General features: G+C 29.7%; 6 protein-coding genes and 2 pseudogenes across 6 annotated transcripts; 6 read left to right on the top strand and 2 right to left on the bottom strand.

Annotated features, from left to right (window-relative positions):
* Positions 1 to 32208: 32208 nt before the first annotated feature.
* LOC119606440 (bromodomain-containing protein DDB_G0270170-like) lies at positions 32209 to 77138 on the bottom strand. Its single transcript, XM_037959954.1, has 3 exons — positions 77080 to 77138; positions 53136 to 54659; positions 32209 to 32244 (listed from the first exon to the last, which is right to left on the bottom strand). Exons 2-3 carry the CDS (start codon positions 54567 to 54569, stop codon positions 32224 to 32226), a joined length of 1455 nt encoding a protein of 484 aa, XP_037815882.1. The 5' UTR covers positions 54570 to 54659; positions 77080 to 77138; the 3' UTR covers positions 32209 to 32223.
* LOC119606443 (protein snakeskin-like) lies at positions 43936 to 49451 on the top strand. The gene is made up of 3 exons (XM_037959956.1): positions 43936 to 44186; positions 48602 to 48798; positions 48858 to 49451. The coding sequence occupies exons 1-3, from the start codon at positions 44136 to 44138 to the stop codon at positions 49096 to 49098; spliced, it is 489 nt and encodes a 162-aa protein (XP_037815884.1). The 5' UTR covers positions 43936 to 44135; the 3' UTR covers positions 49099 to 49451.
* Positions 77139 to 85472: 8334 nt separating the features above from the next.
* On the top strand, positions 85473 to 94458 carry LOC119606438 (peritrophin-44-like). The gene is made up of 3 exons (XM_037959952.1): positions 85473 to 85624; positions 85688 to 86561; positions 93297 to 94458. The coding sequence occupies exons 1-3, from the start codon at positions 85553 to 85555 to the stop codon at positions 94373 to 94375; spliced, it is 2025 nt and encodes a 674-aa protein (XP_037815880.1). The 5' UTR covers positions 85473 to 85552; the 3' UTR covers positions 94376 to 94458.
* A 2923-nt stretch (positions 94459 to 97381) lies between these two features.
* On the top strand, positions 97382 to 98673 carry LOC119606442 (peritrophin-44-like). Its single transcript, XM_037959955.1, is given in 3 exon segments — positions 97382 to 97530; positions 97591 to 97995; positions 97998 to 98673. Coding segments are annotated over 3 exon segments (1029 nt in total). The 5' UTR covers positions 97382 to 97523; the 3' UTR covers positions 98615 to 98673.
* A 2889-nt stretch (positions 98674 to 101562) lies between these two features.
* On the bottom strand, positions 101563 to 104842 carry LOC119606441 (annotated as a pseudogene).
* Positions 104843 to 109462: 4620 nt separating this feature from the next.
* LOC119606437 (peritrophin-44-like) lies at positions 109463 to 109982 on the top strand. Its single transcript, XM_037959950.1, has 2 exons — positions 109463 to 109536; positions 109603 to 109982. Exons 1-2 carry the CDS (start codon positions 109527 to 109529, stop codon positions 109980 to 109982), a joined length of 390 nt encoding a protein of 129 aa, XP_037815878.1. The 5' UTR covers positions 109463 to 109526.
* Positions 109983 to 112669: 2687 nt separating this feature from the next.
* LOC119606436 lies at positions 112670 to 119131 on the top strand (annotated as a pseudogene).
* Positions 119132 to 122485: 3354 nt separating this feature from the next.
* On the top strand, positions 122486 to 123288 carry LOC119606435 (peritrophin-48-like; the record flags this gene model as incomplete). The annotated part of the gene is made up of 3 exons (XM_037959949.1): positions 122486 to 122489; positions 122552 to 123120; positions 123192 to 123288. Coding segments are annotated over exons 1-3 (670 nt in total), but the record flags the coding sequence as incomplete, so codon positions are not given.
* Positions 123289 to 123306: the final 18 nt, after the last annotated feature.

The following is a 123306-nucleotide window of genomic DNA, read 5'->3' as shown; positions in this document are numbered from 1 at the left end:
ACTAGACTATAGACCAGACTATATACTAGACTATAGACCCGACTATAAACCAGACTATAGAGCAGATGGGAAAAATAGTGATCACAGATTTTCGTTCTTTTGACCCTAGCTCTTCTAGTTTAGCCAGAAAATGCAATTTTATGTTTTCACTCAAAAATTGGATTTTTGTTAGGAAATAGAGTGATCACAGATTTTCATTGTTTTGGCCCTAGCTCTTCTAGTTTAGCCAGAAAATGCAATTTTATGTTTTCCCTCAAAAATTGGATTTCTGATGGAAAATAGAGTGATCACAGATTTTCAGTGTTTTGGCCCTAGCTCTTCTAGTTTAGCCAGAAAATGCAATTTTATGTTTCCACTCAAAAATTGGATTTTTGGTAGGAAATAGAGTGATCACAGATTTTCGCTGTTTTTGCCCTAGCTCTTCTAGTTTAGCCAGAAAATGCAATTTTATGTTTTCACTCAAAAATTGGATTTTTGTTAGGAAATAGAGTGATCACAGATTTTCATTGTTTTGGCCCTAGCTCTTCTAGTTTAGCCAGAAAATGCAATTTTATGTTCTTATTCAAAAATTGAATTTTTGGTAGGAAATAGAGTGATCACAGATTTTCGTTGTTTTGGCCCTAGCTCTTCTAGTTTAGCCAGAAAATGCAATTTTATGTTTCCACTCAAAAATTGGATTTTTGGTAGGAAATAGAGTGATCACAGATTTTCGTTCTTTTGACCCTAGCTCTTCTAGTTTAGCCAGAAAATGCAATTTTATGTTTTCACTCAAAAATTGGATTTTTGTTAGGAAATAGAGTGATCACAGATTTTCATTGTTTTGGCCCTAGCTCTTCTAGTTTAGCCAGAAAATGCAATTTTATGTTTTCACTCAAAAATTGGATTTCTGATGGAAAATAGAGTGATCACAGATTTTCAGTGTTTTGGCCCTAGCTCTTCTAGTTTAGCCAGAAAATGCAATTTTATGTTTCCACTCAAAAATTGGATTTTTGGTAGGAAATAGAGTGATCACAGATTTTCGCTGTTTTGGCCCTAGCTCTTCTAGTTTAGCCAGAAAATGCAATTTTATGTTTTCACTCAAAAATTGGATTTTTGTTAGGAAATAGAGTGATCACAGATTTTCATTGTTTTGGCCCTAGCTCTTCTAGTTTAGCCAGAAAATGCAATTTTATGTTCTTATTCAAAAATTGAATTTTTGGTAGGAAATAGAGTGATCACAGATTTTCGTTGTTTTGGCCCTAGCTCTTCTAGTTTAGCCAGAAAATGCAATTTTATGTTTCCACTCAAAAATTGGATTTTTGGTAGGAAATAGAGTGATCACAGATTTTCGCTGTTTTGGCCCTAGCTCTTCTAGTTTAGCCAGAAAATACAATTTTATGTTTTCACTCAAAAATTGGATTTTTGTTAGGAAATAGAGTGATCACAGATTTTCAGTCTTTTGGCCCTAGCTCTTCTAGTTTAGCCAGAAAATGCAATTTTATGTTTTCACTCAAAAGTTGGATTTTTGGTTGGAAATAGAGTGATCACAGATTTTCGTTGTTTTGGCCCTAGCTCTTCTAGTTTAGCCAGAAAATGCAATTTGATGTTTTCACTCAAAAATTGGATTTTTGGTAGGAAATGGAGTGATCACAGATTTTCGTTGTTTTGGACCTAGCTCTTCTAGTTTGGGCAGAAAATGCAATTTTATGTTTTCACTCAAAAATTGGATTTTTGGTAGGAAATAGATTTTCATTCTTTTGGCCCTAGCTCTTCTAGTTTAGCCAGAAAATGCAATTATATGTTTTCACTCAAAAATTGGATTTTTGGTAGGAAATAGAGTGATCACAGATTTTCAGTCTTTTGGCCCTTGCTTTTCTAGTTTAGCCAGAAAATGCAATTTTATGTTTTCACTCAAAAATTGGATTTTTGATGAGAAATAGAGTGATCACAGATTTTCATTCTTTTGGCCCTAGCTCTTCTAGTTTAGCCAGAAAATGCAATTTTATGTTTCCACTCAAAAATTGTATTTTTGATGGGAAATAGAGTGATCACAGATTTTTATTGTTTTGGCCCTAGCTCTTCTAGTTTAGCCAGAAAATGCAATTATATGTTTTCACTCAAAAATTGGATTTTTTGGTAGGAAATAGAGTGATCACAGATTTTCAGTCTTTTGGCCCTAGCTCTTCTAGTTTAGCCAGAAAATGCAATTTTATGTTTTCACTCAAAAATTAGATTTTTGGTAGGAAATAGAGTGATCACAGATTTTCGTTGTTTTGGCCCTAGCTCTTCTAGTTTAGCCAGAAAATGCAATTTTATGTTTTCACTCAAAAATTGGATTTTTGGTAGGAAATAGAGTGATCACAGATTTTCATTGTTTTGGCCCTAGCTCTTCTAGTTTAGCCAGAAAATGCAATTTTATGTTTTCACTCAAAAATTAGATTTTTGGTAGGAAATAGAGTGATCACAGATTTTCATTGTTTTGGCCCTAGCTCTTCTAGTTTAGCCAGAAAATGCAATTTTATGTTTTCACTCAAAAATTGGATTTTTTGGTAGGAAATAGAGTGATCACAGATTTTCGTTGTTTTGGCCCTAGCTCTTCTGGTTTAGCCAGAAAATGCAATTTTATGTTTTCACTCAAAAATTGGATTTTTGGTAGGAAATAGAGTGATCACAGATTTTCAGTCTTTTGGCCCTAGCTCTTCTAGTTTAGCCTGAAAATGCAATTTTATGTCTTTACTCAAAAATTGGATTTTTGGTAGGAAATAGAGTGATCACAGATTTCCAGTCTTTTGGCCCTAGCTCTTCTAGTTTAGCCAGAAAATGCAATTATATGTTTTCACTCAAAAATTAGATTTTTGGTAGGAAATAGAGTGATCACAGATTTTCAGTCTTCGTTGTTTGGCCCTACCTCTTCTAGTTTAGCCAGAAACCGCAATTTTATGTTTCCACTAAAAAATTGGATTTTTGGTAGGAAATAGAGTGATCACAGATTTTCAGTCTTTTGGCCCTAGCTCTTCTAGTTTAGCCAGAAAATGCAATTATATGTTTTCACTCAAAAATTAGATTTTTGGTAGGAAATAGAGTGATCACAGATTTTCATTCTTTTGACCCTAGCTCTTCTAGTTTAGCCAGAAAACGCAATTTTATGTTTTCACTAAAAAATTGGATTTTTGGTAGGAAATAGAGTGATCACAGATTTTCAGTCTTTTGGCCCTAGCTCTTCTAGTTTAGCCAGAAAATGCAATTTTATGTTTCCACTCAAAAATTGGATTTTTGGTAGGAAATAGAGTGATCACAGATTTTCATTGTTTTGGCCCTAGCTCTTCTAGTTTAGCCAGAAAATGAAATTTTATGTTTTCACTCAAAAATTGGATTTTTGGTAGGAAATAGAGTGATCACAGATTTTCGCTGTTTTCGCCCTAGCTCTTCTAGTTTAGCCAGAAAATGCAATTTTATGTTTTCACTCAAAAATTGGATTTTTGTTGGGAAATAGAGTGATCACAGATTTTCGTTGTTTTGGCCCTAGCTCTTCTAGTTTAGCCAGCAAATGCAATTTTATGTTTTCACTCAAAAATTGGATTTTTAGTAGGAAATAGAGTGATCACAGATTTTCATCGTTTTGGCCCTAGCTCTTCTAGTTTAGCCAGAAAACGCAATTTTATGTTTTCACTCAAAAATTGGATTTTTGGTAGGAAATAGAGTGATCACAGATTTTCGCTGTTTTCGCCCTAGCTCTTCTAGTTTAGCCAGAAAATGCAATTTTATGTTTTCACTCAAAAATTGAATAATTATTGGGAAATAGAGTGATCACAGATTTTCGTTGTTTTGGCCTTAGCTCTTCTAGTTTAGCCAGAAAATGCAATTTTATGTTTTCAATAAAAAAATGGATTTTTAATGGGAAATAGAGTGATCACAGATTTTCATTCTTTTGGCCCTAGCTCTTCTAGTTTAGCCAGAAAATGCAATTTTATGTTTTCACTCAAAAATTGGATTTTTAGTAGGAAATAGAGTGATCACAGATTTTCATCGTTTTGGCCCTAGCTCTTCTAGTTTAGCCAGAAAATGCAATTTTATGTTTTCAATAAAAAAATGGATTTTTGATGGGAAATAGAGTGATCACAGATTTTCGCTGTTTTCGCCCTAGCTCTTCTAGTTTAGCCAGAAAATGCAATTTTATGTTTTCACTCAAAAATTGGATTTTTGTTGGGAAATAGAGTGATCACAGATTTTCGTTGTTTTGGCCCTAGCTCTTCTAGTTTAGCCAGCAAATGCAATTTTATGTTTTCACTCAAAAATTGGATTTTTAGTAGGAAATAGAGTGATCACAGATTTTCATCGTTTTGGCCCTAGCTCTTCTAGTTTAGCCAGAAAACGCAATTTTATGTTTTCACTCAAAAATTGGATTTTTGGTAGGAAATAGAGTGATCACAGATTTTCGCTGTTTTCGCCCTAGCTCTTCTAGTTTAGCCAGAAAATGCAATTTTATGTTTTCACTCAAAAATTGAATAATTATTGGGAAATAGAGTGATCACAGATTTTCGTTGTTTTGGCCTTAGCTCTTCTAGTTTAGCCAGAAAATGCAATTTTATGTTTTCAATAAAAAAATGGATTTTTAATGGGAAATAGAGTGATCACAGATTTTCATTCTTTTGGCCCTAGCTCTTCTAGTTTAGCCAGAAAATGCAATTTTATGTTTCCACTCAAAAATTGGATTTTTGGTAGGAAATAGAGTGATCACGGATTTTCGCTGTTTTCGCCCTAGCTCTTCTAGTTTAGCCAGAAAATGCAATTTTATGTTTTCACTCAAAAATTGGATTTTTGTTGGGAAATAGAGTGATCACAGATTTTCATCGTTTTGGCCCTAGCTCTTCTAGTTTAGCCAGAAAACGCAATTTTATGTTTTCACTCAAAAATTGGATTTTTGGTAGGAAATAGAGTGATCACAGATTTTCATTGTTTTGGCCCTAGCACTTCTAGTTTAGCCAGAAAATGCAATTTTATGTTTTCACTCAAAAATTGAATAATTATTGGGAAATAGAGTGATCACAGATTTTCATCGTTTTGGCCCTAGCTCTTCTAGTTTAGCCAGAAAATGCAATTTTATGTTTCCACTCAAAAATTGGATTTTTGGTAGGAAATAGAGTGATCACAGATTTTCGCTGTTTTCGCCCTAGCTCTTCTAGTTTAGCCAGAAAATGCAATTTTATGTTTTCACTCAAAAATTGGATTTTTGTTGGGAAATAGAGTGATCACAGATTTTCATCGTTTTGGCCCTAGCTCTTCTAGTTTAGCCAGAAAACGCAATTTTATGTTTTCACTCAAAAATTGGATTTTTGGTTGGAAATAGAGTGATCACAGATTTTCATTCTTTTGGCCCTAGCTCTTCTAGTTTAGCCAGAAAATGCAATTTTATTTGGATTGGATTTTCGGTAGGAAATAGAGTGATCACAGATTTTCGTTGTTTTGGCCCTAGCTCTTCTAGTTTAGCCAGAAAATGCAATTTTATGTTTTCACTCAAAAATTAGATTTTTGGTAGGAAATAGAGTGATCACAGATTTTCAGTCTTTTGGCCCTAGCTCTTCTAGTTTAGCCAGAAAATGCAATTTTATGTTTCCACTCAAAAATTGGATTTTTGGTAGGAAATAGAGTGATCACAGATTTTCATTCTTTTGGCCCTAGCTCTTCTAGTTTAGCCAGAAAACGCAATTTTATGTTTTCACTAAAAAATTGGATTTTTGGTAGGAAATAGAGTGATCACAGATTTTCAGTCTTTTGGCCCTAGCTCTTCTAGTTTAGCCAGAAAATGCAATTTTATGTTTCCACTCAAAAATTGGATTTTTGGTAGAAAATAGAGTGATCACAGATTTTCATTGTTTTGGCCCTAGCTCTTCTAGTTTAGCCAGAAAATGAAATTTTATGTTTTCACTCAAAAATTGGATTTTTGGTAGGAAATAGAGTGATCACAGATTTTCGCTGTTTTCGCCCTAGCTCTTCTAGTTTAGCCAGAAAATGCAATTTTATGTTTTCAATAAAAAAAATGGATTTTTGATGGGAAATAGAGTGATCACAGGCCCTAGCTCTTCTAGTTTAGCCAGCAAATGCAATTTTATGTTTTCACTCAAAAATTGGATTTTTGTTGGGAAATAGAGTGATCACAGATTTTCATCGTTTTGGCCCTAGCTCTTCTAGTTTAGCCAGAAAACGCAATTTTATGTTTTCACTCAAAAATTGGATTTTTGGTAGGAAATAGAGTGATCACAGATTTTCGCTGTTTTCGCCCTAGCTCTTCTAGTTTAGCCAGAAAATGCAATTTTATGTTTTCACTCAAAAATTGAATAATTATTGGGAAATAGAGTGATCACAGATTTTCGTTGTTTTGGCCTTAGCTCTTCTAGTTTAGCCAGCAAATGCAATTTTATATTTTCACTCAAAAATTGGATTTTTAGTAGGAAATAGAGTGATCACAGATTTTCATCGTTTTGGCCCTAGCTCTTCTAGTTTAGCCAGAAAATGCAATTTTATGTTTTCAATAAAAAAAATGGATTTTTGATGGGAAATAGAGTGATCACAGATTTTCATTCTTTTGGCCCTAGCTCTTCTAGTTTAGCCAGAAAATGCAATTTTATGTTTCCACTCAAAAATTGGATTTTTGGTAGGAAATAGAGTGATCACAGATTTTCGCTGTTTTCGCCCTAGCTCTTCTAGTTTAGCCAGAAAATGCAATTTTATGTTTTCACTCAAAAATTGGATTTTTGTTGGGAAATAGAGTGATCACAGATTTTCATCGTTTTGGCCCTAGCTCTTCTAGTTTAGCCAGAAAACGCAATTTTATGTTTTCACTCAAAAATTGGATTTTTGGTAGGAAATAGAGTGATCACAGATTTTCGCTGTTTTGGCCCTAGCACTTCTAGTTTAGCCAGAAAATGCAATTTTATGTTTTCACTCAAAAATTGAATAATTATTGGGAAATAGAGTGATCACAGATTTTCGTTGTTTTGGCCCTAGCTCTTCTAGTTTAGCCAGCAAATGCAATTTTATGTTTTCACTCAAAAATTGGATTTTTAGTAGGAAATAGAGTGATCACAGATTTTCATCGTTTTGGCCCTAGCTCTTCTAGTTTAGCCAGAAAATGCAATTTTATGTTTTCACTCAATAATTGTATTTTAGGAAAGGAAATAGACTGATCACAGATTTTCGTTGTTTTGGCCATAGCTCTTATAGTTTAGCCAGAAAATGCAATTTTATGTTCTCACTCAAAAATTGGATTTTTGGATGGGAAAAAGAGTGATCACAGATGTTCATTCTTTTGGCCCTAGCTCTTCTAGTTTAGCCAGAAAATGCAATTTTATGTCTTCACACAAAAATTGGATTATTGGTAGGAAATAGAGTGATCACAGATTTTCGCTGTTTTGACTCTAGCTCTTCTAGTTTAGCCAGAAAATGCAATTTTATGTTTTCACTCAAAAATTGGTTTTTTGATGGGAAAAAGAGTGATCACAGATTTTTATTGTTTTGGTCCTAGCTCTTCTAATTTAGCCAGAAAAAGCAATTTTATGTTTTCACAGTTTTTCATTAAAAGCACACAGTAGGACGTCAGGATAGCACTGAATTTAAAATCAAATTAGTGGTTGTCTAAAAATAAATTTAATTAAAAATACTTGCCTTTGGTTAGCAATAATTTATGTTACAAATTTTTTGTGGTTTATGGGAATTTTTGTTAAAAAAAAATTTCTTGAATTTTTAATTAAAAAAACATTTTATGGCATTTGCAACATTTTAGTAATAAAAACGAAAATAAAGGACAATAGAATAGAAAATGTTTTCAAATATTATTATTTTACGAGTATTAAAAACAATAAATCATAATAAAATGACAATAAACACAAAAACGAACGACAAAATGTTCAAGGAATGCTAACGAAGATATTGGAATAATTGAATTTGTTGTTGTTTAAAATGTAAAAAAAGACAATTGCAGTGAGTAGAAGGGGCAGGGAGCTAAATAAACAATAAAGTTATTTATTAGAAATATGTGATAGAGAGAAAAAGAGAGTTAATGGCCTTGGCAAGGACATTAAGGACACATACTAAAGAAAAGCAATAAGGATGTGAAATAGAACAAAAAATATATTTGTGGCCACAAATTGTTTAAAGGGCGGAAAAGTCAATTGGTTAAATGATGGCAAGTTGTTTCACAAATTCAAATTTCACTGCCGGCTTTCAGGCGCAAAAAAAAGGGATAAACTTTTCATATAAAGAAATTTGTTTCTTTATTATTGTTTTTATTACAAATATTGTCTTAAAAATTAAAACACACATTCAAAGAAAAACAATCATAAAGAAATAAAAACACAATATATGGATTTTTAACAGCCAAAATGTATGCTACAGAATAAACAAACATATTTTGATTTACGATACAATTGTAAGGACATTTAATACCCAAAGACACCCCCGCCAAAACAATAATAAATACTTCAACACTCTCCACTTAAGAAGAAAGTTATCCTTAGCCAGGATATCGAAATAAAAAGAGAAACAGACAACAACAACAACACACACACACAATTTAAAGCTCTATTTGGCTGTATTAGTATAATGGTTATTATTATGAATTTATTTGTTTATACGTCTAAAGGAGAAGAAGAAGGACCATTTAAATAAAGACCATTTTTTTCTCAAAAAAGTCTCCTTTTTTCATATTTTGTAAAATATTGTTATTAGTATTTTTTTAGTGCTTTTCTCCCCATTTTCTTCTAGAGTATATTAAAAATCTAAAATTCCATATAATGTTGTTTATTTTCAGACATATGCACGAAAATACTCATACGGAGGGATTTTAATATTGTTATTATATTTGTATTTTGCTTTTAATATTCTTTCTACTTGTTTGCTTTAAGTAACACTTACATACATATGTATGTTATAGTCTTCTTTGTGAAGACATTATCATGCATAAATTTTTTAATGTTTTCTATTTATTTTATCATTTATGGTTTCTTTTTTATTGAGAGTAAATAAGGCGGATAAGAAAGATATATATTTTGGTTAAAAATGATTGAAGGATTAATTACTGAAAACCATTATATTAAGTGATCTATAGTCTGCCTCTAGTCTGCTCTATAGTCTTACTTATTAAATCTATAGTTAGTCTATAGTTGGTCTATAGTTAGTCTATAGTCTAGTCTATGTATAGTCTATAGTCTAGTCATAGTCAGTCTATTAGTCTAGTCTATAGTTAGTCTATGAGTCTAGTCTATAGTCTAGTCTATAGTCTAGTCTATAGTTGCCTAGTCTATCGTCTAGTCTATAGTCTAGTCTATAGTCTAGTCTCTAGTCTAGTCTATAGTCTAGTCTATAGTCTAGTCTTATAGGTCTAGTCTCTAGTCTAGTTCTATAGTCTAGTCTATAGTTTCTAGTCTATAGTCTAGTCATTAGTCTCGTCTATCGTCTAGTCTATAGTCTAGTCTATAGTCTAGTCTATAGTCTAGTCTATAGGTCTAGTCTATTTAGTTTTTTTTCTCGTCTATAGTCTAGTCCTAAGTTCTAGTCTATAGTCTAGTCTATAGTCTAGTCTTAGTTAGTCTAGTCTAGTATAGTCTAGTCTATAGTTCTAGTCTAATAGTCTTAGTCTATAGTCTAGTCTATAGTCTAGTCTAGTCTAGTCTAGTCTCTAGTCTGTCTATAGTCTAGTCTATAGTCTAGTCTATAGTCTAGTCGTCTAGCTATAGTCTAGTCTATAGTCTAGTCTATAGTCTAGTCTATAGTCTAGTCTCTAGTCCTAGTCTATAGTCTAGTCTATAGTCTAGTCTATAGTCTAGTCTATAGTCTAGTCTATAGTCTAGTCTATAGTCTAGTCTATAGTCTAGTCTATAGTCTAGTCTATAGTCTAGTCTATAGTGTCTAGTCTATAGTCTAGTCTATAGTCTAGTCTATAGTCTAGTCTATAGTCTAGTCTATAGTCTAGTCTATAGTGTCTAGTCTATAGTCTAGTCTATAGTCTAGTCTACAGTCTAGTCTATAGTCTAGCCTATAGTCTAGTCTATAGTCTAGTCTATAGTCTAGTCTATAGTCTAGTCTATAGTCCCATCTATAGTCCAATCTATAGTCCAATCTATAGTCCAATCTATAGTCTAGTGTATAGTCTAGTCTATAGTCCAATCTATAGTCCAATCTATAGTCTAGTCTATAGTCTAGTCTATAGTCTAGTCTATAGTCTAGTCTATAGTCTAGTCTATAGTCTAGTCTATAGTCTAGTCTATAGTCTAGTCTATAGTCTAGTCTATAGTCTAGTCTATAGTCTAGTCTATAGTCTAGTCTATAGTCTAGTCTATAGTCTAGTCTATAGTCTAGTCTATAGTCTAGTCTATAGTCTAGTCTATAGTCTAGTCTATAGTCTAGTCTATAGTCTAGTCTATAGTCTAGTCTATAGTCTAGTCTATAGTCTAGTCTATAGTCTAGTCTATAGTCTAGTCTATAGTCTAGTCTATAGTCTAGTCTATAGTCTAGTCTATAGTCTAGTCTATAGTCTTCTATAGTCTAGTCTATAGTCTAGTCTATAGTCTAGTCTATAGTCTAGTCTATAGTCTAGTCTATAGTCTAGTCTATAGTCTAGTCTATAGTCTAGTCTATAGTCTAGTCTATAGTCTAGTCTATAGTCTAGTCTATAGTCTAGTGTATGTCTAGTCTATAGTCTAGTCTATAGTCTAGTCTATAGTCTAGTCTATAGTCTAGTCATAGTCTAGTCTATAGTCTAGTCTATAGTCTAGTCTATAGTCTAGTCTATAGTCTAGTCTATAGTCTAGTCTATAGTCTAGTCTATAGTCTAGTCTTTAGTCTAGTCTATAGTCTAGTCTATTCTAGTCTATAGTCTAGTCTATAGTCTAGTCTATAGTCTAGTCTATAGTCTAGTCTATAGTCTAGTCTATAGTCTAGTCTATAGTCTAGCCTACATTTTGGTCTATAATCCGGTGTATAGTTTATATTCTGGTCTATAGTCGAGTCTATATTCTATTTCATGGTCTAGAATATATAATCTGTAGTATGGCCTACAGTCTGGTCCATAGTCAGGTCTATGTTCTATACTCTGGAATACAGTATAGTCTTGTCTATAGTCTGATCTAACGTCTGGTCTTTAGAACGGTATATAATCTAGTCAATCTGGGCTGTGGTCTGGTATACACAGCCTGGTCAAATGTCTGGTCTAAAGCCTGGTCTATAGTATGGTCATTAGTTTGGTCTATATTCTGGTCTATGATTTGGTCCTTAGTCTGCTCTATAGGCTGATCTATAATCTGATCTATAGACTAGTCTATAGTCTGGTCTATAGAATAGTATATAGTCTGATCTAATGTCTTGTCAATGGCCTAGTTTGCAGTCTTGTCAATTGTATACTTTAGAGTCTAGTCTACAGTTTGGCCTATAGTCTGGTCTATAGTCTGGTTTATATTCTGATCTACAGTTTAGTATATATTATATTGCCTGATAATTAGTATTGTCTATAGTCATGTCTATAATTCGGTCTATGGTCTATTCTATACTCTGTCCTATGGTATTGTCTATATTCTGGTATAAAGTATAGTCTATAGTCTGTTATATAGTCTGGTCTATAGGTTGGTCCATCGTCTGGCCTATAGTCTAGTCTCTGCAATAAAGTCTGGTCTTTAGTATGGTTTGTAGCCTTCTCCATAGTATGGTCTATAGTATGATCTATTGTCTGGTATATAGTTTAGTTTTTAGTCTGGTCTACACTCTATTTTATGGCCTGATCTTTGATCTGATCTAAAATATGGCCTATAGTCTGATTTATAGTCTAGTTTGCAGTCCGGTCTACAGTCTGGTCTGTAATCTGATCTATAGTCAGGTTTACAGTCTGGTCTATTTATAGTAAGTATAGTCAGAAGTTTTCTCTATAGTTTGGTGTATGGTAAGCTCAATGTCCTATATATTGTGTTTTACGATGCGATATCCTAGCTTCCCCGCCATATCTTTTATAATCTTCCCAATATACATACTTTGAATTAAATGTCCTTTAATAACTCCCCCAGTCCTGCTTAAAATGCTGCTTTTTTAATTTCTTCTTACATTTGTTGTCATAAAATTTGTTATTTTTTATTATTAAAAAAAGAAAAAGAAATTTTATAAGACTTCCAAAAAATGTCTTTTATATTTGCTGTTTTTGAACAAACAAAAAAAGAATTTAAAGAAAACGTGAAGGTATTTTATGTCCTTTAGTGATGCTAATAATATTGTATTCTTATTATTATTTATTACACGTATTTTGAAACGGCAACAAACAACAACAAGACAACATTTAAATTACATTTTACAAGGTTTAAAGGACCCAGGGATTTTAGCAAATAAGAGGCTAGTGAGTAGCATTTAATAAAAGTAGATGAAATATTATAAATTTGTGATTTATTTATGTTTAAATGGTTTTTGAGGTCATTTTTGAGGTTTTCCAGGGGAATATTGAGTTTTAAGATTTCCCTAAAGCGTACAAAGCCTACAACATATGCTAAGGAAAATAATTTAATAAATATAGTATTATATAAATGTAATAAAAGTGAAAGAGAGTGAGAGTAAGCGAGAGAGTTTGAGCACTTAGGTAAATGAGTAATGTGTGAACAAGTTAAGCCTCACGTTTAGTTGGAAATATTTTTGTGTAGGTGTAAATTTTTTCTGTGAGCGTGTGTGTTTTTTGCAGTAATAGAATAATAGAAGTAAAATTTATGAATTTTTCATTAGACTCAAGAGGCTTTTTATGGCATTTTTTCTCTTTTCTTGTTTTTTTTTTTTATTATTATTAAATGTCATTCAAATTACAGCCCTTAAATGCTTGTTATGAAATGACACTTCATGTTTTAAAACGACGTCACAGTCTGTTATCTTTGCTAAAGACTTTAATTAGAAATTTTCTTGGTTTTTTAAATTGTTTTGAATAGAAGAGACTAATTTTACGTTTATTTTCTTTTGAAAGATTTATGTATTAAAAACGCCCAAAATTTATAGCATTAAAATTAATTATAATAAATTATAGTCTTTTGGCAGTATGTTAAACAGCAGTAAAATGCTTATGATTTATGCTAATAATAGAAAAACAAACAAGATACGAACAAATCCAACTTATGCAAAAATGCCTAGATTTATGCTTCAGATTTTCCTTCCATTTGTTTAAAGTTTTTGTTATTTATTTACAAAATTATTCAAGCTTATGACTTGTATTTTTTTCATCGAATTTTCTCATTTCCAGGTAATCATCGCATGAGAGCTTTTTTTGGCAAAAAGGTCAACTTTTTTAAATCAAATTTAACCGAAAACTAATTTCTAAGGAAAAATGTTAAAAAGAAGCAAAACCATTAATCACTGTTGGAATTTAAAAAGAGAATTGATATAAAAACTCAACTAAAAGTAGTATAGAACTAAAACAGAACTAGAACAGAGCTAGAACAGAGCTATAACAGAACTAGAACAGAACTAGAACAGAACTAGAACAGAACTAGAACAGAACAGAACAGATCTAGAACAGAACAGAACTAGAACAGAACTAGAACAGAACTAGAACAGAACTAGAACAGAACTAGAACAGAACTAGAACAGAACCAGAACAGAACTAGAATAGAACTAGAACAGAACTAGAACAGAACTAGAACAGAACTAGAACATAACTAAAACATAACTAGAACAGAACTAGAACAGAACTAGAACAGAACTAGAACAGAACTATAATAGAACTAGAATAGAACTAGAACAGAACTAGAACAGAACTAGAACAGAACTAGAACAGAACTAGAACAGAACTAGAACAGAACTAGAACAGAACTAGAACAGAACTAAACAGAACAGAACAGAACTAGAACAGAACTAGAACAGAACTAGAACAGAACTAGAACAGAACTAGAACAGAACTAGAACAGAACTAGAACAGAACTAGAACAGAACTAGAACAGAACTAGACAGAACTAACTAGAACAGAACTAGAACAGAACTAGAACAGAACTAGAACAGAACTAGAACAGAACTAGAACAGAACTAGAACAGAACTAGAACAGAACTAGAACATAACTAGACAGAACTAGAACAGAACTAGAACAGAACTAGAACAGAACTAGAACAGAACTAGAACAGAACTAGAACAGAACTAGAAACAGAACTAGAACAGAACTAGAACAGAACTAGAACAGAACTAGAACAGAACTAGAACAGAACTAGAACAGAACTAGAACAGAACTAGAACAGAACTAGAAAAACTAGAACAGACTAGAACAGAACTAGAACAGAACTAGAACAGAACTAGAACAGAACTAGAACAACTAGAACAGAACTAGAACAGAACTAGAACAGAACTAGAAACAGAACTAGAACAGAACTAGAACAGAACTAGAACAGAACTAGAACAGAACTAGAACAGAACTAGAACAGAACTAGAACAAACAGAACTAGAACAGAACTAGAACAGAACTAGAACAGAACTAGAACAGAACTAGAACAGAACTAGAACAGAACTAGAACAGAAACTAGAAACAGAACTAGAACAGAACTAGAACAGAACTAGAACAGAACTAGAACAGAACTAGAACAGAACTAGAACAGAACTAGAACAGAACTAGAACAGAACTAGAACAGAACTAGAACAGAACTAGAACAGACACTAGAACAGAACTAGAACAGAACTAGAACAGAACTAGAACAGAACTAGAACATAACTAGAACAGAACTAGAAACAGAACTAGAACGAACTCGAACAGACTAGAACGAACTAGAACAGAACTAGAACAGAACTAGAACAGAACTAGAACAGAAACTTAGAACAGAACTAGAACAGAACTGAACAGAACTAGAACAGAACTAGAAACAGAACTAGAACAGAACTAGAACAGAACTAGAACAGACTTAGAACGACTAGAAACTAGAAAGAACTAGAACAGAACTAGAACAGAACTAGAACAGAACTAGAACAGAACTAGAACAGAACTAGAACAGAACTAGAACAGAACTAGAACAGAACTAGAACAGAACTAGAACAGAACTAGAACAGAACTAGAACAGAAACTAGAACAGAACTAGAACAGAACTAGAACAGAACTAAACAGAACCAGAACAGAACCAGAACTGAGCTAGAACAGAACTTAAACCTAACTAGAACTGGACTTATTCCTAGTTAATTATTATATAATCTAATCCTAAATAAAAAAGGTAAACAATTTCTAAATCAAAGTTTACATCAAGCTGATTTCTTTGAAAAAATATCTTTATAAAAAGAAACAAAACCATTAATCATTTTTTAGATTAAAAAATAACCTTCATTTGGTAGCAAAAGAAAATCCAAGCGGAAATTTAGTCCTACACCAACAATTTTATTCCGTTTCAAATGTTTTGCCTGTTAAACAATTATATCTAAACAAAACTATAAATTGTATTGTATTTTTATGATTTTACAGAAAAACTTTGTTGTACAAATTTGTTCTATAAAAGTCTTAAAATAAGCTTTGTTTTTTTTTTTTTTTTGGTGGATAAAAAGAATAGAGGGTTTGGCTTATAACCCTTTTTTTTTTTTTTTTTGTTTTCACATTTTATGGCTTTTTATTGACTTAAATGTCATTGTTGCCACCATTGTAGCAGCTGGCCAACGAAATGGAATAACAATCCAACAAAAAAACCAACACACTCTTTGGTAATCTATATACACACAAAAAAGATTTATGGCTTAATGGCCATGGTTTAAAGGACAATCCAAAAAAAGTTTCAATTTTATTTATTTAAGCTGCAATACTCAAAGAGATAATCTATGAAATGCTTTTTACTGAACAAATGAAACATACATATTGTTAAAACTTTCCCTTTACTGTTTATAAAAGTTCCCAAACTTTAAAAATATTTACTTGTTTCCTATATACTCTTAAACTCTTTAATTAATTTAACCACAATTCAAATTAAAATCCCTACTAAAACACCTACAATTATGACATAATTAGTTTGCAAACTACCGTTTAAAATTAATTTACCCCTAAAACTATACTTTATTATTTACCCACTCTCTCTCCTCTTGCGCATATCATGATGGCCATATTGCCTTTTAGTTTATTATCTGCCTCTTCTTCACATAATTATCTCAAAATCATATAATTTACATGTTTTTGTTTAAATAGATAAATTACCTATAATTTACGCTAAAAACAACAATAAACATGATGAGTGTAATAGATCCACAACCACTCAATCACAGATATACATACACACAATCATACATATATATATATATGTATGTATATACAGAAGGCTGACAAACAAACAATAAAAACATAAATCTACAAACATGTATACAAATTTTCAAACTAGAACAGAACTAGAACCGTACTAGCACAGAACTAGAACAGAACTAGAACAGAACTAGAACAGAACTAGAACAGAACTAGAACAGAACTAGAACAGAACTAGAACAGAACAGAACTAGAACAGAACAGAACTAGAACAGAACAGAACTAGAACAGAACTAGAACAGAACTAGAACAGAACTAAAACAGAACTAAAACAGAACTAGAACAGAACTAGAACACAACTAGAACAGAACTAGAACAGAACTAGAACAGAACTAGAACAGAACTAGAACAGAACTAGAACAGACTAGAACAGAACCAGAACAGAACTAGAACAGAACTAGAACAGAACTAGAACAGAACTAGAACAGAACTAGAACAGAACTAGAACAGAACTAGAACAGAACTAGAACAGAACTAGAACAGAACTAGAACAGAACTAGAACAGAACTAGAACAGAACTAGAACAGAACTAGAACAGAACTAGAACAGAACTAGAACAGAACTAGAACAGAACTAGAACAGAACTAGCACTGAACTAGAACAGAACTAGAACAGAACTAGAACAGAACTAGAACAGAACTAGAACTGAAATAGAACAGAACTAGAACAGAACTAGAACAGAACTAGAACAGAACTAGAACAGATCTAGAACAGAACTAGAACAGAACTAGAACAGAACAGAACAGAACAGAACTAGAACAGAACTTAGAACAGAACTAGAACAGAACTAACAGAACTAGAACAGAACTAGAACAGAACTAGAACAGAACCTCAGAACAGAACTAGAACTAGAACAGAACTAGAACAGAACTAAACAGAACTAGAACAGAAAGAACTAGAACAGAACTAGAACAGAACTAGAACAGAACTAGAACAGAACTAGAACAGAACTAGAAACAGAACTAGAACAGAACTAGAACAGAACTAGAACAGAACTAGAACACTGAAACTAGTACAGAACTAGTACAGAACTAGAACAGAACTAGAACAGAACTAGAACAGAACTAGAACAGAACTAGAACAGAACTAGAACAGAACTAGAACAGAAACTAGAAACAGAACAGAACTAGAACAGAACTAGAAACAGAACTAGAACGAACAGAACTAGAACAGAAACTAGAACAGAACTAGAACAGAACTAAACAGAACTAGAACAGAACTAGAACAGAACTAGAACAGAACTAGAACAGAACTAGAACGAACTAGAAAGAACTAGAAAACAGAACTAGAACAGAACTAGAACATAACTAGAACAGAACTAGAACAGAACTAGAACAGAACTAGAACAGAACTAGAACAGAACTAGAACAGAACTAGAACAGAACTAGAACAGAACTAGAACAGAACTAGAACAGAAACTAGAGCAGAAACAGAACTAGAACAGACTAGAACAGAACTAGAACAGACTAGAACAGAACTATGAAAGAACCTAGAACAGAATAGAACAGAACTAGAACAGAACTAGAACGAACTAGAACAGAACTAGAACAGAACTAGAACAGAACTAGGACAGAACAGAACAGAACTAGAACAGAACTAGAACAGAACTAGAACAGAACTAGAACAGAACTAGAACAGAACTAGAACAGACCTAGAACAGAACTAGAACAGAACTAGAACGGAACTAGAACAGAACTAGAACAGAACTGGAACTGACCTAGAGCAGAACTAGAACTGAACTAGTTTATTTATATTAATAACTGTTTCATACAATACTAGAAAATTTATATTTGTTTAAATCTGCTTTTATTGTTGATGGTAATTAATTTATTTACGTATGCACATTTAAATTATAGTTTAGTTAACAAATACAAAACTATTGTTAACAAAAACAAGCAAAGTGTTATTACCCAAATGCTTAATAACAATAAAAATATGTTGATTTTATTGTATAAATAGAATAAATAATCTTTCCTCAGGGAATAATCAAATATTTAAATTTTTCATTTAAGACAAAAGCAAGAGATATAAGAAATAGTAATAAAACAAAAGAAATTGTGACTACTAAAGCAAGATTTTCAAATAAAGGAAAGAAGAATAGATAGTTTTATTAAATGTAAACAGAAATTTACTGCATATGCTAACTATAGTAGAATTGAGCTAGATTATAACTTAAAGCTGAAGAGATTTTTTCAACTACTATTGAATATGTCTTTAAATCAATATATATTTTTATTGCAATGAATGAATCACAGTTGGGCAGAATGGAAATTTTTTGGAAATAAATCTGGCATTTCTAAACGGCTGATCCGATCGGGATAAAATTTGGCGTGAGCGTAGCCAAGGAGTATTCGAGTTTAAGTTTTGAAGATGAACCCTGCAGATGCCCCAGGGACGGCGCTGTGGCGGCTCAAAGTAGGGTACCTACAACATGTAAAATTTTTAAACTCGTGCCATTTTTTTGTTTTTCACCCAAATACAAAGATTTTTATATTTTGTGAAAGCGCTCGACGAGATCTTGAAAAAACATGCTTGGACATACTACTTATCTCTTATAATATCCGAGTTATAGGCATTTAAAAATTTAGTGATACAAAATTTACCATACCTTGGTCCGCCTTTTTTTGAATACCGGGCGTAATTTTGAACCAAATGGACTCAATTTTTTCTTGTTAGTTAGACAACAAAATTTCCAATAATATACAAAAAATTTCAGATCAATATCGTTTACAGATCCAAAAATATACGTTTTTTAATTTAAAAATTCAAAAAATTTTAGATTTTTGGCGTTTTTTTGCCAAAAATGTGTCTTAACTCTTTTATTAATAAACTAAAATTTTTATTAAGAACATATAACAATTTTATAGTTTTCTAAAAGATATCTTTACGCAGAACGCTTTGGCGTAAAAAACTTGTCCTATTTTTTGAAAATGTTGCCACTGCGTCCTTCCGAATATGACCTATTTTTTATCAAAACTTCAACTTTGGGCGACATGTTCTAAAATCCCAAAGCTGGGATCAGAAAACTGAAAGCAGTTTTGGAAACCTCAATATGTTTTCTATTTACTCCAAAAGTATTTTCCCAGCCCTGAAAGAAATGTGGACCCTATGGGCAAAAAAGTAAAAAATCCCATTTTTGGGATTTTCATTCCTATATTTGGGAATTGCGGGATGCCCTTTGACCTTTTCAATTTTTTTTTTTGCATATTCTTATTTGAAATGACAAATTTAACAAGCGTTGAAAATTTCATTGAGTTTTGTTCATAAATAAAGATTTTGTCATATATTACATATTTGTTTAATTTCTAAAACTATGATTTATATCAAAATTTTAATAGGATCGCAGATAGCTACAACAATTTAGTCCATATTTATCCCTTAATATCATTTTTTTGTTAGATATGGAAATTCTCGACCCTTTACAAAAAATTTCAAGCCAATATCTCAATTACATTCAAAAATATGTTCATTTAAACCTGTGTCCTTTAATTTCATCTTTTTCATATTTTAGTATTAAGTATGACAGCACATATTTAAATCTTATATTTACCTATTTTCTATTTGTTTGCTTATCCTTATAATTGAAAGGTCCTATTATGCTTAAATTTTCAAAAATTTATAACTATTTGTTACCTAAATTTTTTCGACAGATCATTTCGTTCTGTTTCGTTTATGATCATGTAGGTAAAAATATACAGGTAGTGATAATTTCGATTCATTCACTAATAAGAAATATCAATGACTGAATTACAGGTTATAGTAATATAGTCCTAAATGTTAATAGGTAGACAATTCGTAATTTTTACTTTGGAATACCTGTATCGGAAATGACAAGAATTGGTATATAAGTAAACTTCTCAGATTTTAAGTACCATATTTAATAAATCTACAATGAAGATTACATTAAAGTACGAAGAGTTGTGTTCCGTAAAGTACGAAGAGTTGTGTTCCGTAAAGTACGAAGAGTTGTGTTCCGCCAGAAAGAATTGAAGACATTTCAAATTATATAAAAACTACATATAGTAGAAAAGTAGACAAAACAGGCATATAAAAAATTGAAAACTTTTTAAAACTTTTTGATGTAAAAAGTAAGTCTGTGGATGGAAATCAAAAGAAATTTCGATTAAAATTTTGTAGTTGGATGGAAACTACTACGGAAATCTCAACTTACAACACATCAACAGGAGCGCCTTGCAAGTCATACGAAGACTTATGTTCAAGGTAAAAAAAAAGAGGGTCACACAAAAACTTTTTTCAATCTCAAATGAGGAAATTGCTGATACATTTAACGAAATGCTGAAAAAGGAAAACCAACATATGGATGTCGTACATATTGCAACTATTCTTCCTAATGCATCACCAAAACGACTTAAGCGAATTGTGGAAAGTATACCAACTCCAACATCATAATCAAATTTTACTGAAGAGGAAGCAATAGCGCTTATGTTGGAACTGGGTCTCAGTCGAAATAAGTACCAAATATTAAGGAATGCTCTGCATGAAAAAGGACACAATATATTACCATCATACAAGGCGATCCAGGAAAAAAAACAAACTATCCTACTAAATCAACAAAAAATAATGAAGAATTGAAAGAACTGAGAGCTGCGGAAAAAAGCAGAATCCAAGAAGAATTTAAAGTTCAGATGGGATTAAACATCGACAAACCACTTTCAAGTTGCGGTAGTACAAATGACGGTAATACGTAGAGAAGGTTTTTTCGTGATTTTGAAATTACTTCAAAAATAACTGGAATCGACAAGGAGTTGCTTCGAAGAGTTAAAACTATTTTAATGGCACTGAATAGTAAACATAAAATTAATGAAAATCGATTTGGGGAATACACATCTGAAATTTCTAAATTACTTGTATCTCTGTATCCATGGAGGGAACTAACACCAACAGTACACAAAGTATTGTGTCATGGTCAAATAATAATTGAATCGAATATTCTTCTACTTGGAGAGTTAACAGAAGAAGCCCAGGAAGCGAGGAATCGAGATTTTAAGCATGTTCAACTATTCAGCTCAAGAAAATGCTCCAGGCAATCACAGAATGAAGATATTTTTAATAGTTTACTTCTATCTTCTGATCCTGTTCTTTCAACTATACGAAAAAGATGGATTTGTTATGAAACTCTATCATCTCAAAACAAGGAAGATTTAAAGGACTTATATTACCTTCTGGATATGTATACCGATATGACAGATTATTTTATAGAAAATAAGTAGTGTTAGGAATTAACTATATAAGTAGGTTGTAAGAATTAATTGTATTATGTTTAAGATAAACAGTTCAAATAAAAAAAGCTATTATACTAACTGATGATATTGTATTAAATTGTGTTTTATATTTCGGTGGGCGGGAAAGGTAATTTGTGTGGGGTGATTTAGGTGTTGTTGTGCGTGGCTCATAATAAAATTATAATTTTTTTTATTTTATATACAATATTATAATAAAATAATTAACTACATAATTTTTAAAAATTGTCCAAATATTTTATTCAACACCAAATGTATGTTCTGTCATACTTAATACTAAAATATGAAAAAGATGAAATTAAAGGACACAGGTTTAAATGAACATATTTTTGAATGTAATTGAGATATTGGCTTGAAATTTTTTGTAAAGGGTCGAGAATTTCCATATCTAACTAAAAAATGATATTAAGGGATAAATATGGACTAAATTGTTGTAGCTATCTGCGATCCTATTAAAATTTTGATATAAATCATAGTTTTAGAAATTAAACAAATATGTAATATATGACAAAATCTTTATTTATGAACAAAACTCAATGAAATTTTCAACGCTTGTTAAATTTGTCATTTCAAATAAGAATATGCAAAAAAAAATTGAAAAGGTCAAAGGGCATCCCGCAATTCCCAAAAATAGGAATGAAAATCCCAAAAATGGGATTTTTTACTTTTTTGCCCATAGGGTCCACATTTCTTTCAGGGCTGGGAAAATACTTTTGGAGTAAATAGAAAACATATTGAGGTTTCCAAAACTGCTTTCAGTTTTCTGATCCCAGCTTTGGGATTTTAGAACATGTCGCCCAAAGTTGAAGTTTTGATAAAAAATAGGTCATATTCGGAAGGACGCAGTGGCAACATTTTCAAAAATAGGACAAGTTTTTTACGCCAAAGCGTTCTGCGTAAAGATACCTTTTAGAAAACTATAAAATTGTTATATGTTCTTAATAAAAATTTTATTTTATTAATAAAAGAGTTAAGACACATTTTTGGCAAAAAAAACGCCAAAAATCTAAAATTTTTTGAATTTTTAAATTAAAAAACGTATATTTTTGGATCTGTAAACGATATTGATCTGAAATTTTTTGTATATTATTGGAAATTTTGTTGTCTAACTAACAAGAAAAAATTTGGACCATTTGGTCCAAAATTACGCCCGGTATTCAAAAAAAGGCGGACCAAGGTATGGTAAATTTTGTATCACTAAATTTTTAAATGCCTATAACTCGGATATTATAAGAGATAAGTAGTATGTCCAAAAATATAAAAATCTTTGTATTTGGGTGAAAAACAAAAAAATGGCACGAGTTAAAAAATTTTACATGTCGTAGGTACCCTACTTTGAGCCGCCACAGCACCGTCCCTGGGGCATCTGCAGGGTTCATCTTCAAAACTTAAACTCGAATACTCCTTGGCTACGCTCACGCCAAATTTTATCCCGATCGGATCAGCCGTTTAGAAATGCCAGATTTATTTCCAAAAAATTTCCATTCTGCCCCACTGTGTGATGTTAATTGAATTATCTGCATTAGCTCTTCAAAACAAATTTGTGTAGTCTACTTTAAGGCTGACTCAATATTTTGCAACATCTACATAGTGGTATGTGGCGTATGATTAATATTTATTTTTTAATGTTAATGTTTTTTCACCCTCCTTGTTAAAAAATTTAAATAACACTTGTATAACAAGCATTCTCCAACCAACTTATAAGAGCTACTTTAAAGCACACAAACTTCATTAAGTGTGAAACAACGTGGGGATCCTTATTTTATGAGAATTCTTTCCCCTAAAATATACACCACAACGATGCAGTTAAAGGAACTTTATGATTAAGCATTAAATTGTAAGAAAATATTACAAAATAAAATCAAATCAAATACTTGGAATAGACTGCATAGACGACGATGACACCAACCAAATAGCAAGAAGTCAGTCAGTGAGAATTGACTTTTGCTGGCAAAAAAAAAAATAAATAAAGAAAATAAATTCAGCAACAACATGAATAGCTGATACTATATTTTTTGTTATGGTGATGAAATGAAAAATGTGTTTAGCATGTGATTGTACTGGGGTTTAGACAACTGAAGTGTCATGAAGAGATTTAATGACAGGTCAAAGACTTAATGAGAATCAGACAAAAGTGCTAAGAAATATAAAATATGGAAATCTTACAATAAAATAAAAAGTTGTAACTTTTATGAAAAGTTATAGAGGGTTTAATGTTAGAGCAGTTTAACTTTTTCAAGAGAGAGAAATCTTTATAAAATCAACACAAAATTCTTAATTTTCTTCGCAAATTCAAGAATTTCAAATAAACTTTGAATTGTTATATTTCTTTTTCATTAAACATTTCTTCATGATAATTTAACAAGCGTATCATAAATATTTTATAAAAATTTACTAAAATAAATATGCATCATAAGTCTAACTTGATACAATAGTTTACTCTGCGTATACTTAATATTTAACTCTAATAAAAGAAAAATATTACTCATTCATCCTGTAGTTCTACAAAAAAGACTGTTTTCATTTTGTCTGGTAACTGTCAAACTTTTATTTTTTTCTCTTTATACCTTTAATTTCTTTTCCACCCTTGCAATTAAGTTGAGATTGCATTTTTCAAAATTTTGTCAGCAATTTTATTATTTCTAATCTAACAGGCTTAAAATAATTTAAAAACATAACTGTGCTTTGACTTGTCAGCTGCAAAGCATGAAATTAAAATAATTTTCATGTGTGACATGTGTGTAAAAAAAAAATCTAAATAATTATTTTGATTCACCGTTTGTACACAAAAAAAGACTGAAACTAAAAAAAGTAAATATATTTTAAGATAAAAGCGTAAATTTTATAATAAAATATATTAAATCAGTTCTACTTGAAATCTAGTTTAGTTTTAGTTCTAGTACAGTTCTAGTTTAGTACTAGTTTAGTTCTAGTTTAGTTCCAGTTTAGTTCTAGTTTAGTTATAGTTTAGTTCTAGTTTAGTTCTAGTTTAGTTCTAGTTTAGTTCTAGTTTAGTTCTAGTTTAGTTCTAGTTTAGTTCTAGTTCTGTTCTAGTTCTGTTCTAGTTCTGTTCTAGTTCTGTTCTAGTTATGTTCTAGTTCTGTTCTAGTTCTGTTCTAGTTCTATTCTAGTTCTGTTCTAGTTCTGTTCTAGTTCTGTTCTAGTTCTGTTCTAGTTCTAGTTCTGTTCTAGTTCTGTTCTAGTTCTGTTCTAGTTCTGTTCTAGTTCTGTTCTAGTTCTGTGCTGTTCTAGTTCTGTTCTAGTTCTGTTCTAGTTCTGTTCTAGTTCTGTTCTAGTTCTAGTTCTGTTCTAGTTCTGTTCTAGTTCTGTTCTAGTTCTGTTCTAGTTCTGTTCTAGTTCTGTTCTAGTTCTGTTCTAGTTCTGTTCTAGTTCTGTTCTAGTTCTGTTCTAGTTCTGTTCTAGTTCTGTTCTAGTTCTGTTCTAGTTCTGTTCTTACTTCTGTTCTAGTTCTGTTCTAGTTCTGTTCTAGTTCTGTTTAGTTCTGTTTTAGTTCTGTTCTAGTTCTGTTCTAGTTCTGTTCTAGCTCTGTTCTAGTTCTGTTCTAGTTCTGTTCTGTTCTAGTTCTGTTCTACTTCTGTTCTAGTTCTGTTCTAGTTCTGTTTAGTTCTGTTCTAGTTCTGTTCTAGTTCTGTTCTAGTTCTGTTCTAGTTCTGTTCTAGTTCTGTTCTAGTTCTGTTCTAGTTCTGTTCTAGTTCTGTTCTAGTTCTGTTCTAGTTCTGTTCTAGTTCTGTTCTAGTTCTGTTCTAGTTCTGTTCTAGTTCTGTTCTAGTTCTGTTCTAGTTCTGTTCTAGTTCTGTTCTAGTTCTGTTCTAGTTCTGTTCTAGTTCTGTTCTAGTTCTGTTCTAGTTCTGTTCTAGTTCTGTTCTAGTTCTGTTCTAATTCTGTTCTAGTTCTGTTCTAGTTCTGTTCTAATTCTGTTCTAGTTCTGTTCTAGTTCTGTAATACTTCTGTTCTAGTTCTGTTCTAGTTCTGTTCTAGTTCTGTTCTAGTTCTGTTCTAGTTCTGTTCTAGTTCTGTGTTCTAGTTCTGTTCTAGTTCTGTTCTAGTTCTGTTCTAGTTTCTGTTCTAGTTCTGTTCTAGTTCTGTTCTAGTTCTGTTCTAGTTCTGTTCTAGTTCTGTTCTAGTTCTGTTCTAGTTCTGTTCTAGTTCTTTTCTAGTTCTAGTTCTAGTTCTGTTCTAGTTCTGTTCTAGTTCTGTTCTAGTTCTGTTCTAGTTTGTTCTAGTTCTGTTCTAGTTCTGTTCTAGTTCTGTTCTAGTTCTGTTCTAGTTCTGTTCTAGTTCTGTTCTAGTTCTGTTCTAGTTCTGTTCTAGTTCTGTTCTAGTTCTGTTCTAGTTCTGTTCTAGTTCTGTTCTAGTTCTGTTCTAAGTGTTCTAGTTCTGTTCTAGTTCGTTCTTTCTAGTTCTGTTCTAGTTCTGTTCTAGTTCTGTTCTAGTTCTGTTCTAGTTCTGTTCTAGTTCTGTTCTAGTTCTGTTCAGTTTGTTCTAGTTCTGTTCTAGTTCTGTTCTAGTTCTGTTCTAGTTCTGTTCTAGTTCTGTTCTAGTTCTGTTCTAGTTCTGTTCTAGTTCTGTTCTATTTCTGTTCTAGTCAGTTTTCTAGTTCCTTTCTAGTTCACTTCTAAATCGCTTGTAGTTCAGTGTTTGTCAACTTTAAGAATTTTTTAGGGTTTAATTATTTGTTAGTAAGTTTAAATTTCAGTTATTGCACATCGAAGCGTTTGATTTATTATTTATTTAATAAAGTTTCAAGAAATTATGTCTAGAGCAATTTGTAGCGATTAATCTGTGTGTTTTTTTTTATAAAAATGATAAAAACACTATTTTCAAATATCAGCGAAGATGTCTAAACAAAAATTGTTTTTTTTTAAAAGTATTTTTAAAAAAATTAACAAAATTTTGGAATTTCGTCAATTTATTTTAAATTATTTAATTTTCTCCTCAAAACTTTAAGTTCAAAATCAGTTGTAATATTTTCAAATAGTTGTTGTTTTAAAAATTATTGGAAACTTAAAAAACATTCACATTTTAAAGACATATTTAGATAATTTACCAACAGGAGGTATGATTGATATTTATTTAGTAAAGTTTTTAAAATTTATCTGTGGGGAATCTATTTGATGCAAAACTATTTTTTTTATGACTTTGAAACAGTAATTATTGTTGAAAGTCTAGTTCTGATTAATTTAAATAAATGTAAATATTTTCTTTAACATTTTCCTTTTAATTAGATATTTCTAGAATATTTTAATTTAATGAATATTTGTTTTACTTTCTTTAAAATGTCATATATTTTGTTTTTGTCCCAAAAATCTGGCCTTAATTAAAATTTCATATCAAAATATATAATCCTTGTTATTTGTAGTCATATTTTCGCTGTTGTTGCCAAAAGTCCTTTGCTGTTATTTGTTTGTTTGTTGTGCAAGTATTTTCCAGCTCGAACTTTTTAGTTTTTTATCAGTATTTTATTGTGTAAAAAATAGAAAACATAAAAATAGCTATAGATATAGAAATAATCTTACTTTATTGTTGGTGGTTTGGTTGGACTGACTGTATCTAGCTGTGTGCCGGCCTGTATTGGTATCTAAGTCCTGCCAGCTGTGTTAATACACACACAGCTGTTAATCCTTTTTTGTGCCAACAAATGTAACAACAAAAACTTAATAATATCAAAAAATTTTTTTTGTTTAAACTGATTTTTTTTCTTTTCACAAATGATCATGATTTTTTCGTACACAATTTTTTTTCTAATTCTGTGATTTTTTTTTTCTTTAATTTTTTTTTATTTTTATTTTTTTATTTTTTGATTACAAATTTTATATATTTTCTAATTTTTAAATTACTTAAATTTAACACTTAAATAAAATATTTACACTATTTTTTTGTATATTTTATTTTTTGGTTTTCAAAAAATCTTCGTTATTTTTTAATAATTTTTTTTTTCTTTAAACATATTTTTTTGCTTAATATTATTCTTATTAATGTAAATGACTGTGTTTTTCTTGTTTTTTTTTTTAATTAAAAATGTTCGTAAAATTATTGCTCTAACCACCGTTTGGTATTACGGTTCGTAACGAACTAAATGCGAATTTGCCAAATGCTCATCTTTTTAAAAATACAAACACACAACGAAACAAACAACAACACCGCCAATGTTAAAAGGACAAACTAAGGCAAATAAAACAGTTAAATTCCTAAAAGGATAACAAACACTACAGAAGTACGAGTTAAAGAGAAAATGCGTTAAAGCTTTTACTCTTAAGGAGGAAAAAGCTTTCGCTTTCAATTAATAAAATTCAAACTAAATTCACAACAAGAATTTAGTACAACAGACAGAATAGAACTAGAACAGAACTAGAACAGAACTAGAACAAACTAGAACAACACTAGAACAGAACTAGAACAGAACTAGAACAGAACTAGAACAGCACTAGAACAGAACTAGAACAGAACAGAACTAGAACAGAACTAGAACAGAACTAGAACAGAACTAGAACAGAACTAGAACAGAACTAGAAAGAACTAGAACAGAACTAGAACAAACTAGAACAGAACTAGAACAGAACTAGAACAGAACTAGAACAGAACTAGAACAGAACTAGAACAGAACTAGAACAGAACTAGAACAGAACTAACAGAACAGAACTAGAACAGAACTAGAACAGAACTAGAACAGACTAGAAACAGAACTAGAACAGAACTAGAACAGAACTAGAACAGAACTAGAACAGAACTAGAACAGAACTAGAACAGAACTAGAACAGAACTAGAACAGAACTAGAACAGAACTAGAACAGAACTAGAACAGAACTAGAACAGAACTAGAACAGACTAGAACAGAACTAGAACAGAACTAGAACAGAACTAGAACAGAAACTAGAACAAACTAGAACAGAACTAGAACAGAACAGAACTAGAAAAAACAGAACAGAAACTAGAAAGAACAGAACTAGAACAGAACTAGAACAGAACTAGACAGAACTAGAACAGAACTAGAACAGAACTAGAACAGAACTAGAACAGAACTAGAACAGAACTAGAACAGAACTAGAACAGAACTAGAACACAGAACTAGAACAGAACTAGAACAGAACTAGAACTAAGAACAGAACGCATAGAACAGAACTAGAAACAGAACTAGAACAGAACTAGAACAGAACTAGAACAGAAACTAGAACAGAACTAGAACAGAACTAGAACAGAACTAGACAGAACTAGAACTAGAACAGACTAGAACAATGAACTAGAACTGAAAACTAGAACTGAAACTAGAACTGAACTAGAAACTGAACTAGAACTGAACTAGAACTGAACTAGAACTGAAACTAGAACTGAACTAGAACAGAACTAGAACAGAATAGAACAGAACTAGACAGAACTAGAACTGAACTAGAACTGAACTAGAACTGAACTAGAACTGAACTAGAACTGAACTAGAACTGAACTAGAACTGAACTGAACTGAACTAGAACTGAACTAGAAACTGAACTAGAAACAGAGCTAGAAACAGAAACTAGAATATTACTAAAATGTCCAAAATATTACCAAAAAACAATATTAATCATACACTCAGGTATAAAAATAACATAACAATTTTTAGAAGAATTTAATAAAATTATTTTTTTTAGGTTTTTTTAATTTAATACACCTCTGTAAAAACAATCAATCTAACTTTCTCTATAAACATTGTCCTCTTTATTACTCACGTCTCAAAATTTTACGACCAACAGACTCACAAATATAAAGTAATCAAATTAAATAAAATTTTAAGTGGAAACTATAAAGTTTATGAATTATAAAAATGATGTTTCCTTAAAAAAATATATAAATCTTTAAACTATTAAATACCCAGAAAAGAATTCAAAAATTGCCTGTTTAGAACAAAACATATAAAAACTTTTAAAATAGAATATAAGGTGTTAATAGCTTCCTTCATAAAACAAATAATAAAATTTATTTCTTATTTAAATTTTGCACATAAAATATTTGAATTAATTCGTTACGGCTATAAATTTAAATAAAACACATCAAAATCAAGCTTTATTACAATTTCAAACATTTAAATTTATTAAGAGTATTCTTGTATAAAGTTAACTCTTAAAAGTTAAGGCCCAACTATAATGTGCATAAGCTTGCTTAAGGTAATGTAACAATCGACGAAAAGTCTCTCAAATGTTGAAGAAAATCCGAGGAAACTTTTAGGTGGCTATAATGTACTTACGTGTATTCAAAACAATTTAGCTCCATTTACACATTTATGTGACACACGTAATAAATAAAATACATATTTCAAATATTTTATTGAAATAAATTAATTTTCTTTTAGCTTTCCATTTTTTCTTTATTTTCTTTGTGTATAATAAACAAACAATTGATTCCGTACGTAATGTGCTGTCAGTATCGCTCTTTGCTTAAGCAAATAAAATTTGACGAAACTTGACGAAACTCTCTTAAGTACATTATAGTTTGTCACATACATTTTATATGTGTTCGCACAGTTGCTTAAGCTGACTTCAGTTTGTTTAAGCATATTATAGTTAGGCCTTTACGCTTTTGTAAGTTTAACCACAAAAATCTCACACACACAATCAAAAACATCCACGTCTTTTTTTGTTTTCATTTCTTATTCTTACTATTTTTCTTTGGTTTGTTTGTAAACAAATGAAGCTTTTCATTCATAAAAGCTTTCTCTACGAATTTCATTTTCTCTCTTTCTCTCCCTGTCTTTTATTAAAAACACCGGCATATATAGTAATTCATGCTCAATATTACAGTAACACCGACATGTAACATTTACGGACCATGTTTTCTTTGGCACTTATTTAGCAAATAAAAACAAAAACAAAGCTATGACATGTTACGACATGATGTAATGTATTGGAACAGGCATTATGAATAAAATTGTAATAAAAATTTTAGATTTTTTGGGAAACTATCACCAGACTATATAGTATAGGCTATAGACTAGACTATAGACTAGACTATAGACTAGACTATAGACTAGACTATAGACTAGACTATAGACTAGACTATAGACTAGACTATAGACTAGACTATAGACTAGACTATAGACTAGACTATAGACTAGACTAGAGACTAGACTAGACTAGACTTAGACTATACTATAGACTAGACTATAGACTAGACTATAGACTAGACTATAGACTAGACTATAGACTAGACTATAGACTAGACTATAGACTAGACTATAGACTAGACTATAGACTAGACTATAGACTAGACTATAGACTAGACTATAGACTAGACTATAGACTAGACTATAGACTAGACTATAGACTAGACTATAGACTAGACTATAGACTAGACTATAGACTAGACTATAGACTAGACTATAGACTAGACTATAGACTAGACTATAGACTAGACTATAGACTAGACTATAGACTAGACTATAGACTAGACTATAACTAGACTATAGACTAGACTATAGACTAGACTATAGACTAGACTATAGACTAGACTATAGACTAGACTATAGACTAGACTATAGACTAGACTAGACTAGACTATAGACTAGACTATAGACTAGACTATAGACTAGACTATAGACTAGACTATAGACTAGACTATAGACTAGACTATAGACTAGACTATAGACTAGACTATAGACTAGACTAGAGACTAGACTATAGACTAGACTATAGACTAGACTATAGACTAGACTATAGACTAGACTATAGACTAGACTATAGACTAGACTATAGACTAGACTATAGACTAGACTATAGACTAGACTATAGACTAGACTATAGACTAGACTATACTAGACTATAGACTAGACTATAGACTAGACTACTAGACTATAGACTAGACTATAGACTAGACTATAGACTAGACTATAGACTAGACTATAGACTAGACTATAGACTAGACTATAGACTAGACTATAGACTAGACTAGACTATAGACTAGACTATAGACTAGACTATAGACTAGACTATAGACTAGACTATAGACTAGACTATAGACTAGACTATAGACTAGACTATAGACTAGACTATAGACTAGACTATAGACTAGACTATAGACTAGACTATAGACTAGACTATAGACTAGACTATAGACTAGACTATAGTATAGTCTAGACTAGGACTATAGACTAGACTATAGACTAGACTATAGACTAGACTATAGACTAGACTATAGACCAGCTATAGACTAGACTATAGACTAGACTATAGACTAGACTATAGATAGACTATAGACTAGTCTATAGTCTAGTCTATAGTCTAGACTAGTCTATAGTCTAGTCTATAGTCTAGACTAGGACTATAGACTAGACTATAGACTATCCTATAGACTAGACTATAGACTAGACTATAGACTAGACTATAGACTAGACTATAGACTAGACTATAGACTAGACTATAGACTAGACTATAGACTAGACTATAGACTAGACTATAAACTAGACTATAGACTAGACTATGGACTAGACTATAGGCTAGACTATAGTCTATAGTCTAGTCTATAGTCTTGTCTATAGTCTAGTCTATAGTCTAGTCTATAGTCTAGTCTATAGTCTAGTCTATAGTTAGTCTAGTCTATAGTCTAGTCTATAGTCTTGTCTATAGTCTAGTCTATAGTCTAGCCTATAGTCTAGTCTATAGTCTAGTCTATAGTCTAGTTTATAGTCTAGTCTATAGTCTAGTCTATTATTGTTAACTTACTTGTTGTCCCTTAGTTATTCAAATATCCAATAAATTTACCTGTAAAGAAAAAATAATCATATTTAATAATCGAGTAAAAAGCTTTTTTCCTTAAATTTAAAATATAACGTCTTTGTTCAAATATTCTACCGTTTCACTGTTCTGAGAGCCCTCTATCGTTTTATTAGTAAACTTAAATACGAAACACAAGAAAATCCCTCATAAAAAGAAAACTACGATTGTTTTTGTTCTCTCTTCCACTCTAATGTAAACAAAACACAAACGAGCAAAACAAAACCAGAAAACTTTGTTAGCAGTTCTCTTTAACAAACAAAAAATCCATTTGCCCCCACCAAAAAAAAAAAAATACTCTTAATAAAAATACTTAATAATAATAAAAATAAACTTTAATTAATTTTCTACATATTTGGCGGTTATTTTTAATTTACAATTTGAAAACTTATAGTTTTTTTTGTCTTACGACAAACATAAACCCAAAAGACAAATCAAATTTAACGACGGAAAAAAATTATTGGAAATAAACTCATTTAACCATAAATAACCAAATAATGATGTTGATGGTGTAGTCTATACAAACAGCCAGCCAGTTAGTGAGTCAGTTTGGCTGTCTGTCCACTTTTCAACCAAACAGGCCGGGTATGCGTTGAACTGCAACGTAATAAATGTTCTTAATATATATATATATTTTTTTTTTTTGTTATTTTCAACGTGTGAGTTTAAGTTCCATTTCTGAAACAAAAACCAGCTGGTTATTTGTTCTGACAAACAGTCTTGATTTGTAACATTTGTTTTACTCTTGCTAGAGGTTTTATTTTTGGGATGACTTGGCTTTAAGAAACTTTTATGCGGTTGTGTGTGCGGTCTGATATTGTGAGAATATATTTAGTAACTATGTATTGCAATAATAATGAACTATACAGCAATCAAACCGCAACCAACGTTGGGGGCAAGGTAAGATTTTCAGGTTTGTCATACTAACAGGTACTCTATAGACAGCAATGAAAATATATCGGCAAAGACAAAATTAAAATCTACTCTATAGTCAAATTTATGGTCTCGATGGGAGTATAGTCTTGACAAGAGTTTGGTCTATAGTTTGGTCTATAGTCTAGTCTATAGTCTAGACTATACTCTACTCTGTAGTCTGGACTATAGTCTAGTCTATAGTCTGGACAATAGTCTAGTCTATAGTCTCGAATATAGTCTAGTCTATAGTCTGGACTATGGTCTACTCTATACTCTGGTCTATAGTCTGGACTATAGTCTGGTCTATAGCCTGGACTATAGTCTAGTCTATAGTCTGGACTATATTCTAGTCTACAGTCTGGACTATATTCTAGTCTACATTCTGGACTATATTCTAGTCTACATTCTGGACTATAGTCTAGTCTATATTCTTAACTAAGTCTAGTCTATAGTCTGGACTATGGTCTAGTCTATAGTCTGGCTATGGTCTATCTATAGTCTGGAATTAGTCCTAGTCTATAGTCTGGGAATATAGTCTAGTCTATAGTCCTTGGACTAAGTCTAGTATATAGTCTAGTCTATAGTCTGGACTATAGTCTAGTCTATAGTCTGGACTATATTATAGTCTATAGTCTGGACTATAAGTCCCTAGTCTATAGTCTGGACTATAGTCTAGTATATAGTTCTGGACTATAGTCTAGTCTATAGTCTGGACATAGTAGTCTAGTCTGGACTAGTCTAGTCTATAGTCTGGACTAATAGTCTAGTCTATAGTCTGGACCTATAGTCTAGTCTATAGTCTGGACGATAGTCTAGTCTATAGTCTGGACTATAGTCTAGTCTATAGTCTGGACTATAGTCTAGTCTATAGTCCTGGACTATAGTCCTAGTCTATAGTCTGGACTATAGTCTAGTCTATAGTCTGGACTATAGTCTAGTCTATAGTCTGGACTATAGTCTAGTCTATAGTCTGGACTATAGTCTAATGTATAGTCTGGACTATAGTCTAATGTATAGTCTGGACTATAGTCTGGACTATAGTCTAGTCTATAGTCTAGTCTATAGTCTGGACTATAGTCTAGTCTATAGTCTAGTCTATAGTCTGGACTATAGTCTAGTCTATAGTCTAGTCTATAGTCTAGTCTATAGTCTAGTCTATAGTCTGGTCTATAGTCTAGTCTATAGTCTAGTCTATAGTCTAGTCTATAGTCTGGACTATAGTCTAGTCTATTGTCTGGACTATAGTCTAGTCTATAGTCTAGTCTATAGTCTGGACTATAGTCTAGTCTATAGTCTAGTCTATAGTCTAGTCTATAGTCTAGTCTATAGTCTGGTCTATAGTCTAGTCTATAGTCTAGTCTATAGTCTAGTCTATAGTCTAGTCTATAGTCTATTCTATAGTCTAGTCTATAGTCTGGACTATAGTCTAGTCTATAGTCTGGACTATAGTCTAGTCTATAGTCTGGACTATAGTCTAGTCTATAGTCTAGTCTATAGTCCAGTCTATAGTCTAGTCTACAGTCCAGTCTAAAGTCTGGACTATAGTCTAATCTATAGTATAGTCTATAGTCCAGTCTATAGTCTAGTCTATAGTCTAGTCTATAGTCTGGACTATAGTCTAGTCTATAGTCTAGTTTATAGTCTGGACTATAGCCTAGTCTAGTCTATAGTCTAGTCTATAGTCTGGACTATAGTCTAGTCTATAGTCTAGTCTAAAGTCCAGTCTATAGTCTAGTCTATAGTATAGTCTATAGTCTAGTCTATAGTATAGTCTATAGTATAGTTTATAGTCTAGACTATATTATAGTTTATAGTCTAGACTATATTCTAGTAGCGCACTTTAGGGACATGATATACATATATTTTAAAGCCTACTTTTAGGAGTTCAAAATATATTTCCCTGGTTTTGAATTTCAAACTAATTGCAGCAGTTTTTTTAATTCGTTCTACTTTTAAAGAAATCAAATTCAAAAAAAACTGGTTTTGTTTTTTTTTTTTTTTTTTTTGGTGGATAATAATAATGACGTTGATGTCACTGCTATTGTATTTGTTGTTGTTGTTGTTGTCGTCGATGATGGCGATAATGATGTTGTTGATTATTTCTCACACACAGACTTGATATGAGTCATTTTACTTGTATTTCAAACTTAAATATAAATAAAAAATAAATTTAAATATTTATATACAACAACTAAGAATATTTATACAAAATTTCTATAGACTCCGTGCAGTAAGTACATATTTAGTTTTTTATATATATGGCAGTAGTACCGATGACGGGCAGAGTATATAGCCAACGGCATGCGTCTCAGACACGTTTTAATGCCAAAAATATACCAAAAACTGCTGTATTTAGAGAGTACGAGAGATACGAAAACAAATTTAAATATAAATAAATGAAAATACAACAAAAATATACAAGAATAATAATATTAATAAAAACGACCACAATAACAACAATTTCAGTATTTTATTTTAAATGAGTTAATCGATGCAAATGTGGCATGTATTCGAATTTGTATACAAATTGAATTGAATGAAAAAGAATATTATTATGTGTTCGTTCGTTGGTATTTTGTTTAAACTTTTGATGATAATGATGATGAAGTGTGGGTAACATTTCAGCTCATATTTTTTGTCAGTTTTTTTGAATATTAATATTTTTGTTGAATTTATTATAAATAAAATTTTTTGCTATTTTTTTTTTTTTTTATTTGCCATTAAGTCTTTAGTCTTTATAGTGGAGGGGATTATAATTTTGAATACTTGGACAATATGTTTCATGTTGTGTTTGTATAATTTATTTCTTTATTCTGTTAAATTGTTTTTATTATTATGTTTATATTTTGCGTTTTTATTTATTTAGTTTAATAGTTTTTGCTAAACTGAACTATTGACCTTGTTTTTTTGTTTCTAAAGTTTTGTTTTGTGTATTTTTTGCAGTAGAATTTAAAAAAATGATTGTTAAAAACAAAAACTGGTTATAAGTCATTCAACATGATTGTGTTAAATTAAAAAAAAAATTAAATTTGTTTAACAAAAAGCAAAATTAAAAAATTAACAAAACAAAAATAATTGCATGATTTTTAAATAAAATATCTAAAAGTCATTAAGTAAATGATAAAGTAATTACCGAAATTTTAGAATGCTATAGGAAAATTTTTAAAAGGCTAAGGCCAAACTACAGAGTAGGCTTTAGAATGGACTATATAGTAGACCAAGCTCTACTCCTGACAATAATCTAGTATATAGACTAGACTATAGACTAGACTAGACTACTAGACTAGACTACTAGACTAGACTATAGACTAGACTATAGACTAGACTATAGACTAGACTATAGACTAGACTATAGACTAGACTATAGACTAGACTATAGACTAGACTATAGACTAGACTATAGACCTAGACTATAGACTAGACTATAGACTAGACTATAGACTAGACTATAGACTAGACTATAGACTAGACTATAGACTAGACTATAGACTAGACAAACTAGACTATAGACTAGACTATAGACTAGACTATAGAACTAGACTAATAGACTAGAACTAGACTAACTATAGACTAGACTATAGACTATACTACATGACTAGACTTAGACTAGACTATAGACTATCTAAGACTAGACTATAGACTAACTATAGACTAGACTATAGACTAGACTATAGACTAGACTATAGACTAGACTATAGACTAGACATATAGACTAGACTTAGACTAACTATAGACTAGCTATAGACTAGAACTATAGCTAGACTATAGACTACTATAGACTAGACTATAGATAGACATAAGACTAGACTAGAACTAGACTATATACTAGACTATAGACTAGACTTAGACTAGACTATGACTATCTATAGACTAGACTATAGACTCGACTATAGACTAGACTATAGACTAGACTATAGACTAGACTATAGACTAGACTATAGACTAGACTATAGACTAGACTATAGACTAGACTATAGACTAGACTATAGACTAGACTATAGACTAGACTATAGACTAGACTATAGACTAGACTATAGACTAGACTATAGACTAGACTATAGACTAGACTATAGACTAGACTATAGACTAGACTATAGACTAGGACTATAGACTAGACTATAGACTAGACTATAGACTAGACTATAGACTAGACTATAGACTAGACTATAGACTAGACTATAGACTAGACTATAGACTAGACTATAGAATAGGACTATAGACTAGACTATAGACTAGACTATAGGACTAGACTATAGACTAGACTATAGACTAGACTATAGACTAGACTATAGACTAGACTATAGACTAGACTATAGACTAGACTATAGACTAGACTATAGACTAGACTATAGACTAGACTATAGACTAGACTATAGACTAGACTATAGACTAGACTATAGACTAGACTATAGACTAGGACTATAGACTAGACTATAGACTAGACTATAGACTAGACTATAGACTAGACTATAGACTAGACTATAGACTAGACTATAGACTAGACTATAGACTAGACTATAGACTAGACTATAGACTAGACTATAGACTAGACTATAGACTAGACTATAGACTAGACTATAGACTAGACTATAGACTAGACTATAGACTAGACTATAGACTAGACTATAGACTAGACTATAGACTAGACTATAGACTATAGTCTAGTCTACTATAGACTAGACTATAGACTAGACTATAAACTAGACTATAGATTAGACTATAGACTAGACTATAGACTAGACTATAGATTAGACTATAGACTAGACTATAGACTAGACTATAGACTAGACTATAGATTAGACTATAGACTAGACTATAGACTAGACTATAGACTAGACTATAGACTAGACTATAGACTAGACTATAGACTAGACTATAGACTAGACTATAGACTAGACTATAGACTAGACTATAGACTAGACTATAGACTAGACTATAGACTAGACTATAGACTAGACTATAGACTAGACTATAGTCTAGTCTATAGTCTAGTCTATAGTCTAGTCTATAGACTAGACTATAGCCTAGACTAAAGACTAGACTATAGACTAGACTATAGACTAGACTATAGACTAGACTATAGACTAGACTATAGACTAGACTATAGACTAGACTATAGACTAGACTATAGACTAGACTATAGACTAGACTATAGACTAGACTATAGACTAGACTATAGACTAGACTATAGACTAGACTATAGACTAGACTATAGACTAGACTATAGACTAGACTATAGACTAGACTATAGACTAGACTATAGACTAGACTATAGACTAGACTATAGACTAGACTATAGACTAGACTATAGACTAGACTATAGACTAGACTATAGACTAGACTATAGACTAGACTATAGACTAGACTATAGACTAGACTATAGACTAGACTATAGACTAGACTATAGACTAGACTATAGACTAGACTATAGACTAGACTATAGACTAGACTATAGACTAGACTATAGACTAGACTATAGACTAGACTCTAGTCCATACTATAGACTAGACTATAGTCCATACTATAGACTAGACTATAGTCCAGACTATAGACTAGACTTAAGTCCATATTATTGTCGTGAATTGAATCCGTTATGGTGCAGACTTTAGTTTAAGGCTGTAGTCCAGATTGTAGTCCAAACTTGCTATAACCCAGACTATACTGCAGACTATAGTCCAGACTATAATGAAAACGATAGTCTAGACTATAGTTAAGACTATAGTCTAGACTATAGTGAAGACTATAGTCCAGAATATAGTGGAGACTATTGTCCAGAATATAGTGAAGACTATAGTCCAGTCTATAGGGAAGACTTTTGTCAAGAATATAGTGAAGACTTTAGTCCAGACTATAGTCTATATACTATACAGAATACATTCCAATCCATAGACCAGACTTTAGTCAAGAATATAATCAATATTATAGCCCATAATAGCCCAGACCAAACAATAGTCCAGATTGTAGTTTATAATATAGTGCTTAATATAGTAAAGAATGTGGTCCAGAATATAGATTTTAGTCCAGACAATAGCCCAGACTATAGTTCAGAGTATAATCCAGACTATTGGTTTATTGTCCAGTCTATAGATAGAGTATAGTCCAGAAATTCAACCAGTGCAATATGGCCTAGATCACAGACCAGACTATAGTCCAGATTGTAATACAGACTACATAAAGATCATTTTGTATAAAAATTAAAATTACTTGTTTTCAGATAACTTAATCTTAATTTAACACCTGCCTGTCAGCAGTAGGGGTAGTGACTACTTGTTAAAGTGCAAACAATTTTAATTCACGGATAACTGAGGATAAAAACAGGTTTAACAAGCAAATAGCAAAGCTTAATTAATTTACAAAAAAAAAAAATTAAGACTCTAGGGGAAATTGGCAGAAATAGCAAACTAATTGCTAGCAATGTAAACTAAAAGTTAAACAATTAAAACAAATGGTTTACATTTAACTCCTAGTTAAAAAAAATTAATTAAATGACAAACAACTTTATATAAATATAAAAAATCTAACACTACTGACAACCATCTAAATAAGTTTTATGTATTTATAACCAAATCTATTTTAATTGTTTTTTTTTTTTTATAAATTTTATACTTTAACTATAGTTTTACATCCCGTATTCGTGTGACACATAAAATATTAGTTTTAGCTTTTTGGCATTATTTCTCGCGGGTTTTTTTTTTTTTTTTCTTTAAAAAGCCGCCTTTTTATAAGTTTTACATGTTTAGTTTTTTTATATATTTAGTTTAAAATTTCCTACTATATGTTGTACAAGTATACTATATCGTATGCTGTGTATTATTATTGTTTTATTTACAGTATTGTGGTTATTTTGTTTGCTTTTTTTTTTTTTGCTGTAATTTACTATACAATTTCCTAATAATTAAATGCTAAATTATGTACATATACAATTTGTGTACCAACACTTTACTAGTGTCTCACTTTCAATAACAATTTAAATGAATATTGCTAGATTGTATGTTCATAACTATAGTATGATTCCTATTACGAGACAGTAGTAAAAAAATGAATAAATGAGGCTTGCTATAAAGGGGTTGGAGTGTTAATCAGAAATAAAAATTTATGTAAAAAATTTTAATATTTTTTTTAATTCTTAATTTTTACAACATTTAGTGTGAATAGAGCAAAAATTCTTTGGTAGCAAAACTTGTATGTTGGAAAAGTATAAAAATCTAAATTTTCATGCCATTTGAAGAATTTTGTGAAATTCGGATAAAAACGGATAATAGCGGATAACAGGGTTTTAAGGCTAATCAAGCCAGGAAAAGCAGTTTAAACTAATTTCCTAAACATTCTTTATATATTTTAAATTGTTCTTAAACAAATTTATAACTTTTATAGATTTTTCTTTTAAATTTTTCGAAAAAAAATTAAAAAAAAATTGGTAAAGTTTTTCAAATTTGATTTTTTACTAATTGATTTTAATTTTGTAAAAAAATTCTTTTGAAATATAATTTTTATAATCATAAAGATATCAAATCCTGATTTTTAAGCAATTCCAAGCATTTTTTGATATACGGATAAAAACGGATAATAGCGGATAACCGGGTTTTAAGCTAATTTAAAGCGAAAAAAGTATTTTTATGTATTATTCTGTTCATTCTTAATAATTTTAAAGATTTATTTAACAAAATTTTAAATTTTAAAAGATTTTTTTTTTATAAAAAAATATTAAAACTTATTTTTCCAATTTTTTCGACTTGGATTTTTTGCTAAATGCTTTTAATTTTGTGCTTAATTCTTTCGATATATGATTTTTGTAATCATAAAGATTTGTTATACTAAATTTTACTCAAATTCAAGCATTTTTTGATATAGCGGATAACCGGGTTTTAAGCTAATTAACAGCGAAAAAAGTATTTTTATGTATTCTTCAGTATATTCTTAATAAATTGACAGATTTTTTTAACAAAATTTTATATTTAAAAAGATTTTTTTTATATTTTTTAAAGTTTGAAATTAATTTTTTTTTTTAATTTTTTCGTATTTAATTTTTTATAAATGCCTTTAATTTTGAACCAAATTCTTTTGTAATATGATTTTTGTAACCATAAGGATTTGTTATACTCAATTTTACTCAAATTCAAGCATTTATTGATATACGGACAAAAACGGATAATAGCGGATAACAGGGTTTTAAGCTAATTAACAGCGGAAAAAGTATTTTAAAGTATTCTTCAATATATTCTTAATAAATTGTCAAATTTTTTTAACAAAATTTTAAATTTTAAACGATTTTTTTTTATTATTTCTTACAAAAGTTTGAAATTATTTTTTTTTTAATTTTTTCGAATTTAATTTTTTTATAAATGCTTTTAATTTTGAACCAAATTCTTTTGTAATATGATTTTTGTAACCATAAGGATTTGTTATACTAAATTTTACTCAAATTCAAGCATTTTTTCATATACGGATAAAAACGGATAATAGCGGATAACAGGGTTTTAAGCTAATTAACAGCGGAAAAAGTATTTTATTGTATTATTCTGTTTATTCTTAAACATTTTAAAGATTTATTTAACAAAATTTTCAATTTTGAAAAATTTTTTGGAATTTCGAAAAAATTTTTTAAATAAATTTTCTTTAAAATTTAATTTTTCACTCAATTTCATCGATTTTGTTTAAAATTTCTTCAGAAACAAAATTCTAACGTTGCTAAAGATATAAAATTTAAGTTTTTGTTTAATTTAGAGAATTTTTTTAAATACGGATAAAAACGGATAATGGCGGATAACAGGGTTTTAAGCTAATTTAGGGCGGGAAAAGTATTCTAGTGTACTATAACGGTTGTTCTTAATTATTTTAGTGATTCTTATAAGAAAATTTTTAAAATTTTAATAAAATTTTTCAGAGTTTTTCTAAAAACCTTAAAAATTTTTTCTTTCCAATTTAAATTTTGTCTAGAATAGTTGCAATTTTGTAAAAAAAATTCTTTAAAATAACATTTCTATGTTTATAAATCTTTAAGTTACTAATTTCTGTACAATTCCAAACATTTTTAAGAATTCGGATAAAAACGGATAATAGCGGATAATGCACTTTTAGGCAGATTTTTTTATTTATTTTATTTTTGAAACATTTTTGTTAAAAACTTGTCAGAAAATTACACAAATGTATAAAAATTTGTTTAAACTACTTTTTTGTTGAAAAATTTGCATAAAACTGCTTTATCCGGTCTTATCCGTTTTTATCCGATATATCCCAAAATGAGATTTTAAGCTTAAAAATGGATAATTTGCATAGGTAATGTTATAGAGAATGATACTATTTAAAAAAAAAAATAATTTTAAAAAGTATTTCTTAAAATTTTTTTTAATTTTATAAATTGTACACAAAAATTTTAAATTTTCATATAAAAAAGTTTAATTTTGAAAAATGTTGTAAAAAACTTGTTAGAAAATTAGTAAAATGTATAAGAATTTGATCAAACTACTTTCTTATTGAAAAATCTGCATAAAACTGCTTTATCCGGTCTTATCCGTTTTTATCCGAAATTTCTCAAAATGAGATTTTATGCTTAAAAATGGCTAATTTGCATTAGTTTTGTTATAGGGAATGATATTTTGAAGAAAAATGTTTGTTTTAGAAAGAATTTCTTAACATTTTTTTTAAATTTTAAATATTTTACACAAAAATTTTAAATTTTCAAAATTTTCAATTACAAAAAGTTTAATTTTAAAAAATTTCTTAAAAAACTTGTTAGAAAATTAGAAAAATTTATAAGAATTTGATCAAACTACTTTTTTATTGAAAAATCTGTATAAAACTGCTTTATCCGGCCTTATCCGTTTTTATCCGAAATTTCTCAAGTTGGGATTTCAAGCTTAAAAAAGGCTAATTTGTTTAAATTTCTTTAAAAATCGATTAACTTCCATAAATTTTTATTAAAATTTCATTATTTTAAAGAAAATTTTGTAACTTTTCTCTTTTGGGTTTGACCTAACCCCTTATTTTGGTCTGTAACAGGTTGCTGTTGCTTTTTATATGATAAAATAATCTGTCTGTCTGTTAGCAATTAATACTTAAGCGAGAGACAGAGTTATTAATTAATTATTAAAATATAATTTTTCTAATGATTTTTAAGAGGAAAAGTAATAATTTAAACAAAACTAACTGTGGCAGTTAATAATAGAAAAATATGTTAAATAATGTTGAAAAAACGAAGAATTTTAATTGAAAAATAAGTTTAAAGGTGTTAAAAAGAATTTCAATTACTCATTTTAGTATAAATAATGATGTCATTATTTTATTACAATACATTTTTCAAAAAAGATTTACAAAACAGGAAGTTTTGGAAAAGTTAAATGAAAAGTAAAATAGATTTCTTCATATAAATAATGATGAATAATATTGAGGGAACTTAAACAATGAAATCATTTAAAGTATTATTATTTTATAATTTTTTTTATCAAAGATTTTGATAAGATAAAATTTTTTTGGAAAAATAAAACATTTTTTTCACTCCACTAAAGCACGAGGAAAGGCGGCGGCGGCAGGTGTATTGGGTGTACCAAAAACAAAAAATAACTTGTAACCCACATAACAAGCTCAATAATGTTAAAGTTTACTGATTCCCGTATTGTTATCATAATTTTCTATTTTTTGTTGTAGCAAGACTAAACTCTATTATCTAATCTTATCAGTTATAGAACCCATACACTTGCCATACACAATCAGTACTATAATAAAGAAAATAAAGAGGGATTGCAAAAGCTACAAGTTTCTATAGAATATTTCATAAAATTTTTGTAGTTTGAAAAAGAAAAAATAAGAAAAATATAGGTTTTACGATATCATTTGTAGCCGTACGGTGTCAGTTAACGAACGAAAAACGCAACGACAAGAAGAATAAAGTTAAAAAGACTTTATTTTGGAGAAAATTTTTACAAAAAAATATCTGAAAAAAACTAATTAGCTAAAAATAAACGAAAATGGTGTCTGTAGAAACAATTGGCTCTATATTTATCAAGGCCTTGAAATTGGTAAAAAGAAAATTATTACATAAAAAGTTAATTTCCTGAAAATTATAAACAATTTTTATATAAATTTCGTAAACAAAAATAAAAAAAAAATCTTTAAAAACGTTAAAAAACCAAACAAAGTGCTTAAAATTAAATAATTCTAAACAAAAATAAAAGTTTTATTAACTGATATCCAGCAAAGAAATGACTCACTGCTTAAAGCTAAATGAAGTTAAAAAATCAATTTAAAAAACAATTTAAAAATTACAAATACAAAAATTTTATGAAAGAGTTTCATTAAGAATAACCTAGTTAATACTTAAAACTACTTTTCCCGCCTTGAAACAGCTTAAAACCCCATTATCCGCTATTATCCGTTTTTATCCGTAAATCCAAAGTTAAAGCAAAATGTCTAGTAATAAACAAAACTCATAGTCCAGTGGCTAAAAATCATATTATCAAATTATTTTGAATATTTTGGACAATATTTTAGAAAAAAATTAATATTTTTTAAATTTTTATAAAATATTTTTAAGAAAAATTTTAAAAATTCTAATAAAATTTATAAGATTGTATATAAAAAGCCTCAAAAACATTAAGCAGAATGTTCAAGATACATTTTAACACTTTTCCCTCTTTAAATCAAACTAAAACCCCCTTATCCGCTATTATCCGTTTTTATCCGCAAGTCCAAAACTAAAACAAATAACTCTTAATGAGTTTAGAAATCATATTTTAAAAGAAATTTTAACAAAATTAAAACTATTTTAAGAGAAAATAAAATTTTTTAAAATTTGCAATTTTAGAAATCCTAAAAAAAAAAATTATTCAAAATTTACAATTTTGTATAATAAAAGCTTACAAAATACTGAAATCAACTTAAATAAAATATTTTTAAACTTGTTCCACCTTAAATTGGCTTAAAACCCTGTTATCCGCTATTATCCGTTTTTATCCGAAATTTTTAAAAATGCTCCGATTGTTCTAAAAATTAAGATTTGAAATCTTTGTGAATTTAATAAACATAAAACAAAAACAAATTTACCAAAAAAGCTTCTCTAGCAACAAAAATTTTAATTCAAATAAATTTTCATTTAAAAATTATTTTTTTTTTTTTTTAAATTAATAAAAAATAATAAAAATTCACAAAATTTTAGAGAAAAAATTCTCACACTCATTAAGCACAACCTTAATAATACATTAAACCTCCTTTCCCGCCTTAATTTAAACTAAAAACCTATTATCCGCCATTATCCGTTTTTATCCGCGATACCAAAAATGCTGCGATTTGCATAAAAATTGAGATTATGAATGTTTACAAGCAGATTAAACATAATTTAAAAGAATTTTTATGCTTATCTGAATATTTTTCAAAAAATTTTCTATTTGAAAATATTTTAATTTTAAAATTTTTGAAAAAATTCTTAAAATTTTTTTAAAATTTGTAAATTTTTCTAGAAAATACTTAAAATCATTAAGAGTATTCTAAATAATACATTAAACCTTCTTTAAGGCCTTAATTTAGCTTAAAAAAAATCTGCGATTTGCATAAAAATTGAGATTTTGGTACTTAATAATCTAAAAAATCGAAATTTGAAAGAATTTTTAACAAAAACAAATTTATTTTAATTAAATTTAAAATTTAAAAAAATTATTGAAAATTTTTTGTAAAAAAATTACTTAATTTTTAAAAATTTGTTTAAGAAAAAATTAAAAGCCTTTAAGAATAATCTGAATAACATATTAAAACACTTTTTCAGTGTTAACTGATATTAATATCCTGTTATCCGTTTTTAGCCATGTTTATTCGTTTTCCTTAAAAATGCTTAAATGATTAAAATTACAAAGTTTTTTTTTAATTATTTTCATTAAAAACTTTACTTTTTTTAAAATTTGTCTTTTTTTTTACTCTAATGATTCATTGAAAAAACGCAAAAGTATATTTCTTAATCAACCACTCCCAAAAGCGTGGTCAAATCAAACAAACAAAATTTCATAAATATTATTACTTTTATTATATATATGTACATATGCACATCGGACGTAGTAGTTAATACCATATATGCCATAGTAGTAGTATGAATATTCATTTTTAAAGCAAAAAAAAAAAAAACACCCATACCACAAAACCATTGAAATAATATGAGTAATTGATAACCAAAATGTTTCAAGGTAGTAAGTATTTTGTATTTTTACAACAGAGGAAAAAACACTGATAAAGAATTAATATTATCAAAAAAATAATATAAATAATAAATAAAAAAAATATTACACATTTAACGAAATAATTTCAAGAAAAAAGACAAATTTTAAAAATAGGAACAAAAATTTAAGCTTTAGCTGAAACAGACAGACGGACTTAAAAAACTAATAATAACCGAAACCTGTTCAAATTTTATTTAAAATTTTAATAATTTAATGTTTTAGAATGACAGTAATCTTTTTGAAATAATTAAAACCCTTAAAGAAATGTCTATGCTTCAAAACGGTTAAAAGCGGATAAAAACAAGTATTTGAATGATTTAACACATAAACAACACGTTTTTTTAAAGATTTTTATAAGAATTATAAGTTTTTCTTTAATAAAAAACTTAAGAAATAATGAAAAATGAAAAAAAAAGCAACGAATAATTTGAACCGGATAAAAAACCGGTTACAAAATTATTCAAATTAAAACGAAAATTATAAAATTTAATAGTTTTTAAAGTAAATAAAGCAAAATCAGTTGATTTGAAACATTTTTCTAAGAAATTGTTTAATAAATAATAAGAAACGAATAAAAACCGGTTATAAAATTATTCGATTAATAACGTAAAATATAATTCTTAATAGTTTTTAAACTAAATAAAGCAAACCAAGTTGATTAATACAGTTTTTTTTTTGGAAATCTCTTAGCGAATAATAAAAAACAAATAAAAACCGGTTAAAAATTAAGCGAATAATAACAAAAGTAAAAAATTGTAATAGTTTTTAGTTTAGTTTATTTTAGTTAATGCACATTTTAGGGAAATTTGTTAACGAATAATAAGAAACGAATGAAAACCGGTTACAAAATTATTCGAATAATAACGAGTATTATACGTTTTAATAGTTTATAAACGAAATAAGAAAAACCTGATAAATTTATGCACATTTTATACAAATTTATTAACAAAAAAGAAAAAAAAAACGAATAAAACCCGGTTAAAAAATTATTCGAATAAAAAAGCAAAATAGAATTATTAATAGTTTTTAAACTAAATAAAAGAAACCAAGTTGATTAATGTAAATTTTTAGCAAATCGGTTGACGAATAAAAGCCGATTAAAAAATATTCGATTAATAACAATTTTTATACGAATAATAACTTAAAATATAATTCTTAACAGCTTTTAAATTAAATAAAGAAAAACTGGTCGAATAATCCAATTTTTCGTAAATTGGCAAACGAATAATAGAAACCGAATAAAAAACCGATAACAACATTATTCGAATAATAAAAAAATTATACGTTTTAACTGTTCTTAAACTAAATAAACAAAAATAGCCTGATAAATTTAAAATTTTCGGAAATCGATTAACGGATAATACGAAATGAATAAAACCGGTTACAAAATTATTCGAATAATAATGATTTATACAATTCTTAACAGTTTTTAAACTCAGTAAAGGAAAATCAATTGATTACTGCAAATTTTACGAAAATTGGCTGAAGAAAACTATAAACCGAATAAAAACCGGTTACAAAATTATACGAATAATAAGGAAAAATAATAAGTTTTATTAGTTTTTAAACTAAACAACGAAAACCCATTTAATTAATGTAAATTTTTAGGAAATTGGTTAAATTATACAAAGAACCGAATTAAAACCGGTTACAAAATTATTCGAATAATAACGAAAATTATAAGTTTTAGTAGTTTTAAAAATAAATGAAGAAAAACAGATTGATAAATTGGGAATTAATAAGAAATCTGTTAACGAATAATAAGAAAGGAATAAAAACCGGTTACAAAATTATCCGTATAGAGAAATTTTTAACCATTACTCTATTTAAAAGAAAAATATTAGTTTAGACGTTATTTTTAAGATTTTTTATTGATAATCGGGTTTTATTCGTATAAAATTTGTAATCGATTAAAAAAATTAATCGAATAAAATTGTTTATAATTCATTTATAATTCTATTTAAAAGGAAAATATTTGCTTAAACTTTATTTTTAAGATTTTCTATTGATAATCGGTTGTTATTCGAATAAAATTTTTAATCGATTAAACAAATTAATCGAATAAATTTGTTTATAATGCCAAATGATTAACAATCAACAAGATTTCTTAAGTTTATGTAAGAGTTTTATTCGATTTTAAATATGATTGGAATAAAAATCTATATAAATTGCTATTCGACTAAAAATTTATTCGATTAAATGTATTGTTGTAACTCAATTTCTCTTTTCAGGTCCTTAATTTAATCATTTTAATCTTATATCGTATCGGTGATGGCGGTGAATTCTTGGGTGTGGGCGGTACTTGGAATCTAAATGAGGAGAAAAGTGCCGATTGTGAAATCGTGGCCTCGGGAGTAATGGTGGGCTTTTTCATCTATACCGGTTGCCATACCATAGCCTATCTGTTTGGCACCACCAAACACAAGAGGTAAGTCCTTCCCCTACCCTCTAAATTTTTATAATAGAATTTCATTTCCCCATTTTCAGAGAACTTTCCGATACCATAATGAACGTAGTGGGCACTTTCATGTGGGTGGCTGTGGGCGGTACTGCTCTCCACTACTGGAAGGGTTATATGAAAGACAATGATTTCCTATATGTGGCCTCCGAAAGACAAGTGGGTATTGCTATGGGTGCTTTGTGTGTTATAGAGGGAGCTCTGTATCTATTGGATACCGTTTTGGCCTGCATACACTACTCCAAGGGTGATACCGATTATGTGCAGTAAATGAACAAATTCGAGAGAGAACCATCAACAGCAGTAGTTCAGCAAACGAATATATATATTTTTTCATACCCATATATCTTTTTTTTTAATTTTTAAAACATAAGTTCAAATTAGTTTTAAAACAAATTTTGACAAATTTTTCATTAAACCAACTTAAACCATAAGAAATTTTTAACATATTTTTTCAAAGATTACAAAAAATCAGACAAAAATTTAGAACAAACGAAGAGAAAACTTTACTACTTCAAAATTTGTAAGTCCTTCTTAAATTACTGGACACTTTTTAAAAGGTATTTTTAATTACTTAAGTCAATTTTAAGTTTCTTACCAAATTAAAATCCTACCAAAAATTGTCAAATGCATTTTTATTTTTATTAAAAGTTTAAGATTCAAAAGAGACAACTGTATATTCATAATATCTTCTTAACTAATTAATAAAGACTTTTTTGAAAGAAACTCGACCAAAAACATGTCTCTCAAATAAAGACTCTTCCCCCGCATTCATAATGACGATTTATTATAGAATACCGGGTTTAAGAAATAAATTTTAAACCAATATCTAGGAAAGTTTTATTTAAAATCAATTTCATAATTTAGAGGTGGTCCACTTTTGCTCCCGGCTGCCACCTAGTTCTTGGAATAAATAGGGTTGTATTTTATCTTCCAGAGTTGATTTCAATAGTAGTAATTATTATACAATTAAAGCATAACTTTAGGCTTTCTCGCAAAAAGATAAAAATAGTTTATCAACTAGAACAGAATTAGAACAGAACGAGAACAGAACTAGAACAGAACTAGAACAGAACTAGAACAGAACTAGAACAGAACTAGAACAGAACTAGAACAGAACTAGAACAGAACTAGAACAGAACTAGAACAGAACTAGAACAGAACTAGAACAGAACTAGAACAGAACTAGAACAGACTAGAACAGAACTAGAACAGAACTAGAACAGAACTAGAACAGAACTAGAACAGAACTAGAACAGAACTAGAACAGAACTAGAACAGAACTAGAACAGAACTAGAACAACTAGAACAGAACTAGAACAGAACAGACTAGAACAGAACTAGAACATAGCTAGAACAGAACTAGAACAGAACTAGAACAGAACTAGAACTAGAACAGAACTAGAACAGAACTAGAACAGAACTAGAACAGAACTAGAACAGAACTAGAACAGAACTAGAACAGAACTAGAACAGAACTAGAACAGAACTAGAACAGAACTAGAACAGAACTAGAACAGAACTAGAACAGAACTAGAACAGAACTAGAACAGAACTAGAACAGAACTAGAACAGAACTAGAACAGAACTAGAACAGAACTAGAACAGAACTAGAACAGAACTAGAACAGAACTAGAACAGAACTAGAACAGAACTAGAACAGAACTAGAACAGAACTAGAACAGAACTAGAACAGAACTAGAACAGAACTAGAACAGAACTAGAACAGAACTAGAACAGAACTAGAACAGAACTAGAACAGAACTAGAACAGAACTAGAACAGAACTAGAACAGAACTAGAACAGAACTAGAACAGAACTAGAACAGAACTAGAACAGAACTAGAACAGAACAGACTAGAACAGAACTAGAACAGAATTATAACAGAACGAGAACAGAACTAGAACAGAACTAAACTGAACTAGAACAGAACTAGAAAGAACTAGAACAGAACTAGAACAGAACTAGAACAGAACTAGAATAGAACTAGAATAGAACTAGAACAGAACTAGAACAGAACTAGAACAGAACTAGAACAGAACTAGAACAGAACTAGAACAGAACTAGAACAGAACTAGAACGAACTAGAACAGAACTAGAACAGAACTAGAACAGAACTAGAACAGCACTAGAACAGAACTAGAACAGAACTAGAACAGAACTAGAACAGAACTAGAACAGAACTAGAACAGAACTAGAACAGAACTAGAACAGAACTAGAACAGAACTAGAACAGAACTAGAACAGAACTAGAACAGAACTAGAACAGAACTAGAACAGAACTAGAACAGAACTAGAACAGAACTAGAACAGAACTAGAACAGAACTAGAACAGAACTAGAACAGAACTAGAACAGAACTAGAACAGAACTAGAACAGAACTAGAACAGAACTAGAACAGAACTAGAACAGAACTAGAACAGAACTAGAACAGAACTAGAACAGAACTAGAACAGAACTAGAACAGAACTAGAACAGAACTAGAACAGAACTAGAACAGAACTAGAACAGAACTAGAACAGAACTAGAACAGAACTAGAACAGAACTAGAACAGAACTAGAACAGAACTAGAAAAACTAGAACTGAACTAGAACTGAACTAGAACTGAACTAGAACTGAACTAGAACTGAACTAGAACTGAACTAGAACTAGAACTGAGAACTAGAACTGAACTAGAACTGAACTAGAACTGAACTAGAACTGAACTAGAACTGAACTAGGACTGAACTGGAACTGAACTGGAACTGAACTGGAACTGAACTGGAACTGAACTAGAACTGAACTAGAACTGAACTAGAACTCAACTAGAACTGAACTAGAACTGAACTAGAACTGAACTAGAACTGAACTAGAACTGAACTAGAACTGAACTAGAACTGAACTAGAACTGAACTAGAACTGAACTAGAACTGAGAACTAGAACTGAACTAGAACTGAACTAGAACTGAACTAGAACTGAACTAGAATTAGAACTGAACTAGAACTGAACTAGAACTGAACTAGAACTGAACTAGAACTGAACTAGAACTGAACTAGAACTGAACTAGAACTGAACTAGAACTGAACTAGAACTGAACTAGAACTGAACTAGAACTGAACTAGAACTGAACTGAACTGAACTGAACTAGAACTGAACTAGAACTGAACTAGAACTGAACTAGAACGAACTAGAACTGAACTAGAACTGAACTAGAACTGAACTAGAACTGAACTAGAACTGAACTAGAACTGAACTGAACTGAACTGAACTGAACTGGAACTGAACTAGAACTGAACTAGAACTGAACTAGAACTCAACTAGAACTGAACTAGAACTGAACTAGAACTGAACTAGAACTGAACTAGAACTGAACTAGAACTGAACTAGAACTGAACTAGAACTGAACTAGAACTGAACTAGAACTGAACTAGAACTGAACTAGAACTGAACTAGAACTGAACTAGAACTGAACTAGAACTGAACTAGAACTGAACTAGAACTGAACTAGAACTGAACTAGAACTGAACTGAACTAGAACTGAACTAGAACTGAACTAGAACTGAACTAGAACTGAACTAGAACTGAACTAGAACTGAACTAGAACTGAACTAGAACTGAACTAGAACTGAACTAGAACTGAACTAGAACTGAACTAGAACTGAACTAGAACTGAACTAGAACTGAACTAGAACTGAACTAGAACTGAACTAGAACTGAACTAGAACTGAACTAGAACTGAACTAGAACTGAATTAGAACAGAACAAGAACTAAACTGGAACTAAACTACAACTTAACTAGAACTGAACTGTAACATAAAAAAATTATAAAAGCTATATTAGTTGCTAGGTCACTAAACTATAATTTATTAAATAATATATGTATATATATTTTTTTTTTTTTGCCAAAAAATAATGTTAATAAATTTTAGCAAAAAAAAAACAGACATCTGTTTGTAATAAATTAATCGAAAAACTTATGTATGTATCATTCTAGTTCTCATGTTCGTTTTTAATTAAAGCTGCCTAGTACAGACACCCCAAACCCAGGCAGTAAGTCGTTCGGTTCCCTCATCTCTTAAATGGCGCGTAATACATTTCAATAGCAGACAATTGTCTTAAATTATTAAGCGTATTGTCTTAATTAAACTTGACTCAAAACAAATATTTGAACAAGACATTTAAAATTAATCTATAGTATTTTAAAGCAGTATACCAACAGTTATTTTCTAGAGAAAATCAGGGTCCCAAAGGTAATTTTCAAAGTAACTTGGAAAACTTATTCTTGGTTAAAATCTTTCTTAAATATAGCTTTTTATGGACACTCACCTGAACTTTAACTGCTGCATCGACAACATCCTGACCCGCCTTCGTGCGCTCCGTACTGATCTGACTGGCACAACGTTTATAGTAGGGCCTTTTTCTAGCCGTTAAAGGCGTCGAGGCCAAATCCAATATATCCACTAAATCACTATCTAAGATATACGAATTACGCGAAATGTCATTTAGTAACTCGAGTTTACGCGAATCCAAACTTTCACGATACACATTACGCGGTTTATCCAAATTATGCTCATAATCCGGATCCATATGAAAACTATTACGAGAGGCACTACGACGTTTAGCTAATTCACGCGCCGACCCGTGTAGAGAGGAGGAAGTTTTACGACGTCTTACCACTGTTTGCGGGGTAATAAAGGGAGAGGTGGTGGTGGCATTAGAGGGAGTACAGGGAGAGGGTAGTATATAGGAAGAGTTATCCGATATCAGGGAGTTGTCGGGAATTAGGGAGGAATTTAAAGAAGGATCCATAAGACTAACTTGTGAGAGTTTGCGTTCTAATTGCTTTTCATAGCTATTGAATTTGTCATAGTCGATGAAGGACATATTCTCATAACTGACCATATTGTCTACTGCCTGCAGGGACTGAAGCGAGGCCCGCCATTTGTCATTTAATTTATCCTTTTTCTTTTCCGAACTTAAGCCAAAAGTGGTCTTAAAGGAGGATATTAAGGTGGAGGAACGACGTTTTTTAAAATTGGCCACCGGATCAAAGGCAGCATCTTGTGTTAATACGGGAGTAGAGGTTTTGCGCAGTTGAGCCGGGGAAGTCTCGACAGGCGTGGAAGTGGCCTGATTAGCCATAGACTGAGGCCTTAGTGGGGTATTATTATCGTTATCGTTATTTTCTATGGAATTCTTACGTGGCGAAGCCGGTGAGGTGGGATCTTCTTCCGATAATTGCTCTAGTTGAGGTTCTATCAAACTGCGACGATTTGTACGTCGTGGTAAAATCATGGAACGACTGCGGGTAAACTTAAAAGGTAACTCACTATCGTCTTCGATTTTATTTAAACTCTCCTTACTGCTGGTTATCGAATTGATAAGTTTCGAGAGTTTACCTTTTAAAGAGAAACTACCGGATCTTTCAAATTTGGGTGGGCCGCCAGCTAAAAGTGTTTGGGAATTGCTATTGATAAGTTGTTTTTGTTGTTGCTGTTGTTCATAGTATTCACGCAATTTTTGACTGATATTTGTGTTGTTATTGGTTTCATTAAGATTATTATTGTTGCTATTAATATTATTGTTATTGTGATTAACGGCAGTTGTTGTGGGGTTTTTGGAGTTTTTGGCAGTTTGTAAAGAATTTTTCTGATTCTTATTTAATTGTTCGGTTTTTTGCAGCTGTTGTTTTTTCACCAACTTTTGTTGTTTCTTTTGAGCCTTAACGGCTGCTTTGGTCTCAACTCTTGTGGAATTCATGGTTGTTTTAAAAGCTCAACTCTGTTAGCAAGCAACTAAAAACTATCCACCTCTACAATCCCAAATGGCCTCTAGAAACCTCATGTGGCACTAAAAGGAAAGTAAATAAAATAAATTTTCAATTACTAATTTTTTCTAAATTTTAATTTTATTTCTAAAAAATTTTTCTAAAAGTTCCCCTTTTTTAACAAAAACTTCTTTTTATTTCTCTTATCAATTTCCCAACTTTCATGTTACAGTTGAAAACACCAACAACTTGTTATTGATTAGATTTGTTTAACCGAAAAAAATATATATTTATTAGGGTTTTAATACCAGCCCCTTCTCCTCCCCCTTCTCCGTCCTAGACTTTGGAAATTTCTTGCTTTTTTGCAAACTTAATTATCGTTTGTGTTTTGTTTTCCCCTTTACTTGGAAATATTATTACTATTTTGTACTTTAAACACAATTTTTTTTTACATTCATACTAAATTAAACTGAAAATAGATAAAACTTTTGATAAAGAAATTTACTTAATAATTCATCAATATCATGTAATAAAGTGTGCTTAAGAATTAAACAAACAATCAATCAATAACAACTATGAATTGTAGTAATCATTGGAAGGTCAAAAGCTTTTTGTAAAAGTTTCAATTAAATAAAAATTCATTTTGGAAATTAAAAACAAATAACAAAAGTGCTAAAAACATCAACATAAACATCAAGATTTAAAAGCTTTGTCTAAAACAATAAAAGTTCTGGATGCAAAACCTAGCAAAAAGTATCAAGATCTTCTTAAAACATTTAAAATGGTAATAAAATATTAAAAATGCCCAAAAAATTCGAGTGCTTTACTTAAAACAATTAAAAAATATATAAAGCTTTAAAAGCTTTTGCCAAAAAAAAACCTAACAAAAAGTGTCCAAATCTTGTAAAAACTTTCCAAATGTTTTAAAATCATTAAAAATTTAAACATTTTCAAAAATGCCCAAAAAAGCTTTCAAAGCTCTAACTACAAAACTCAACCTAAAGCGACAAAATCTTCAAATTATCAACATATAAACTTCAAAAATTAAAAAAAATTTAAAATGTTTACCTAAAAACCCCTAAAAAACACTAAAGCTTTAAAAGCTTTAGCTACAAAATCAAGCGAAAAGCAATAAATTATACTAAATATCTTTCATATAAAATAATTTACCCAAAAAATACTTAAAAAACTCAAAAATATCAAAAGCTTTAAAGAAAACACAACAAAAACACTAAAAGCTTTCAAAGCTCTTCTGACAAAACTAGACAAAAAAGCATTAAAAAACTATTAGATATCATTCAAAACCCAAAAAAAAAAAAAATAATAATAAGTAAAAGCTGTAACCAAATCAAAAAGCTCTAAAAGCTCTTAACAATAACCAAGTAAAAAATTACGATAATTACGAAATAAATTGATCTGACATATTAAATATAGTTAATGGATTTTAAATGTTTAAAAATTAAACAAAAAAATAAAAGCTTTAAAAAGCTTTTTAAACAAAATATGAAAAAAAATTAACTCTAAAATAGAAAATTATAAAGAATGACATAAACAATTAAAAATTTTCTCATAAAAGCTAAAAAATTTTAAAATAAACTTAAAAAGCTTTAAAAGCTTCAAACAAAAAATACAATATGTATTATCATTGAAAAACCTTTATATTTTTTTACAAATTATTTAAAACTAAATAAAATGTTTCAAAATGCCTTAAAAACTGTGAAAGCTTTAAAAAGCTCTAAATAGAAAAAATGTAAAAAAAAACTATGAAAATTGTGATAAAAATCATGATAGAAAGCTAAAACTATAAATTACACAAAAATATCCTAAAAATCACTCTAAATAGAAAAAAGCTTTTAAAAGCTCAGTTTTAAAAATTAAGAAAAACTTGTAAACACTTATTATAATAATTAAATTATTATATATTATTAAAATTATGTTATTGAACTAAAAATTCATCAAAATTATATAATATAGCAAAAGCTTTTAAAAGCTCTACTAGAAAAGAGCACAAAATACTATAAAAAATGTTCGGAATACCTAAGAAAATTATTAAAAATGCAATAAAACTGTAAAAAGTTATAAAATTAATAAAAATTTGCAAAAGCTTTTAAAAGCTCTTACTATAAATTCTTTTAAAACTTCGTTAAATTCGGTATAAAAATATTGAAAGAATATAAATCTATTATATTGGGCAAAATAAGCTTTAAACTTCTTAAAATTATGTGAAAAGCTTTTAAAAGCTCTAGTAGAAAAAAATACAAAAGTGTCAAACCTTTTTAAAAATTAAAAAAAAAATAAAACTTTAAAAATTTAATAAATTTAATAAATAATTAAAAAGATGTTTTATATTTTGATTTTATGGTTTTTTAATGTTTTTATAACAAAAGCTTTTAAAAGCTCTGCTTATAAAATGTGGAAAAATTCATACAACTTAATTAATAAGACATTATAAAATATGTTAAAAATTATCTTAATTATGAAAGTTTGGTAAAAGCTTTTAAAAAGCTCTTTTTATAAATTGCTAAAAAATTCAACAAAATGTTACATAATTAGCTTAAGAAGTTAAAAATAATAAAGCTTTATAAATTTAATAAAAACTGTTAAAAGTTATCTAAATTATGAAAGTTTGGTAAAAGCTTATAAAAGCTCTTTTTATAAATTGCTTCAAAATTCAATAAAAAGTTGTATAATTAATTTAAGAAGCTAGAAATTATAATATTTGAATAAAATTAATTAAATTTAAAGCTTTCAAAAGCTTTGGTATAAAAATGTTCCAAAAACTATAAAATTTTATGAGACACAAAAGCTGGGCAATAAATATTTCTTATTCCACAAAAAATTGGGTAAATTGAGCAATAATGGCAAAAGCTTTTAAGAAAATTTTGTTAAAAAAAATTTACAAAACTTTGCAAATATTTCTGTATACATATTTAAAACCTAATTGTTAAACAAAAAATTATCAAAATTTTTTAAAGCTTTCAAAAGCTTTTTTAATAAAACCAAAAAAAAGATTAAAATTGTGAAAATAATCTCAAAAAAACAGCCTAAAGCATGGTAATGAACTCTTTATTAACACAATTATCTGTTTTTGAAACAAAAACAAATTCAAAACAATTTCAAATAAATAAATATTTACCGCTAGACTTTGATTACGTCGCCTGAGAAATGGAAACAATAAGTTTGTGATTAAATAGAAAAAAAAATGCTAAAAATAAACGCTGATATAAATTAAATTTAAACAAAATAATAATAAAATTAATTAAATGGTAACAGGGGTAAAGCAGCAAAAACAAAATTTAATCATAAGAAAATCATTTTAAACAATATTTTAGAAAAAAAAATATATATTTTAATATTAAATGATAAAAAGAAAACAACTACACAAATTGTAAGAAATTAAATATAATTTTGCCAAACCCTGATTTTGCATTCTCGGGCAGCACACCTGCACTAGTTTCCAGCAAATTTTTTAGAAAAGCGCCTAATATTTTTTATATATTATAGTTTGTTGTTATTATTTTTTATACATGCATGTGTGTGTGTTTTTTATTATCAATTTCAATTGTAAAACTGATAAAATTCTTACATATTTTATTATTATTTTATGACAACAACAATAAAAGAAGAAGAAAAAAATAGTAGATAGCATACTTATGGCGACATACAATAGAATAGATTTTGTCAAGAGTCCAAAGGCATGGAAAAACATACGTTTTGTTATAAAGATCATTAACAGCTCAACAAAATTTATCTAAAGCTTTAGGTAAACAATTCTAAATATAAATAGAAAAACACAAAAGCTTGGCGTGTGAATTACTAAAAAAATAACAAAAATTCTTAAAAATTAAGAAACTTTGAACATAATATAAAAATCTAAGAATTTCGCTAGTTTTATGAAGAGCTTTTAAAAGCTTTTAAACATTTTCCATAATTTAAATAGTCAATTACTAATTGTTTCGATTTGTTAACTGTAGTAGAAATTTTAATAGATAGTTTTTATCACTTTAATTACCAAAGCTTTTAAAAGCTTTCAAAAAGCTTTTGAAATTATTGGTAAATTTTAAAAAATTTTACAGATTTATTAGAAATTAAACAACTTAGCAAAGGTTTTATATAATTTTAATAGATTTTTATCAATTTTATTAAAGGAGCTTTTAAAAGCTTTTGTACATTTTTATAAATTTTAAAAGGTTTTTTTAAATTGTTTATAGATTTTATAATTGTAGCAGGAAATTATACAGTTTTTGTTAATTTTAATTCTAAAGCTTTTAAAAGCTTCTGAAATTCTTCATTAATTTGAACAAAATGTTTAAGGTTAATTCAATTTTAATGACTTTTTTAATATTTATGCTAAATTGAAATGGTTTATAGATATATTTACTACAAGAGCTTTTAAAAGCTTTTGCTACTCTTTATTAATTAAACAATATCAAACAATATTTTAAGATTTTTAATGATTTTATAAATTTTTGATATGAAAGCTTTCAGAAAAGTAAAAGAAAATTATTTTTTAAGAGCTTTTTTTGAAAAAGCTTTATAAAAAGCTTTTTGAAAAAATTTAAATAAAACATTTTAACAAAAGCTTTTATGTATTAGATAAAAACTTTTTAGAAAAAAAATGTAGAAAAAACTTTCAAAAAAGCTTTATTAAAAAAAAAAAATAAAAAATAAACTATTAGAAAAAGCTTTTCCATAAATAATAGTTTTTCGATTTTTCTAGAAACCATTTTTAAAAAAGACCTTTTATGGTATAAAAGCTATTAGAGTTTTTTCAAGAAAAGTTTTATATGAAAGAACTTTTTTAGAAAAATACTTTATATGAAAGCACCTTCTTTAGAAAAAAAGCTTTTTATGAAATAGCTTATTCTGGAAAAAAAATTATGAAAGAGCTTTGCTAAAAAAATCTTCTTATGAAAGTGCATTTTTAGACTAAACCTTTTAAGCTTTTTCAGACAGAAAGACTGTTTTTTAAAAAGCTATTTTAGAAGAAGCTTCTTTAGAAACTTGTTGAACAAAAATCCTTTTTGGAACGTTTGTAAGAAAAAGCTTTAGTATATAAAATACATATGTTAAGAGATTTTTCAAAAAAAAAACTTTCGAAAGAACTTTTTTTAGAAAGTTTTTCTATAAAAAAAGCTTTTTATGAAAGAGCTTTATCGGGAAACAGTTTTCCATGAAAGAGCTTTGTCAGAAAAAAAAGCTCTTTATCAAAAAAAAAAAAAACTTTTTTTGAGAGAGTATTATCAGAAAAAAAGCTTTTTATGAGAGAGCTTTTTTTGAGAAAACCTTTTAATGGATGAGCTTTTTCAGAAAAATAAAAAAAATAACAGATCTCTTACAAAAAGATCTGTTATAAAAAAGCTTTTTTAGCCAAAACTTGCGTAAGAGGTGTAAAGACCTTTTTTTGGTGAAAGCTTTTTCTGAAAGAAATGAAGGATCAATGTTAGAAAAACGCTTTATATAAAAGAGCTTTTTAGTATAAAGTTATGTGTGAAAAAATTTTATATAAAAAAGCTTTTTCAGAAAAAAGCTTATTATGAAAGGGCTTTTTCATAAAAAAGCTTTTTATGAAAGAGCTTTATCAAAAAAAAGCTTTTTTATTAATTTTTAGAAAAAAACTTTTAATGAAGAGCTTTCTTAGAAAAATGGTTATTAGCAAAAAGCTTTTTATGAAAGAGTTTGTTTAGAAAATAAAATTTTATAATGAAGAGTTTTTTTTAGAAAAAAGCTTTTTCAGAATGAGCTTAGAAGAAACTCTCTAATGAAAGAGCGATTTGGAAAAACGCTTTATAGTATCAAAGAGCTTTTTAGTAAAAAGGCTTTCTATGAAAGAGCTTTATCAGAAAAAAGCCTTTTATAAACAAGCTTTATCGAAAAAAAAAACTTTTTATGAAAAAGCTTTTTTAGAAGAAAACTTTTAATGAAAAAAAAAAAAAACTTTATATGAGAGCTCTTTTATAAAAAGCTTTTTAGCTAAAACTTACGTAGTAAAATCTTTTCTGGAAAAGAATTGTTATATGAAAAAGCTTTTGTAAAGTGAAAGAGTTTCTTATAAAAAATTGTTTTTAATAGAAATCAATGAGAATAAAATATTTGAAAAATATGTTTTTAAGATTTTCAAAAAGCTTCCTAAACGCTTAATAAAGTTATTTATGGTTTATGGTAGGTATTATGTATGAATTCTTAATGCCTTTATCTTAGTACCTTAGTAACTTCTAAATATTTTCTTGATTAAATTAGAAATGTCGGTAAGTAGTGTTTATTTCAGCAATAAATTTCATTATAAAACAATATTGAGTAATGCATGCTTTTCTTAAAAATTAAAAAGATAAAACAAAATTACACCATAAACAAACATTTTATTAAAGAAAAAGACGACGATAATTAATGATTGAGCAATGAGTGAGTGAACAAAAACACAATTTTTAAGCAAAACTATACATAATTAAAGAATTAAAAAGAGATAAGAAGTTTGGACAGAAAATGTTTTTTAAACAAAAGGAAATCAAAAAGCAGAGTTTATGTCTACTAAAGACAAAGATAAAGTTTTAAGCAAAAATTGAAGATTTTTTGAAACTAAAATGTATTTTGAAACACATTTTTGGGGGGAATTTTGTTGAAAGTCTTTTGTCTCTTCTTAAACTTAAGATGCAGACCACCTTTGCTCAAAAAAAGAAAATGTTTTTATTTATAAATTTTTGTTTTAAGTTTGCTAATAAATTAAACATTTTACTTGTTTTATTACCTTAAAAAAATGCTAATAAAATCATCAACCACTCAAACACATGACGATGACTACGACAACGATCATGATGATGATGATGATGTTGTTGCTGCTGATGATGTTGATATATCATCAAGTTAAATTGTTTGGACATGTGTAGAAAAGACTTGTTAACAAATTTTGTTGTAAATTTGAAAACGTGTACAGAATTTCAATTAAATTATACTTACAAAATACGTAATAAACATTTCACTAGAAATTATAGAAACCGCTCCTCAAAACAACAAAAACAAATTTAAAACCCTTAACAAAAATTGTCATCTTAAGTAACATTTCTTAAATGTTATAGATTTTTATTTTAGATATTTGGAAATTATTTTAAAATGTCTAAACAAATATTTATAAACTAATTTTTGTTGAAATTATTTAAATATTAGCTTAAGCTATTAAGGTTCTTAATTTTTAAGTAGTTTTCTAGTTTTCTTAGTTTAGGGTGCTTAATTTTATCTTTTTGTTTATTCCACTTTTTTGTCTTTCCTCTTAAAAATAAAAAATATTATCTAACAAATCCATCATCAACTGTAACATAAAACACTTTATTTTCGTTTGTTAAATTGTTTTTATTTGTTAAACAAATAAAGTTTTTTTCTTGAGCTTAATTCTATTTTTCTTGGTTCTTTTTGGCCATTGGCTATAAAATCTATTTCAAGTTAAAATCCAAAAAAAGAATAAACGACAAAAGGTTTAGAGCTGTTGAGAATTTTAATTAGTTCTTAGGAATGAGTTTTTGTAAAGGAACAAGATACTTTTAGCAAACAAATACAGGTAGTTGAAAATGAATTATATGATAAAAATAACCAAAAAAAGAAAAAAAAGAACAAAATTATGGAAAAACAAAATAATTTCAAATTTAAATAATAACGATCAAAATCTTATTTAACAGAGATTACTACCGTGAACTTAAGCAATAACATAGGCATTAGTCTAGTCTATAGTCCAGTTCTAAGTGTAGTGTATAGTAGCGTCTAAAGTCTATTCGATAGTCTAGTCCAGTCTATAGTCTAGTCTATAGTCTAGTCTATAGTCTAGTCTATAGTCTAGTCTATAGTCTAGTCTATAGTCTAGTCTATAGTCTAGTCTATAGTCCAGTCTATAGCCCAGTCTATAGTCCAGTCTATAGTCCAGTCTATAGTCCAGTCTATAGTCCAGTCTATAGTCTAGTCTATAGTCTAGTATATAGTCTAGTCCATAGTCTAGTCTATAGTCTAGTCTATAGTCTAGTCTATAATCTAGTCTATAGTCTAGTCTATAGTCCAGTCTATAGTCCAGTCTATAGTCCAGTCTATAGTCCAGTCTATCGTCCAGTCTATAGTCCAGTCTATCGTCCAATCTATCGTCCAGTCTATCGTCCAATCTATCGTCCAGTCTATAGTCCAGTCTATAGTCCAGTCTATAGTCCAGTCTATAGTCCAGTCTATCGTCCAGTCTATAGTCCAGTCTATAGTCTAGTCCAGTCTAGTCTAGTCTAGTCTAGTCTAGTCTATAGTCTAGTCTATAGTCTAGTCTATAGTGTTCTAGTCTAGTCTAGTCTTAGTCTATAGTCTAGTCTATAGTCTAGTCTATAGTCTAGTCTATAGTCTAGTCTAGTCTATAGTCTAGTCTATAGTCTAGTCTATAGTCTAGTCTATAGTCTAGTCTATAGTCTAGTCTATAGTCTAGTCTATAGTCTAGTCTATAGTCTAGTCTATAGTCTAGTCTATAGTCTAGTCTATAGTCTAGTCTATAGTCTAGTCTATAGTCTAGTCTATAGTCTAGTCTATAGTCTAGTCTATAGTCTAGTCTATAGTCTAGTCTATAGTCTAGTCTATAGTCTAGTCTATAGTCTAGTCTATAGTCTAGTCTATAGTCTAGTCTATAGTCTAGTCTATAGTCTAGTCTATAGTCTAGTCTAGTCTAGTCTATAGTCTAGTCTATAGTCTAGTCTATAGTCTAGTCTATAGTCTAGTCTATAGTCTAGTCTATAGTCTAGTCTATAGTCTAGTCTATAGTCTAGTCTATAGTCTAGTCTATAGTCTAGTCTAGTCTATATCTAGTCTATAGTCTAGTCTATAGTCTAGTCTATAGTCTAGTCTATGTCTATAGTCTAGTCTATAGTCTAGTATATAGTCTAGTCTATAGTCCAGTCTAGTCTATAGTCTAGTATATAGTCTAGTCTATAGTCTAGTCTATAGTCTAGTTTATAGTCTAGTCTATAGTCTAGTCTATAGTCTAGCCTATAGTCTAGTCTATAGTCTAGTCTATAGTCTAGTTTATAGTCTAGTCTATAGTCTAGTCTATAGTCTAGTCTAGTCTAGTCTATAGTCTAGCCTATAGTCTAGTCTATAGTCTAGTCTATAGTCTAGTCTATAGTCTAGTCTATAGTCTAGCCTATAGTCTAGTCTATAGTCTAGTCTATAGTCTAGTCTAGTCTATAGTCTAGTCTATAGTCTAGTCTATAGTCTAGCCTATAGTCTAGTCTATAGTCTAGTCTATAGTCTAGTCTATAGTCTAGTCTATAGTCTAGTCTATAGTCTAGTCTATAGTCTAGTCTATAGTCTAGTCTATAGTCTAGTCTATAGTCTATCTATAGCCTAGTCTATAGTCTAGTCTATAGTCTAGTCTATAGTCTAGTCTATAGTCTAGTCTATAGTCTAGTCTATAGTCTAGTCTATAGTCTAGTCTATCTTCTATAGTCTAGTCTATAGTCTAGTCTATAGTCTAGTCTATAGTCCCTAGTCTATAGTCTAGTCTATAGTCTAGTCTATAGTCTAGTCTATAGTCTAGTCTATAGTCTAGTCTATAGTCTATAGTCTAGTCCTAGTCTATAGTCTAGTCTAGTCTATAGTCTAGTCTAGTCATAGTCTAGTCTTAGTCTATAGTCTAGTCTAGTCTAGTCTAGTCTAGTCTAGTCTAGTCTAGTCTAGGTCTATAGTCTAGTCTAGTCTAGTCTATAGTCTAGTCTAGTCTATAGTCTAGTCTAGTCTACGTCTATAGTCTAGTCTATAGTCTAGTCTATAGTCTAGTCTATAGTCTAGTATAGTCTATAGTCTAGTCTATAGTCTAGTCCTATAGTCCTAGTCTATAGTCTAGTCTATAGTCTAGTCTATAGTCTAGTCTATAGTCTAGTCTATAGTCTAGTCTATAGTCCTAGTCTATAGTCTAGTCTATAGTCTAGTCTATAGTCTAGTCTATAGTCTAGTCTATAGTCTAGTCTATAGTCTAGTCTATAGGTCTAGTCTATAGTCTAGTCTATAGTCTAGTCTATAGTCTAGTCTATAGTCTAGTCTATAGTCTAGTCTATAGTCTAGTCTATAGTCTAGTCTATAGTCTAGTCTATAGTCTAGTCTATAGTCTAGTCTATTGTCTAGTCTATAGTCTAGTCTATAGTCTAGTCTATAGTCTAGTCTATAGTCTAGTCTATGTCTAGTCTATAGTCTAGTCTATAGTCTAGTCTATAGTCTAGTCTATAGTCTAGTCTATAGTCTAGTCTATAGTCTAGTCTATGTCTAGTCTAGTCTAGTCTATAGTCTAGTCTATAGTCTAGTCCTATAGTCTAGTCATAGTCTAGTCTATAGTCTAGTCTATAGTCTAGTCTATAGTCCTAGTCTATAGTCTAGTCTATAGTCTAGTCTATAGTCTAGTCTATAGTCCTAGTCTATAGTCTAGTCTATAGTCTAGTCTATAGTCTATGTCTATAGTCTAGTCTATAGTCTAGTCGATAGTCGAGTCTATAGTATCGTCTAGTCTATAGTCTAGTCTATAGTCTAGTCTATAGTCTAGTCTATAGTCTAGTCTATGTCTAGTCTATAGTCTAGTCTATAGTCTAGTCTATAGTCTAGTCTATAGTCTAGTCTATAGTCTAGTCTATAGTCTAGTCTATAGTCTAGTCTATAGTCTAGTCTATAGTCTATTCTATAGTCTAGTCTATAGTCTAGTCTATAGTCTAGTCTATAGTCTAGTCTAGTCTAGTCTATAGTCTAGTCTAGTCTATAGTCTAGTCTAGTCTAGTCTAGTCTAGTCTATAGTCTAGTCTAGTCTAGTCTATAGTCTAGTCTAATCTAGTCTATAGTCTATAGTCGAGTCTACATTCTAGTCTATAGTCTAGTCTATAGTCTAGTCTATATTCTAGTCTATATTCTAGTCTATAGTCTAGTCTATAGTCTAGTCTAGTCTAGTCATATTCAAGTCTATATTCTAGTCTATAGTCTAGTCTATAGTCTGGTCTACAGTCCGTCTATAGTGTAGTCTATAGTCTAGTCTTTAATCTAGCCTATAGTGTTGTGGAAGGTCTAGTAGTCTACGATCTAGTTTGTAGTCCATAGTTATTGCAAAATTGCTCTTAATTAATTTTTTAAAATGTTAACTCTTTAAAAAAAAGAGTTAATTTTTGTTTATTTTTAACATTTCGCTCTCTTCTTAAGTTTGTTAATAAATATTAATAAAGAAACTCTCGAAAAGTGTTAATTAATAAATGGAATAGACTTGAATCACACACTTCTACTTAGTATAGGAGTACATATTATCAATTTTGAAATAATAACAATATTGTACTTTAATTTTGTAGTTTTTTTTTTTAATAATGATAAGAAAAAAATTTTATATATTTTTTTATTAAATTGAAGGTAAATAGCTAGTTAGAAAGACAAGCATGCTGTTGAATGATTGTTGTAATAATAATTTAATTAAAATAATAAAAACAATAACAATAAAGAAGAAAATGATTTAAAATATTAATTAAACAAAGGGAATTTAAAACGGAGAAGTTTTTTAGAAACAAAGAAATAAATAGAAATAGGAAAATTTTTACAAAAGTTTACGTGCTTCGCAAGATTCTAAGGTTTTGGAATTTAAGAAATTTATAAAAAAAAATTCTGTGAATTTTTTTTAAAATTTTGAGAAATTTAATAAACTTTTGAGGAATGTTAAAACAATTTTATTTTTTTTTAATTATTTAAAATAATTTTTAAGCCATTTATCATTTTAAATGAAAGAAAAAAGAATAAAATTATTAAGATTCTGTTGGGTATGCCTGCCCTTGGCCCTTCGCTGGCTGTCCCTCCATCAATAGAAAAATTTGTTTAATTATTTTTTTTTCTTTTTTATTCTATAGTCTAGTCTATAGTCTAGTCTATAGTCTAGCCTATAGTCTAGTCTATAGTCTAGTCCTATAGTCTAGTCTATAGTCTAGTCCTATAGTCTAGTCTATAGTCTAGTCTATAGTCTAGTCTATAGTCTAGTCTATAGTCTAGTCTATAGTCTAGTCTATAGCCTAGTCTATAGTCTAGTCTATAGTCTAGTCTATAGTCTAGTCTATAGTCTAGTCTATAGTCTAGTCTATAGTCTAGTCTATAGTCTAGTCTATAGTCTAGTCTATAGTCTAGTCTATAGTCCAGTCTATAGTCTAGTCTATAGTCTAGTCTATAGTCTAGTCTAGTGTCTATAGTCTATAGTCTAGTCTAGTCTATAGTCTAGTCTAGTCTATAGTCTAGTCTAGTCTATAGTCTAGTCTAGTCTAGTCTAGTCTAGTCTATAGTCTAGTCTAGTCTAGTCTAGTCTAGTCTAGTCTAGTCTATAGTCTAGTCTAGTCTAGTCTATAGTCTAGTCTAGTCTATAGTCTAGTCTAGTCTACTCTATAGTCTAGTCTATAGTCTAGTCTATAGTCTAGTCTATAGTCTAGTCTATAGTCTAGTCTATAGTCTAGTCTATAGTCTAGTCTATAGTCTAGTCTATAGTCTAGTCTATAGTCTAGTCTATAGTCTCTATAGTCTAGTCTATAGTCTAGTCTATAGTCTAGTCTATAGTCTAGTCTAGTCTAGTCTATAGTCTAGTCTATAGTCTAGTCTATAGTCTAGTCTATAGTCTAGTCTATAGTCTAGTCTAGTCTAGTCTATAGTCTAGTCTATAGTCTAGTCTATAGTCTAGTCTATAGTCTAGTCTATAGTCTAGTCTATAGTCTAGTCTATAGTCTAGTCTATAGTCTAGTCTATAGTCTAGTCTATAGTCTAGTCTATAGTCTAGTCTATAGTCTAGTCTATAGTCTAGTCTATAGTCTAGTCTATAGTCTAGTCTATAGTCTAGTCTATTGTCTAGTCTATAGTCTAGTCTAGTCTAGTCTCTATAGTCTAGTCTATAGTCTAGTCTATAGTCTAGTCTATAGTCTAGTCTATAGTCTAGTCTATAGTCTAGTCTAGTCTAGTCTATAGTCTAGTCTATAGTCTAGTCTATAGTCTAGTCTATAGTCTAGTCTATAGTCTAGTCTATAGTCTAGTCTATAGTCTAGTCTATAGTCTAGTCTATAGTCTAGTCTATAGTCTAGTCTATAGTCTAGTCTATAGTCTAGTCTATAGTCTAGTCTATAGTCTAGTCTATAGTCTAGTCTATAGTCTAGTCTATAGTCTAGTCTATAGTCTAGTCTATAGTCTAGTCTATAGTCTAGTCTATAGTCTAGTCTATAGTCTAGTCTATAGTCTAGTCTATAGTCTAGTCTATAGTCTATTCTATAGTCTAGTCTATAGTCTAGTCTATAGTCTAGTCTATAGTCTAGTCTAGTCTAGTCTATAGTCTAGTCTAGTCTATAGTCTAGTCTAGTCTAGTCTAGTCTAGTCTATAGTCTAGTCTAGTCTAGTCTATAGTCTAGTCTAATCTAGTCTAGTCTATAGTCGAGTCTACATTCTAGTCTATAGTCTAGTCTATAGTCTAGTCTATATTCTAGTCTATATTCTAGTCTATAGTCTAGTCTATAGTCTAGTCTATAGTCTAGTCTATATTCAAGTCTATATTCTAGTCTATAGTCTAGTCTATAGTCTGGTCTACAGTCCAGTCTATAGTGTAGTCTATAGTCTAGTCTTTAATCTAGCCTATAGTGTTGTGGAAGGTCTAGTAGTCTACGATCTAGTTTGTAGTCCATAGTTATTGCAAAAATTGCTCTTAATTAATTTTTTAAAATGTTAACTCTTTAAAAAAAAGAGTTAATTTTTGTTTATTTTTTAACATTTCGCTCTCTTCTTAAGTTTGTTAATAAATATTAATAAAGAAACTCTCGAAAAGTGTTAATTAATAAATGGAATAGACTTGAATCACACACTTCTACTTAGTATAGGAGTACATATTATCAATTTGAAATAATAACAATATTGTACTTTAATTTTGTAGTTTTTTTTTTAATAATGATAAGAAAAAAATTTTATATATTTTTTTTATTAAATTGAAGGTAAATAGCTAGTTAGAAAGACAAGCATGCTGTTGAATGATTGTTGTAATAATAATTTAATTAAAATAATAAAAACAATAACAATAAAGAAGAAAATGATTTAAAATATTAATTAAACAAAGGGAATTTAAAACGGAGAAGTTTTTTAGAAACAAAGAAATAAATAGAAATAGGAAAATTTTTACAAAAAGTTTACGTGCTTCGCAAGATTCTAAGGTTTTGGAATTAAGAATTTATAAAAAAAAATTCTGTGAATTTTTTAAAATTTTGAGAAATTTAATAAACTTTTGAGGAATGTTAAAACAATTTTATTTTTTTTTAATTATTTAAAATAATTTTTAAGCCATTTATCATTTTAAATGAAAGAAAAAAAGAATAAAATTATTAAGATTCTGTTGGGTATGCCTGCCCTTGGCCCTTCGCTGGCTGTCCCTCCATCAATAGAAAAATTTGTTTAATTATTTTTTTTTGGGGGGCTTCCATATGTTGTTGTGTGTTTGTTGTTGTTTTTGTTTCATTTATTTATTAATAATATTTTGAGTTGTTTTTGTTTTTTTTTTACATTTGAATTGGCAAATATTTATTTAAAATAGTATATGTTGCTGTTATTGATATTTTTGTTGTTGTTGTTGTTTTATATACTATTCATGTTGTGTTTTTGTTTGTGTTTTTTCTTCTCTTCATACGTTATAATATTGCTAATGAATTGGCAAACAACTTGAGCAATAAATGTGTACAAAAAAAGTGTGAGATATTTAAAAAGGGAAAAGGGGGCAATTAAGACGAACTAAAGGGAACACTATAGTAATCATAACTACTAAAAAACTCATATTAAAAGACTTCAAGGAGCAAGTAAAACTGAACAAAGTCTAGGAAATATTACACCAACCTGTTGCACAATAACTATTTTTATCGAATACTGACAAACTGAGAAAATTGTTTCTAACGTTACATTCTAAATGCTGAATTTAATATACTACTCTGCTTTATACTATTTATGCTTTCCAGACATTATAAAACAAAATTATAAACGCCACTAGAAGCTTTTTTTGCAAGTTTTTTTATTTATTTTTAATGTTTTATTTTACAACTTCGTTGGTATTTCATTTATATTATGCTTAGAATAATATTTTTGTTTGCTATGACTGATTTGTATACCCTACAATAGGTAAATTTGAGCCAAAATACACTTTTTCTAAATTCACAAAATGTTATCCAAAAATCCCAGAAAGTGAAATATCTTTAAATCAATAAAAATAAGTTTTTAAGAACAAAAAAGAATAAAATCTGTACTTCAGTTTTAATCAAGTTTTAGTTCTGTTCTAGTTCTGTTCTAGTTCTGTTCTAGTTCTGTTCTAGTTCTGTTCTAGTTCTGTTCTAGTTCTGTTCTAGTTCTGTTCTAGTTCTGTTTCTAGTTCTGTTCTAGTTCTGTTCTAGTTCTGTTCTAGTTCTCTTCTAGTTCTGTTCTAGTTCTGTTTTAGTTCTGTTCTAGTTCGGTTTTAGTTCTGTTTTTGTTCTGTTTTAGTTCTGTTTTAGTTCTGTTCTAGTTCTGTCCTAGACAAGGAAAAAAGCTTTTACATAGCTTTTTTACTAGAACGAGCTTTTGCGTTAGTTCTGTTCTAGTTCTGTTCTGTTCTAGTTCTGTTCTTTCTAGTTCTGTTCTAGTTCTGTTCTAGTTCTGTTCTAGTTCTGTTCTAGTTCTAGTTCTGTTCTAGTTCTGTTCTAGTTCTGTTCTAGTTCTGTTCTAGTTCTGTTCTAGTTCTGTTCTAGTTCTGTTCTAGTTCTGTTCTAGTTCTGTTCTAGTTCTGTTCTAGTTCTGTTCTAGTTCTGTTCTAGTTCTGTTCTAGTTCTGTTCTAGTTCTGTTCTAGTTCTGTTCTAGTTCTGTTCTAGTTCTGTTCTAGTTCTGTTCTAGTTCTGTTCTAGTTCTGTTCTAGTTCTGTTCTAGTTCTGTTCTAGTTCTGTTCTAGTTCTGTTCTAGTTCTGTTCTAGTTCTGTTATAGTTCTGTTCTAGTTCTGTTCTAGTTCTGTTCTAGTTTCTAGTTCTGTTCTAGTTCTGTTCTAGTTCTGTTCTAGTTCTGTTCTAGTTCTAGTTCTGTTCTAGTTCTGTTCTAGTTCTGTTCTAGTTCTGTTCTAGTTTGTTCTAGTTCTGTTCTAGTTCTGTTCTAGTGCTGTTCTAGTTCTGTTCTAGTTCTGTTTCTAGTTTCTGTTCTAGTTCTGTTCTAGTTCTGCTCTAGTTCTGTCTAGTTCTGTTCTAGTTCTGTTCTAGTTCTGTTCTAGTTCTGTTCAAGTTCTGTTCTAGTTCTGTTCTAGTTCTGTTCTAGTTCGTTCTAGTTCTGTTCTAGTTCTGTTCTATTGTTCTAGTTCTGTTCTAGTTCTGTTCTAGTTCTGTTCTAGTTCTGTTCTAGTTCTGTTCTAGTTCTGTTCTAGTTCTGTTCTAGTTCTGTTCTAGTTCTGTTCTAGTTCTGTTCTAGTTCTGTTCTAGTTCTGTTCTAGTTCTGTTCTAGTTCTGTTCTAGTTCTGTTCTAGTTCTTTCTGTTCTGTTCTAGTTCTGTTCTAGTTCTGTTCTAGTTCTGTTCTAGTTCTGTTCTAGTTCTAGTTCTAGTTCTGTTCTAGTTCTGTTCTAGTTCTGTTCTAGCTTACTGTTCTAGTTTCTGTTCTAGTCTGTTCTAGTCTGTTCTAGTTCTGTTCTAGTTCTGTTCTAGTTCTGTTCTAGTCTGTTCTAGTTCTGTTCTAGTTCTGTTCTAGTTCTGTTATAGTCTGTTCTAGTTCTGTTCTAGTTCTGTTCTAGTTCTGTTCTAGTTCTGTTCTAGTTTCTGTTTCTAGTTCTGTTCTAGTTCTGTTCTAGTTCTGTTCTAGTTCTGTTCTAGTTCTGTTCTAGTTCTGTTCTAGTCTGTTCTAGTTCTGTTCTAGTTCTGTTCTAGTTCCTGTTCTAGTTATGTTCTAGTTCTGTTCTAGTCCTGTTCTAGTTCTGTTCTAGTTTGTTCTAGTTTTGTTCTAGTTCTGTTCCAGTTCTGTTCTAGTTCTGTACTAGTTCTGTTGAAGTTATGTTTTAGTTCGGTTTTAGTTCTGTTTTAGTTCTCTTTTAGTTCTGTTCTAGTTCTGTTCTAGACAAGGAAAAAAGCTTTTACATAAAAAAGCTTTTTTACCAAGAACGAGCTTTTAGCGTTAGAAAGAAGAGTATTTAATTATTCGTTTTTAACTGATTTTAGTTAAAGTTATATTTTTAATTTTTTTTATTATTTTTCTATCAGTTAAATATTCAAATAGCTGACAAATTTATAACTTTTTGCTATAAAGCATTTTGAAAAGCTCAGCTGTAAACGTTCCGTTGTTAAGAATTGTATGGAATACAAAATGCATTTACTAGTTTGTTCGTTCATTCTCTAATACGGGGAGTTTGAAACGTTCTAGTTCTAGTTCTGTTCTAGTTCTGTTCTAGTTCTGTTCTAGCTCTGTTCTAGTTCTGTTCTAGTTCTGTTCTAGTTCTGTTCTAGTTCTGTTCTAGTTCTGTTCTAGTTCTGTTCTAGTTCTGTTCTAGTTCTGTTCTAGTTCTGTTCTAGTTCTGTTCTAGTTCTGTTCTAGTTCTGTTCTAGTTCTGTTCTAGTTCTGTTCTAGTTCTGTTCTAGTTCTGTTCTAGTTCTGTTCTAGTTCTGTTCTAGTTCTGTTCTAGTTCTGTTCTAGTTCTGTTCTAGTTCTGTTCTAGTTCTGTTCTAGTCCTGTTCTAGTTATGTTCTAGTTATGTTCTAGTCCTGTTCTAGTCCTGTTCTAGTTCTGTTCTAGTTTTGTTCTAGTTCTGTTCCAGTTCTGTTCTAGTTCTGTACTAGTTCTGTTGAAGTTATGTTTTAGTTCGGTTTTAGTTCTGTTTTAGTTCTCTTTTAGTTCTGTTCTAGTTCTGTTCTAGACAAGGAAAAAAGCTTTTACATAAAAAAGCTTTTTTACCAAGAACGAGCTTTTAGCGTTAGAAAGAAGAGTATTTAATTATTCGTTTTTAACTGATTTTAGTTAAAGTTATATTTTAATTTTTTTTATTATTTTTCTATCAGTTAAATATTCAAATAGCTGACAAATTTATAACTTTTGCTATAAAGCATTTTGAAAAGCTCAGCTGTAAACGTTCCGTTGTTAAGAATTGTATGGAATACAAAATGCATTTACTAGTTTGTTCGTTCATTCTCTAATACGGGGAGTTTGAAACGTGACAGAATTTTTTGATTTGTCATTTACGAACACATTGGGAAAGATGGACGGGTGGATAGATGGATGGATTGGACAAGTATACAGAAAGTAGACACACACACATACATTAACAATTGTGTAGAGAATTTCAAGTTTATTGTTGAGCTTTAAATAAAAATACATTTTTAATTGTTAAGTAAATAAAATTTTATTATATTAAACAGTTAAACAGCTAAATTAGCAAATAAACATAAGTTTTAGTAAAAAGGTGAAAAAATTTGGATTCCAAAAAAAAAAGTTTCAATAAATGAATTTTAAAACATGTTCTTCTTCTGAAATTTCTTGAGAATGTACAGAATTCTATAAATTTTGTAATAATTTGTTTAAACTAAAGCTTTTTTAGAATTATTTTCTATTAAAAACAGACTTCCTCTAGTCAATTTTTAAGGCAAATTTAGTTCATGTCTAAGTTGTCTAATGAACATCAATCATATTTTATAACCGTTTTTATTAATTTCTAATAATTTTATGGTGATTTTTGTATAAATTTCTTTTTGATCATTTAACCATTTGGGTTTTTAAATAATTGTTTAATAACACATTAAAGACTTTATAACAAAAGTGGGGAAGTATGTGTATTTTATTCAAACGCCCTTTTAAATGTTTAATAATTTCCTGCATTTCAGACAACAACAAACAAACTGCAGTTAAGTGGGTTTTACCTTAAAAGGGGGGACAATAACGACGACCAACGGTGGTTTTCTTTAAAAAACTAATAAATTAAAAATTCTTAAATTATTCCAATAAAAGAACACAATTGAGTCTAAAGAATGTCATTTAAATGTTAAATATTTCTCTATGAACTTAACTCACCACCCTCGTTTACTGTTAAATAAACAATTTATTTTATTCCAAATAGAAATTCTTTAAATTATCAATGCTAATTTAAAACAGTTCAATGCTACAGTTTTTTTATCTTATTTTATATTTTTTTTTTTTTTTTTTTTTTTTTTTTTTTTTGACTTAAAAATATCACAACTTGTTCCACAAGAATTTAAAATATTTAAATTTCTATTGATTTTTTTCTCAAAAAAAAAAACAATATTTTAAAATTCCTTTTGCAAAATAATAAAAAATTAAATATTCTTTAAAAACGTGATCGTTTACATATATTAAAACAAAAAAAATAATTTTTAAAAAATTTAACAACAATTAAAAGCACGCACATTTCTCAAAATATTTATTTATCCCAAAAAAAAAAAAACAGCAGCCCATATATTTTGACAGTTGACAGCTGTCATATGTTTTAGTGTTTTAGTTAAATTAGTGATCTATTAATAACAACAACAATTTCCAGAAGCAAAATAAAAAAAACTAAACAAAAAAGTAAATAAATATTACATGTTAAACAGCTCTTAAAAGGGTTTCCTCTCCCTTTTAAAACAACACTAAAGAGAGTACCAAAACAAAGAGCAAACTCTTTTTTAATTCCAATAGCTAATTAAGCGTTTTTTAAAAGATAAAAACATTTTTCTTAAGATTTAAAAATTTATTTAAAATAAAAACATTCAAAAACTTTTTGGGAATTAAACAAAGTTCGGGTATTTCCCAAGAACAGAACTAGAACTGAACTAGAACTTGGACCAGAACAGAACTAGAGCAGAACTAGAACAGAACTAGAACTGAACTAGAAATTGAACCAGAACAGAACTAGAACTGAACTAGAACTGAACTAGAACTGAACTAGAACTGAACTAGAATTGAACTAGAACTGAACTAGAACTGAACTAGAACTGAACTAGAACTGAACTAGAACTGAACTAGAACAGAACTAGAACAGAACTAGAACAGAACTAGAACAGAACTAGAACAGAACAGAACTAGAACAGAACAGAACTAGAACAGAACAGAACAGAACAGAACAGAACAGAACAGAACAGAACAGAACAGAACAGAACTAGAACAGAACAGAACTAGAACAGAACTAGAACAGAACTAGAACAGAACTAGAACAGAACTAGACAGAACTAGAACAGAACTTGGACAGAACTAGAACAGAACTAGAACAGAACTAGAACAGAACTAGAACAGAACTAGAACAGAACTAGAACAGAACTAGAACAGAACTAGAACAGAACTAGAACAGAACTAGAACAGAACTAGAACAGAACTAGAACAGAACTAGAACAGAACTAGAACAGAACTAGAACAGAACTAGAACAGAACTAGGACAGAACTAGAACAGAACTAGGACAGAACTAGGACAGAACTAGAACAGAACTAGAACAGAACTAGAACAGAACTAGAACAGAACTAGAACAGAACTAGAACAGAACTAGAACAGAACTAAAACAGAACTAGAACAGAACTAGAACAAAACTAGAACAGAACTAGAACAGAACTAGAACAGAACTAGAACAGAACTAGAACAGAACTAGAACAGAACTAGAACAGAACTAGAACAGAACTAGAACAGAACTAGAACAGAACTAGAACTAGAACAGAACTAGAACAGAACTAGAACAGAACTAGAACAGAACTAGAACAGAACTAGAACAGAACTAGAACAGAACTAGAACAGAACTAGAACAGAACTAGAACAGAACTAGAACAGAACTAGAACAGAACTAGAACAGAACTAGAACAGAACTAGAACAGAACTAGAACAGAACTAGAACAGAACTAGAACAGAACTAGAACAGAACTAGAACAGAACTAGAACAGAACTAGAACAGAACTAGAACAGAACTAGAACAGAACTAGAACAGAACTAGAACAGAACTAGAACAGAACTAGAACAGAACTAGAACAGAACTAGAACAGAACTAGAACAGAACTAGAACAGAACTAGAACAAAACTAGAACTGAACTAGAACTGACTAGAACTGAACTAGAACTGAACTAGAACTGAACTGAACTAGAACTGAACTAGAACTGAACTAGAACTGAACTAGAACTACACTAGAACTGAACGAGAACTGAACTAGAACTGAACTAGAATTGATTTAGAACAGAACTGAACGAGAACTGAACTAGAATTGATTTAGAACAGAACTGAACTAGAACTGAACTAGAACTGAACTGAACTAGAACTGATCTAGAACTGAACTAGAACTGAACTAGAACTGAACTAGAACTGAACTAGAACTGAACTAGAACTGAACTAGAACTGAACTAGAACTGAACTAGAACAGAACTAGTACTGAACTCATCTAGAACTGAACTAGAACTGAACTAGAACTGAACTAGAACTGAACTAGAACTGAACTAGAACTGAACTAGAACTGAACTAGAACTGAACTAGAACTGAACTAGAACTGAACTAGAACTGAACTAGAACTGAACTAGAACTGAACTAGAACTGAACTAGAACTGAACTAGAACTGAACTAGAACTGAACTAGAACTGAACTAGAACTGAACTAGAACTGAACTAGAACTGAACTAGAACTGAACTAGAACTGAACTAGAACTGAACTAGAACTGAACTAGAACTGAACTAGAACTGAACTAGAACTGAACTAGAACTGAACTAGAACTGAACTAGAACTGAACTAGAACTGAACTAGAACTGAACTAGAACTGAACTAGAACTGAACTAGAACTGAACTAGAACTGAACTAGAACTGAACTAGAACTGAACTAGAACTGAACTAGAACTGAACTAGAACTGAACTAGAACTGAGCTAGAACCCAACTAGTACTAAACTAGAACTGAACTAGAACTGAACTAGAACTGAAACTAGAACTGAACTAAAACTGAACTAAAACTGAACTAAAACTGAACTAGAACTGAACTAGAACTGAACTAGAACTGAACTAGAACTGAACTAGAACTGAACTAGAACTGAACTAGAACTGAACTAGAACTGAACTAGAACTGAACTAGAACTGAACTAGAACTGAACTGAACTGAACTGAACTGAACGGAACTGAGCTAGAACTAAACTAGAACTGAACTAGAACTGAACTAGAACTGAACTAGAACTGAACTAGAACTGAACTAGAACTGAACTAGAACTGAACTAGAACTGAACTAGAACTGAACTAGAACTGAACTAGAACTAGAACTGAACTAGAACTGAACTAGAACTAGAACTGAGCTGGAACCGAACTAGTACTGAACTAGAACTGAACTAGAACTGAACTAGAACTGAACTAAAACTGAACTAAAACTGAACTAGAACTGAACTAAACTAGAACTGAACTAGAACTGAACTAGAACTGAACTAAACTAGAACTGAACTAGAACTAGAACAGAACTAGAACAGAACTAGAACTGAATTAGAATTGTACGGGAACTATATTTTTATAATTTAACTACATAGTTGTTAACACTGTTTTCTTTACTCACTTGGTGAAGACAATGTTGTTTTTGTTGTATTTGTTTTTTTTTTATTAAGGAAACAAAAGCAACAAGTTTTTTTTTTTTGTTTGTTTACTCTTTTTTCTTTCTTTCGTTAAGGTTCTCTCACACTTTTAATTTTGTTTACAACTTTGCACTCTTTTACTTTGTTTTTTTTTACGATCTCACTTTTTGTTATTGCTTTTTACTGTTGGACTTTTTGCTTTGCTTATTCTTGCTTTTTCTTATAATTTTTTCATATTTTCATATTATTGAAATATTTTGACAACTTTTGTTGTTGTTGTTGTTGTAGCTGTTATATTATTTTGTTTATACACTGCTGTATAATAAATGCTTTATATATTTTTGCTGTTGTTGTTGTTGTTGGTTTTCATACATTTGGCAATAATTGCTTTAATTATTTCTTTCAATATTTATTTTATTAATTAACACACTTGATTTAAATAATATATAACAATAACTATTTGTTAAAAACACCACTTTTTTTTTGAGAAATAATTATTTAACCTCAACTTTAATAGAACACATTTTGTAAGGTTTTGGATGATTTCTTGGGGAGAAAAAAAACACTTGTTTAAGTAAAACTTTTTTTTAATTTTTAGCAAATAATTGAAAATTTTTCTTCCTTTTGTGGTTTATTTACATTTGTAGGGTTTTATTTTTTTTTTTAATATTTATTTAAACTGCGCACGCAAAAACTATTTTTTTATTAAATTTTGTTTTACTTTTTTTCGATCGTTGCAAAACTAAACTCTCCGTTTAAAAAAAAAATCACTTTTACGTACCGTAGTCGGTGTTTAACTGTTTCAGCATTGCGCAAATAACCAGTGTGAGACGATGGCGTTGTTAAAGCAGGCACCACACAACATGTGCTGCTAACAGTTCCCCTCAATTGTCTCCTTCATTAATGAAAATAACAAACAAACACACAAACCCCACAAGAAACAAATAGAAAACACACACACACACACACCAAGTGTATTTGTTTAGGCATGACAAACGCAAAACATTAATAAAAATAACAACAAAACCCATACAAATTTGATCTTAATATTAATTAAGAGTAGAGATTAATCATTTGTGTTTATGAAAAGAGAATATTTCTCCTTTTCATTGCTTTAGAAAGAGAGTTTATTTCTTCATGTGTGAATTTAGTCACCTGTTTTTTTTTCTCCAATATTTAAATTTTGCGTTTTGTTTGCTGTTTTAAATATTACAGACCTCGCATTCATATTGTTGGTTGTCTAGGTCTGATAAGAAGGCATCTAACACTGGGTGGGTTTAATTTGGTTAAACTTTTAGTTATGGATTTAGGATTTTCCCCAAAAAAAGTTTAAAAGACAACTTTAATTTCCTGCTAATCTTAATAAAAATAAGGAATTTTTCCCAAAAAAATTAAAAATTTTTAAAATTTCCCTTTTTTGGGATTTTGTTTAAAAAATTTTTGGAATTTAAAAATGTTTTCCAGAAATTATGTTTATTTTGTTACAAAAACAACATTTTTATAAAAATGTCCCTTAAATAATAAAAAATTTCCCTTTTAGGGATTTTTGTTAAACATTTTGGGAATATAAAAATTGTTTCATAAAATTTCAAGAGATAATGTGTTTTAGTACAAAAACAATATTTTTAGTAAAATTTCCCTTAAATTTTATAAATTTCCCCTAAATTTTACGAATTTCCCTTTTTGGGATTTTTGTTAAAAACTTTGGGAATTTGAGAATTTTCACTAAAATTTCGAAAAAATTATTTAACTTGCATTTACTGATCTACTTTTATGAAAATTTCCCTAAAATTTTTTAAAATTTCCCTTTTTGGAATTATAAAAAATTTATACAAATTCCCTAACTTAAGTATTTTTCTTCCAAAATAACATTTTTATAAAAATTTCCCTTAAATTATAGAAATTTCGCTTTTTGGGATTTTTGTTAAAAATTTAGGAAATTTTAAGAATTTTACACAAATTCCAAAATTTTTCCTGCAAAATATAATTTTTGTTTATATTTTGTTACAAAAACAACACTTTTATAAAAATTTCCCTTAAATTTTCAAAATTTCCTTTAAATTTTCAAAATTTCCCTTTTAGGGATTTTTGTTAAACATTTTTCCACAAATATCAAGAAATCATGTGTTTCAGTAAAAAAATTAAATTTTTAGTAAAATTTCTCCTAAATTTTAGAAATTTCCCCCAAATTTTATAAATTTTCCTTTTTGGGATTTTTTTTTTTAAATTTAGGATTTTTAAAAAAATTCTACACAAATTTCAAGAAACTATGTATTTTGTTACAAAAATAATATTTTTCTAAAAATTTCTCCCAAATTTAAGAAATTTCCCTTTCTGGGATTTTTGTCAAACATTTTGGGAATTCAAGGGATTTGCGCAAAATTTCCTAATTTACATTATTTTGACAAGAAATAACAATTTTATAAAGTTTTATTTAAATTAATACACAATTTTTTCAAAATTTCCCTTTCTGGGATTTTAATTAAACATTTTGGGAATTCTGGGGATTTGCACAAAATTCATATATTTGCTTTACTTTCATTGAGAAATAACATTTTTTTCACTTTTCTTTAAATTTAACACAATTTTTTCGAAATTTCCCTTTCTGGGTTTATATCAGAATATTTTGGGAATTTGGGGGATTTGCACCAAATTTACATAATTTGCTTTATTTTGTAATGAAATAACATATTTATTAAGTTTTCTTTAAATTTAATGCAATCTCTCAAAATTTCCCTTTCTGGGATTTTTAATTAACAATTTGGGAATTCAGTGGATTTGCTCAAAATTCACATATTTGCTTTATTTTCATTGAGAAATAACATTTAAATTCACTTTTCTTTAAATTTAACACAATTTTTCAAATTTTTCCTTTCTGGGATTTTAGTTAAACAATTTGGGAATTCAGGGGATTTGCACAAAACTTACATAATTTACTTTATTTTGCCATGAAATGACATCTTTATTAAGTTTTCTTAAAATTCAACACAATTTTTCCAAATTTCCCTTTCTGGGATTTTTCTAAAACATTTGGGAATTTGGGGCTTTGCACAAAATTTACATAATTTGCTTTATTTCGTCAAAAAAATAACATCTTTTAAGTTTTCTTTCAATTTAACACAATTTTCAAAATATCCCTTTCTGGGATTGTTGTGAAATATTTTGGGAATTCGGTGGATTTCTTTTAATTTAACTCTATTTCTCAAAATGTCCCTTTTTGGGATTTTTATGAAACATTTTGGGAATTTGGGGGATTTGCTTAAAATTTACATAATTTGTTTTTTTTTTTTTTTTTTTGTCAAGAAATAACATTTTCATTACATTTTTTTTAAATTTTACACAATTTTTCGAAATTTCCCTTTCTGGGATTTTCTTTTAACATTTTGGGAATTCAAGGGATTTGCACAAAATTTACTAATTTACTTTATTTAGACAAAAAATAACATTTTTATTAAAGTTTCTTTAAATTTAACACAATTTTTTCAAATTTCCCTTTCCGGGATTTTTCTAAAACATTTGGGAATTTGAGGGATTTAAACAAAATTTAAAGTTTTGCTTAATTTTTATTTAAAAACAACATTATTACTAAATTTTCTATAAATTTAACCCAATTTCTTTAAATTTCCCTTTCTGGGATTTTTATGAAACATTTTGGGAATTTAGGGGATTTACTTAAAATTTATTAATTTACTACTTAAATTACTCAAGAAATAACATTTTCTTTTATTTTTCATAACATGTTACCCATTTTTTCGAAATTTCCCTTTCTGGGATTTTAACAAAAGATTTTGGGAATTCCGGCGATCTATGCAAAATTTATAGATTTTGTTTATTTTGATTAGAAATGTTGTCGTTATTATGTTTAAGTTAAATTTTTCAAAATTTCCCTTTCTGGGATTTTGGTTAAACATTTTGGGAATTCTGGGGATTTAGGGAGAATTTACAGATTGGGTTTGTTTTACATGAAAATAGAATTTTGCATTCATTTTTAGTGAAATTTTACTAATTTTATAGCATTTTTAAAAAATCTCAATTTTTGGAGATTTTTAAAAATTTTTTTAGGTATTCAAGGGATTGTTGTTATTAAGAAATTAAAGAAGTTTTTAAGCGGTTTTCAAGAATTTTAGGGGAAATATGGAGGATTTTGTTGAAGAATTAAATTGTTTTGAAATTAGTTTTAAAAATTATGTAAGTTTTGTGACTTTTTGAAAATATTTTTTAATGATTTATGTTTATTTTTGGAATTATTTAAACAATAATTATTACAAAAACTATTAATCTTTTGCTTAAACATTAAAGAAAAGAAATCGTTAGATAAAAAAAAACGTACATTTGACGTGTATTAAGCAATCAAAATGAAAACAATATCTTTAACAAAAATGACTTAAGTAAATGGCAAGTTACAAGATGCTAAACGATGAAAAAAGTAAATTTAAATAAATAAACAATTTATATTATAAAGCAATGTAAAATGAGTTTAAGTAAATAAATGAAATTAAATCAATATTAAGAAAGTAATAAAAAGACTAGGGTTTCAATTTTAAAGTTTTAATGGATTTTTTTTTTTTACAAAATTTTATTAAGGAATTATTCCTTTCAACTTTAGCCAGTTTTATTAATTTGACTTTGAACTTGTTTTGTTTGTTAAAAAAAAACATTTGTCTTTTAAATTAATTTTAATTTTTACATTGAACTTCAGTTATATCAGTTGCAAATTATTATTTTTTACAACCAACAAAACAGGTAATATATATTTTTAATTAGACACCTAAGCCTCCTTTAACAACTTTAATAAAAAAGCTTTATATGTATAAAGTTTTAGAACAAAATTTACTTTAGTTTCTTTAGGTTAAGGTGTAACTGCTAAACAACAACAACTACCTACAGCTATATAAAGAAAATAAAACAGAAATTTTGCAAAAAAATATTTAAAAATAAGATGTATTTAAAAAAAAAAACCTGCTTGTGGTGACCACACGAGTTTCCCACAGATGATTCATAAAGACGACGACTACGTTTATTAGGAACTTAAAAACAACAACTCTAGAAGTTTGTTTTGTTATTGCTTTTAATTAGCAAAATTTCAAAGTTCAACTGAGCAGCCTAAAGAGTATAAAGAAATAAGCTAAATAAATAAACACAATGAAAGCGTTAAGCGACAAAAATTAGTAAAAAAAAATACAAGAAATGGAAAAAGTCACTTTCTGGGATTTTAAAACAAGATTTGGGGATTTTGCACTAGAAATACCAAATATAAAGGATTTCTCTTAAATTTAATAAAATTTCCCATTCTGGGATTTTTGTTAAATATTTTGGGAATTCCAGGGATTTAAACAAAATTATTAAATTTTGTTTTATTTTGTCAAGAGATAAGAATTTTATTAATTTTTCTTTAAATTTAACACAATTTTTCGAAATTTTTCTCTCTGGGATTTTTGTTAAACATTTTGGGAATTCAAGGGATTTACACAAAATTTACTAATTTCCTTAATTTTGTCAACAAATAACATATTTAGTGCAAAAATTAACACAATTTTTCGAAATTTCCCTTTCTTGAGCAATTCTATAAATTTTTCTTTAAATTTCTCACAATTGTTCAAAATTTCCCTTTATGGGAATTTTATGGAACAATTTGGGAATTCAGGGGATTTAATAAAATTTACTAAATTTGCTTTATTTTGTCAAGAAATATCATATTTAGTAATTTTTTGCTAAAATTAACACAATTTTTCAAAATTTCCCTTTTCTGGGATTTTTGTTAAACATTTTGGGAATTCTAGGGATTTACACAAAACTAACAATATTTGCTTTATTATGTCAAGAAATAAGAATTCCATCATTTTTCTTTAAATTTAAAACAATTTTTCGAAATTTTCCTTTCTGGGATTTTTGTTACACATTTTGGGAATTCAAGGTATTTACACAAAACTGACAAATTTTGCTTTATTTTGTCAATAAATAACAAAAAATTTAAATTTTATTAATTTTTGTTAAACATTTTGGGAATTCAAGGGATTTTACAAAATTGACAGTTTTACTTTATTTTCATTTAGAAACAACATTTTTAATAAGTTTTCTTTAAATTTAACAAGAATTTACGAAATTTCCCTTTTTGAGATTTTTATTAAACATTTTGGGAATTCAAGAGATTTACATAAAATTGACAAATTTTGCGTTATTTTGTAAAGAAATAACCATTATATTCATTTTTCTTTAAATTTAACACAATTTTTCGAAATTTTCCTTTCTGGGATTTTAAAAAAACTTTTAAGGAATTCACGGGATTTGAGTAAAACTCAAAAACTGACTTAATTTTATATAAGAAATACATTGTTAATGAAGTTCTCTTAAAAGTTAGGTATTATAAGTTTTTGGGATTTTGGAAAACTTTTTGGGAATTCGCAGGATTAAGGTAAAACTAACAAAGTTCCTCTATTTTGCTCAAGAATTTTAATTTTGAGTAAAATTTCTTTAAAATAACATGATTTTAACTTCTGGGATTTTTGAAATACTTTTTGGGAACTCACGGTATTTTACAAAAACTCAATTATTTCTCTTATTATGTTATAGAAATATGATTTTTATTGATATATCCTTAAAACTACAGAAAATTACTTTCCTAGGAATTTAAGAAAACTTTTTGGGAATTCGAAATTTAAATAAAACTCCTAAATTTCCTCGAATTTGTTAAAAAAAACTATAATTTTCATTGAAATCTTTTAAAACTTTCATTAATTTTCATTTCTGGGATTTTAAAAAACTTTTTAGGAATTCATGGGATTTGAGTAAAACTCAAAAATTCACTTAATTTTATATAAGAATTACATTGTTAACGAAGTTATCTTAAAATTTAGGTATTTTAAGTTTCTGGGGGTTTTTAGAAAACTTTTTAGGAATCCAAGGGATTTAACTAAAACTCACAGATTTTCTCTATTTTGTTCAAAAATTGTAATTTTGAGAAAAATTCCGTTAAAATTACATGATATTATTTTCTGGGATTTTAGGAAACTTTTTGGGAATTCACGGTATTTGAGTAAAATTCATAAAATTTACTTTTTTTTGTGTAAAAACTTGATTTTTCACTAAAATTTGTTAAAAATTTTATAAATTTGATATTCTAGGATTTTAGAAAATCATTATGGGAATTCGCGGGATTTGAGTAAAACTCGCAAATTTTCTATTTTTTATGTAACAAATATGATTTTTCATTAAAATTTGTTTCAAATTTAAGAAATTTCACTTTCTGGAATTTTAGAAAACATATTGGGAATTCACGGGATTTGTGTAAAACTCAAAAATTCACTTAAATTTATATAAGAATTACATTGTTAATGAAATACTCTTGAAATTTAGGTATTTTAGGTTTCTGGGATTTGTGAAAAACTTTTTGGGAATTCACGGGATTTGAAGAAAATGTATAGATTAAGGCGGGATTAAGATTAAACTCACAAATTTCCTCTATTTTGTTAAAATAATTCACAATTTTTGTTTTTTTATTGTTATTTATTATTAATACTTGACAAATTAATAACAGATTTTATTTTAATTTTATACATAGATTCAGACTAATCTGGTGTCTGTTATCTGCTGCCACAATTTATTGCGTTTTTCACTGACGTCGGGAGTTTCTATATCATGAAAACTTTTTTTACGCCATTCCTCAAAGGCCGGTTGGGTTTGAGACTTCAAGCTTTGCAGGGTATTTAGCAGAGATGATAAAAAGCCAGGAAAACCCTGCGAGGAGGGGATAGCTGCATTATCAGCGGCTTTTGCTGCAGTTAGGCACGAAATTGTTATGATTAAAACCAAGAAAATATGTTTAGTTGAAGACATTTTATAAAATTTTTGACAAAAAAAATAGTTTTAAACAAAATTTGCTGCTAAACACGCTGAAAAGAGGGTATACACTGCTTAGTAGATAATTTAGGCTTTATGACAATTATAAGCAAAAAAATTAAAAAAAAAAAAAAACAAAACAATTATTATTTAAAAGATTAGATTAAATGGATTTTTATGAGTAATTTTTATAATTTACAACAAAAGCCTAAAAGTAGGCTTTAGATTTTAATTAACTTGTATCAAGAATAAAATTTTTTGTTATTTGTTTTAAAAAACGCCTAAAAATAGGATTTTTTTATTTGGTTGTTAACTTAATTATCTTTTTGAAAAGATTTTTTATCTTAAATTCTTTAAATTAAAAAAAAAAATAAAATCTTGTTGTTTTTGTAACACACCCTTTAACATGTTAAAACAAATTTATCATTTATTTAAAAACAAATAATAACAAACCTGTACCAATTATGTCACTTATGTTTTATATTTTAATGAAAAAAATCTATAAATAAGAGCTTTTTTAAGAAAAATTTTGGCAATTTCTGTTTGAATATTAAAGAAATAACTGATAAAGAAAGAAAAAAAAACGCAATTAATTAATTGAAAAAAGAACATAAATATAAAATGAAACTTTTTATATTAACCCTAATAATAGCCCTAAAAGGGTTAAGTCAGGCGCAAGAGGACTTAACTCAAGTAAGTACTCTGATCCACATAATCTAACAAGAAAAAAATGATCTTAATAATCTTTCTCTCCAGCTTTGTTGGGAGCAACCTTTGGGTCATGTCTTGCCCCATCCTTTAGACTGTGGCCGCTATATTGTTTGCAATGAGGAGTTAAAGCCTTCGGTACATAACTGTGAATTGGGTTTTCATTTTGATGCCTTGCGTAAGGTGTGCAATTGGCCTGAATATGCCAATTGTCAAGTGGCCACCCCTACTCAAGTGACTGCTGCGCAGCAAATCGTAACAACTGTCATGCCATGGCATTCTTCTTTAATAGCTTTAGATGTCTTAACCGGTGAAACTGTAGATCCTCTCACTCACTATGATCCTGATAATGTTTTATGTCGTCATTATGGTGCCTATTTCTTGCCACATCCTCAAAAATGTCGTTCCTATTATTTGTGTGCTTATGGTCATATGCATGAACACTCATGCGGTGTGGGTACTCTCTGGAATTATCTTACTCAACAATGTGTTCTTAATCATAAGGCTGAATGTTATCATTTGGCTCACGAAGAAGAACAGGAAATCGAAAATAGTTTAGCCACTAGCACGGACAATCCTTTAATGGTCTGTTATCCGCTAAGCACTACAATAGCACCCACTAGGCCGTCACGTACTACAAACACCACACCTTTCCCGACCCAAACACCACGCACATCTAAGCCCAGTAGGCCCACAGCTGCCACACCAACACGTTATCCCTCCACAAAACGTCCCAACTCTACAAATCCTTATCATATTGTATGCCCTGCCAAACGTCAGAGTTATGCTGCTCATCCCAAAGATTGCGGTAAATACTTTATTTGTATAATGGGTACACCGGTAGAAACCTCTTGTCCGGTTGGTCTTTTCTGGGATTCACAAAAGGAATATTGTGATTTGCCCGAAAATGTTAAGTGTTTCAGTAAATAATATAAACATTTTTAAATAAATAAATAACAAAGAATTTTATATAACAAAGCTAAATTTTATAGATTATAGAAAGAACGAGACTAACGACCATAGTAGGCTCTGTAAGGACTATACACTATACTAATTTATTGTATAAGGCTTGCCTAAATTATAGACTATAGACTAGACAATAGACTAGACTATAGACTAGACTATAGACTAGACTATAGACTATACTATAGACTAGACTATAGACTAGACTATAGACTAGACTATAGACTAGACTATAGACTAGACTATAGACTAGACTATAGACTAGACTATAGACTAGACTATAGACTAGACTATAGACTAGACTATAGACTAGACTATAGACTAGACTATAGACTAGACTATAGACTAGACTATAGACTAGACTATACTATAGACTAGACTATACTATAGACTAGACTATACTATAGACTAGACTATAGACTAGACTATAGACTAGACTATAGACTAGACTATAGACTAGACTATAGACTAGACTATAGACTAGACTATAGACTAGACTATAGACTAGACTATAGACTAGACTATAGACTAGACTATAGACTAGACTATAGACTAGACTATAGACTAGACTATAGGCTAGACTATAGACTAGACTATAGACTAGACTATAGACTAGACTATAGACTAGACTATAGACTAGACTATAGACTAGACTATAGACTAGACTATAGACTAGACTATAGACTAGACTATAGACTAGACTATAGACTAGACTATAGACTAGACTATAGACTAGACTATAGACTAGACTATAGACTATAGACTAGACTATAGACTAGACTATAGACTAGACTATAGACTAGACTATAGACTAGACTATAGACTAGACTACAGACTAGACTATAGACTAGACTATAGACTAGACTATAGACTAGTCTATAGACTTGACTATAGACTAGACTATAAATTAGACTATAGACTAGACTATAAACTAGACTATAGACTAGACTATAGACTAGACTATAGACTAGACTATAGACTAGACTATTTGCTATTATTATAATATTAAATTTTTGAATAACTATTCTATATCAAGCTCTTTAAAAATATTTCTTATTGCTTATTAAAACATAATTAACAATAGTAGATTTTCAAATATTCTCGGTTACAATCTCAAGAACACTTGTTATTCTAATCTCTTACGACTTGTTAAGGCACATGTTCAAATCTTCAGCTGTCAAATTTTTTGATTGACCAGTTCAATGTGTTTGTGAAAAGATATATCGACAAAAATAAATACTCTCTTATATATGTATAATGTTTATAATATTTTCAACTAATTTAAAAAAGTATATCAATCAAAAAATTTTTTTATAAAAATGGCCAAAATTTGCAAGTAAATAGCGAAAAAACAAACATATGAATTGATATTCATGCAAAGCGTGAGTCAACAAAGTTTATTTTTGAAAATAACACTGATAGTCTAGAAACGTCATAAAGTCTAAACACGATGAAGAATTTTGTGAAAATTCAAAATAGTAGTATTTTTAGTACATTTTCTTTAATGTGAAAAAATAATTAAATTTTTTGGCCAAAACGAGATATTTGAAGAAGAACTAACTAACTAACTAACTAACTAACTAACTAACTAACTAACTAACTAACTACTACTAACTAACTAACTAACTAACTAACTAACTAACTAACTAACTAACTAACTACTAACTAACTAACTAACTAACTAACTAACTAACTAACTAACTAACTAACTAACTAACTAACTAACTAACTAACTAACTAACTAACTAACTAACTAACTAACTAACTAACTAACTAACTACTAACTAACTAACTAACTAACTAACTAACTAACTAACTAACTAACTAACTAACTAACTAACTAACTAACTAACTAACTAACTAACTAACTACTAACTAACTAACTAACTAACTAACTAACTAACTAACTAACTAACTAACTAACTAACTAACTAACTAACTAACTAACTAACTACTAACTAACTAACTAACTACTAACTAACTAACTAACTAACTAACTAACTAACTAACTAACTAACTAACTAACTAACTAACTAACTAACTAACTAACTAACTAACTAACTAACTAACTAACTAACTAACTAACTAACTAACTAACTACTACTACTAACTAACTAACTAACTAACTAACTACTAACTACTAACTACTAACTAACTAACTAACTAACTAACTAACTAACTAACTAACTAACTAACTAACTAACTAACCTAACTAACTAACTAACTAACTAACTACTAACTAACTAACTAACGAACTAACTAACTAACTAACTAACTAACTAAACTAACTAACTAACTAACTAACTAACTACTAACTAACTAACTAACTAACTAACTAACTAACTAACTAACTAACTAACTAACTAACTAACTAACTAACAACTAACTACTAACTACTAACTACACTAACTAACTAACTAACTAACTAACTAACTAACTAACTACTAACTACTAACTAACTAAACTAACTAACTAACTACTAACTAACTAACTAACTAACTAACTAACTAACTAACTAACTAACTAACTAACTAACTAACTAACTAACTAACTAACTAACTAACTAACTACACTAACTAACTAACTAAACTAACTAACTAACTAACTAACTAACTAACTAACTAACTAACTAACTACTAACTAACTAACTAACTAACTACTAACTCACTAACTAACTAACTACTAACTACTAACTAACTAACTAACTACTAACTAACTAACTAACTAACTAACTAACTAACTAACTAACTAACTAACTAACTAACTAACTAACTAACTAACTACTAACTAACTAACTAACTAACTAACTACAACTAACTAACTAACTACTAACTACTAACTAACTAACTAACTAACTACTAACTAACTAACTAACTAACTAACTAACTAACTAACTACTAACTAACTAACTAACTACTAACTAACTAACTAACTAACTAACTACTAACTAACTAACTAACTAACTAACTAACTAACTAACTAACTAACTAACTAACTAACTAACTACTAACTAACTAACTAACTAACTACTAACTAACTACTACTAACTAACTAACTAACTAACTAACTAACTAACTAACTAACTAACTAACTAACTACCTAACTAACTAACTAACTAACTAACTAACTACTACTAACTAACTAACTAACTAACTAACTAACTAACTAACTACTAACTAACTAACTAACTAACTAACTAACTAACTAACTAACTAACTACTAACTAACTACTAACTAACTAACTAACTACTACCTAACTACTAACTAACTAACTAACTAACTAACTAACTAACTAACTACTAACTAACTAACTAACTAACTACTAACTAACTAACTACCTAACTAACTAACTAACTAACTAACTAACTACTAACTAACTACTAACTAACTAACTAACTAACTACTAACTAACTAACTAACTACTAACTAACTAACTAACTAACTAACTAACTAACTAACTACAACTAACTAACTAACTACTAACTAACTAACTAACTAACTAACTACTAACTACTAACTAACTACTAACTAACTAACTAACTACTACTAACTAACTAACTACTAACTAACTAACTACTAACTACTAACTACTAACTAACTAACTAACTAACTACTAACAACTAACTAACTAACTAACTACTAACTAACTACTAACTAACTAACTAACTAACTAACTACTACTAACTACTAACTAACTAACTAACTAACTAACTACTAACTACTAACTAACTAACTACTAACTAACTACTAACTAACTACTAACTAACTAACTAACTAACTAACTAACTAACTAACTAACTACTAACTACTAACTAACTAACTAACTAACTAACGAACTAACTAACTAACTAACTAACTAACTAACTAACTACTAACTAACTAACTAACGAACTAACTAACTAACTAACTAACTAACTAACTAACTAACTAACTAACTACTAACTACTAACTAACTAACTACTAACTAACTAACTAACTAACTAACTAACTAACTAACTACTAACTAGCTAACTAACTAACTAACTAACTAACTAACTAACTAACTACTAACTAACTAACTAACTAACTAACTAACAACTAACTAACTAACTAACTAACTACTAACTAACTACTAACTATACTACTACTAACTAACTAACTAACAACTAACTACTAACTAACTAACTAACTAACGTAACTAACTAACTAACAAACCAACTAACTAACTAACTAACTAACTAATCTTTAGAAACTTTCGTTTTGAATGCTAATTATTTTCTTAGATAAAGAAGGAATAAATTGTTTAACGAAAAATATAAAAAATTTAATAAAAAACATTTTCAATTCAACTAGCCTAAGATAACTAATACTACAACAAACTGTACGAAAAAAAGAAGTACCAAAATTTAAAACAAGTTAATAACAAGAATTTTAAACTGCTATCTTTTAATTGTTTAGATTTTTTGCAAAACAAATAGGAAATTAGAAAAAAAAAACTACAAAAAAATGTGTATTTAAGATAATTTCCACAAATTGGGGTGTAAGATACCTTTGTAGTTAGACCAAAAATAAAAATTCAATCAATAAAATTTGTACTTTTTCGTTCATTCAAAATTATCAATGATGGCATTATTGTTTAGCTAATCTTGTCAATTGATTAAAATGTAAAAAAATAAAAATACATGTTTAACAATCGTTTTTTTTTTTGGAACTTATTATTAGTTTTTGGAAAATTTTATCAAAAAAAACCAATTTGGTTTTGATTTCGTAAATACCGTGATTTTTAGTATTTAAACCACTCAAGTGGTAACAAGAAATCAGTCACAATTTGTCCGGTGTCATCAGCTGAATACGAATTAAAATCATAATAAAAAAAATTAAACGGAGTAAAGTTTTGAAATGAAAGGTGTGTGTCAAAAAGAAAAAAAAAGTGCAAAAAAAGGACTAAATTTAAAGAAATAATAATAATTAGGCAAAAATTTGGATATTTAAAAAAAATCATTAAGTTAAAAAAGTAGTATTTTTTCTACTAAGAAAATTGTCAAAATTCTTCTATATTCATCAAATTTTAAACGTATTTTAATTTATAATAATTTTAACACGAAAATTGTGAAAAAAATATTAATATTAAAAAATATTAATTTTAAAAAAGTAGTATTTCTACTACCTTTTAACAACATAACAAAATAATTAAATTTTTAATAAAAAATCAAAATATTAAAATTTTTAATAAGTTCTATATAAACATTTAGTAAAAATAAACCATTTTAAAAAAGTAGTATTTTTACTACCTTTTTATAATATATCATAATAATGGAATTTTTCATCAAAAATCCTTCTAATTTAATTTTAAATGAGTTTTATATGACATTTTTGTTAAAATGAGCAAGTTTAGCACATTTTAAAAAAGTAGTATTTTTACTACCTTTTAATCACATAACAAAATAATCAATTGTTAATAAAAAATACTTCTATTATGATTTCCAAAAAATTTTGAGGAATTTTAACGAAAATAAGTAAATTTGTTAGATTTTAAAAAAGTAGTATTTTTATTACTTTTTTACAACATAAGAAAATAATGAAATTTTTCTTAAAAACACATTTCATTATAATTTCAAATAAGTTTATTGAGTAATTTTATGTAAAATAAGAACTTTTTGACACATTTTAAAAAAGTAGTATTTTTACTACCTTTTAACCACATAACAAAATATTGAAATTGTTCATAAAAAATCATTCCATTATAATTTAAAATAAGTCTTTTGAGACACTTTAATAAAAATAATTAAATTAGACACATTTTAAGAATGTAGTATTTTTACTACCTTTTAATCACATAACAACATAATGAAATTTTTCGCAAAAAATCATTCCATTCTGATTTCAAATAAGTTTTTTTGAGAAAATTTAATAAAAATAATTAAATTAAACACATTTTTAAAAAGTAGTATTTTTACTACCTTTTAATCACATAACAAAGTAATGAAATTTTTCATAAAAACATATTTCATTATAATTTCAAATAAGTTTTTTTGAGAAAATTTAATAAAAATAATTAAATTAGACACATTTTAAAAAAGTAGTATTTTTACTACCTTTTAACAACATAACAAAATAATGGAATTTTTAGTAAAAAATCAAACTTTTCAATTTTAAATAATTTCTATATAAAATTTAAGTAAAAAATAAGCAATGTTAGAAATTTTAAAAAAGTAGTATTTTTACTAACTTTTTTAATAAAACAAAATAGTGGTATTTTTCATAAAAAATCATTCCATTATAATTTCAAATAATTTATGTGAGGAATTTTAAGACATATAAATAAATTTGTTAGATTTTAAAAAAGTAGTATTTTCACTACCTTTTTTAATACAACAAAATAATGGAAATTTTCATGAAAAATTCATTATATTTTTATTTTAAATAAGTTTCATGAGAAAATATAGTAGAAATAATTAAATTAGACACATTTTAAAAAGGTAGTATTTCTACTACCTTTTTGCAGCATAAACAAAATAATGGAATTTTTGATAAAAAAATCAAACTATTTTAATTTTAAATAAGTTCTATATGAAATTTTAGTAAAAATAAGCAATTAAAAAAATGTAGTATTTCTACTACCTTTAATAGAATAACAAAATTATGAGATATGTTTTTTTGTTTATAAAAAATTAAAATGTTTTAATATTTTTTTTTATGTTATTCCTCTTTTTAGGTCTACAAATATCAACAGGATGTCTCCTGCTTATGGCTGCCGTTTTCGGTAAAGCTTCAGCTATCTATAGCATGAGTGAGACTTGTGAATATAGACCCGATGGTTTTATTGCCGATCCAAATTCTTGTGAAAGCTATGGTTATTGTAAAAATAACCAGTTAGTGGGTACTGGTAAATGTCCCGCTGGCTATCTGTATAATCCTAGACTGGGTATTTGCGATAGTCCCGCTAATGTCAAATGCGTTACTGATAGTAAGGATGCTTGCTTGTATGAGCCTGATAACACCTTTGTAGCTGATCCAACCAATTGCAATGGTTATTGCTATTGTAGTAATAAAAATGCCTCTTGTACAACTTGTCCCGGTTCCCAGCTCTTTGATAGTGAAAAGATAAAATGTGTATATGCATCAGCTAAGCCTAAGTGTTCTGCTGATTCGATTTGCCGTTTGGTACCCAATGGGGTATTTGTTGGTAAACCTGACAACTGTGGAGAATACATTGGTTGCCTCGATGGCTTAGGTACTGATGGTAAATGTACAAATAGTTACTTTAATAAACAACTTGGTGGGTGTCAAACAACCAATCCTTGCATAGCTCCTAGTCCAGTTGACATAGGTCCGGGTGTTTTAAAGAATTTAGATGACAACCCCTCGGTATGTAAATTTACTCCTGGTATAGGTGTTGCTTCTGAAGCTAATCCAGTATTTGTTTCTGATGGCCAAACTTGTATGGGTTATTACAAATGTACATCTAGAGATGGACCCGGCACTTGGGGCAAATGTCCAAAGGGTTTACATTTTAATGGTCAAAAATGTGTTACCCCCTATACATTCAAATGTAAATATGACCGTTGTGGTAATTTGAATCAGACATTTGTTGGCACTATTGATGCAGAGTGTAAAAAATACTTAATTTGTAAAAATGAAACCTCACAAGGAAAGACTTATGGTTATGAAGAATTTAAAGGGTTACCATGCACTGATGAGAATAATCCATACTTTAACGAATTTACTGGACAATGTGAGAAAACATCACCTACAACCAGTACTTATCAACTTTGTACGGCGCAATCAACCTAATACCTAAATATTTATTTTATATAGGAAATGTAAATGCAAAAAAAAAAAACAAAAATAAAAATCTATCAATAACTTTACACTGCTAATTTAATTTGAATTTTTTTCTTAATTATCGTTTACCTCCTAAAAGGTAGTAGATGTCTTTTTCTGCTACTAAATGTCAAATAATCGCAATAAAATCGCAATATTTATGTATCTTAAACAAAATTTCATTAAATCCTTGTAATAACAGGAAAAAGAGTAAAAATAATAAATTTAACTTTCAGTTAAAAAAAAGTAGTATTTCTACCTTACCTTTTAACAATGCAACAAAATAATGAAATTTTTCATTAAAAAATATCATTTCATTATAATTTTAAACAAATTTTCTTACATATATTTGTTAAAAAATGCAATTTTGTCATATTTTAAAAAGAGTAGTATTTTTACTACCTTTTAACAACATAACAAAATAAAGAAATTTTTCATAAAAAATTGCTCTATTTTAATTTTAAAAAAGTTTTATAGAAATTTTCGTAAAAAAAGCCATATTTCCAATTTTAAAAAAAGTAATATTTCTACTACCTTTTCTTAATATAACAAAATAAAGAAATTATTCATAAAAAATTTACTACATATTAATTTTAAATAAGTTTTATAAGAAATTTTAGTAAAAATAAGTCATATTTACAAATTTTAAAAAAAAAGTAATATTTCTACTACCTTTTCTTAGTATAACAAAGTAAAGAAATTTTTCATAAAAAATTCGCTTCATATTAATTTGAAGTAAATTTAATAAGAAATTTTGGTACAAATTAGCTATTTTTTACATTTTAAAATAGTAGTATTTCTACTGCCTTTGTTAATATAACAAAATAATAAAATTTTTCCATATTAACTTGAAATAAGTCTTATAAAAAATTTTAGTAAAAGGAAGCAATTTTGTTGCATTTCAAATAAAGTAGTATTTTTACTACCTTTTTTTAATATAACAAAATAATGAAATTTTTCATAAAAAATTCACTCTATATTAATTTGAAATAAGTTTTATGAGAAACTTTAGTAAAAGAAAGTAATTTTGTTGCATTTAAAAAAAGTAGTATTTCTACGTACTTTTCTTAATATAAAAAAATGAAATTTTTCATAAGAAATCACTTTATTTTAATTTTTAGTTTTTTTTAGTAAAAAGAAGCAATTTTGTCACATTTTAAAAAAGTATTATTTCTACTACCTTTTCTTAATATAACAAAATAATGAAATCTTTCGTAATAAATCACTTTATTTTAATTTTTAGTTTTTTTTTTTAGTAAAAAGAAGCAATTTTGTCATATTTTAAAAAAGTAGTATTTTTACTACCTTTTTTTAATATAACAAAATAATGCAATTTGTCATAAAAAATTCACTCTATATTAATTTGAAATAAGTTTTATGAGAAACTTTAGTAAAAGAAAGTAATTTTGTTGCATTAAAAAAACTAGTATTTTTACGTACTTTTCTTAATATAAAAAATAATAAAATTTTTCATAAGAAATTACTTTATTTTAATTTTTAGTTTTTTTTTAGTAAAAAGAAGCAATTTTGTCACATTTTAAAAAAGTAGTATTTCTACTACCTTTTCTTAATATAACAAAATAATGAAATTTTTCATAATAAATCACTTTATTTTAATTTTTAGTTTTTTTTTAGTAAAAAAAGCAATTTTGTCACATTTTAAAAAGTAGTAGGTATTTTTACTACCTTTTCTTAATATAACAAAATAATGAAATTTGTCATAAAAAATTCACTCTATATTAATTTGAAATAGGTTTTATGAGAAATTTTAGTAAAAAGAAGAAATTTTGTTGCATTTCAAAAAAAGTAGTATTTTTACTACCTTTTCTTAATATAACAAAATAATGAAATTTTTCATAAAAAATTTACTACATAATAATTTGAAATAAGTTTTATAAAAAATTTTAGTAAAGAGAAGCATTTTTGTCACATTTTAAAAAAGTAGTATTTCTACTACCATTTCTTAATATAACTAAATAATGAAATATTTCATAAAAAACTCACTCTATTTTAATTTTCAATAAGTTTTATAAGATATTCTAGTTAAAATAAGCCATATTTCCAAATTTGAAAAAAGTAGTATTTCTACTACCTTTTCTTAATATAACAAAATAATTTTAAATAAGTTTTATAAGAAATTCTAGTAAAAATAAGCCATATTTCCAAATTTGAAAATAGTAGTATTTCTACTACATTTTCTTTATATAACATAAGAATGAAATTGTTCATAAAAAATACTAGTTTTAAATAAGTTTTATACGAAATTTAAGTAAAAAGAAGCAATATTGTTACATTTTAAAAAAGTAGTATGTATATCTACTACCTTTTAACACTATAACAAAATAAAGAAATTTTTCATTGAAAATTCACTTTTTAATTTTAAATGAGTTTTATAAGCAATTTTTGTAAAGAGAAGCAATTTTGTCACATTTTAAAAAGGTAGTATTTTGACTACCTTTTTTCGCGGTATAAGAAAATAATGGAATTTTTCGTTAAAAATTTATTATATTTTAATTTTAAATAAATCGATGGGAAATTTTAGCAATTTTGTCATGTTTTAAAAAAGTAGTATTTCTACTACCTTTTAACAAAATTAATAAATAATTTTTTTTATTTATTTAAAGAAATGTTTACATTTTACTTCCAAAATATGTTCTTAACTCTTAGCTCTAGTTTTTGACATAAAAGATTTTTAGCAAAATTTTCTTAAAATTCCTTCTTTTTATTAAATTTAATGATTTTTATAACAAAAAGTTCAATATCAGTAACTAAAACCTTGTACGAGGTCATATCGCAACACCGCAATCAATGGAGAAGAAAAAAAGTTTCCAATGAAATTTTACGGTATTTATCTTTTACAGAAAACATCAACTTTAAACATTATCTTTATAATATATCTAGAGATAAAAAACCAAAAAATTTCAAAAATAAATCAAAATAATTGAAAAATAATAAATTGAATGGAACAGCAAGAATTTTTTGCTTATTTAAAGATAGAAAATCTACAAACAGAAGCATCAGTAGTGGAAATTACCTAGAAAATAACACACTTAAGAGCCAGAAACCCCGTCAGTAGATATTCGCCAAAAAAGGAACATTTACACAAACATCAATCAAAATGATAGGTAATATTTGAAAAAAAAAATCGTAAAGAGTTTTTTATCTAAATTTTTCAATAATTTCAGCGAAATTTGTTTTCATTTTAACCATCTCCTTGTTTGGTTTTATTTCCGGCCAACAACACATCAATGTCGATGAGTTATGTTCTTTGGCTCCCAATGCCTTAATTTTGCAGCCTAATAGCTGCTCGGATTGGCTAAGATGTCCCAGCAGTCCCGGTGCCAGCGATATGGAAGATGGTTCCTGTGTATTTGGTTTGTACTTTAACAAGAATACTGGTAAATGTGAATACAAAGATAAGGTTGTGTGTCCCTTTGAATCGAGATCGAAAAATGTGTGCGCTGGTGAAGCTGATGGTTCCTTTGTGGCCGTTAAGGATGAATGCAATGCTTATATTTACTGTAGTGAGGGTGAAGAAAATAAATCCTATTGCCCTAGCAATCTAGTATTCAATCCCATTACCAAGTCCTGTGTTACCAGAGTCAATACAAGTGTCCCGTATCGAAACCCCCAGTCGAAGGTGATGCCTTGTGCAAGTCCTTGCCCGATGGTTTGTTCTTTGCCGATAAACAGGATTGCACTAAATACAGCCTGTGTAAAAATGGTGAGCTGCAAACCTACTCCTGTAATAGTAGTCATGCTTGGGATTATATCCAGGGTGCTTGCGTCTCTATTGATAATGTGGTCTGTTTACCCTCGGCCAAGAAGCCCGAACCAGAACTTAAAGTTTGTGTCAATACCGTGGGTCCAATCTCCGATGGCATTTCCTGCAGTGGTTATTATTTCTGCAAGAAAATGTCCAACGATACACACGATCGTAAACCAGAACATTTCAATTGTCCTGCTGGTACCTTCTTCGATCAGCAGACAAATTCCTGCCGCGATCGTTTGAATGTGAAATGTACATTGAATCGTTGTGAGGGTATGGGCAATAAGTACGTGAATATGGCCGGTGATTGTAGAAAATATATTTTATGTCAAAATGGTGAACCATTTACCAATGGTACTTGTCCCAATAGCTATTACTTCGATGAACGCACTCAAGGTTGCACACCTCAGGTGGTAAATTATGCGGCTTGTATGGCTTAAGACAATGTAATAATAATAAGATGATATGTCTAATAAAAATATTGTATTGAAAATAAAAATCAGATATTTCACTGCGCGGTTTCTTTGAAAATAACATAAAACTATTTACTAAGCAATAACACAGAACTAGAAAAGAACTAGAACAGAACTAGAACAGAACTAGAACAGAACTAGAAGAACTAGAACAGAACTAGAACAGAACTAGAACTAGAACAGAACTAGAACAGAACTAGAACAGAACTAGAACAGAACTAGAACTAGAACAGAACTAGAACAGAACTAGAACAGAACTAGAACAGAACTAGAACAGAACTAGAACAGAACTAGAACAGAACTAGAACAGAACTAGAACAGAACTAGAACAGAACTAGACAGAACTAGAACAGAACTAGAACAGAACTAGAACAGAAACTAGAACAGAACTAGAACAGAACTAAACAGAACTAGAACAGAACTAGAACAGAACTAGAACAGAACTAGAACAGAACTAGAACAGAACTAGAACAGAACTAGAACAGAACTAGAACAGAACTAGAACAGAACTAGAACAAACTAGAACAGAACTAGAACAGAACTAACAGAACTAGAACCGAACTAGAACAAGAACAGAACAGAACTACAACAGAACTAGAACAGAACTAGAACAGAACTAGAACAGAACTAGAACAGAACTAGAACAGAACTAGAACAGACTAGAACAGAACTAGAACAGAACTAGAACAGAACTAGAACAGAACTAGAACAGAACTAGAACAGAACTAGAACAGACTAGAACAGAACTAGAACAGAACTAGAACAGAACTAGAACAGAACTAGAACAGAACTAGAACAGAACTAGAACAGAACTAGAACAGAACTAGAACAGAACTAGAACAGAACTAGAACAGAACTAGAACAGAACTAGAACAGAACTGACAACAGAACTAACAGAACTAGAACAGAACTAGAACAGAACAGAACTAGAACAGAACTAGAACAGAACTAGAACAGAACTAGAACAGAACTAGAACAGAACTAGAACAGAACTAGACTGAAACAGAACTAGAACAGAACTAACAGAACTAGAACAGAACTAGAACAGAACTAGAACAGAACTAGAACAGAACTAGAACAGAACTAGAACAGAACTAGAACAGAACTAGAACAGAACTAGAACAGAACTAGAACAGAACTAGAACAGAACTAGAACAGAACTAGAACAGAACTAGAACAGAACTAGAACAGAACTAGAACAGAACTAGAACAGAACTAGAACAGAACTAGAACAGAACTAGAACAGAACTAGAACAGAACTAGAACAGAACTAGAACAGAACTAGAACAGAACTAGAACAGAACTAGAACAGAACTAGAACAGAACTAGAACAGAACTAGAACAGAACTAGAACAGAACTAGAACAGAACTAGAACAGAACTAGAACAGAACATAACTACTAACGAACTAGAACAGAACTAGAACAGAAACAGAACAGAACTAGAACAGAACTAGAACAGAACGAACAGAACTAGAACAGAACTAGAACAAACTAGAACAGAACTAGAACAGAACTAGACAGAACTAGAACAGAACTAGAACAGAACTAGAACAGAACTAGAACTAGAACTAGAACAGAACAAACTAGAACAGAACTAGAACAGAACTAGAACAGAACTAGAACAGAACTAGAACAGAACTAGAACAGAACTAGAACAGAACTAGAACAGAACTAGAACAGAACTAGAACAGAACTAGAACAGAACTAGAACAGAACTAGAACAGAACTAGAACAGAACTAGAACAGAACTAGAACAGAACTAGAACAGAACTAGAACAGAACTAGAACAGAACTAGAACTAGAACAGAACTAGAACAGAACTAGAACAGAACTAGAACAGAACTAGAACAGAACTAGAACAGAACTAGAACAGAACTAGAACAGAACTAGAACAGAACTAGAACAGAACTAGAACAACTAGAACAGAACTAGAACAGAACTAGAACAGAACTAGAACAGAACTAGAACAGAACTAGAACAGAACTAGAACAGAACTAGAACAGAACTAGAACAGAACTAGAACAGAACTAGAACTAGAACAGAACTAGAACAGAACTAGAACAGAACTAGAACAGAACTAGAACAGAACCGAACTAGATAGAAAGAACTAGAACAGAACCACTAGAACAGAACTAGAACAGAACTAGAACAGAACTAGAACAGAACTAGAACAGAACTAGAACAGAACTAGAACAGAACTAGAACAGAACTAGAACAGAACTACAGAACTAGAACAGAACTAGAACTAGAACAGAACTAGAACAGAACTAGAACAGAACTAGAACAGAACTAGAACAGAACTAGAACAGAACTAGAACAGAACTAGAACAGAACTAGAACAGACTAGAACAGAACTAGAACAGAACTAGAACAGAACTAGAACAGAACTAGAACAGAACTAGAACAGAACTAGAACAGAACTAGAACAGAACAGAACTAAACAGAACTAGAACAGAACTAGAACAGAACTAGAACAGAACAGAACTAGAACAGAACTACAACGAACTACAACAGAACTACAACAGAACTAGAACAGAACTAGAACAGAACTTCACAGAACTAGAACAGAACTAAAACAGAACTAGAACAGTACTAGAACAGAACTAGAACAGAACTAGAACAGAACTAGAACAGAACTAGAACAGAACTAGAACAGAACTAGAACAGAACTAGAACAGAACTAGAACAGAACTAGAACAGAACTAGAACAGAACTAGAACAGAACTAGAACACAACTAGAACAAACTAGAACACAACTAGAACACAACTAGAACACAACTAGAACAGAACTAGAATAGAACAGAACAGAACTAGAACAAAACAAAGCCTTAGAAATAGATCTAGATTATTAATTTAAGATAAAAATATTAAACAGTTGGATTTGTTTTAATTTTATTATAAAAAGTAAAAATAAATATTCTTATATCGTCGCAAAAGCCCTCCTCTGCAACAGCTCCTCTTCCTCATGCATTGTTAAATACACTAGACTCTGTAGTACTTAAGATTTCCGTGGCCCCCGCCAAAGGTCTAAGAGTTGTGGCTGTTTTCGTACATGCTGGATAGTTTACCACCTCATGTGTACACAATTGCTGCAGTTCATCGAAATACATGCCACTAGGACACTCTGTTCGACCGATAATCTCTCCCTCTTGACACAACCAAAAACCCCTGCAACCATCATCATTAATATTGGCCAATTGTATATTGTGATAGCCCAAAGAAACGCAACGATTGTAAGGACAAGAAATATTTGTGCGCAACACACACTCGCCATCATTACTGGGATCGAAAAATCTTTCGAAAGGACATTCACCATGTATAAGTTCTATATTGCCGTCGGTTGTGGCCCTTACAGTAATAATAACCATTACAGCTAACACCATCTGATATGAAAACTCCCGCCTTGGTACATTTTAGATTTTCGGGTATTTTTGGCGCCAATGTTGTAGTTTCCATACAATCCACATTTGTGGGATAATCGCAATCACCTTTAAAGGCATTAAAATAAAATGTTTCCGGACAGGTGCCATTTATTAACTTCCCATGCCAACACATTTGATAGGCATTGCAGGAATTTGGTACTTTAATGAATACACCATCTGGTACTATATTACAATAGTCTTCGGGTAATATTTTTACTTCGCAGGTATAATTTCGAATACAATTCTTGGTGTCGGGATTGAAATTCATGCCACTGGAACAGGCACCATGTGAGCCCTTGCCATTTTTGCAATAGTAATAACCGCTGCAGGAATAAGGATCGGAAACAAAACCCATCAATCCCGGGTGTAGCCGCACAGGGATTAGTGGAATAACACTTAACAGTATTGGGTGGTACGCAACTACCTGTATTGCGATCGTAGAAGAGATCACCCTCACAGATACCCGGAAAGGGTTTTTGGTTTACACATGTTATGTATTTGTTACACGCCGAGGGATCTTTAATTTTGGTATTGTTGGCTATATAGGTACATAATAGGTCGGGATTAAATTCTACAGCAGCAGCGTAAGCTGTTGCGACCACAAGGAATAGTAAGGTGAAAGAAATTTGACAGATTGTTGAGACAGATTTAACTGTGAGGAAAAAAAGAGGTTCTTGATTAATTTCTTGAAATATTTAGAGAATCCAATAAGATTCAATGACAAGCGGATGAAGTAAATGAGGCGTTATAAAGACTATCAATGACAAGGGCGACTCCATAAATAATTTTCAATGACAAGCGACAAAATAAGATTCAATGACAAGCGGATGAAGTAAATGAGGCGTTATAAAGACTATCAATGACAAGGGCGACTCCATAAATAATTTCATAGTTAATCCAGCGAATTTAATGATTCTTCTTGAATGAGCAGTCTAATTTTAAAAGTACTGAAATAGAACAGAACTAGAACAGAACTAGAACAGAACTAGAACAGAACTAGAACAGAACTAGAACAGAACTAGAACAGAACTAGAACAGAACTAGAACAGAACTAGAACAGAACTAGAACAGAACTAGAACAGAACTAGAACAGAACTAGAACAGAACTAGAACAGAACTAGAACAGAACTAGAAACAGAACTAGAACAACTAGAACAGAACTAGAACAGAACTAGAACAGAACTAGAACAGAACTAGAACAGAACTAGAACAGAACTAGAACAGAACTAGAACAGAACTAGAACAGAACTAGAACAGAACTAGAACATAACTAGAACAGAACTAGAACAGAACTAGAACAGAACTAGAACGAACTAGAACAGAACTAGACAAACTAGAACAGAACTAGAACAAACTAGAACAGAACTAGAACAGAACTAGAACAGAACTAGAACAAAGTAGAACAGAACTAGAACTAGAACAGAACTAGAACAGAACTAGAACAGAACTAGAACAGAACTAGAACAGAGCTAGAACAGATTAGAACAGAACTAGAACAGAACTAGAACAGATCTAGAACAGAACTAGAACAGATCTAGAACAGAACTAGAACAGAACTAGAACAGAACTAGAACAGAACTAGAACAGAACTAGAACAGAACTTGAACAGAACTAGAACAGAACAGAACTAGAACAGAACTAGAACAGAACTAGAACAGAACAGAACAGAACAGAACTAGAACAGAACTAGAACATAGACAGAACTAGAACAGAACTAGAACAGAACTAGAACAGAACTAGAACAGAACTAGAACAGAACTAGAACAGAACTAGAACAGAACTAGAAACAGAACTAGAACAGAACTAGAACAGAACAGAACTAGAACAGAACTAGAACAGAACTAGAACAGAACTAGAACAGAACTAGAACAGAACTAGAACAGAAACTAGAACAGAACTAGAACAGAACTAGAGCAGAACTAGAACAGAACTAGAACAGAACTAGACAGACTAGAACAGAACTAGAACACAGAACTAGAACAGAACTAGAACAGAACTAGAAACAGAACTAGAACAGAACTAGAACAGAACTAGAAACAGAACTAGAACAGAACTGAAACAGAACTAGAACAGAACTAAACAGAACTAGAACAGAACTAGAACAGAACTAGAACAGAAACTAGAACAGAACTAGAACAGAACTAGAACAGACTAGAACAGAACTAGAACAGAACTAGAACAGAACTAGAACAGAACTAGAACAGAACTAGAACAGAACTGGAACAGAACTAGACAGAACTAGAACCGAACTAGAACAGATATAGAACAGATCAAGAACTGATCTAAACGAGTACTGAAATAGATTAATCCAATTGATTGTCTGCTGTCGCCAAAAAATGCCAAAAAATTGCATTATCATTAGAAGACTGTCAAAATTTCAATTATTTTGGGCAATTAAAACAAAACTTGTGAACTTCTGTGATAGTATTCAATGACATTGAAGCTTGTTTAGAACGATAAGATTTTTTAACGATTATTTTTTAAATTATCACTTGAATGAAAAACGTTTGATGTTGAAATGTAACTCCGATTTTTATTCAACACTTACACATTTTTTCTAAGTTTATAATTTTTTGTAAATTTTATTAATGTTTTTTTTTTTTTTTTTGATATTTCGATGTGTAAGTCCTTTTGGTAGCTTTTTAACTATTTTATTTTGAATTGTTCTATATTTTCTTTGAATTTTATTTTAATGTCTTAAATTTAAATTCTTTGGTTACTTTTACATGAGCACTTGTATTGCTTAACTAAACGACTAATGTCTTTATAGCTTTCAGACCGGCCTTATAAATAAAGAAATTATAATTTGTATAAATTTAAACACAAAACTTTCCGTCCCCCATTTAAAATAGTACAATAAAATCTCACTTCTTGATTAAAAAAAGAACTACAAGAACAAAAGTATAATACAATAATTATTATAAATTATATTTTAGGCAATGCTGCAATTAAACTTTAAATAACAAACGATTAATTATGTTTTTAATACATGTTGAACTACCGTTGGTAGTTGACAACTGGATGGCGTGTTTGTGAAAGCAGAGAAATACCGAAATCAAAATTTTTCTTTACATACATATGCAGATTAAACCCCGAACCGAAATCCAGAACTGAACTAGAACTGAACAAGAACTGAACTAGAACTGAACTAGAACTGAACGAGGAACTAGAACTGAACGGAACTAGAACTGAACGGAACTAAATGAACTAGAACTGAACGGAACTAGAACTGAACGGAACTAGAACTGACGGAACTAGAACTGAACTAGAACTGAACTAGAACTGAACTAGAACTGAACTAGAACTGAACTAGAACTGAACTAGACTGAACTAGAACTGAACTAGAACTGAACTAGAACTGAACTAGAACTGAACTAGAACTGAACTAGAACTGAACTAGAACTGAACTAGAACTGAACTAGAACTGAACTAGAACTGAACTAGAACTGAACTAGACTGAACTAGAACTGAACTAGAACTGAACTAGAACTGAACTAGAACTGAACTAGAACTGAACTAGAACTGAACTAGAACTGAACTAGAACTGAACTAGAACTGAACTAGAACTGAACTAGAACTGAACTAGAACTGAACTAGAACTGAACTAGAACTGAACTAGAACTGAACTAGAACTGAACTAGAACTGAACTAGAACTGAACTAGAACTGACTAGAACTAGAACTGAACTAGAACTGAACTAGAACTAGAACTGACTAGAACTGAACTAGAACTGAACTAGAACTGAACTAGAACTGAACTAGAACTGAACTAGAACTGAACTAGAACTGAACTAGAACTGAACTAGAACTGAACTAGAACTGAACTAGAACTGAACTAGAACTGAACTAGAACTGAACAGAACTGAACTAGAACTGAACTAGAACTGAACTAGAACTGAACTAGAACTGAACTAGAACTGAACTAGAACTGAACTAGAACTGAACTAGAACTGAACTAGAACTGAACTAGAACTGAACTAGAACTGAACTAGAACTGAACTAGAACTGAACTAGAACTGAACTAGAACTGAACTAGAACTGAACTAGAACTGAACTAGAACTGAACTAGAACTGAACTAGAACTGAACTAGAACTGAACTAGAACTGAACTAGAACTAGAACTGAACTAGAACTGAACTAGAACTGAACTAGAACTGAACTAGAACTGAACTAGAACTGAACTAGAACTGACTAGAACTGAGAACTGAACTAGAACTGAACTAGAACTGAACTAGAACTGAACTAGAACTGAACTAGAAACTAGAACTGATACTAGAACTGAACTAGAACTGACTAGAACTGAACTAACAACTGAACTAGAAACTGAACTAGAACTGAAACTAGAACTGAACTAGAACTGAACTAGAACTGAACTATAACTGAACTAGAACTGAACTAGAACTAGAACTGGATGCAATTGAGCTGTAAGAGAACCTGCACCTAAAACAGAGCTGATTTAGAAAAGACCTAAAATTTAGCTGAACTAACTTAAAGCTCTTTGTCAGTAATAATTGTATGTATGTATGTATTTCCCAAGTCGTTACAAACTCACATTTTATTCAAGATAATATTTAGTTAAACAATTTTGCAAATATATTTTGTCCATTTAAAATTCTTTAGAGAATGTTTAAAAACACCTTTATCAGTTAAAAAATTAGAAATTTAACACTTATTTGACACTGATAATACCTGCTAACTTGACTATAATTGACTGACGCCTCTACCTCAGCTCCCCTATCTGTGTTATTTATTAGCCTCCTTAAAAACTTTTCTTACGTAGTTATTTCCATACAATTTGATTTTATAATAATCATCTATTTTAATAATTACTGAACCCCTATCGAAGTATTTTCCTGATTTAATAATTTATTTTTAATGATTCTTTAATTGTAGAAATCGTCAAAGTACTTAGAACTTTATGATCTGTTTTTCTCTTGGCGATAAGACGAAAGTTCATAGATTTTATTAATGTGTGTGAATTTTTATTGCGAATATCTAAACCTCAACCCATAACAGATTATAAAATAACAAGAGAAGAGATATAAATGTGATAAATAAAAAAAAGATCGAGGGTTTTATCTAAATGCTAATATGAAACCAGATGTTAATTGTTTATCTCTTTGAGTAATAAAGTTTCTTCCAAACAATGACATAAATTAATTAAATTCAACAGTTTCTTCTGTCACCGAGGTTACTAACACAATGAATTTAGTTAAATTAAATAGATATATGAACAGAATTAGAACTAGAACAGAACTGGAACAGAACTGGGACAGAACTAGAACAGAAAGACTAGAACAGAACTAGAAAAGAACTAGAACAGAACAGACTAGAACAGAACTAGAAAAGAACTAAGAAAGAACTAGAAAAGAACTAGAAACCAGCACTAGAACAGAACTAGAACAGAACTAGAACAGAACTAGAACAGAACTAGAACAGAACTAGACAGAACTAGAACAGAACTAGACAGAAACTAGAACAGACTATAACTATGACTAGACCAGAACTAGAACAGAACTAGACAGAACTAGAACCGAACTAGAACAGAACTAGAACAGAACTAGAACAGAACTAGAACAGACTAGAACAGAACTAGAACAGAAACTAGAACAGAACTAGAACAGAACTAGAACAGAACTAGAACCGAACCTAGAAATAGAACAGAACTAGAAACAGAACTCGAACAGAACTAGAACAGAACTAGAACAGAACTAGAAAGACTAGAACAGAACTAGAACAGAACTAGAACAGAACTAGAAAGAACTAGACCAGACTAGAACAGAACTAGAACAGAACTAGAACAGAACTAGAACAGAATAGAAACAGAACTAGAACAGAACTAGAACAGAACTAGAACAGAACTCGAACAGACTAGAACAGAACTAGAACAGAACTAGAACAGAACTAGAACAGAACTAGAAACAGAACTAGAACAGAACTAGAACAGAAAACTAGAAACAGAACTAGAACAGAACTAGAACAGAACTAGAACAGAACTAGAACAGAACTAGAACAGAACTAGAACAGGAACTAGAACAGAACTAGAACAGAACTAGACAGAACTAGAACAGAACTAGAACAGAACTAGAACAGAACTAGAACCTAACTAGAACAGAACTAGAACAGAACTAGACAGAACTAGAAAACAGAACAGAACTAGAACAGAACTAGAACCAGAACTAGAACGAACTAGAACAGAACTAGAACAGAACTAGAACAGAACTTGAACAGAACTAGAACAGAACTAGAACAGAACGCTAGAACAGAACTAGAACAAACTAGAACAGAAGCTGAAATAAAACTGAACTAAACCGAACTAGAACCGATTTAGGAATTAAGCAGTCTGTTTCATGCATTTTATTGTCCAGATCCCGTAAATTTCCAAATGGGCATTGTTATTTAAAGTTGCAAAAAGTCAAATTTTTACAATTAAAATTTTATAGGAAATATGTATAAAACGATAAATAATGTTATAAAATTTTAAATCATAAATTGTCATGATAACACTGCCCACAAATCTCGTGTTTAGCTCGCATACCCCAAATTTTTTGAACTATAACGTCCATCAAATTATTGTGCTCTTACAATAAGCAGTTATTTTTTAATAATTATACGATATGCTGGCACTTACTGATTTAATAATTTATTTTTAATTATTTATTAAGTGCAAATTATTAAACGAAATTTATAGAATTTTATGATCTAGTTTTCTTTGGAGCAAATTAAAAGGTAAGCATAATTCGATAGCAAGTAGAGAACGGGCTATAACGGCCAATATTTTTCAAAGGGGTTTTTTTTGTATTAGTCAGTCCAGTGATATACATATACAGACATATTTACATAAATACATATATTTTTAAAAATTGATAATGTTCTCAAGTTTAGACGGTAAGAAAAAGATAAGGTTTGGTTAGAAGATAAATAGTCAGAAAATTTTTGTATGAATTAAAAAATAAATATTATCTAAAGTACTAGTATTTGGGCAAATAAGTAAACAAAATAGTATTGATATTTTGGGCATGTGCTAGTTGTCGGGAACATGAGTTCTAAGACTTGGCAAATAACTAACAAATTTATACGTCGAAATACGTAAAAAATAGAAGATTAAATAGAAATTTCTTAGAAAAAATGATTTATTAAAACAAAATTTAATTAAAAGGGTACTTTTTTTTTTTGTTTAAAAACACTTTGGTACTTTTTGGCACTTAAAAGTCTGGCCAGATTTTAAAGGTTACCGGAAAGCTTCAAACAAACGAAAATATTACAAAAAGCATAATAATTGTTTTTATCTATAAAATGTAACTACAACAAAATTTTAATGAAAAATGATAAGTAGAAAAATATGAATAATTTGTCTCAATATTTTTTCTTATTTAAAGATAAAATATCTGCAAAACGTAGCATCAGTATTGAAAGTCTTTAAACAGTAACACGAGTTTCCCACGATTAAATACGAAATGTTTAAAGGTAAGAGAGAACTTTTCTTTTGGAAAATTAAATGTCTAACTATAATTTCCCCTCTCCTCTTTTCAGTCTACTTTCTTTTCCTCATGGCGGGCTCATTGTTTAGCCTTCTGGCAGCCCAGTCTATTAGCATAGATCTGTTGTGTTCCTTGGCACCCAATACCACTATTCTACAACCCCATAGTTGTACAGAATGGTTAAAATGCCCCAGTACTATAGAAGCATCAGACATGGAAACGGGTTCTTGTGTAGTTGGCCTGTACTTTAACAAAAATACGGGCAAATGTGACTATAAGGAGAATGTTCAGTGCCCCTTTGAAATTAGCTTCAAAAATCGTTGTTCTCCGGCAACTGAAGGCTCATTCTTGGTAGATGAGAACAATTGCAGTGGTTACATCTATTGCCAAAATGGTGGTAGAAATGAAAATCAGTTTGCCCCAACAATTTAGTATTTGATCCCGATAACAAGGCCTGTGTTTATCAACATCAATATAAGTGCCCCTAGCCATAACAAAAACATGGCAGCAATCCTCTCGTGCTTGTCTCTGCCCGACAATATGTTCTTTGCCCATCAAGAGATTGCTCTAATACAGTCAATGTCAAAAGGGTGTCCTATCCTCCCATTCCTGTAATAAAAATTTTGCCTGGGATTATGTAGAAGGTAATTGTGTGCCTTCTGGAAGAAGCTGTCTGTTTGCCTACAGCCCAAAAACCCGAACCAGAAACTTAAGGTATGTGTGGATCGTGTGGGTCCTGTACCGATGATCATTCCTGCAGTGGTTATTATTTCTGCCGCCAAATGTCCAATGATACTCACGATCGTAAACCAGAACATTTCACTTGTGCAGCGGGTACCTTCTTCGATTCGAATACACTTTCGTGTCGCAATCGTTTAAATGTGAAATGTTCTCTAGATCGTTGTGAGGGTCATGGGCAATAAATATGTCAATATTGCCGGAGATTGCAGTTCGATCGTCTTGTGTCAAAATGGTGTGGCTGGTTTGCGAAATTCCTGTCCCAAAGATCATTATTTTGATGAGCATACCCAAGGTTGCACACCCCAAGTTGTAAGCTATGCAGCTTGTGCAGCTTAAATTTTATATTATAATATGTTGTTCTTGTTGTATTTTATTTTTGTAATAAATTAATAATATTTTCATAAATTTCAATGAAATTTTGTTTAAGTTTCGTTTCTATTCTAGTTTCTGTCTCCTAGTTTGGTTCTAGTTCTGTTCTAGTTTCTGTCTAGTTCTGTTCTAGTCTAGTTCGTCTAGTGTTCTATTTGTCTAGTTTTGTTCTAGTTCTGTTCTAGTTCTGTTCTAGTTCTGTTCTAGTTCTGTTCTAGTTCTGTTCTAGTTCTGTTCTAGTTCTGTTCTAGTTCTGTTCTAGTTCTGTTCTAGTTCTGTTCTAGTTCTGTTTGTTTGTCTGTTCTAGTTCTGTTCTAGTTCTGTTCTAGTTCTGTTCTGTTCTAGTTCTGTTCTGTTCTAGTTCTGTTCTAGTTCTGTTCTAGTTCTGTTCTAGTTCTGTTCTAGTTCTGTTCTAGTTCTGTTCTAGTTCTGTTCTAGTTCTGTTCTAGTTCTGTTCTAGTTCTGTTCTAGTTCTGTTCTAGTTCTGTTCTAGTTCTGTTCTGTTCTAGTTCTGTTCTAGTTCTGTTCTAGTTCTGTTCTAGTTCTGTTCTAGTTCTGTTCTAGTTCTGTTCTAGTTCTGTTCTAGTTCTGTTCTAGTTCTGTTCTAGTTCTAGTTCTGTTCTAGTTCTGTTCTAGTTCTGTTCTAGTTCTGTTCTAGTTCTGTTCTAGTTCTGTTCTAGTTCTGTTCTAGTTCTGTGTTCTAGTTCTGTTCTAGTTCTGTTCTAGTTCTGTTCTAGTTCTGTTCTAGTTCTGTTCTAGTTCTGTTTTCTAGTTCTGTTCTAGTTCTGTTCTAGTTCTGTTCTAGTTCTGTTCTAGTTCTGTTCTAGTTCTGTTCTAGTTCTGTTCTAGTTCTGTTCTAGTTCTGTTCTAGTTCTGTTTAGTTCTGTTCTAGTTCTGTTCTAGTTCTGTTCTAGTTCTGTTCTAGTTCTGTTCTAGTTCTGTTCTAGTTCTGTTTAGTTCTGTTCTAGTTCTGTTCTAGTTCTGTTCTAGTTCTGTTCTAGTTCTGTTCTAGTTCTGTTCTAGTTCTGTTCTAGTTCTGTTCTAGTTCTGTTCTAGTTCTGTTCTAGTTATGTTCTAGTTATGTTCTAGTTCTGTTCTAGTTCTGTTCTAGTTCTGTTCTAGTTATGTTCTAGTTCTGTTCTAGTTCTGTTCTAGTTCTGTTCTAGTTCTGTTCTAGTTCTGTTCTAGTTCTGTTCTAGTTCTGTTCTAGTTCTGTTCTAGTTCTGTTCTAGTTCTGTTCTGTTCTAGTTCTGTTCTGTTCTAGTTCTGTTCTAGTTCTGTTCTAGTTCTGCTGTTCTAGTTCTGTTCTAGTTCTGTTCTAGTTCTGTTCTAGTTCTGTTCTAGTTCTGTTCTAGTTCTGTTCTAGTTCTGTTCTAGTTCTGTTCTAGTTCTGTTCTAGTTCTGTTCTGTTCTAGTTCTTCTAGTTCTGTTCTGTTCTAGTTCTGTTCTAGTTCTGTTCTAGTTCTGTTCTAGTTCTGTTCTAGTTCTGTTCTAGTTCTGTTCTAGTTCTGTTCTAGTTCTGTTCTAGTTCTGTTCTAGTTCTGTTCTAGTTCTGTTCTAGTTTTGTTCTAGTTCTGTTCTAATTCTGTTCTAGTTCTGTTTTAGTTCTAGTTCCGTTCTAGTTATTAAGAAGTTTTAAGAAGTTTTTTGACATTTATCAATAATATTATTTTTAAACTTTAAAACATAGTCAAAGTAATTACCTAACTTTACCTGGTCCTTATGCGGAGTTACTTTTTACCACCCCATTAGTACCTGAAATTAAACAAAAAGTACCAAGAATGCAATAAGTTAAATTAACGCAAATATTTTATATGTATGTATATATAGAAGTATGTTTCAACAGACCAACTATGTATGAATAATATAGGTGGTCAATGGAAAAACAGATCCATCAAAATCAAAACTGTCAGATAGTAAATATGAAATATCAGATTTACAGATAATTCGATTAGTTGTCAATGCATGGATTTGTTATAAAAACCTAGAAACTTTTTTCAAATAAGTTCAGTAGTAATTTTAACACGGAATCGAAAAAGTTGTTTTTTTAAGATTTAAGCGAACTAACCTAGTGACATTAAACGAAATGTGTGGTAAGTTCTAAAAATAAAAGTTTTAAGTCGGAAATAAAGTAAATAAGTATTAGTGAAAGTTTAAAAATATATTAAAAACTAATTTGAAACTTATTTAATATATATAGTGTTGTGTAGGGTTTTAATGTTAAATATACTACTATTCAGTATTTTATTGAAAATTTATTTGAAATTAATAAAACCTTGAAAATTTTTATAATTAAAACTATTAATAATACATAGATGTTCTTAGTTTAAAGTACTTGTGTCTTTTAAGTAAGTCTCGTATTACTGAAATCTTATCATTTAAATCTTCTAATAACTTTAATTGTTTTCCACACATTTACCGAAATTTTGTTATCGAAGATTTCATTAACGAAATTTCTATATAAATTGGGGATTTTTTTTTTTTTTTTTTGGAAGACAATAATTTTTAGACAAGCCCATACATATATACTTACATATATGTACATATGTACATACATATGTTGTAGTTTTAGATGAAAATATTTAACACTTTACTTTCTTGATAATTTATAACCTTCCAACCCCCCACCTCCCAATTGTTTTTAAATCGACCAATTTACGCATTAAATCACAAATCAAAACAAGGCCGACTATATAATACCCCTTACACCGGTTACAAAAATAAAATGTGATTTTATTTTCATAATAAAGCATTGTAGTTGAATTGTACCTTGCCTCCGATATATTTAAGCCATTTATTGTTGAGTAAAATTGTGAACATTTAAGTCAAATTTTGAAGGGGGCTTTGTATAGGTGCTATGGTCAAAAGAGACTCTATTATTATAAAATTCATGAGAGTCATCAAGGCTAGTATAGCACTTGGTTTTGCAGCTTTTTGTTGAGATACGAGTATATTAAACATAATATGAATTTAAAAGTTCTATTCGTCGGGTTGGAGGCTAGGTGAAATAATGGACCGATATTAACCATTTTCAATAAGCTTTGCCTCCAGTACCATAGAAGATCATGTGTCAAATTTCATTGAATTATCATCAAAATTGCGACCTGTAGTTTGATTACAAGGTTTACAAGCCCTATTCGGGGGTTCAGTTGTATGGGGGCTAGGTGAAATAATGGACCGATATTAACCATTTTCAATAAGCTTTGCTCCAGTACCATAGAAGATCATGTGTCAAATTTCATTGAATTATCATCAAAATTGCGACCTGTAGTTTGATTACAAGGTTTACAAGCCCTATTCGGGGTTCAGTTGTATGGGGGCTAGGTGAAATAATGGACCGATTTAACCACTTTCAATAGCTTATTTCCGGTACCATAGAAGATCATGTGTCAAATTTCATTGAATTATCATCAAAATTGCGACCTGTAGTTTGATTACAAGGTTTACAAGCCCTATTCGGGGGTTCAGTTGTATGGGGGCTAGATGAAATAATGGACCGATATTAACCATTTTCAATAAGCTTTGCCTCCGTACCATAGAAGATCATGTGTCAAATTTCATTGAATTATCATCAAAATTGCGACCTGTAGTTTGATTACAAGGTTTACAAGCCCTATTCGGGGTTCAGTTGTATGGGGGCTAGGTGAAATAATGGACCGATGTTAACCACTTTCAATAGCTTTATTCCGGTACCATAGAAGATCATGTGTCAAATTTCATTGAATTATCATCAAAATTGCGACCTGTAGTTTGATTACAAGGTTTACAAGCCCCATTCGGAGGTTCAGTTGTATGGGGGCTAGGTGAAATAATGGACCGATATTAACCCATTTTCAATAAGCTTTGCTCCAGTACCATAGAAGATCATGTGTCAAATTTCATTGAATTATCATCAAAATTGCGACCTGTAGTTTGATTACAAGGTTTACAAGCCCTATTCGGGGGTTCAGTTGTATGGGGGCTAGGTGAAATAATGGACCGATGTTAACCACTTTCAATAGCTTTATTTCCGGTACCATAGAAGATCATGTGTCAAATTTCATTGAATTATCATCAAAATTGCGACCTGTAGTTTGATTACAAGGTTTACAAGCCCCATTCGGAGGTTCAGTTGTATGGGGGCTAGGTGAAATAATGGACCGATGTTAACCACTTTCAATAGCTTTATTTCCGGTACCATAGAAGATCATGTGTCAAATTCATTGAATTATCATCAAATTGCGACCTGTAGTTTGATTACAAGGTTTACAAGCCCCATTCGGAGGTTCAGTTGTATGGGGGCTAGGTGAAATAATGGACCGATTTTAACCAATAGGCTTCGTCCCTGGGACAATAGAAGATCATGTACCAAATTTCATTGAATTATCTTCAAAATTACGACCTGTAGTTTGATTACAAGGTTTACATGGACGGACGGACGACGGACGGACATAGCTAATCGGACTCAGAAATGATTCTAAGCCGATTGGTATACTATAATATACCCTCCCCACTAAAGTGTGTGTAGGGTATAAATATAAAATATTTACTTTGGTATAATTTTGGATATAAGAAATGGCCTTAGCAGTTAGCTTATCACTAGTGCTACTACGATAATCTTAGTAAAATAATTAAAAAAATTATATTAACAAAAATGACAAAACAAATTTTAATGATAATTTTAAATTTCTAAGAATTATCACAGGAATAGTGTTAGTTACATAGCCATAAACATATAAAAACCATATGTATATTTAAGCAAATAAGAAAGTATAGACGGTCATGATCGACAGGGTCAAATATGGGCCAATTTAAAAAAAATTTAATTGATGTATTTATGTTTACATAAAAGTTATTTACACAAAGTTCTAGTAATGTTCTAGTACTGTTTTAATTATGTTAGTACTGTTCTAGTTTTGATCTAGTTCTGTTCTAGTTCTGTTCTAGTTCTGTTTTAGTTCTGTTCTAGTTTTGATCTAGTTCTGTTCTAGTTCTGTTCTAGTTCTGTTCTAGTTCTGTTCTAGTTCTGTTCTAGTTCTGTTCTAGTTCTGTTCTAGTTCTGTTCTGTTCTAGTTCTGTTCTAGTTCTGTTCTAGTTCTGTTCTAGTTCTGTTCTAGTTCTGTTCTAGTTCTGTTCTAATTCTGTTCTAGTTCTGTTCTAGTTCTGTTCTAGTTCTGTTCTAATTCTGTTCTAGTTCTGTTCTAGTTCTGTTCTAGTTCTGTTCTAGTTCTGTTTTAGTTCTGTTCTAGTTCTGTTCTAGTTCTGTTCTAGTTCTGTTCTAGTTCTGTTCTAGTTCTGTTCTAGTTCTGTTCTAGTTCTGTTCTAGTTCTATTCTAGTTCTGTTCTAGTTCTGTTCTAGTTCTGTTCCAGTTCTGTTCTAGTTCTGTTCTAGTTCTGTTCTAGTTCTGTTCTAGTTCTGTTCTAGTTCTGTTCTAGTTCTGTTCTAGTTCTGTTCTAGTTCTGTTCTAGTTCTGTTCTAGTTCTGTTTTAGTTCTGTTCTAGTTCTGTTCTAGTTCTGTTCCAGTTCTGTTCTAGTTCTGTTCTAGTTCTGTTCTAGTTCTGTTCTAGTTCTGTTCTAGTTCTGTTCTAGTTCTGTTCTAGTTCTGTTCTAGTTCTGTTCTAGTTCTGTTCTAGTTCTGTTCTAGTTCTGTTCTAGCTCTGTTCTAGTTCTGTTCTAGTTCTGTTCTAGTTCTGTTCTAGTTCTGTTCTAGTTCTGTTCTCTGTTCTAGTTCTGTTCTAGTTCTGTTCTAGTTCTGTTCTAGTTCTTTTCTAGTTCTGTTCTAGTTCTGTTCTAGTTCTGTTCTAGTTCTGTTCTAGTTCTGTTCTAGTTCTGTTCTAGTTCTGTTCTAGTTCTGTTCTAGTTCTGTTCTAGTTCTGTTCTAGTTCTGTTCTAGTTCTGTTCTAGTTCTGTTCTAGTTCTGTTCTAGTTCTGTTCTAGTTCTGTTCTAGTTCTGTTCTAGTTCTGTTCTAGTTCTGTTCTAGTTCTGTTCTAGTTCTGTTCTAGTTCTGTTCTAGTTCTGTTCTAGTTCTGTTCTAGTTCTGTTCTAGTTCTGTTCTAGTTCTGTTCTAGTTCTGTTCTAGTTCTGTTCTAGTTCTGTTCTAGTTCTGTTCTAGTTCTGTTCTAGTTCTGTTCTAGTTCTATTCTAGTTCTGTTCGAGTTCTGTTCTAGTTCTATTCTACTTCTCTTCTAGTTCTGTTCTACTTTCTCTTCTAGTTCTGTTCTGCTTCAGTTCACTTCAGTTCTAGTTCTGTTCTACATGTGTTCTAATTAGCTTCTATTTTTAGTTCTATTTTAATCAGCGAATAGCGAACGGATTTAATTCGCTCGCGATTTTAATTCAAGCGATCTAAATATTTCATATTCCCGCTAATAAATCGCGATAAGTGTTGAAAATTTAAGAGCTGTTAAATAGAACTCGCTCTCATAATTTTGAAATTTAAATAAATTAAATTTATAAGACATAATTAAATTATATATACATAAGATATAACTAAATAAATTTCAAATTGAATATATGTACATATGTACATTAGGGTTATAAACAAAAGTAAGGCACTATCACGATGTGGTAGCCAGTAGTGTTCTAACAACGAAAACGTTTTTCTTAAGTAATTTTGTTGCAAAAACTTCGATCGATTGCAAGCGAGTTAAAAATATAAAAACATGTAAATATCACTTATGAAGCGAATACAAAAAAAGTCTCAAATTAAAATTTGGCTCGCGTGTTGTTAAAAAATAAAACTCGTGATTTTGAATTTGTATAGCGATCGCGAGCTTATAATTCTGTTCTAGTATTCTAACCTTGCAGGGTAGATATATATATATATATATATATAATATATATCTATATATATATATTATATATATATATATTATATATGTAGTTCTCTGCTGGCTATCTGGTGTCTAAATTATTAGGCTTTTTTGGAATTATAGTAGACCATTTTTTCATCTTATCTATAATATATAAGTTATTTGTTATTATTAATTAAAATTTTTGTCCAAAAAATATATAGATATATATTTTGCTGTATTTATGTACATTTGTATCAATCAGTTGAAATATTGCCTATAAAAAGACAACAACCTTTAGCAAATAGAGTTAGTGTTAAAAGTAACTTTCAAAATCAAACGGAAACATTAGTTAAGAAAAAATTTAAATAATTCTTAAAAATGATAAGTGAGTGTTAAAAAAAATACAAAATAGCTTTTAAATGGAATTTGTTTTTCTGAAAATGTGTGTGTATTTTGTTATTATTTTTGTTTTTTTTGTAATTACAGCTAAAACTTTATTGGCAAGTGTTGCCATTATGCTAATAGCAACTGTCTATGCTGAATACGATGTGGCCAAATATTGTCAACTTGTTGAAGACCGGTACGAAAATGCCCAGCATGGAATCCTGTCAAGATTATTACATATGTGGCCTTAATAACCAGCCAATACCAGGCAAATGCGACGCTAATACTGTCTTCGATAAAGATACACAAGGCTGTGTACCAGAGGACACAGGGTAACTGCTTTTTAAGTTTGGATAATCCATGCGAAAATAAGGATGACACATTTGCTCCCAGTACTAAAGCTTGCAAATGAATGGCACTATTGTTTAAATGGCAAAATAGCAGGCAAATGGTACCTGTCAACTAGGACAAATATTTTACGCCTCTAACAGTACTTGCATTAATGGCGATTGTCCAGATGGCAATAGCAATAGTGGTTTTTACACCTGTTCTAAACCTATGTGATATTATGCAAAATGATCAATTCTTTGGTGATTTCGAAAACTGCAACGCTTGGCACAGGGTGTAATAATGGAAAGCCGCAAAATGGCAAATGTCTAGACAACTTGGTAAGTATACAGAAATCCAGCTAATAATTATGATTAAAACTTAGACTTCTAAAAAAAACATTTAAACTTTATGGTAAATATTTTTTCTGGCAGGTTTACGATACGAAAAAAGGCATGTGTTTGAAAAATGATGGCACAATGTGTGATAGAACCGGTGGTATAAGTGCAGTCAGTGGTGCACCTAATCCATCATTATGTACACAAAATAAAAAATAATAAAGTGGGCGATCAACTAAAGTGTTCGGTTTATTATGTATGCACAGAAGAAACGACTACCTCGGATCCCCCGACATCACCAACTTATAATTGGATAGAAGATAATTGCGGTTATGGTGAATATTTTGATGTTTTAAGCAACGAAGTGCTTAAGTCGTTCGAAAGCTCGTGCCTACCCGGTTGTAATCGTTGTGAATTTACTACCGGCAGTACTACATATTGGGTAAATGCCGACAGTTCTGATTGTTCAAAATTCAGTACTTGCAGAAAATGGGCAAAAACTAAGTAATGGTGATGGTAATTGTTCTAATGGATATTACTTCGATGAAGCAGTTCAATATTGCATTCAGGGTAATGAAAAAATGGAGCTTGTGAAAAATTATAAATGTGATGAAAATCGTGTTTGCACGCTACAGGCACCAGCTTAATATAATAAGTTTCAATAAACAATACTTTTTCAAAAACCAAAAAAAAAAAACAAAAAATACAATTTCGTCTTCAACCTATAAAATATTTCAATATTAATCAATCTATAAGAGATTGGACAAAATTCTAAAATAAATAAATAAAATGTTATTTTAAAAATTTAATTATTTTTAATCCAAAAGTTTTTAAATCACTTTTCATCACTTCAAACTGAATCACTGAATGCTACATCAGCTAAAGTTCTTACTACTATATATATATAGGCGTGAAGATAAAATTGAAATTAAAATCCTAGATAAAAATCTAGGATTATGTTAGGTTAACAGAGCTCTGTTAATCCTAGACATAAAACTTTTATGTTAACCTAACAGAATTCTGTTCTGTAATTTACAGAACTGGCATTAAATGTAAATAATATTATGTTAATGTTATTTTCACATAAATTATATTAACAGAGTTATGTTAAAACTTAACAGTACTTTGGTTAAAAAGTTTAAAAAAATAGTATTCCCTGTACTATTACCACTAATAATTGCTAGTTAGTGGGAAAAAAAAATATTGGATATCATTTCTAGCCGGATCCGAAGGAAAACTTAATGATAAAAGTGTTAACAGTGGGCCTTTTAATAATTTTTGTTATTTAAAAAAAAAAATTTACTAAACAGTCCTTTTTGAAAGGATGCGAAAGAACAGTTAATGGTCAAAAGTGTTAACATTGAGACTTGTATGTCCTTTTTGTTATTTTTTTTTAATTTTCTCAAAAATAGTATTTAAGTCCTTTTTAAACTACAAATTGGGAGCGGGCGGAAAAAATTGTATATCATTCCTAGCCGGACTCAAAGGAATACCTTATTTTAAAAAGTGTTAACAGTGGGCCTTTCAAATTCGGCTAGGAGTGATTACCAATATTATCTTAATTTTAAGTGGAAAAGGGACTTAAATCCTTTTTAGTGAATTGAAAAAAAAATACAAAAGTCACTTAAAAGGCCTACTGTTGACACGTTTAACCATTAGGTTTTTCCTCGAATCCGTCCAAGAAGATATCCAATATTTTTTCTCAACCCACTATCAATTTTAAGTGGAAAAAGAACTTAAATCATTTATTTAATGTTGATCATTTTGTTCTGGTTTTAACAGAAGTTCTGTTAAGTATTTAACATATCACAATTATTTCAATTTAAAATTTCCTAAGTTTACGGATTTTTTAAAGCTTTAACATCAATTCTGTTAACTTAAAATGACTGTTTAAAGTGACTTTACTAATTTTAAAAGTTTGTGTCTGGGATTCAAATTTCAAATTTATCATCACGCGGTCAGAAAATTTTAAAGAACTTTTTTAAGGATATTATTCAAAATTTACTAAAAATTCAGATCTTGTTCTGTTATAGTTCTGTTATAGTTATATTCTAGTTCTGTAATAGTTCTATTATAGTTCTACTCTAGTTTTGTTCTAGTTCCGTTCTCGTTCTTTTCAAGTTCTGTTCTATTTCTGTTCTAGTTCTGTTCTAGTTCTGTTCAAGTTCTGTTCAAGTTCTGTTCTAGTTCTATTCTAGTTCTTTTATAGTTCTATTCTAGTTCTGTTCTAGTTCTGTTCTAGTTCTGTTCAAGTTCTGTTCTAGTTCTTTTCTAGTTCTTTTCTAGTTCTGTTCTAGTTCTGTTCTAGTTCTGTTCTAGTTCTATTCTAGTTCTATTCCAGTTCTATTCTAGTTCTGTTCTAGTTCTGTTCTAGTTCTGTTCTAGTTCTGTTCTAGTTCTGTTCTAGTTCTGTTCTAGTTCTGTTCTAGTTCTGTTCTGTTCTAGTTCTGTTCTAGTTCTGTTCTAGTTCTGTTCTAGTTCTGTTCTAGTTCTGTTCTAGTTCTGTTCTAGTTCTGATCTAGTTCTGTTCTAGTTCTGTTCTAGTTCTGTTCTAGTTCTGTTCTAGTTCTGTTCTAGTTCTGTTCTAGTTCTGTTCTAGTTCTGTTCTAGTTCTGTTCTAGTTCTGTTCTAGTTCTGTTCTAGTTCTGTTCTAGTTCTGTTCTAGTTCTGTTCTAGTTCTGTTCTAGTTCTGTTCTAGTTCTGTTCTAGTTCTGTTCTAGTTCTGTTCTAGTTCTGTTCTAGTTCTGTTCAAGTTCTGTTCAAGTTCTGTTCTAGTTCTGTTCTGGTTCTGTTCTAGTTCTGTTCTAGTTCTGTTCTAGTTCTGTTCTAGTTCTGTTCTAGTTCTGTTCTAGTTCTGTTCTAGTTCTGTTCTAGTTCTGTTCTAGTTCTGTTCTGTTCTGTTCTGTTCTGTTCTGTTCTGTTCTGTTCTAGTTCTAGTTCTAGTTCTAGTTCTAGTTCTAGTTCTAGTTCTAGTTCTGTTCTGTTCTAGTTCTGTTCTAGTTCTGTGTTCTGTTCTACTTCTGTTCTAGCTCTGTTCTAGTTCTGTTCTGGTTCTGTTCTAGTTCTGTTCTAGTTCTGTTCTAGTTCTGTTCTAGTTCTGTTCTAGTTCTGTTCTAGTTCTGTTCTAGTTCTGTTCTAGTTCTGTTCTAGTTCTGTTCTAGTTCTGTTCTAGTTCTGTTCTAGTTCTGTTCTGTTCTGTTCTAGTTCTGTTCTAGTTCTGTTCTAGTTCTGTTCTAGTTCTGTTCTAGTTCTGTACTAGTTCTGTTCTAGTTCTGTTCTAGTTCTGTTCTAGTTCAGTTCTAGTTCAGTTCTAGTTCAGTTCTAGTTCAGTTCTAGTTAAGTTCTAGTTCTGTTCTAGTTCTGTTCTAGTTCTGTTCTAGTTCTGTTCTGGTTCTGTTCTAGTTCTGTTCTAGTTCTTTTCTAGTTCTGTTCTAGTTCTGTTCTAGTTCTGTTCTAGTTCTGTTCTAGTTCTGTTCTAGTTCTGTTCTAGTTCTGTTCTAGTTCTGTTCTAGTTCTGTTCTAGTTCTGTTCTAGTTCTGTTCTAGTTCTGTTCTAGTTCTGTTCTAGTTCTGTTCTAGTTCTATTCTAGTTCTGTTCTAGTTCTGTTCTAGTTCTGTTCTAGTTCTGTTCTAGTTCTGTTCTAGTTCTTTTCTAGTTCTTTTCTAGTTCGGTTCTAGTTCAGTTCTAGTTCTGTTCTAGTTCTTTTCTAGTTCTGTTCTAGTTCGGTTCTAGTTCTGTTCTAGTTCTGTTATCTTCACCAAATTTTATTTATGTATTTTTTATCGATGACATATTTTCAAAATAAATTATTTATGCGCTTAAAGGAGGTTATAAAACTATCAAATGCATGAGTAAGTAATTTTTTGAACAGAAAACAGTATAAATTATTATTACTTAAATTATTTATATTTTTGAATTTAAAATAGCAATTTACTTAGTATATGAGTCCAAAGAAAAGAGTGTTATATGAATAGTAGTCAAAGCCTAGAACAGCAAATAGCATGGGTAAGTGAAAGAAACAAATTCTAGGAAACATAAATGATTTCTAACGTTGTAACTCCTGGCAGTTAAAAATTTACATTTTATGTTAGTTCCAATACTATGGGCATTTGTGCCCATAACAAAAATCAATGCTGAATATGAGGTGTCTAAATATTGTCAACTAGTACCAGTGGGCACTAAATTGCCTAGTTTGGAATCATGTCAAACTTTCTATACTTGTCTGGGACAAAAACAAGTAGCGGAATCTAAATGTGCCGGTGACGATGTATTTGATAAAGATTTGCAAATGTGTGTGCCTAGAACTAATAACAATTGCCATGTTAACATAGAAAATCCTTGTGAAAATCAAGATGACACATGGGTAGGCGATACTAAAGATTGTAGCCTTTGGCATTATTGTTCAAGTGGTAAGCTAATAGGCAGCGGTTCTTGCGCATTAGGACAATATTTTGATGACACTATTAAATCGTGTGTCAATGGCAAATGTCCCTATAATATGGAAACCTCTGGAGAGATTAACGATTTATGTCAAATTATGCAAAAGGATCAATTCTTTGGTGATTTTCAAGACTGTGCTGTTTGGCATAGATGTAATGGCTCAGGCATGAATAAAGGCAAATGTGAACATGGATTGGTAAGGGGCTTAAGTAATTTTAACAAATTTTTGAGAATTTTATCTAATGAAAAACTCTTTTTTTTTCACAGCTTTACGACACCCAAAAGCGTATGTGTCTTAAGGACAGTGATCAACTATGTGAACATAACGGAGGTAAACTTCCCCTTGTAACACAGGGTCTAGAAGGTAAAAATTGTATAGAGA

This window comes from Lucilia sericata, unplaced genomic scaffold (genome assembly GCF_015586225.1).
Source record: "Lucilia sericata isolate MDLA Ls3-8-SP2 unplaced genomic scaffold, ASM1558622v1 Contig000585F_arrow, whole genome shotgun sequence".
Classification (NCBI taxonomy): domain Eukaryota; kingdom Metazoa; phylum Arthropoda; class Insecta; order Diptera; family Calliphoridae; genus Lucilia; species Lucilia sericata.
Note: the sequence above shows the minus strand (reverse complement) of the source record. Positions and strands in the feature narration are given on the sequence as shown.

Bases quoted from the DNA above. Each gene is read 5' to 3' on its own strand.
- LOC119606440 (XM_037959954.1), bottom strand. From the start codon at position 54,569: ATGAATTCCACAAGAGTTGAGACCAAAGCAGCCGTTAAGGCTCAAAAG. The intron at 32,245-53,135 runs GTGAGTGTCCAT...TTTTCTTTACAG, and splicing joins ATGCAGCAGTTAAAGTTCAG to GTAAATTTATTGGATATTTG.
- LOC119606438 (XM_037959952.1), top strand. From the start codon at position 85,553: ATGAAACTTTTTATATTAACCCTAATAATAGCCCTAAAAGGGTTAAGT. The intron at 85,625-85,687 runs GTAAGTACTCTG...CTTTCTCTCCAG, and splicing joins CGCAAGAGGACTTAACTCAA to CTTTGTTGGGAGCAACCTTT. The intron at 86,562-93,296 runs GTAAATAATATA...TCCTCTTTTTAG, and splicing joins CGAAAATGTTAAGTGTTTCA to GTCTACAAATATCAACAGGA.
- LOC119606443 (XM_037959956.1), top strand. From the start codon at position 44,136: ATGGTGTCTGTAGAAACAATTGGCTCTATATTTATCAAGGCCTTGAAA. The intron at 44,187-48,601 runs GTAAAAAGAAAA...TTCTCTTTTCAG, and splicing joins TTATCAAGGCCTTGAAATTG to GTCCTTAATTTAATCATTTT. The intron at 48,799-48,857 runs GTAAGTCCTTCC...CCCCATTTTCAG, and splicing joins GGCACCACCAAACACAAGAG to AGAACTTTCCGATACCATAA.